This window comes from Myotis myotis, unplaced genomic scaffold, assembly GCF_014108235.1.
Source record: "Myotis myotis isolate mMyoMyo1 unplaced genomic scaffold, mMyoMyo1.p scaffold_m19_p_6, whole genome shotgun sequence".
Lineage (NCBI taxonomy): Eukaryota > Metazoa > Chordata > Mammalia > Chiroptera > Vespertilionidae > Myotis > Myotis myotis.
In genome coordinates, this window is record NW_023416368.1 from 3,793,569 (window position 1) to 3,926,880 (window position 133,312).

Here is a 133,312-nt window from a genome sequence, read left to right on the forward strand (position 1 = left end):
CTACGAGGCCCTATGTCATCTGCTGTTTCCATGGCATCCCCTTTCCTATCACACTCCCTTCACTTTCTTGAACACCAAAAATATACTTCAGCCCCAGGGCCTCTGCACTTGCTGTTTCCTCAGGCCAGAATGCTTTTCCCTGGTTATCATGATGTACCTCCTGACTTTGTTTAAATCTCAGCCCTTCATGTCTCATACCAGAGAGAGACCTTCCATGACCCTGTGGACAAAAGAGCCCCATTCCCCAGTGCCCTTATCCTCCTTTATTTCCCTCTGTACTATTTGCATCTGTTTATCGTCTGTCTCCTCTACAGGGATGTTATCTCCTTCGTTCACTGCCATGTCTTCCAAGCCTAGAACAGGCACATTTAGGTTCTATGAATGCTTGCTGAATAAATGAATGAGTAATATTAAGCCAAGCCTCTCAGGTCCTGCAACGATGCTGACGGTTGCTCCCATGGGCCCAGCCCTTTCCTGTTTCTAAAGCCCTCTTACAGCCATTAGCTTCTTTGACCTGTGCAGCAGCCAGGTGGGGCGCACAGGACAGGGATTATTTCTGGCTTAGGAAAATGATTATGTCGGGCAAAAACCCATCATATCACATGGACAGAGAGGGCAATGAAATGCCTGAGGCTCGTGACTTCAACAAATTGGGTTTTAAAATTTGATGTGCAGGAATTGTGTCAAAGAGGACAGAGTCTGCGTTCCGAGGCAGGTCTTCCTTTATTCAGTTCTCAGCTCAGCTGTTTACTCCGTGACGTGGGACACACTGAGCCCCTTCTCTGAGGTTTGGCCTCTCCTTCTGTAAAGTGGACATATGATTCCCTGGAACAGGTGTACTGCAGAGCTGTCTTAACACAGGCATTTCCTGGGCCATCCCGTCTCCCGTGCATCCTTTTTGGTAGCTGTGTCGTATTCTACTGGGTGGAGCCATAGGCTTTGCTTAACCAGTTGACGTGGTAGATGCGATAGCTGGGTTGGTGACAGTAGCTACCAGTCACTGAGCGCTGGGCCCTGCTGGGTGTCAGGCCGGCATGTACTTCAATTGCTCATCCAATTCCAACTGCAACCAACCCAGGCAGGGGCTGCTAACTGTCTTATTTTGCAGATGAGGTTTAGGGGCTGACCCAAGGCCACACAATCCAGAGAATTCAGAATTGGAAGCCACGTTGTCAGATCTGAGAGCTTTATACTCCCTGTGCTCTAGTGGGATTTTTGTTCCATTTTATAGACCAGAAAAATGAGGCTCAGAGAGGCCAACGACTTGACCCAGGCACCACGGGGCAGGGCTGGGATGAGGCAAAGCCAGGTCTTTCAATTCCTACCCTGTGCTCTCCTCTAGCCCGCCCCCATGCACCCTGTCCACATGTCTCATTCTTCTGAACTGGGGACAGTAAGCAGCCGAAGATGGACTGGCCTTCTAGTATCTGTCTGCCCTGTAACCAGCTGAAGGCTTAAAGACGGGGGTAGAAATCACTAGTGAGCAGAGGACTCCTATGTCTTCTCGGGAACCAGTCTTCTCTCCCTTCCCCCTCTCCTTCCTCCTCCCCTCTCTCCAAGAGCTTTGTACCAATTAATCAGCAGACATCCAAGGCTCCAGTTGGGACCAGGTGGGCCCAACTCATTAGTGCGGAATGACATTAATATCCCAAAAATGTTGAGACAAATGCAATGATTCGGGGAAGGAACTGATGTAGGGATGGCTCTGAAGCTGCTGTGGACAAAGGAACTATGGTACAAGGAAGAGAGGGAACAGAGCAGGTGTGGGAGGAGAGCCTGGCTGGTCCTCAGGGTGCCCCGTGGAAGAGAGCAGCAAAGCAGCGCTGATGTGGGCAGGGTCTGTCGTCCTGTGCCCTCTGCTCTCTTTCCTCCCTCCTCAGAGGGCTCTGTGGACTGAGTAAAAGAACAACCCAGGGACTATTACACCCTTCCTGCCATGGGTCACTGTGACCTTGGGCCCATTGCAGAGGCAGTGCTGGGTGGTGGCCGAGTCCCAGCTCCAGCTCCGTCACTGCAGTTGGAATGGCTTTCAGCAAACTGCTCGTCTCTGGGTCCCAGTCTCTTCATCCGGGCTGGGGGGCAACAACCGCTGCCTCTTGGGGTGGAGCGGTGGGCGCGTTGTTAAGATCGCTGATGTGGATTCGTGCTTAGTGAAATGTGACCCAGAGGAAGGGGATGGTGCAGTGTTCTTCCTGGTTTCTGTCATTGTTCTCTTCCCAGGAGTATTCTTTACTTGTAGGGACAACAGGAGCCAAACCAGTCCCTACAGGGAGCCTCAGAAATAATCCTGCTTGTTCCCCATGCTGTTCATGTCTCACTCACTCACTCACACTTTAGTGAGCACCTCCCACTTGCCTCATGGACGAGGTGCCGGGGATACAAAGGTGAAAGGGACATGATTCCCACCGTGGAGGAGCTCAGTTCAGGGGGAGACCAGGAAGGGGAGAGACTCGCTGTCATACAGGGGTAAGGAGGGCCGTCTATTCCAGGGACTCTGCAGCCTGGGCTTCCCCCAGATACTCTGATTTCAAATCCACTGTCTCGCTGTCCTCATTGACACATGGCTTATCTCCATCACTTTTATTTTTTAACTTAGAAAATATGCCCTGGCCAGTGTTGCTAAGTGGTTGTTAGAGTGTTGGCCCTCACACCAAAGGGTCAAGGGTTCGATTCCCATCAAGGGCACGTACAAGTTTTGATCCCCAGCCCTGGTTGGGGCACGTGCAGGAGGCAACCAATCAATGTGTCTCTCACATTGATGTTTCTCTCTTTTCTCTCTTCTCTCTCTGTCTCTCTCTCCCTCTCTCCCTCTCTCCCTCTCCTCACCCCCTCCTCATCTCCCTTCCACTCTCTCTGAAAAATCAATGGAAAAAATATCCTCGGGTGAGGGTTAACCATAACAACAACAACAAAAAAAGAAAATGTGGCCAACACACCTGTAGGCCTTTGGTGCTGTGGAGTGGTGGCCCCCAGGATAGGCTGGGGTATATGGGGCAGTGGGCACCCCAACCCCTGGCAGCTCAGGCAAGGGGTGATATCCTCTGCCTGGAGGACGTTTGTGATCAGGGGAGCCTCATAGAGGACAGGGCATGGAGCTTTCCCTGCAGTTTGATGAGTTGCCAGGTGGCCTGGAGGCTGGACAGTGGGGACTCATTTATTAAAAAATATTTATTGAGTACTTACTATGTGCCAGGCACTGTTCCAATTGTAAGGCTATAGCTGTGAACAAAATGCTGCCTTCAGGAGAACAGCCCTGGCCAGGTAGCTCAGATGGTTAAGGGCATCCAGAGCCTTTTGGTGGCTCTCACAGGGCTGTGGGGTGCAGGAGAAGAGCACAGAACTTCCCCACCCACCTCCAGCACCCCACAATTGATGTGCTTGTTAGCAAGGAACGGTCCTCAGAGGAACATAAGTGCTGTTATTTTTGGTGATTAGCTGCATGTTGGTGGAGCGTTTGTTTGCCCGTCGTGAATAAACAAAAGCCATTTGTCAAACGAGACGTTTCAGCCTCCTCCTCCCCTCACAGGCCAGTTGCTGCTGCGAATTCCTGTTGCATCAGCAGCCAGGCTAATTGAATGCACGGCTCCTGAATAATGAACACACTCATGGAGCCAAGTCTGTGTGCCAGGAGCCTGCAAACATGCAAACCCTGAAGCCGCATGAGATTTGCAGGTGCATCTTTAATGGTCTCATTTTGGAGTTGGGGAAACCGAGGCTGAACATCTTCCCTCCCCCATCCCATGAGTGGGGACTCAGCCATGTCATGAGTCACCGTGGAGCAGCTCAGGAAATTGACTGACATTCCTCCTTTGGAGCCCAAATTGTAAGTGTCAGCAACCCAGGGCCTGGATCTTTGCACGACAACAGTCAGCTGGAGATGAGTGGGTCTTTCCTCTTTTGTTATTTAACACTTTTTGTTTGTTTGTTTTAAATAGGTAATACATTCTTAGGGTTCAAAAATCAAAACAATATAAAACAGCATAGAATGAAAAGATCTAACGCCCACACCTCTCACCATCTGCTCTGTTCTGAACCCTTCATCACAAATAAACCCTTGTATTAGATAATTGTGTATGCTTCTAGTTTTTTTTATGCAGATGCAAACAAATATGACTAGGTATTCTTTCAACTCTCTTTTATTTATAATAGGTCCCGCCTTTGCTTTGATGACTTAATGATGTGTCTAGCAGATATTTCCAAACCTAGAGAGATGCTGGCCCTCTGAAGGGGCCAGGCTCTCCGTTAATGGAAGTCTCCTTTCCACCAGCTTTCTTCTTTGCTTGTCAGTGGGCCTTTTGGGACATTATAGTTCAGTCTTCCTGGTATATCCTGGGGACACTCAGTGAATGCCAGGGCCCACGGGTGGGGACAAGAAAGTTGGGGGCAATGGGGAGCAAGATGAGTAGGAGGAAGTATTTGTAAGATCCTCTTGGTGGTCACAGCACATGCATGGATGCTTTAGTCTGGCATGAAGTCTCTCACTGGACAGGAACTTGTACTCTCATCTATCTCTCACCCAATGTAGATGTAGCCCCCAGTGATCAGTCTTTACCTATCCCCGTAACCCATCATATCTGACACAAAGGGCAGTCCAGATGAGTTCTCTCCTCATAACCCTCGGCATCACAGCAGGTGTCAGGACTGGCATAGGGGGCTTAACCACTGCTCTATCATATTTTGAAATCCTGTCTCAGGACCTACAAGAAAGCCTAGATGACACTACCAAAAGTTTAGTTCAAATTCAGGATCAGATAGACTCACTAGCAGCTGTCACACTCCAAAATCAGAGAGAACTAGACCTAACTGTGGAGAAAGGTGGGCCTATGCCTCTTTCTGGAAGAAGAATGTTGTTTTTATGTCAATCAGTCTGGCCTAGTCAGGGATGCCACCCAAAAATTAACAGAAAGAGCCACAAAGATTAAAGAATGTCAATGAAATTCATGGGACTACTGGCTAAAGAATATAAATTGGTATACCTAGTTACTTCTCTTCATAAGACCATTAACATTCCTATTCCTCATCCTCGTTTTTGGCCCATATATTTTGCGCCATGTTTCCTTCAGGACTGCTTGTGAGTCTTCGCCAACCAGTCCCTCAGGGAAATCATCCTCCTGCAACCCCTCACTCCAACCAGGAGGAACCCATCTAGCATTCCAGCTGACTACAGTCAAGTCCATCCCCCTGTGATCTCAACGTCCTCCCTCAGCAGGAAGTAACTATGGAAGATATGACCTCCATCCCTATTCCATAAAACACAAAGGCTGGAATGTTAAGTCTGATCAAATAATTAAATCGATACCCCCTCCCCTGAGAACTGACCTTTAGACCACTTCACAACAGACATTCCCTTTCACTTAGACCGCATTCCATGTGCCAAGACCATTATCCTTCCCCTCTGGACCTTCTCAGGGACCCACCCAGAGAATTCTCTGCCTAGAAAAAGCCTGCCTAGAGTCCTTTAAAATTTCTGACTCCCCATCCCTGGTTGCTGGTGCCATTTTGTGGCTCAGCCCATCTGGTATCCAGATGATCTAAGAAATTTATAATTCTTTACCACTTTTGGTCTTGTGCATTCCTTCTTTGGTGACCTTAACAGTGTTATCTTGGGTAAGTTAATTCAACTTTAAGTTTCTGATGTCTCATTTGCAAAATAGGGATATTTTAGTCCCCACATTTTAGGGTTATTATGCAGGTTTAGATGCAACAGCATAACGCCTAGCATATAATAAGCACTCATATACAGGGTGGAGCAAAAGTAGGTTTATAGCTGTGAGTATATGAAATACAGAGTTTATTCTTGTGTTAATATTTATTAATGATTTTGCATACAAACAACTGTAAACCTACTTTTGCCCCATCCTGTATATTATCTTTGTGGGGCACTGAGGTAGGAATGAGACTGTGTGGAAGTGACACTGAGTGGTGTTTTGAAGGCTAAGTAGGAGTTCATAGGATGAAGAAGTGGTAGAAGCACATTCTAACATAAGAAATAGAATGAGTCTCCTGATTAACCTTCAGCTATTAACTCCATTTCAAAGAGGATGTAACTAAATCTCATACAGAAGATGTGATCTGCAGGGCTGTGGCCCACACCCTACTCTGTGGCACTTTAGGTCCATGATGGCTGGGGTAGGGGTTGTGGTGTCTACTGGACACTCACTCCATGTTCTGTCTGACTCAGAGCCCAGTGGACAATGCTTAACTCAAAATGTGAATGTTGTTGCTCGCAAGACTCATTCATGATGGAACCACTGGGGAAAAGGCTCCCTTTCTCCTCTGCAGTGGCTGAACTGGCCCAGTGAGGGCCTGGAGCTGCCAGCATAAATCTGTATTCTGGTTTCTTCTGAGTAATTGTAAGTGTCAGCAAACCAGGGCCTGGGTTTATAAGTTTGGTTGCCATAGAATGTGGGGCAGCCTTACCCTCTGAATGAGCGTGCCTGAATCAAACAACACTTCTATGTACCCAGGGTTGTATTATGGACAATGCTCTGAAATCTGCAGGTCTGATCATCTGGTGCTCAAGAGCTCAAACCAGTAACTCTCACCATCTCTCAGCTCTGCCCTACTCTGTATGAGCTCCCCTCCCAGGTGGGTTTCCCCATAAGGTAGCAAGATGTCTGCTGGCAGCTCCGGGCCTTCACTGGGCCAGTTCAGCCACTGCAGAGAAGAGAGGGAGCTTTCCCCCCAGTGGTTCCAGTTAAAGTCCCAAGTAGGGTTCTCACTGGTCACACTTGGGTCACATGACCATCCCTGAGCCAATCAAGCGGATAAGAAGATGTGGTCCTCTCATAGGTCAGACCAAGGTCACATGGCCACACCAGAGACAGCAGATCCAGAACTATAGGGCTGAGAATGAATGAGGGGTAGTCCCCCCGCAAATAATATTGGGGTCCTGCACCCAGAAGAAGGGGAGATGGCTGGCAGGCAAACTCAGCAGATGTTTCTTAGGACACCAGAGATCACAGCCTGGTCTGTGAAGACAGACCTGCCTGTTGATCTCTATGACCCAGATGTAGCCAAGTAGTCAGGGAAGACATTGAGGAGCCCTTTAGGGAAAGCATCAGACTGAGCAACAGCATGTGTGGTACCATTAGCCCCTGACAGTGGAGGAGCTGTACACTGGCATGGTCATGGTCAGCCCTGTGGATGGGGCGGGCAGCCTCCTGACTCCTCCCCACATTGTCCTGATTGCAGTGTGGAGTAAGGAGGTATGATGGAAGGATCTGAGAATCATGGGCCCAACCATCAGCCTGTCCAATGAGGCCTTCCGGGATATGCAGTGGGTTATGCAGAAGAGCAAAAGGGTTTTACCAATTAGTACCCACCCTGGAGGAGGCCAGCCTAAGGGAAGCCAGAGAGGGGATTCCTGTCCCCATGGCATCCACTGACCCTTTGTACAGAGAAACCAGAGTTTCCAGGGCAACCAGAGCTCAAGGTCCAGAGGAAGCAGTTTCATTAGTCTGTCCCCAGGGGACTTGGCAGCCAGTTATTAAATGCTCTCAGGGATGGTGAGCCTGGGGGGCAAGGGAAGAAAACAACTGTAGGAGTTGTGGAGGGGGGTGGGGTTGGCTCTGTCGGGACCAGGAAGCCCCTTCTTCTCATGTGAAGGGAGCACTGAGGTGGGGGGATTTTCAGAGCCTAAACCTGTCACTGTGGTGCAAACCTCTCCTTGGCAGTAGGGATGGTGCCATGGGCACCTTTGGATGCTGGCAGGAAGCTGGATCAACTCCCAGCCTGGTCCCCAGGGTCTCTTGAGGATGCACCCTACCCTGCAGCTCCTTGGGTCCATGGTGGCTGGGCTGGGGGTTGTGGTATCCACTGAATCCTCACTCCCTGTCCTGTCTCTGTGTGAGAATCCTGACAGTTCTATTTGTAGACTTTGAGGTATCTTCCTGCTCCCATATTGTGTAGACTATATCATTTTCCCTTTTCTGGTATAGAGAGAAACCTGTGAAGTGAATCAAGTTCCCCAGGCCTCTTCTCCCTTCCCACCAGCCCTTTGGGCCATCGACTCGTAGGACCTTGAATCTCATCAGTGATAACTCACATCTTCCAGTTCAGACTCTCTGCTGGGCAACTGCCTCCTGTACTCCCCGGGGGATGCTCCCAGGCCCCACAGACTCCTCTTCATCACCACCCCTCGCCCCCACTCAAACCAGCTCACCTCTGAGTTGTCCCATCTCAGAGAAGGGTTCCACTGTCTGCCCACTAGCCCAGACCAGAAAACACAGTCATTCCCAGCTTCGTTCCTTCCCTGACTCACCCTGGCCAGCCACACCAGCCTGTTCCTCTTATCCGTTAGCTCTCCACTGTCTCCTTCCTCTCCCTTCCCCACTGCTGTGCCCTCGTACACACAGCTTTCATTCTCTGCTGGAGTCTCCACGTTGGTCTCTGAGCCGCCAATTGACACTCCACGCTGCCTGTTCATCTCTTCTTCTTAAAATCTTCAGTGGCTCCCCAGCACCTGTGGATGAAGTTTGGCCTCTGTGGCCGGGCACTCCAGGCCCCACATGGCCTGCCTCCTACTGCAGCCTCTGCTTCCACATCTCCTCCAACCCTTGTCATGCTCCAATTCCCACAATGTGCCATGTTTGCTCATACTCCGAGCCTTTGTTCATGCTGTTCCCTCTCCCTGGAAAGCCTTTCCCCACCTTTGGTTGTAAATCTCAGCCAACCTGAGAGTAAGCTCAGCTTTGATTCCTCCATGAAATGCTTTCTTTTCTTTTTCTTTATTTTTATTTTTATTTTTTTATTCATGAAATGCTTTCTGAACATGTCCTCTCTCCCCGTCTTCCGCAGGATTAGGTCTCTCCTGTGGGTTCTGTAGCATCCCACACCCTTCTGATAATGGCACTTATCAGTCTCCATCAGTGTTGACAGCAGATCTGTCCCCTGCCCCCAACTTGGCTGTAGGAGCCTGGAGGGCCAGGATCCGGTATCTTGCTGGTCCTGCTGTTTCTAGCATCCAGCCCAGAGTCAGGCATATGGTAAATGCTCAATCAGAGCTACAGGAAGAAATGAAATGTTGACCAATTGCCAACATCAGGGTCTTTGAGGTGTGCATTAGTTTCCTATTGCTGCTGTAACAAATGGCCACAAGCTTAGTGGCTTCAACAACACAAATTTACTCTCCCACAATTCTTGACATCAGATATCTGGCTGGGCTCAGTCTCATGGGCTGACATCAGTGTGGACAGGGACGGGTTCCTTCTGGAAGCTCTAGTGGGGAGTCTATTTTCTTGCCTTTACCTGCTGCCTGGGCTTTTCCCACTTTCCTTGGCTTGTGGGTACTTTTTCCATCTTGAAGCCAGCTGTGTGGGGCTGAGTCCTTCTATGCTTCCATCTCTCTGGTTCTCTCTTCCATTTGTAAGAACTCTGGTGATTACATTGAGCCCAACTGGATAATCTCCCAGGTTTAAGGCCAGATCATTAGCAACATTAATTTCCTCTGCAGCCTTAATTCCTCTTTGCAAGTAAAGTAACAACATAGTCACAGGTTCCAGGGATTAGGAAATGGACATTTTGGGGGGACCATTGTCCTCCTGCTCATTACAGTGTGGAAGAAGGTGGTGACTCAGCACCAGGGTGGCAGAGGGACCATGCGCTGTGAAACCCTAAGAGTTGGAGAGATCGAGGGCAAAAAGATGGGAGTTGGGTCAGAGAGCAGGATGTGTTGATGCAGGCCAGGGAGTTTTGGGGAGAGCCAGAAAGGGATTCCCTCTGTCATGGTCAGGCCTGCAGGTGACAGTGACCCAACTAAACTTTTAGCTCAAGAAAAATTGATTGGTTCATGAAACTAAAAGGAAACACCGGCAGGAATTTCCTCAGGTGCGGCTTGGTGGAGGTCGGAGGATGTCCCCCTCTCCATTTCTCTTTGTCTCTCAAATCTCCTCTCTGTCCCGTGCTGGCTTTACCAACCCACATGAGATGGCAACTGTTAGGCACGTTCTTGCGCTCCATTGTGCCCTGCGTGGGGCTCTCGCCTCATTATTCTCATTATAGGTCTCATGATTAACTGCCTTCGGCTTCCAGTAAACCACCTCATCCAGTTTCCAGGGATCACCTACATCTGGCCCCCACCTGCACTGGGTCCGAACGATTACTCTGACTGACCCTTACACTCCCCTACTCTGCCCCGCTGATGCCATTTGGTCTCACCCCTTCTGCCAGCAGATGTAACAGCACATTTATAATTCTTTTTTTTTTAAATATATTTTTTATTGATTAAGATATTACATATGTGTCCTTATCCCCACGTCATTTATAATTCTTTACCCTTTGGCCTTGTGTGTTCCTCTTGAGACGACCTAATGGCGACATGGTAGCAGCCGCTCCTGCTCCATGGCCCCAGGTTTAAGTGCACTGGAGCAGCTGCCAAGTCTCAGCAAATCTCCCTGCCCAGCCTTGCCTCACCTGGGTCCTGAGTCTAGCCCCCAACTGATCACAGGACTGGGAATACTTGGTGCTGAGTGGATTGGGTTGTACCTAAATCGTGGTCGAGAACAGGGAAGAGTGGATTCCCAAAGGGGATTTCTGTGGCCTGTTTTACCAGGTGGATGAAGCTCCCTTATGTTAACCTAGGGAGGCAGGACGGGGTAGCAGAGAGAGGGAGCACTGGATTGAGAGGATTCTGTTTCCTCTGCTGACTTGCCATATGACCTTGAGCAAGTGATTTTTATTTTTTTAAAGCCTCACCCAAGGATATTTTTTCTATTAATTTGTGGAAGAGAGAGTGAAAGAGAGGGAGGGAGAGAAGATAAGAACCAGACAGACTAGGGGGGAGAGAGAGAGAGAGAGAGAGAGAGAGAGAGAGAGAGAGAGAGAGAGAGAGAGAAGCATTGATTGGTTGCCTCCCACACTGTGTGGGCTGATGCTCTAACCACTTAACAACACTGGCCAGGGCGAGCAAGTGACTTTTTAACTTCTCCGGACTAGCTGGGAAATGAGGGGTGAGGGGGTGAGGTGGGATGCGCTCTAAGGGACCTTCCAGCACCACCAACCTTACCACTCGGAGGCCTTTCCCATATGTTTCATCCATCCGTTTTCTTGTGACTCTAGATACTAAAGTAAGCGGGTTTTCTGCAGGGGAAGTTGTGGGGAGTAGAACGGAGTTTGGGATCTGCTGTGGGACAAGAGAGGCTTCATCTTCTACACAGAGTGCTGGGTTCATGGGGGAATTTGGGGCTGGAGCAAATGGCCAGGACTATCAAGACTAAGGGCTTGTCTGCCATGGGGTTGAACCTGCCTATGTGTTTGGGACTCGTGCTTAGCGTGTGACCAGGATGGAGTCATGGTGTGAGCTGGTGTTGCTGTATGGCTGAGGTGAACACTCAGTTGGGTCTGGGGTGGGGATCAGAAGCTGGTCAGCAGTAGATGGGGCAGATGCTATCAACTGGTATATGGGTGACTTGGGTGTCATCAAAAAGTAACTCTGACCCGGCTGGTGTGGCTCAGTGGTTGAGCATTGACCTATGAACCAGGAGGTCATGGTTTGATTCCCGGTCGGGGCATATGCCTGAGTTGTGGGCTTGATCCCATGTGGGGTGTGCAGGAGGCAGCTGATCAATGATTCTCTTATCATTGATGTTTCTCTGTCTCTCCCTCTCCCTCTCTCCCTCCTCCCCTCCCTTTCTCTCTGAAGTCAAAAAATCTAAAAAATAAAATAAAAGTTACTCTGGCCACATGTGACTTCTGAAGCACTTATTCTCATCTAACATTATATTAGAGGCCCGGTCAGATTTGTGCACCGGTGGGGTCCTTCGGCATGGCCTGAGGGGATTGGGCCGAAATCAGCTCTCCAACATCCCCCAAGGGGTCCCAGATTGCAAGAGGACCGTTCTCGGGTGATGCAAGCTGGAATCGGGCTCCCTCCTCTCTGGTTCTGGGTGCGTCACCTGAGAACCGCAGCTGCCAAGTCACCGCAGCTTGGCAGCTCCTGCATTGAGCATCTGCCCCCTGGTGGTCAGTATGTATCATAGCTACTGGTCAGATGGTCGCATACACACACACACACACACACACACACACACATATATGTATATATATATATATGGTTTACTTATTCTTTTGTTTCTTGTCTGCTTCCTCTGACTAGAATGTCAGCTCCACGAGGGCAGTGCTTTTGTTCTCTGTGATGTCTCCTACTTTTAGAACACTGCGGGGCATATGTAGGTGCTCAATGAACAATGGTCAAGTGACTCAATGAATACTGTGGAGGTACGTGCATCCAGATGGGACTAGCACTTCCCCAACTTTGCTGCTCATTTGAACCACCCAGAGAGCTTGTAAGAATACTGTCACCCAGAGTGCACCCCTAACCAATTGAATCAGAATGTCTGGGGGCCCAAAGCAGGCATCCGTATTTTTTAAAGATCCCCAGGTTATTGACTTGCTGCAAAGTTTGAGAGCCACTCACTGCATCAGACCACTCGGAGCACGGGGCACATGCTGCTGGGTGAGGACACGCACAGCAGCCCACACACACACAGGAGGAGGGAGTCGGCTGCAGCGAGTCCTGCTCTGGGTGGTGGGATGGAGACTTTTTGTCCTAAGTCTCTATCACACTCTCCGGACACCCGCCAAAGAGGTGATTACTTTGCTCTCACAGAATGGATTTTGGCCACGAGTCAAGAAGAGCTCTTGCTTTCTAGCTAACCAATGGCAAATCAATTTGAGGTCTCTGCTGGAGCTGCTGATTAGGTCTGGCGTCCAGGGAGCCTCTGGCTGTCAGGGCCATGGTGTGGCTCTACTGGGCCTGTGGGAGGAAGTGGCAGCCTTGGGCTCCAAGAGCCCAGCCTTCCCTTGGGGGACAGAGGAGACGAAAGTGAGGCTGCTGCCCAGGTGTGTGAGTACAGTCTCTGTTTATTTAGAGTAGTAATATTATTAGTGTTATTCATCATTTATTGAGAATTTGCTGTGTGCTGGGCACTTTAATATGTTTGTTGCACTAACTAGGCAGAACAGGTATTATTATCTCTGTCTGGGGGCCCTGAGAGGTAAACTAATGTGCTCAAGGTGAAGTGGCTTCAACATAACGAGCCAGACTTGGGACCAGGTCTGTTTGGAAAAAATCCAGATGTTTGCTTATGATGCTCGGTGGTGTGTTGGTGTGCATATCTGGATCTGAGCTCCTGTGACCATGCCACATTCAGGTCTAAAAGGCAGTGCCTAGCCAGTGTTTGGCCATGGGGAGGCCCCTGGAGAAGAGCTTGCTGAAGACACAAAGGAATGGATGAATGAAGGAGTGTAGTAGGGGCTGAACAAAGATCTGTAGGTGGGCTGAGCTATGCATTTTGAGGTAGGTGGCCTCCTAGATGGTCCCCACCCCCCAGTGATCTTCCATGCTGGTGTTCATGCCCACTGTATCCTCCCACAGTGCATCAGAGCCGGTCTGTGTGGACAACAGACTACGGTAGAAGTGACGGTGTGTGACTTCTGAGGCTAGGTCCTGAAAGTCTTTGCAGCTTCCACCTCGCTCTCTTGACAGCAATGTGACCAAATCATTGTCGAAGTGGATCCTCCAGCCCCAGACAAGCCTTCTGGTGAGACTGTGGCCCCAGCTGACATCTTGATTGCAACTTCACAAGAGCCCCAATCCAGAACTACTCCAGAGTTCCTGACCCTCAGAAACTGTGGGAAATAAAGACTTATTGGATTAAGCCACTGAGTTTTAGGATTTGTTATGCAGTGACAGATAACTAATACACATTTCTGAGTCTCTTTTGAGCTGAAGAGAGCTTCCTGGAAGAGACAGTCCCGTCTCTCCTCCTCACTTGTGACCCTTGCTGCATTTTACAATAAGAAGATGAGATAGATCTGGTTTTAAATCCAGGCTTTCCAATTCACTGTTTTGATGACTTGAGGATTTTGATTGAAATGAATTCTTCTTCTTATCCTTTTCACGTCTTCTCCCTCCTTTCCTCTACTCATCTTATTTGTCTTCATTGGTCTTGCCATAGTAATTGTAGCACCTCATAGTGGTGGCTGTCATTTTTTAAGTACCTGCTGCATGCCGGGCACTGTAGGGGATCTACAGGTGTGATTTTAGTTAATTCCCTCACTGCCTCTGGTGGCGGTGGTGGAGTTAGGTATGGTTATACTCACTGTTATTTTTATTTATTTATTTATTTATTATTTATTATTAAAGATAAGGAAACCAAGGTTCTGAGCAGTTGTGTCATCTGCCCAAGATAAGACAAGGAGAATCTGGATTCAAAGTTAGGTTTGTTAAAAAACTGAAGCATATTCTCCTTCCTATTGTACACCTCTACTTCTGAGCCTTGGTGCTCTCATGTGTAAAATGGGCATAATCCTGACCTCACAGATGAGCAGAGGCAGTACCTTTAAAGCAACCAGCCCTGTGGATGGCATGTGCCAGGGGCTTAGTAAATGGAGGCTCCCTTGCCTTCCCTCCTTGCCCTCTTAACCCCCCACCCTCCATGAACTTTAAAATGGGTTGTTTGACCCTCGTGTAGACAGGGTCATGCCAAGTGCTTCTCACTATGAGAACACTGGGGAGTGGATGTGGCTGAGAGCTGGAGACCACTGGACCTGGAGTTCAAGCAGATGGTAACACCAGCTCTGGCCCCGCCCACTGAACTGTAGAATGTGCCATCTCTGTGCTTGGAGGGGGAAGTGCCCTGGGGGAGTTCACGCAGGGAGAAAGAACTGGAGCCTGTCTTCAGTCCTGGAGAAGCCTGTGTGTAGAGATGGCTCCAGCTGGAGGATCCCAGCTGAGAAAACCTTGTCCTTGGGGGGTATCGAATCATGTCTCAGATCAGGCAAGAAGCCCCAATTAATTACAAGTGCTAAGTGAGTGGTTGGAAGCAGGATTTTGCAGTCAATTAAAGGTGTGCTGGAGGAGGCTTCGTTAACCCCCTGCCTCCTGGCAGCTTGTGGTGTGGGACCATCTAACTGTAACCAGCTCCCACGCTGTGGGGGATGCAGGCAGGGAGTGCTGTCTACCAAGATGCCCTGGAGGGACTCCGGGGACATGGGAGGGTGAATGTGACTTGGGAACTCCTTCCCATCCCAGGCTTCTTGATTTCCTGTGCTTGGAAATGGTCAGGGCTGCTGGGGGGGTTGGGGGGCGGGGGCAGGGGATGGGGTGGGGGAAACACATAAAGTACGCTTTGTGCTTCTCCTCTCCTCTAGTGTGGACAGCAGATGCCCACTGCCCACTGCACTCTCCTCAGAAGCCCCAAAACCCAGCTCATTATTTTCCTCCAGACCTGTCTCCCACTAGTACTCCAGATAATGGAGAATGGAGCCACCAAGATGGACACACAGGCATTGGCCTAGAACAGTGGTTGGCAAACTGCGGCTCGGCAAACTGCGGCTCGCGAGCCACATGCGGCTCTCTGGCCCCTTGAGTGTGGCTTTTCCACAAAATACCGACTTCTGCGCATGGGCCATGAGGTTTCAATTGCACTGTACATGTGCGCCCACACGTGGTATTTTGTGGAAGAGCCACATTTCAGGGGCCAAAGAGCCGCATATGGCTCGCGAGCCGCAGTTTACCGACCACTGGCCTAGACCTATGATGTCCCGCACATCCAATCCTCAAGTCCTGCCAATTTGCCCTCCTGTGTCCCTCTAATCTGCTTACTTCTCCCTGTTCCATTGCTACTGCCTGAGGTCAGGCCTCAACATCTCCAACCTTGACTTTGCACCAACTCATCCCTGGGCTCCTGGCTTCCTCAGCTGACTCCCAATTCATCTTCCTCAATCTGCACATCTGATCATGTCATACCTCTGCTCAACATCCTTCACTGGCTCCCCATTGCCTGCAGGTAAAGTGCACGCTCCATGCGCTGGCCCCCTGGTTGGCATCCCAGGCTCTCAGCTTTTCACCAAGAACTCACTGAGTCCCTGCAGTCAGCCCCTGCTTCTCCATTCACGTTGGACCACCTTTGTCTCCTCCGGGCCTTTGTTCATGCCAGCCCCTCTCTGCCTGGGATGCGCTCCTTCTCCTCAGGTTGAATCTTCTCACTTCACACTCACCTCTCCCGACTCAGAGTCCAGGGGACCTGCTACTGAGACCACTCTCCCAGGGGTATGGGCAGATCTGGGAACAGGCAGGAGTGGTGATGTTCGGGCATAGAGGAGGGAGGGTCAGGTTCTACCTCCACACCCCACTGTCCAATCGGTGCAGAGAGCTAAAGGCAAAGTGACTGGCCACCAAGTAAATGACATGGAGATTGATTGCTTGGGCCCCTAGTCAGCATTGGGGTTCCGGGATGTCAACCAGGGTCCTAGAGGATGGAGGACACTATAGGCTAGACTCTGGTGGGTGCTGGGAGGCACTGGGGCGCTAGCCAGTCCTCCCCTGGACTCCCAAGTTAGCGAGAGAGACATGTGCAGTGGCATAAGTTACAATAGATTTTGCAAAGTGCCACTCCTTAAATGCTTGGCACGCTGTGCTAAGAGTGTGGGTGCGGGACCCCATTTACTTCTCACAACTGTGGAAATCAGAACAGTTACTGTTATCCCCTTTTACTCATGAACAAACACTCAGAGGGGTTCAGTGGCTTGTTCAAGACCACTCTGCCAGGTGGGAGAACCCACCAGCAAAGCCAGCACTGTCTAAGCACCCAGCCGCGATGCTCTGCACTGTGTAAGCACAGCAATTGACTCTGCGGTGGGCAGCTGGCCGGGGCTGTGTCAGGGTGGGCCTCACTCAAGAGGTGACATCTGAGCTGGATCTTGAGACTAGAGGAGTGCACCAGTTGGGAAGGGGAAAGGGAGAATTCATTCCAGGCAGAAGGGACGGAGTATGTAAACATGAAACAGCATGGTATGTGCGGGCATGCTTGGAGCAGAGTTGTGTGTGGGTCTGACCTAGCAGGTTGGCGTCGTAGCACATCGGGCCATTTTGACAACCTTGATGTTATCCTATAGGCCATGATGGGTGTTGGGAAGAGGAGTGATGCGGTTAAGTTTGTGTTGTTTTTGGTCAGTTTTCTAGGCCGGGTGGGTGGTGGGGATAGGATGAGTGGGAGGGAAGAGGCAGTGACTGGGAGACTAGTGTGTGGGGATGGGAGGTGCCCAGCCAGGAAGTGAAAAGATGAGGCCTGTGTAAGGCAGGTTGATGGTGGAGGGCAGCGAGGGTAGAGGGGGTTCTGGTCTGGTCCTGATTCCTCAGCAAGGCCTGGGAAGTGTCTGTGTCCAGGAGCAATGCTGAGTGATGTCCTTTCTGTGTCCCCAGCCTCCTGCTGCTGGCAGAGTGGGAAGTCCATCAATGTTGGTGGGATGACCAATGATAGACCTTGTTCACCCATGTGACTTGGCTCTGTGCCGGATGTCACACCCGAGGAGCTTGGGGTGGCCAGAGATGGGGTGTGGGTGTTGTGACCAGGCTGCGCCACCGGCTCCTGAGGTTGTACAGTGGCTTTGAAGGGCAGGAGGTGAGTGGCTCTAAATCTCCGAGGCCATCCCTCCCTGTGGTCTTGATTGATTTCTGAGGTCATTTCCACAGTGTCTCAGCCAGAAGTGAGGGTAAAACTGATTTTTTTTGTGGCCTCTTGAGCTCTATGGGTCAGCCCCCCTCATGCCAGCTGGGACCCCATGTAGCCTTGTTGGTGCCGATGGACAGAAGAGACCAGACAGACCTAGAGCTGCTGTACAAGGTCTTTTCTTTGTTGTCATGTTTGGGTTGGTACATGTTAGCGTCTGCGTCATACAAAGGGGGAGCAACAGCCATGGCTTTTGGTCAGGTTCAGGGGGGCATAAGGGGTGCCCCTCCCCTCCCCCAGGCACTGACACATTTAAAGGAAGCAGAGCAACAAAGACACAGCACAGATATGGGAAAAGGATACCCCCGCATTAGCAGGATGGTCATCCTCATCAGGGCCTCACTAGGACTCCCACCTGCACCCCAGGACAGCACGAGCACCTCCCATCTCTTCACCTTGAAGAGGAGAGAGGGGAGCAGGGGACACGTGGTGAGGGGCAAATCATCAGGCCTGGGAGATGTCCCCTCATCTGAGCCAATTGGACCCCAGCCCCCTTGTGCAGTCAAGGGCCTGTGAGATCCTAGAAGGATGGAGCAACTGAGTGGTGGGGGTCAGCAACCCTGCCAGCTGGGTGCCGGGGGCTCTTGGGGCTTGGGGTCTGTCTCATTACACTCTAACCACCAACTTTTGGGTGGTTTCTTTGCCCACATGAGGGCCCTGGACTGATGTACTTCTGTTCTCTGTCTCTCTTGCCCTTTCTTTCCCCTTTCATGTATCTGTCTGCCTGCCTGTCTATCCACCCATCTGTGCATCTATCTATCTATCTATCTATCTATCTATCTATCTATCTATCTATCTATCATCTATCTATCAATCATACACACACACGGGAGGGTCTCTTGACTTCCTGCTTGTGTGTGGAGGAGACCCCATATGGCTTTGCTGGTAAGAACACCCTCTAGGACCTTCTGGAACTGGAGTGGAGGATGCCCACATCCTTGCCTGTCTCAGGTGCCTAACATGGCAAATCCAGAGAGGCCTGGTCCCTTCTCTCTGGCGGTGACCTTCCAGGCCCACAGCATGTCAGTGGCCTTCCTGGAAAGTACACATACCCACCTCGGGCAGTGCGCACTCCCCTGCATCTTGTTCTGTTCTCACCATTTACAATGATTGCTCTTCCTATATCTCTAGCTAGCGGATGTCTGCTATGTATATTGTGTGTGTGCTGAATTCTGGGGCTCCCCACCCGGCCTCCCAAGTATGTCACATGCACGTTGCCCCATTTGGGGCGACACTCTCATCCCCTCCCATCCAGTGGGACACACACATCTCCTACCCCAGGCACATCATGTGATTCTCCCTGCCCTGCTAGAGCCCTCCACACATATTTTGTCTCCTCACGACTGTGCTGCACATTGGCTGCTCTCCAGAGTCAAGTCTGTGTCAGGAATGATAGTCATCATGTTCTCCTGGACCTGAGAGTGATCACCTGGCAGTGGTTAGAGCCAGGTATGCCCCAGGCTGAAATTCTCTCCTTGCTCCCACCTCCCAAAGACCTCCAGTCCTACTGCTGGGACCAGGCTAGAGGAGTCTGGAGAGTCTGGGAGGTGTCCCAGACTAAGCCAGCCAGCCAGTCCGGAGGGCACTCACCTGTGGGAAAAGCCCCGAGCCCACTCTGGGGGTGCAGAGGGCTTCAGAAACCACCAGGATGCCCTCTGAGGCTCTGGGGTCCCTCAGGCTCACCTGAAATATCTTGTATGGCTGGGTTCCACTACTCATCTGAAGCTCCCAGGCCTCGGTCTCCACTGTCCATTTAGCATGATCTGTGCCCTGGGCCCACCTTCATGATCAGTGGGTCCCTGTCAAGGGGGAGACCTTTTTGAACACTTGGGATCCACTCCTGTGTCCAGTGGGTCTCACACACAGGGTGTGTGGAGGTCTAGGGCTCCTGGACTGGGCCCTGCCTATCTCTGCTCCAGGACCCCAGGGCTCTAGAGAATGACCATCCTGCCCAGGATAATAGACATACTCAGACAAGCAGACAGTAGGGGTGCAAGGTGGCTCCCCATCACAGACACAGGCACAGAGACAGAGACATGCCCCATGCGGGGCAGAACATGGGCACAGGGAAGGGGCGGGGGCGAGGGAGAGGGCAAATCCAGGGAGCTGGAGCTGCTGAGGCTCGGCTCCCCAGAGAAGGGACAGACCAGGTACTTTTCTGGTTCCCTAAACATATGGATTGTTTTGTCTCGTCTTTAAAGTATTGCAGTCTAACTGATATGGCTTTAACTATTGGAAATGGACAGAGAAGACACATGTCTCTCTCTGAAATAAAAGCATAAATCCACTAAAATGGAAAACCTGCAGAATGCAAACTGGGGCCAATGGGGCAGGGGCACAGGGGCAGGCAAGTCGCCCCTCCCTAGCCCCAGCTTTGGGGGTAGGCCCTGGCTGGGGCCCAGCATGGCTTCTTGGGGCACTGCCTGGATCTGTCCCAGTGGACTTGTGAAGACCTCAGGCAGGAACCCCCCAAGGGTGGAAGGACTCTAGGCCAAGGACAAGGTCTCCTGTTGAATGTGGCTATTTGTGACAAATGGTTTTGGGGCCAAGAGGAGGCATCTTACCCATATTTTTTCTCTCCAAGGGCTTGTTCTGCATACACCTGCCTTTTTAGAGCCACATACATGCACACAACAGTCTTAGCACATCTAACAACTCTCACACACATTTCTACAATATCTAACACATACCCATCACTCCTAACACACATGATGCTTTGAAAACACATGCAAATACAAGCTCACACATGCAAGCTCTCCTACACATGTGAGATGGCTAGCACACACATAGGGCACAATATCAACTCATATATACCACCTCAAACAAGCACATATACACAGGCTGCCTAACATACACAATCTCTAACACAGGGACTAACACACACTCACAGTCTCAAGACTGACTCTCTCTCTCTCTCTCTCTCTCTCTCTCTCTCTCTCTCTCTCTCTCTTTCTCTCTCTTTCTAACCATATGCACAATCTCTGGACACATAATTGCTGATGCAGTCTCTGCCATGCATATGCATGCATGCATGGACACACAATTTCCTCTCTTGTTGCTTCATGGTCCTCAGTTCTCACAAAAGTGACTGAGCAAGAGGCCTTAACAATTTGTGGTGGGAGGAACAAACACCAGTCTTCCACATCCCAGAGGAGAGTTTGTTCTTGGCCGATGAGATGAATGGACAGATGCCTTCTGTCAAGTGGGGACTGGCTTTTCCCCAAAGGCTTGGGGCTTTAGCCAGGAAGGGTCCTCCAGGGGACCATGGGGTCCTGGAAGCACATAGACAGGGCAGGGTGGTGGGAATGAGGGGTGGATAGGAATGGGGGCAGCTTGGCTGCACCAATGGGGGGGTGTCCCATGGCATGGGCCATCGCTGCCCAATGGCTCCAAGTGTTTTCTGGGGGGGCCTGGGCAGCCCCTTGTCTGGGCAATCTGGGCCCAGACTGGCAGTGGGCCCCCCAGATCTAAGTGGAGGGTGGGGGGAACAAGGAGCTACCCTACCCTGGGCCCCTCCACAGATGAGTTAAAGTCCAAAGAGGATCCATTTGGAGGGACTGGCTTTGTAGGGGCTATACCTTTTCAGGTGGTGGTCGGGGCAGGGGTACTCCTGGGTGTCACCAGGGGGAGTGAAGAAGGAGAGCCTCAGCCTCCTTCCCAGAATACAGGGGGCCTCTCAGGCTGGGCCCTCACAGGGCAGGCTTACCCTGACTCCCTTCCTCAGAGCGAGACAACCCAGAACCCCTGCCCTGACCTGGAACCCACTGGGGGTCAGAGGCCAAAGGTCAGCATGCTGGGCAGGGCTGGAATGTGTCATTACTTTGGCTGGCTGGGGACAGTGGTCCTCCTGGCAGTGGGGTGCATGAAGGAATGTATGGGGGTTACCACACTAGCATGGACCTTAGGCTTCTAGAAGGGGGCCCCAGTGCCTCCCACACTGGATAATGCCCCTGCTGGGGAATAGCTGTCTTCCCTTTTTCAAGAAACTTGGGTGTGAGGTGGGGGTTGGATACTCTGGGATGAAGGGTGTATGAGGGAGTGCTAAGGAGATGAGCCCCTAGCCAGGGACAGGTGGGCAGAGGCCAACTGAGGTTTTCCCTGTCAGAACTGAGACTTAACTGAATCAAAAGAAAAGAAGGAACCGAAAAAAAAATAGTAACAAGTGGAGTGGGGATGGGCAGGAGGGCCGGTTACTTCTTGAACATGTCCTGCAGCGGCCCGGGCAGGTATTTGAGCACCGTGTCCAGGATGCTCTCCTCCTCCTCTTCCTCCTCGTCCCCACAGCCCGCAGGGATGGCCTTCTTGGGCCGTGTCAGGCTCCCCTCGCAGGGCTGCTCCAGGGCTGCCTTCTCCTCAGCTTCCTTCTCTTCCTTCTTCTTCAGCCCATACTGGGGGGAGGGGGAGGGCAGACATGAGCATGAACAGGGCAAGGAGAGAGCTGATCTCAAGGTCATGCAGACTCAGCTGGGGCAACTCATGAGAACTCCCCCAGCCTCAGTCCTCTCATCTATAAAATGGGGATAAGGACACCTTCTTGTAGAATTATGTCTGTCCCCAGAAGTAGAGAAGCGGTGTGTGGGGTTTCCTTTAAAATCAATACCTGCTCATAATGACTTCTCTGCTCTTTTGAAATTGCCGAAATCTGAAAGTTCTCCCATATGTTTGGACCCGAATTTTGGTGACAAAACTTGACTTCAACTGATGGAAGTCTACTTATAATCTTGATTTATTGTAGTGGTGTGGCCAGACATGTATTAATCTGTTTGGCATAGGGTGGCAGTCGCAGACCCACTGGGAGTGATACCTAACAGTAACAGGTACTCAGGGCCCTATGGTACTTTTCAAAAATCCCAAAATTCTGGATTCTAAACATATTTGGTCTCAAGGGTTTTGAATAGGAGATTGCAGACCCATAGCAGCAACATTAGGGAGCACTTCCTGTGTGCACCATCATTTGTAATCACCATAGATCCTTGAGGGAAGTGTTCCTGTAACACCCATTTTTCTGATGAGAATATTGAAGCTCAGAGAGAACTAGGTCTAAGGTCAGAGCTGGGATTCAGGGGAACTTGAGGCCAGGGTTTGGGGACCCGTTGTTCCCCTGTGCCTCCTACACTCCAGGGTGGGCAGGCGGGTGGTGCTGACCTTGTCTCGGATCTGCTGCCGGACCTTCTCACGCTCGGCCTCCATGCGCGCATGCTTAGCCTTGCGCTCCTCCTCCTGCTGCCGCAGCGCCTCCTGCCGCTCCTCTTCCTTTTTCTGTGCATCTGGGTCCTTCTCCTCCTCTCCCCCCAGCATTTTCCCCATGTCCTTGGTGGCCCCTGCAGGGGAGGGGTTGGGAAGGGAGAGAATGAGGTCAGGGGTGCCCAGAGTTGGGATAGCGGTGCCTGGTGCCCCGAGGGCCTCTCCCATCTGGGTTCAGACCCTGGTTGAGGGGTTGGGCCTCACCTCCAAGGGCCTGCTTCATGACGAAGTCCATGCCTATGACTCCGGTTAGCGTGCCCTAGCCCACAGCTGAATTTGCATGCAGGGGCTCCTGGCAGGCCTGGCTGGGGAGATTTGGCAACCTGCAAAAGAGGAGTTGGGAGTTAGATGGGAGAGATCTCTGCACAGGCAGGTTGCTGGAGTTAGACAGACGGTGGCCTCATGCAAGCTCACAGGCACCATGGGGCACCATCAGTCTGAGGCCAAGACGCAATGCCCTTGAACCGTAGGTAAAGGTGCTATTTCTTGATCACTTGCTATGTACCAGGCACACATATGCTGCCAAATGGCTCAGATCCCTGTTTTATTTTATATATATTTAAATTAATTTGAGAGTAAGGGAGAGGGAGAGAGATCGAAACATCAATGATAAGAGAATCATTGATTGGTTGCCTCTTGCACTCCCCCACTGGGGATCTAGCCTACAACCCAGGCATGTGCCCTTGATTGGAATCGAACCCAGGACCCTTCAGTCCACAGGCCAACGCCCTATCCACTGAGCCAAACCGGCGAGGGCGGTTTTTAAATATATTTTTATTGATTTCAGAGAGGAAGGGAAAGGGAGAGAGAGAGAGATAGAAACATCAATGATGAAAGAGAATCATTGATCATCTGCCTCCTGCATGCCCTGTACTAGGGATTGAGCCCGCAACCTGGGCATGTGCCCTTGACTGGAATCGAACCTGGGACCCTTCAGTCTGCAGGCTGATACTCTTTCCACCGAACCAAACTGGTTAGGGCTAGATCCCTATTTTAAAACCATCTTGACTGTATTGCTTGAATTTGATTATAGTCAGGAGTCTTAGAAAGAGCCTCTCATTTGGATGCAGGCAGAGCAAGGTTCTACTAGTAATGTCACCCTCATTTCTTATTTGCTATGTGTCTTTCAGGCAAATTACTGAACCTTTTTGAGCCCCACTTTCCTCCTCTATAAGATAGAAATGGCAGTGCCTCCTTTCCCGGAGCTACTGTGGAGACCAGAGAATTCCAGCCTGGGCCACTGGATTGACCTCTAGATGGAATGAGAGTGTGCTCAGGGCCCCACAAACCAGGGCAGGTGAGGAAGTGAAAACAGCTGGCTTGGATGAATATATCCAGACTTCTGAAAATAGGCAAATGGAGAAATACATTATTTTTATTGTAGTATACATGCAAGTTTGTTGTTTATAGCTTAATATTTATTTTGAATTACACATAGGGGGTTAGAGACATGATACTCTTTTTGGGGCTTAGAACCTTTGAAGTACCAAGCATGGGGCCTTATAAGCACTCAGCTTATGTTAGTCTTCCTTCCCTCTCCCTAAATCACTGACTTTCAGTTTGATTTTATTTTTTAATTGTTATTATTTTGCCTCAGAAGATTTTCTTCAAATAAAAGCTTAATGAGAATCTCAATATGCAAAATATGTAAAAGTGGAACTATTCCAATGGTGGGGGCAGGGGTAGAGAGCCTGGAGCACCCCCTCCACCCTTGGCCTCCTTTGTACCCTGTTTCCTCCACATCCCTAAGAATTTGAACACCAGTGCTCTAACTCCTAGAGGTTTCCCTTTTATTTTAACCATTTAGTATCACTGGTTCTTTCATAGGCAAAGCCGCCATAAATCTCCTTTTGGGTGTGAATGGGACATCTGTGAGCTGCCCAAAGTGTGATGTGGCTTGATGGTCAATTAAGGGCAGAATGACTTCCCAAGGCCTTTCATCCCACACAGCCTTGGGGTCTTTGTGTTTTGCTAGAAGGAAAAAGGGTCCTGTGAAATGGTGGCAGAGAAGCCAGACCAGATACTGAAACCAGGTGGAGTTCAAGGTCACTTGGTTTTCAGTTGCTGATGGATTTCCCTCATTTCTTTCAAAACGAGAAAACATATTGTCAGAGTGAGATCTTTCCATAAAATGGGGCCTGAGAGTCTATTTGAGATGTCTACGTGGTCAGACCACCTGAGAAGTTGGTTGTTTTGAGAAGGGAAAATCATGATGGAGCAGAAAAAGTCCCCACGGGCTTTGGCATCAGACACACCGGCTCCAGTACTGACTGGGTCCCTGGGAAAGCTTCATTGTGTTCCCTACAAAATGGGGTATGTTGAGGCTGCCCTTCTACTGGTGTTTGAAGGAGAAGACAAGAACCTGGCCCAGTGCCTGGTGTGTGGGAACTCATTAATATTAGCCACTGCTGACTGCATGTTGACGAGGACACACCCAAACGGACCAGCACTTGTAGGAAATGCAAGAGAACCCACCCTGACCCAACATTCTGAGTTTGAAGATTGCTCAGCTCAGTCTATCAAGGTGGTTTCGTTTGGTTCCAAACATTGTAAAGAGACTGCATTTCTAAGAACAGGGAAAAAACACACAACTTAAACATTGAATGGTTCCAGGAACCATTGCGTTCCTCCTCCTGTGTTTACACGCTGCTCAAGGAATTGCAGGTGGTGGTGGAAGACACAGGACTCTAATTCGAGATGTTTCAAATCGGTTGGCAGGGCACCTGGACTTTAGTTCCAGCCTCCTCCCTAAGTTGCTGCTTTGGCACGTCTCTCATGACCAGGTGCTCCTTCTGAGCCCTTTCCCGGGCACTTCTGTTCTAAAGTATTTGCACTGCTGGCCACTCCACCGTATCCTTAAACCCCTCTGCTCTCTTGGTTCTGTTATTCTTCTCCCCCCCCCCCATCTCCTACTGCTCTCTCTCCTCTACTTCTCTATTTTCCTTTCACTTCTGTCCCCTCTTCTCTCTGTCCTTTGCTGTCTCCTCTTCTTCCTCTTGTGTCTTCAATGAAGATGTTCTCAGGACTCTGGACTTAGCCTTTTTCCCCTAGGGAAAAATGATCCTTTCCAGGGGCTTTAATAATCTCTGATACTGATGATACCTAGATGTTTTTTCTGGGCACTGCTCAGACTCAACATGCTATCTTTCTACACCAAACCGTCTCCCTCTCCAGACTCCCCTGTTTCCATTCATTCATTCATTCATTCATTCATTCATTCATTCAGCAAACACTGATTACTACCCCTCACCCCCAGTATGCAGTGTATCCACTCAAGGGCTGAGTCTTCTCCATGCTTATGTCCATATTGCTCTAGGTGCGTCTACTCCGGGACTGCTGGGATTACTTAACCAGGCTCCTGGGGTCCTCCCCAGAGCTTGTTGCCCACTCCCAGTATGGTCCTCTCAGCTCTTAAGCAGTGTCTTGTTCACCCTGTCAAGACTTTCCTAACCAATATCTCAAGGCCCAATGTCCTCTTATACCATCCCGTTCAGCAGGTGACCTTCCTCCACACTTCATGTGATGCAGGGGAAGGCTCTGTGAGCTTTGGGGTCAGGCATTCCTGACAGGGATCCTCAATCTGCTACTTTTTAGCTGAGTGATAATGAGTAATTGACTTAACATCTCTGAGTCTCAGTCTTTGTTATAAAGTGAGGATTATAATGCCACTTTGAAAGGTTAGAACAAACCTAAGGAATGTGTTGGCACATGATGGAGGCTCAGTAAATGGTGGCTGTTATCATTATCAAAATGATTAATGCCAGCTAGTGTGAGCGCCTGTGACTTCCCCTCCTCCTAGCTCCTGAGGAAGAGGACCCCTCCTTCCCTGGGAGCCAACCCATTGGCCTTCACTCCAGATTTTCTCTCTTCGCACCTCCTCCTCGATCCATTCATCACTCCCTGTCTCTCACATCTCTAACCGCTCTCCTTAGGTCTTTTATTCCCTCCTTCTCCAACTCTTGCCCTGACCCCATCCTTTTCTTAATTGCTGCCCTCTTACTTCATGGCGAGAGTTTTTACCTAGTGTCTCTGCTTCTTCACCTCCCATTTAAGCCCTACAGCTCTGTGAGATCTGGGATTTGCTGCTTCTGCAGTGCCACCCAAACTACCCTAGTCAGATTTGCCAGAGGCTGCCTAACCGCCAGACCCAGGAGTGTTTTCACAGCCCTGGTCCTCCTCCATCCCTGTGTAGCATCAGATGCTGGAGATGACCCCTACCTGCCCCTGCCCCCCAGGTTTTTTCTGCCTTCTTGAACTTCCCGAATTCCATGACACAGCACTCTGTGGTCTTCTTATCAGACAGGTTCTCTCTCTCTCCTTTCCTGACTCCTGTCCTTTCAGACAGCAATTTTCAACCTCTTTCATCTCCTGGCTACATAAACTAATTACTAAAATTCTGGGCACTTCAGAAAAAATATTTTTTTTGCCAATCTGACAAAAAAAAAATAGGTGTAATTTTGATTCATTCACACCAGATGGCTGTTGTTGTGTTGGCTGTTGTCATTTTTTGTTTCACAATCTAAGGGAAAAGAGGTCCGTGCCCCTGACTAAATAGGCAGGTATTGCATATTTTAAACATTCTTGCAGCTCACCAGTGTGCAGTGGCATGCTAGTTGAAAATCGCTGCTTTAAAATGTAGCTGTTCATTAGGGAATCTCTCTTCTTTTCCCCTCCTACTGCCCCTCCCTCCCCCACTATTTCCTTTGGGAATCTGACCTACTCTTATCGGTTTATGTCCTTTTATAGCCACAGATTGATTCCTCACCCCCATCTCATCCTCCTCCCTTTACCCACTCTCCTTAAACCTGCACATTTAACTCTTGGCTGGGTATTGTCACATGGATAATCTCAATTTATCCTGTCCAGGGAGCAGTCTCATCCTTGCCTCCCCCACCCAACTATCTTCTCCTCCAGCATGCTTGGTTACACTTGCCTCAACTGAAAACTCTAGACTCAGTGACTTCTTCATTTATTCACTCACACACTCACTCACACTATAAATATTCTTTGAGCACCTGCTCTCTGCCAGGCATTGTTCTGGGTGCTGAGGCTGTGGCAGGGCACAAGGGAGTCCCAGCCTTTGCTGTCACAGCATTCAGCCGGCTGGGGAGGCAGACACTGGACAAAGACCACACAAGGAATTGGTGAGTTACAAATGGGATGGGTGCTGAGGGAGAAGTCCGGAGACTGTAGCTTCACAATCTGTGTTCACACCCTCCTCTCTCCTGTGGCTGCTATAATGCCTTGGTTGGGGCCTCAAGGCTCTGGATTTGTGCATACATTTAAACTGTCTCTCCTCCAGCTCTCATCCATCCTCCACATGACCGTCCGATTAATCTTTCTAAAGGGCAGGTCTGCTCATGCAAACACACCCTGCCATGGCTCCACACGACCTGTTAAACCAATCAGAGTCCTTGTGCTGACCTTCAAGTCCAGCACAGTCTAGCACCTGCCTGCTTTGCCATTCGTTTCCCACACCTTGCATGTGGCTCTGCCTCAGCTGTGCCCCAACACAGAGTATGCTTTCTAAACCCTGGGGCATTTGTTCTTGCTGTTTCCACAGCCTTGAAACCTCTTAACCTCATCTCTGCCAGTTCAAATCCTGGTTCCACTACTTATAAGTGACCTTAAGCAAGTGATTTAATCTTTTCTCCTTTGTAAAATGGAGACAATAACACCTATGCCCAAGGCATGTTGTGAACATTAAAGGAGATAATGCAGTGTTTGGCACATAGTAAGTGCTCAGTACATATTGGCTGTCATCACCATCGTTATCATCATTGTCATCATCATCATCATCATCAGCAGTACTCATTTTCTTTTTTTTCCTTTTTTTTTAAAAATATATTTTATTGATTTTTTACAGAGAGGAAGGGAGAGAGATAGAGAGTTAGAAACATCGATGAGAGAGAAACATCGATCAGCTGCCTCATGCACGCTCCCCACTGGGGAAGTGCCCGCAACCCAGGTACATGCCCTTGACCGGAATCGAACCTGGGACCTTTCAGTCCGCAGGCCGACGCTCTATCCACTGAGCCAAACCGGTTTTGGCAGCAGTACTCATTTTCAAAGATGCCTCTAATTGTCACTCCTTCCATGAAATTTCCTGGGTATCCTCAATGAGATATGATGACGTCTTCCCCTGTACTTGCTAGGGCAGCCTTGACTACCTCCAGCTCGTGCCCTCTGCCCAGTTATGTGTCTTTCTCTTCCCGGTCCCTCTGGGCTCCTCCCTGTATCTTGTGCATTTTTCCAATCCCAGTGTCTGCAGCATCTCCTGGTTCGTGGTGGAGCCAGCTGGATTGAATTTAATGTTCTGTGTCAGCAAGTATGTGATGATGTACGCGTTCGAGGTATGATCTGCATTCTGACTCTGAACTTAGGCAGCGTGTGTGCGCGCGTGGGCGTGTGCGGGCGTGTGTGTAGGGATTTGCCATATGCCTGTAGGAGTGCGGAGGTCCAGCAGGTTGTGTGCAGTTGAGGATTTCGTCTAGACCGCCAGGAGGCGCTCCTCAGCGGTTCTGCGGGAAGCTTTGGTTTATCCCGCTGCTGGAAGGGTGGTGGTGGGGATGCTGGGCCGGGGGAGGGGAGGCAGAGCAGGGGGTGGGGAAGGGCAGCTGCAGCACCCGGTTTCTTGCCTTCAGCATGCCCTGGACCCAGATCGCATCTGCAGCTTCTCCCTGACTCCCTCCCAGCGGGTCCCAGCCCTTCCCAGCCTGAAGGCTGAGGAGGCACCTGCCTCCTGAGCCCCAGCCCTGTTTAGGAACTGGGCTCCTGCCACCTGACAAGTAGACGTGAGGCACCTGCAGTGTGTGTCCTTGTAGTTGTTTTTCTGTTTTTTGTTTGTTTGTTTGTTTTTTAATGGCTCAAGTCCAGGCTACTAGTATATTCACTGAAACTCAATTCAACACTCATTTGCTTTTTTGCCACCCTCAGCTAATAGGGATTGTCCGTCTATCCCCACCCTACCCCAAGCCCCTGGAAGGAAACACTGGGGGAGGGGAAGGGGCAGTGGAGAATGGAAGGGGGTAGGGCACCTGCTCCGGGAGAAGAGCAGAAGTGGCTGGGGCTTTGAGGCCCCCCTGCCCCCCGCCAGAATAGGGAACAGGAACCCTAGCGCCCCTCTCACAGACCAACATAGCCAGCACCTCTGCCCAGCTCTCCATAGGCCACCGAGAGTGCCCCTCCCCCAACACATAGCTCCAACCTCAAGACCCAGCCAGGTCTCAAACTTTGCCAGGGGAGGGGGCAGAGTGGGGCAGGCGACGGCATAAAAGAGATTCTCCCTAATGACCCTAGGCGGCTTGCTGTGCTGCCCAAACCTGCGTGCCTCCTCTGAGAACAAATAGTCCCTTTGGTCCCCCACCCCCAAACGGTGGTTAGGCTCTCCCCTCCTCTTTGGTCTCTCTGCTCCTCTCCCGCCGACCTCTGACTCACTCCGGGAGCCCGAACTGTACCCCACGGGGGCGGCTTCCTCCTCTGGGGCGAAGAGGGCCCTGTCAGGCTCTCGCTAAGTAGCTTGGATCGAGATCCCCACCCCCACCCCAGCTCGAAGTTGTTCTCTGGGTTCAGACTTGAGTCTCCCATTGCCCTCGGGGCGGTCCTGACTCCCCAGGAGCTGGGCTGTTTGGAGCTTCTGCCCATGGCGGGGGCGCTCCTGGGGGCGGGAAGGGGGCCCATACCTTTTCCCAGTTTATGCGGCTTCACTCCCTTTCAGCCTGCTCGCTCCCCCCTCGCAGGGAGCTGTCCTTTCAGCACCACGGCCAGCGGCCAGCGGCCAGCGCGCCCCGGGAAGGTGCTTGCTACTGCCATGCAGCCTCCCAATCCTGCGCCCGAGCAGTCTTGGGGTTCTGTACCCCCAAAGCAATAATCCCCAGCCTCCCGGGATGCCCTGCGGCCTCGAGATGAGAGCCGGGACCCTGTTGCCCACAGCCCGGCTCCGCCCTCCCGGCCCATGGCCAGCACCGACCTGGCGGTCCCTGCGACCGTCTGAGCCACTGCAGGGCTCCGGCTGGACTCAGCGAGGCGGGTGCTTCTGCTATTCCAGCTCCCGCCGCTTCGCAGCCTCGTGCAACTCCGCCTGGCGAGCTGGGGCCGCTGCTGCTGCCGGAGACGCCCTCCAATCAGGCCCCTCAGCCAGGCCCTGACGTGCTACCGCTCCCCTTTCAGATGGGAAATTCAAATCTCTCTCCCTCTCTCTCCTCTCATCCTCTCTTTCTCTTCTCTCCCCCCTCTCCCCCCTCCTTCCTCCCCCTCCCTTTCCCATTTCCCCTGCTTTTCCCCTCTCTCTTCTCCCTCCACTCCCCTTTGTTCTCTACCTTTGCCTGCCCTCCTCTCCTTGCCAATCCCCCCTGCTGCCACCTGTCCTGGCCACATGTCTTAGGACCACAAACTAGCTGCTTTAATGCCCTGAGGGGCAGTGGGAGCAAGGGGATGGAGGAAGGGTTCTTTAAAGCAGAACTCAAAGGCCATCTGTGCAGGAAAGCCCTCCTTGACTCCGCCAGGTGGAATTGGGCGCACTTTCCTCACAGTTCCCACCCCCCTGAGACACACTCTGGTTCCAGGAGCCCCTGTTCCTCTGTTTGCACGCCTCTTTCCTACAGGACAGGATTGCCACCAGATCATCTCTGAGCCTCTCAGTACAGGGTCCCACTACATGGGCACTCAGTGAACATTGCTGAATACTGGTCAGGCCCCCATAGGGGTGAGGAGCCCTCCACATGGACCCCGAGGTTGAAGACAACTGCAGCATTGCAGTGGACCGTGAGCAAGCCCCGCCCTTCTAGATCTGCTATCCTGTGAAGAATAAGGAACCCTTTGGGAAACTTTATTCTGGAAGGCCATTTCCTTCTCTCCTAGGCCCAGGGAAGAAAAGGGGACTCCAGGTGGCAGGGCAACATCTTCCCCCACCCTTGGCCTTTCCTCCTCCTCTCCCACTCTTTTTGTTTGTTTGTTTGATTTACTACTGTCTCATAATGAGCCTTTCCATCCCACCTGCCATCTTTTGGCTCTAAAATGAGTCTTTTAATCCAGTCGGATGTGTAGGAAAATGGCTTTGGAGAGGAGGGCCTTGGCCCAGGACTTTAAAAGATTTGCAAGAGATTGCGCATCAGTCAGGGTAATGCCAGAGTGGAGATGATTTCTGCGTTGTAAGGGGATGGCTTTTTTCCAAGGAGGGAGCGGCAAGAGCTGCAGAGGACCGGACCTGGGAGAGGAAGGAGGCATGCTTTTGTTCCAGTGAGCGGGGACTGTTCCTTTGTCCATGTTCACAGCAGAGGCCTCAAAGTAGGAAACCCCCTCCCCACAAGTCAGAGGCCATTGGTAGACCCCCTTCCTCACCTGCAGAGTCTCTTCTGAAGCTCATCTCTGTTCTCCCCTTACAGGCTTTGGGCTGGTATAGGGAAGGTCCTTCCTTTATGTCTGAGTGCCCTGCTTGGCACCATGTTGGGCCATTGGCATACTCATTCTTGATTTTTCTTCCCTTTCCTGTGGCAGACACTAATGGAGGGGGGCAGAGGGGAGAGTGTTTGGTTAGAATGACAGATTTGGCACTAATGCCTGAGGGGAGTTCTGGGCAGGGAGATCTGACATTCTGCCATTTCAGGAGCCACAGTCCTCCCTCCTTCCTTCTTTCTCTCTGTTCTTCTAGAATGGGATCTGGCCGGGAGCCTGTAGTTACAATTGGGGTTTTTCCACAACAGACATTGCCTTTGACATGGATGTCAATCAAGCTGGGCTAAAAACCCAACTTAACTTTCAGAAAAATATGGAGCTCAGTTCTGGGCACCACAATTTAAGATAGAATTTGATAAGATCAAGGCTGTTAGAAGAGAAGGGGGTAGTTTGGTGTGGGCTCTGGACAGGTCAGATGAGGGAAGGTTGAAAGATCCGAGGATGTCTCCCCTGAAGGAGGGAGTACTGAAGGGGGATTAGCCCTCTTTGGGCTGGCAGGTCTTGCTCAATTTGTAATACTAGCACTTATGGTGCCTGGCGAAGTAGGTGCTAAGGATATGCTTGTTGGAAGAATGAATGACCATTGAAAAGGAAGAAGAGTACTATTGTTTTTGCTGGTGCTGAAGACAGAATTAGGGCAATGGGGGAAAGGTAAAGGGAGCAGACAGATGCTCTAAAGACCGTCTACCAATTGCAGCTGTCCAGCCATAGTATGAGGTGCCTCATGCGAGGTGGTGAGTTCCCCAGCCCTGGATGATGGCAGTTGGGTGACAGGTGACAGCTAAAACCCCCTTTGAACCCAAGTTTCTATGAGTCTATTAAAACTGCATGAGCTGACATGAATCATATCTAGCTGCAGAAAATCTTACTGATGAATGAAAAGACAGTCAAGTTGTGGTGGCTTCATCCCTATTGAATGATTAGGGTAAATCATGACACATTAGCTATTGGTGCTTCCTGTCAAGAAAAGGTGGTGGAGAGATGAGTACTTGCTCCTTGTTCAGTGTTACCAGTTTGGACATGGTCCCCAAATGCTCTGTTATCACTGCAGAAAAGTTGCTAAATATTATAAGCATTTCCTAGTGATTATAATACTACTAATCAAAGCAACCAACTGGGCCCCCAGTATATCTCAGGAGCTCGTTTTGGTGCTTTGCATAAATTACATCTTTCCTTTAGTTCACACAAACCCCTATTTTCAAGATGGGGAAGACAAGGTCCAGGGTAATACAGTGAGTCTTGGGCAGAGCCAGGATGCCAGCCCGGGCCTGCCTGTCACCGCACGCTGGGGTCCTTCCACCACACAAGTCTGCTCCTCTTCTGACACATCCCACAGCCTATGGAAATGTAACTTTTGCTCTGCAGATATTTTTTTACATTGACATTTACAGTCTTTCCTATCTCCAGTTTCTCACTAAAAAAAAAATAAAAAAATGAATTCACACCCAGATCAGGGTCCTCATGTCATATGGGTTGTCAGCATTTTCTTCAATCTCCTGCATCTTTAATCCAGCCAGCTGCCAGTCACCTCCCCCACCCTGGCCTCCGGTCCTTGCAGAGCCTGCTCTCTGGACAGCTAAGAGTCACCTGGTAAAATATGGATATGGCTCTGCTTAAGGTGGCTTACCCTGGCTGCTGCTGCTGAATTTCTTCTTTTATTTATGAGTTCTCTGATAAGATTTGAACAGATTTTTAAAATGATATGTACATGCCTTGAATGTTCACTAGGCAGCCAATCAAGAAAGCTAATGTCAGTACTTTGTGTGGGGATCGAGGAACAGCGTGTGACGAATGACAACTGTCACAGACCGTAAATTTGGTGATCAGTGAGAAGGGCACTCGTCCAAAGGTCGGCCAGTTTCTTCCTGCAACTGCTTCAGTCCAAAGGGCACTCTGGATGCCACTCAGGAGGCCAGGAGGCATCTAGGAAGCGCTGGCTGCCAGCCCTGATCTGGAGCCTGCTGGCTGGGCCCCACCTCAGCTGGTGGGTGCAGGGAGACATCTGAAAGCTCCCAGTGCCAACTCCACATCCTGCTATTTTAGCGTGAGCCTGAAAGGGCAGAGTTGCCCTTGGTTTGATGGGGTGGCCATGTGCCCCAGACAGAAACAGAGCTGTGGGACGGTGCACAGGGAAGGGCCCTCGGCCACCTGGCTCATCTGGTGAGTGGCCTCCCCTCTTGTCACCGATAATGGCCAGGGTGCCATCACTGTCAGGGTGTGCGGTTAGGATCCCAGTCATTCTCACAGCATGGAGGCAGTGGTGCATGTGTGTGGGACCATGCAGGGAGTGATGGAACCATGGGAGAGGGCACTAGGTGCTAGCAGGGCAGGTGTGGGTCTGCGCCATGTGACTCAGTGTGTGGTGGTGGCGTGTCCCTCCTGATGGGAAGTGACTCTGCTGGAAGTGTATTGTTTGTGGTAGTGTGCAGCTAAGTGGGTTATCGTTACAGTGGAATATGTCAGTGGCGTTGTGCGATGGTTTGGGTGTAAGGCAAGGGTACCACATACAGTGTGCATGCTGTGCAGTGTACAACCACAGAAGGTGGCATTTACATTGACTGTGCCAGACGCAAAGGCTCTGGGGACATGACACCATTTCTGTGTAATGGTGTACATCTAACTGTTGCTGACAACAAGAGATGACGCGGGTGATATAGGATGTTACCGTTAGTATGAAATGGTGCCCCCATTGGTGGTAAGTGCGCAGATGTGTGTTACAATGGGCTGGCACATATGTCATTGTCATTATGTGGGGCAGCAGGGTGTATGTGTGCAGCCAGGAGTGTGTCCTCACCTGTGTGTAAGGCACGGAGGCTAAGTGTGTCAGTGAGAGTGACTAACCCTCCTCTTCCATTCTCCCCGCGCCAGACAGGCCTATGGCAACCCAACCTGCTAGCTCCTGGCCTACCTGGCAAGCTACCGAAATCTTGGATTCTCTATTCTCTACTTTTGTTTTTCAGAAAAGGGTCCCAAGTTCCCATCCAAACCCTGACTCATAGGGGACGCATGGAAGGTGTGTGTGGGAACTTCCCGAGGAGCTCCTCTCAATCACAGAACCCTACCCTACCCAGAACCCCTCCCCAGCCCGCACCCACCCACCAGTTCCTCAGAGGTCCTCTGCCACCCTTCATCCTGTCCCCACATGCCAGCTCCAGGCCCTCATTAGCATGTCAAAGCAGTCCTCTGCCAGCCCACTCACAGTTACCCCAGGATGTCCCCACACATTCGGCTCCCTCTTCTCTTAAGCTTTCTGAACTGTGCATTTTATCTCTGCCCCCCACACCCCCCAGCCTGCAGTTCCCCTGCCACCCAGCTCTACAAAGCTATTGTGGTAATAAATTCTTTCCCCTTTGCCTCTGGTTCTTTTCAAGAGCTCTCTGCTGTCTCCCTTCCTCTAACCTCAGCCCTTCCAACTCTCTGGGATGTGGTTGGACCTCCCTGTCCATCAGGAATTCTTCTTGATGACTCCAGATGCTCACGTTACCCCAGAGCCAGCCAGTGCACCCCGCCAAGCCTTCTCATTTGAGTCCTAGTGCTGGATGTGCTCAGGCACAATGGAGGCAGCATCAGAATTTGCTCTGTGCCCTCAGGAGGGTCCCCTTCCAGAATGTCCCTTGACCCTGGTGGCACTTGTTCCCTTTTCCTCTCTCCTTGTGAAACCCATGCTCAGAAAGAGTCTGTACCCCTTAGCATCCTCTCCTTAGGCACATGGAAACAGAATAACAGCGTTCCAGAACACTAGGATCTTAAGCAAAAGGCCATTTTATAATCACATCTAGAATCACAGAATTTACAACAGGCTTTCTAACCACTGTTTGTCCAAGAGCGGCCTACTCCTGCTCAGAACCACGGGGGTGGTGACTAGTTAGAGAAATGGCAGATTCTTGGGCCTCATTCCACATAGACTGAACCAAAATCTCTGAGATGGAGCCCAGGAATTTGCACCAGGCCCCCAGGTATTTCTGATGCACCCACTAGTTGAAAACTCTTGGGTCAACAGAATCTGAGAACCATATGGTTCTGGGCCCAAGTCTTATAGAAAAAAAATAGCAAATCATTGAATCATAAACTATATTAGGATTAATAGAAGCTTACATTCAATGACACACATTCACTCACAACTTTAGATTCTTAAATTCTGTGAATCTTATCGTCCAGAATTGTGGAGCTGGAAGTGACCCTGGAGGGTGATTTTGTTCCTGGTCTGGGAGGAATTTCCCATTTTTAGCCTTGCTGCTCCTGTGGGAATGGAAGACACTTTTCCTTGTCCCTTGCAGGGCTGCCTCCAAGGTATCACCTACATTTGTGAAGATAAATGTTCTTTCCATCTTGGTGCAAAGGCAGCTGGCAGAACTCCTATATTCATGGAGCAAGTGAGCTGGAAATGACTTCTCGTTTGCAGTTAGGGCCAGCACACCCTGGCTCACAAGACCGATCTCCCTCTTTGATAAAATGAATATGAGGGGCATTATTGCTGTTCCACTAAAGCAGGCGTATCTGAGGAACACGGACAACAGAGGCTAATAAGCTCTGGAGCTTCTGCTCAAGGAAATGAAAGAGAGAGAGAGCGTGTGCCTAGGGACAGCAGAACTCGATCTTGAAGATTGATGGGTAGGCATGTGTGTGTGTGTGAGTGTGTGTGTGTGTGTTGGTGGGGGGCGAGGAGTGGAGTGAAGGGAGGAGAGGAGAGATGCACAAAAAGTCAGCAAATGAAAAGGTACCTTTTTAGTCATCTAATCCAGATAGGAAAACAGAGGCACAGAAAGGGGATGGGACTTTCTCAACATGATACAACAAGTTAATGAAACTCCTAACTCCTGGGAAAATATCCCTTCCCAATTATAACCCAATGTACAGCGCCACACTTCTTAAAACACTTCTAGCAGCCCAAGCATTGTTACAGGTGTCAGCCCTTTCAGCTGCATGGCAGCCTCGGGTGGTAGGGGTTTTCCACTCAATTATTGATTTATCAGACGTGTGTGGAGGACCTATGACACGCCAGACACTCTCCCAGGAAGACAGAGATGTGTAAGAAGTTTTGAAGTTACTCGTTCCCTTCTTTATTCTGCAGCAAGAGATGCAAATACTCCATGGAGAGACAGCACATGAACCAGTTCAGACACTCAAGAAGATCCTTTCCCTTTCAGAAACTCTGATTGAAGCACTCAGAAGGGAGCTGGGGAGAGATGCCCACAAACAGTGGACGATAATACAACACGCTAAGCGCTGTCCTAGTGAAGAGGCAGCTCCGAGGAGGGGAGGCAAATACACACAGCTTGCGAGACAGATGGGACTGGAAGCCCAAAGCAGGGAAGGGACAGGGTGGCTGGCTCTGGGGCTGCCCAAGTCATCTCAGGTGCCGTGGAGGAGGCCCCAGAGAAGCATGGGTTACATCTCAGCCGCCCTCTGCCCTTCCAGATGGCATCACTTTACTCTGAGACCCAGTTTGCTCCTCAGCAAAATGTGGGGGATGGCCCTGACCTCCCAGGCGATTGTGAGGCTCAAATAAAACAATGCTAAGGAAGCAGCAGCACAGTCTCAGCGAATGTTAATTCTCTTTCCCTCCCACACCCGAGCAAGGCAAGGATTTCTCTGGAGTTTGGGGCAGTGTGACTATTAGACAAAGCCTCTTTCTACGACCTTCTTGGTCAAAGAACTCTGCCTCATGATTTTCCTGAGTTTAAGTTGGAATTAGAAAGACAAGAATTTGAAGCTTAGAGGAAAATGGGGAGATGAAGGTACTGGGATATTGTGTTCCCAGATGGAAACTGCCTGAAGGAAGTCAAGAGGTGGCTGGGACTTCAGGCTGAAGAACAGGAGGGATTTCCCAGCCAAGGTCTAAAAACAGCTGTTCTGTGCCACTGGACCTACAGTTGTTTCCTCCTGGCAGAAAAACAAAGTAAAAAAACCCCCACCTTTTATCTGGCAAACAAACAAGGGGTTGGAGAGGGCTAGGGAAGATGAAGCCAGGGAAAGGCTTAAAGGGCCGAAGAGGAAGGACTTTTCATTTAATGAGCCTCTCACTGCTGTAGGGGATTCACAGTCTTTATTTGATTGAATCCCCACACCAGGGGCTCCATTACCTTAAATGTCATCACTTCAGCTTTATATTCAGACAGGGATATTCAGACTCAGGTTAATTAAACACCTTGTTCAGGGTAACAGTTGAGAAATAGTGTTATCAGTGTTTGAACATGGTGGTGTCTACAGGTGGCCACATTTCCAGAGGGGGATTTGGTGGGTTTCTGGAAGCTGATCCTGGGTCTGCAGCTTCGGGCAACGGGCCCCAGAGTTTGGGTGACTCTGCTAGGGGCACCTATATGAGAACCTTGCCACAAGCTGGTGCTTAACAGGGTTGGGTAGTCTAGGTCTGAAGGTGATCAAAAGTGATAGGGGCAGGCCCTGGCCAGTTGCTCAGTGGTTAGAGCTTTGGCCTGTGGACCAAAGGATCGTGGGTTTGATTCCTGTTCAAGGGCAAATACCTCGATTGCAGGTTAATTCTCCAGCCCAGGTCAGAGCATGTGTGGGAGGCAACCAATCGATGTGTCTCTCTCACATTGATGTTTCTCTCTCTCTCTCCCTTCCTCCTCCCTCCCTTCCACTTTGTCTGAAAATCAATGGAAAAAAAATACTTGGGTGAGGATTTAAAAAAAGTGATGGGGCAGTAGGTCAAGACTGTGTCCTAAGGATTTAAATAAGAAGTCCCCTCTGTAGCAGCCCTGTGCTCACTTCTGCTCTGTTTGGCTCAGCCTGGCTCTTAACACCAACCATCTCACCATTGCTCCTGCTTCTGCTCTTGCCTTCAGATTGGCTTCCAGAGCTGTAGGAGAATCATAGCTTCTAAAACACGGTCTGATTGTATCATTCCCCTTCTTAAACCACGTGGTGGACACAGCTTATTTTGCCAGCTAGCACTCACCTCTCCCTTGTGTGGCATCAGCTTTAGAGGAACCAACCTTTGTATTTCACTTGAACCCATGGATGGATCATATGACCTGGGCTAAGCCAATCAGCATGAGGTCCCCTGACCCCTGGATTAGTTCAGGGAGAGGCACAGGACTCAAATCAGACCAGTCAGGGCCAGAGAGACTCAATTCTGGAACTTCTGCTTCAGCTAAAAGAAATGGACTCTCCTTTTAGCTCTACTGTGACGTGAAGTGGGGTTCCCAGGAGCTGCCACATGGAGCCTCAGAATGGAAACCAGCTCGAGCCTGCAGAGCCAAAGAGAGGAGAGCGAGAGCCCCCAGCCTGATGACATTGTTTATACCTTGGATCAAGCTGTGCCCACAGCTTTGCCAGGCCTTGTTGTTCTTATGCGCCAATAGCCAGTCCTTCCCTTTTGTTCTTGTTAAAGCCACTTTACATTTTTTTTCTTTTATTTGCAACCAAAGAATCTTAACTGACACAAAAACCCTTGATTTGCCTTTAAATCCTTTGATTGTCTTCCCATTGCCTTCAGGAGAAAGTTCGAACCCTTTGAATTGGCCTTTAGGACCCTGCACCATTAGACCCTGGCCACTCTCTCCAATTGCTTCACTAGCCATCTGTGCTCTATGTCGCTCCAGGCACAGTGTCAACTGGCATTTCTGAGCCTTTGCCCATGCTGCTTGCTCCTGGAGGAATGGCTTTGTCTGCTCTGCTCACTTGACAAGCTTTTACTTTGTCCACCAGAGTTCAGCTAAAGCATAAAGAAACCTCTTCTGGGAAATAGGCTGAGCCAGGAGTGTCCTCTGTGCTTCCACCTGTACCTCGTCATCAAAGCATCAAGGAGACTAAACTTGACCCTTGTCTGACTTGCTCTCCAGATTTTGAGCTCTTCGAGGATGGGGACTCACTGAGGCTGAGATGACCTTTACTCAAATACGAACTGAGCATCTGCTACATGCCGGGGACTCCTCTAGGTGCTGGGGTTACCACAGTGAAGAAATAGACTAATTTCTGTCTGGTCTGGTAGGGGAAGCAGATGCTGCTCTAGTAAACACACATGGGGCCGGGCCCTTTCAGAAGATGGCTGTAACGTAAGACAAGGGGATGCCTGCTTCATGTCTCTGGGCTCCGAGCCTAGAGGAAGGCCAGGCTCCAGGCAGGCCCTCAGGAAGTGGCCTTTGAATGAAAGAGCAGGAACATCCCTGGACACCCTTCTGCCCTCAGCCTTCCTTTATGACTGTCACTCTGGACTCTACCAGAACCTCTTTGTTAGCGACTTATGCCCCACTTCCAGCCTACACCCATCTTGGGGGAGTCATAGTTATATAAATGCCATTTGTGTGTGTGCGAGACTCACCTTTCCTGATTGGAACTGAACAAAGCAGCATTCTTTGACTTCATGGGGCAGCTCTGTCCCCATCTCAGTCCAGCATCAGGAATCGGTGTGCTCTTTCGCCTGACTTTGATCAAGGCTCCCCTGGCCGTCATCTTTCCACTCCTCACTCTCTGTCTCCCACCACAGGCCTGTTGTCAGCCCTTTGATCATCTCTGTGACTCTCCTCTGGGCTTTGTCTGGCTCCATTAAGACGATGAAGCTTCTTCCTGCTTGTGTCACTCCTCTGCTCCAAAGCCTTCGATGACTCACCATTGCCTATGGCATCAAGTCCAGGCCCAAGGGCCTCCCTAGATCCAACTTCTGCCTCCTGTGCCAGCCTGTTCAACAGGACCAACGCTTCTCTTACAGAGCACTCCCTGCTATGGAGCACTCAGCACCTTTGCTGTTCATTTTATTCCTTTATTAACTTGCACCTTTTTGCTTCCTCCCACTGGATCATAAGCTGCTAGAAGGCAAGGACAGTGTCTTGCTCAACCTTAAATCCCTAACATCAAACCGAGGGCCTTCCTCACTGTGAATGCTCAATGAATATTTCCAGAGGTGAAATCCGTGCATGGCATTGCCCTACTTACTTGGGTTGAAACGGCTTGTCCTGGCCCATGGGCCTTGAGGTGCCCATCTCAGGGTGAGACTTGCAGACCTAGGCTCTTGCTGGGCCAAAAATCACATAATAGTGCTGCCATCTTTGTTTAAATCTTAACAAATCTTTTTTGTATTCTTGGTCCATCCATATAACCCCATGATTTCCTTCCATGTTTTAGTCGCACCACTGTGGCATTTTGTCGTTGGGATGTTTTTGGTGTCATTTGCTGTAGTGACATGCTTTTTTGGTATGTTTGTTATCTCTGGAGTCCCTATACTCCCCCACCCCCAGGCTTTATGGTCTGGGTAGGGCTGACTTCATGCTCTATTTCTGTGGTGGGCATTGGACCCATAGCCAGACAATTAGAGCACTATTAGCACTGGCCCCTGTGATTGGCACAGGGAGGAAAAAAAATAACACAAGCTAAGCCAATGAGAGTCAGCCCTGGGACTTAGCTGGATCCAATGGGAAAAGGCTTTCCATTTCTATGGGATTTGTAGGACTGGCAGAATGTGGGCCTGAGCAGCTGGACTGTTTTGCCACTACCTGGGGAGAGCCTGCCCCAGGATGATGCCATCACAAAGAAGAACAGAGTCAAGAGAAAAAAGGGAGACATTCATGATGGCAGCGTTCAAGTGCCTCAATCTTAATGTGCCTTTAAGGCTCATCTGCCCATGTACCTTTCTGTTATGTGACCAGTAAGTGCCACCTTTCCCCTTAAGTTGTTTTGAATGAGGTTTCTATGTCTGCTACCTTGAATCTGTACCTTTGGAGCTGTGTGTCCCCCTCCTTCAGAAAATGTCTAATCAAGCAGGCCCTGACCCTGGAAGGACCCACTGTTTAATCGTCTCTCATTCCAGGAAGTTGCTGATCACTGTTCTCTGTCTCTAGGCTGCCTCCTGTACTTCGTGGCCCTATGGTCATGTCGACTTGAGAGAAGGAGCTCACACTGTGGATCCTTGCTCGAAGCTTTGCCAAAGCTCAAACTTCATACCCACAGATCCCAGTTCATGTATCCACAGCCCCTCAAAACTGCACATATTTTTTGGCCAATAGCTCTGCAATTTCACCCTTGAGTGGCATCTGCATTCTTGGGCTGGTGCCATCTGTGCCTGGCGATTTGTCTGCATCTCGTTTGTCAACTGGAGTTGGAACATTTGTCTGCCGGAGCAGTGCCTTTGGCGCCCCTACTTCCAAAGGACAATCTGGTAGCAGGAATTTCCCTGAGGAACTCCTCCATTAAAGCTGAGGCTGAGGCTTCCTCAGATGTTCCGGATCTCTCACTCTGATCTCCGCTCTCCCCCAGAGCTGTGATCATCAAGCATCTCGCCGGTCCTTTATCTCACCTCTTTCAATTTGATGGATTTGGAAGACCTCTGATTTTTGGACCCACAGTCCTTCTCAAGGTGACTTTCGGGGTGTCTCTAGACTGTATCATTTTAGGCCTCACTGCTTCAAATGGGCTTCCAGATTCTAACTCATCAGTTTTAAAAGATTTTCCAAAAGATGCCTTTTCCCTTACAATAGCTTCTCAGACATTTCTTTTGTTATGTTGTCTTGTTTCTCATGGTAATGTTCAGAACTTGGCTGTGGTTGGAAGAAGGAGGAGGTTCTGTGTTATCTTGTGAGGGCACCATCTCAGCATGACTTCCAGGTCACGGTGTAGGAAGAGAGAGCTGGAGTGTCACAGAGGTCCCCATGGCTGGGAGGTGATCTTCTTGGATAGCTTCATTTTGCTCCTCCAGATCCACACTCCGCTCCCCATCCTCCTTTGTGCCCAGGAGGCTGGCCCAGATGCCCAGTCAACAGGCACCCGTTGTCCTCAGGCTTCTGGTTGTGTTCTGTCAATGGGAGGTGCTAGCAGGGATTGGAGGCAGGAAGAGAACAAGATCAGAGTGCCCCTCAGCCGAAGACCACCACTCCTATCGTGTGGTCCTTCCCGAACATCTGTCCTCTGCAGACTGGGCAGCCACTTCCTCCTTTTACTATGTTGTTAGGTTTAGAGGTGGTAACGGTTCCCCACCGATGCTGACCCTCCACGATCAGAGAGGTGGGGGATCCAGGCCTGTGAGTCCTTGTTAGAATGGTGAGAGATCTGGATGTTACTGAACTGGGATGGGGGCCATTCATTGGGAGGCTTTAGTAGCAAGCTGGACCTGCAAAGAGTCCCTGGTTGAATTCTCCTCTCTCTAGTCCCAAGCTCTCTGACCTCATTTGCAAATTTCTTTAGCAAATTGCCATGTTTGGAGAACTGAGAGCCTTCATTAAGGATCCAAGCATGTTCCTCCCTCACTTCTGGGGAAACAAAGGCCCACGGTTTGTGAGGTCTGTCCCACCCATCTCCCTCTGAGGGAGACCACAGCCACCCTGCCTCCCACCCCAGAACCTGCTGTGCTGCAGGTGTGGTGTGACCATGTGCATGAGCTGTTTCCTCTATTTCCGAGCTTGGGCTCCATCTCCCGGGAGGCTGGCACCCTCATCTCCATCTGTAGATGAGGAAACGGAGGTCCCAGCATCTCCCACTCCCTTTTCACCTCAGGACATTTCCCGCTGTCATGCGACAACCCACACGGCATCCTGTAAATAACTGCATGTTCCCAACACCTCTCCTCCTTCTCCTTGGAAACCTGCTTTCTCTTTGGACTCGCTTCGGGTTGTTAAGTTCCCGGCTTGGCTCCGCGAGGAGCGTGGCGGGAGCTGCCAAGTGGCCCCAGCTCCGTGGTTCACTAACTGGATGACCTTAGACAGGTCACTTCACCTTTTTGAGGCTCAGGTTCCTCACCTGAAGGGAAGGGGATAGTAACTAACATCCGTGATGGAGATTAAATGAGAACTTGTACATAAGTGCCTGGATGAGTGTGGGATATACTCAGTGATTAATGACTTTCCTCTTTTCATCCTTCTCTCATTCTCTTTTCCTTCTCCAATCAGTTCTGCCCCCTAGATATTTCTGGGGGTGGGCAGGGTCTATTAGTATACTCCCGGAAGCCTGCAGGTGACAGACAGGGACACTGATTGACTCCTTGGAAATGGCATGGGAAGAAGCCAGCTTCCTAGCACTGAGCCTGTGACTCGGGGAGGCTGGTCACTGGGAGGTTGTGGTCTGGATTATTCATGGATCTCTAATGCCCCTTCCTAAGGGCACTTTAAACTCAGGCTGACACCCCCGGATTGCAGGATCCACTCAGAGTTCCTGCTGCCCCAAATTTTCATATTTACATTTGGTTTCATCAAATGGAAGGGAGAGGTCAAATGTGCCCTTTCACTGGCTCTGACTGGATGTTGTGGAAGAAGTGGGAAGGGGCTTTACCTTTGAGGAGGGGTGAGTCAACATGGCCCTCGACATGCAGAGCCTGTGGAGTGATGATGATAATAGGAGCTAACTGACAGAGCTGCTCTGTGCTGGCCGCTCGTCTCCATGCCTTATGTATATGGTTTAAGCTGCACAGCAACCTTATGAAAGGAGTATTCGTTTTATGCCTGTTTCACAGATGACAAAGAGGCAGAGAGAGGACAGGAACTTGTCAAGGTCACACAGCTAGAATGTGCCATTAAGGATTTGCATCCAGGCTGTCTGGCCCTGGGGCCTGCACTCACCTCTCTGCTCTTCTGGGACCAGGATGTCTGAGTGAGAGATGGGGCTCAGTCCATGGCTGGGTGCAGAGTGAGGAGACACATTGGTGACTCGGCACCCTCAGTGTGTCGCCAGCTCCGGCAGCACGGTGACTTGTGTCTCTGTGTCATGGCTATGGTAGACATAGGTTGTCCTGTAGCCTTTCTTCTGCATGGTACCTTAATATTCCTTTGGGGATCCACCCTTCCCTTGTTCTCTGACCATGTAGTTTGGATGGAGCTCTCAATCCTCTTCCTCAAACTGTAGGGATTGGCACACAATCCCGGCCTAGGATCTAAGGATGGACACGTGACTCAAGATGGTCCAGTGAGAATCAGTCTTGGAGCTTATTCTGGAAATATTAGAAATATTTCCCTTCTGTTAGAGTTACTGAACTGAGTGCACGTCTGGGTCAAAGTATGGAAAGAGCCTGCCTAAGGTGGAAGCCAGGCCAGAGAAAAGCAGAACTGATCAACACTGAGGAGACTGAGCCCTGATGACATTGCATAGCTCCTGGAGCATGTCCTTCCTCAAGTGCAGTATCTGCCCTTGATTTTCTCAGTTATCCAAACGGATACAACCCTTCTTTTGCCCTTAAACCATTTTGATTGATTGTTCTATCACTTGCATCTAAAATAGGATTGACTGGCTCTGTGTTAATCACTCCATGTATGTTATTACATTTGGTCCAGTGAGGTAGTTGACATGGTGCCCATTATGCAAATGAGGGAACTGTGGCTCAGAGAGATATATTATGTTGGCTGAGGTGTCACAGCTAGTATGTGGCAGGCTGAGATGAGCCTTGCCTTACGGTAGAAGACTGATTTCACACCCCTGCCCCAATATCTCTTGTAACGTTTCCTCTCCAGGTCTCACCCAACTGCTCTCCTTGCTTCTACCCTCACCCCTTTAATCCCACTTCCTTGGGGGAGAAGTCTTTCCTGGCTATACCTTTAGACTAAGTCTGTTTTCTGGTAGGCATTTTTATGGCACAATGTACTTTTTTTATATTTTATTGCTTTTTTTACAGATAGGAAGGGAAAGGGATAGAGAGTTAGAAACATCGATGAGAGAGAAACATCGATCAGCTGCCTCCTGAACACCCCCTACTGGGGATGTGCCCGCAACCAAGGTACATGCCCTTGACTGCAATTGAACCTGGGACTCTTCAGTCCGGAGGCCAACTCTCTATCCACTGAACCAAACCAGTCAGGGCACAATGTACTTTTTCTTCTTAGCTCGCTTGAACTTCCACAATAATTTCTTCCAGGTTTATCTCCTCCTCTGGTGGGAGTCCCGTGGGGGCAGAGATGACAGCTGTTTGGCCACTGTTGCAGCGCCAGTGTCTGGCACAGTGCCTGGCCTGTGGTGGGCACCTGGTAAATGTTTGCTGAATAAATGAATCGTGCCGTTCTTTCACTGCCCCTGTGGCCTGAATCCGTGTACACCTGCTTGACTGAAGTGCTGTGCATTCTGACACTGCACAGCTTGCTCCTACTCTGCTGTTGGTAGGCTTTGGCCTTGCACGCTTACTTGTCTTTGTGTACATATAGATGGTTTTCCTTACTAGACGGTGAGGTCTTTGAAGACAGGGGCAGTGTCTCCCAGCATCACCCTTTGAGTCATAGCAATAGCAACAACAATACAAGGAATAATACTAATAATGAGTACTTCCTATCTGCCAGGCCCGACTCTAAAGCTTTGCAGGCATTGCCTCATTGGAGCCTTACATCAACTATCAACTGTCTGTGCAAGTACTATGATGGCCCCATTATACTTAAGGACAAACTGAGGCTCAAAGAGAGTATGGGGCTGTTTTGTTTCTCCAGTTTGACTGGGGGTTCTATCTCATGCAATCAGAGCAGAACCAGTTTTCCCCAGTGACTTTAATGGGGCACTCTCAGGCTGGGTTGGAAGGCAGTAAACGAAGCAGGATGGCCGATGGGGAGCTAACAGGTTGACCCAGAAGATGGAGGCCTGGTTGTGCTCTGTTGAAAGGAAAAGAGACTTCAATCTGATGATGAAAGGAGGGATGAGCAGTGAGGAGAAAGGAGGGAGCTTAGAGCAAGGGAGTGAGGTTGGGGGAGACCTCAGGGGTGATGGAGAAAAGGCACCAGGCATGAAACCGGAGAGCCTGGTTCCCTACCCTGGCCTCAGCTCTTCCTGGCTATGTGAGCTGGGGTAAGGCACGCACCTGTCTGAGCCCACTTTGCAGGGCTGATGATGTCAGCCTTGACACACCTAAAAATTGCTTACCAGTGTCTGACACAGCATGGCGGCACCATGCATGGGGCACAGGCCAGTAGCCAGGGCTGCTGTAAGTTCTTCACTTTCATGAACCCAGGTGATCCTCCCAATAACCCTTGGAATGGGACCCCATGATGACCCTGCTCTGCAGAGAAGGAGATTGGGTGGGGCAGTACAGCCACTTGCTCAAGGTCATTTATGAGGCACCTGGGATCTGAGCCCTGGCTGCGTGGCTCCAGAACCTCCGCACTACCAACCTGACCTCTTCAAAAGATTTGAACTTTGCTATCATTACCAGCGAGAGAAGGGGCCATTGTGGACATTTGCTTATTTTGTACTATCGTCTCTTATAGATTCCAAATTTCTGTTTTCATGGCTTACCCTTGAGAGACAACCCCCGCTTTCCCCAGAACATCTCAGGATTCTGGTCAGTAAACCTGTGGTGGCCTGTGCTGGTCGGGAGCCCAGAGATGAACAGAACCCTGGGCCCAGCCATTCAGCAGGAGGGGGCGTTGGAGCTGGGTTTCTCAGGTCCCATCAGTGACTCCTGGTGCTGCCGTGTGGGTGGTGTCAGGCCTGGCCCAGAGGCAGGAGCCAGCACGTACCGCCCTCACTCTCCGGAGCAGAACCTCTGTGGTTTTGCCACATTTAATACCACCTCTGCTATTTACTTAACACTGTCCTCTCATTTCACTCACTTGCAAGAATAAACCATTGTGTTCATTTAAAAAGGAAACCTCATCATGCCACTTTACACCGCGAACCAGCGTCACTTTCTAAGAGAGGGTCACAACACATATAGACACAATGACAAGGGAATGCTAGCTGAGTCCAGCCCTGTCCAGGCCAGCTCCGGCCCAGTCTGAGCCTAGCCCTCTCGTCCTGTGAGGGACCCACTGGCACCAGCTGGAGACTCTCTCATGGGCACCACTGAAGCATTGGAAGAGAACCTAAAACAAGGAGTAAATTCCTCCATGTTCGACTTGCTGCCGCCGGACCACCTACAGTCACTGAGTACTGAGGCTCCCACTCTGGAAAAGCCAGCAGCCTCCTGGCCCGCCCACCCTGCTTCCTCTGGGGCCCGTCTCACTCTCCCTCCGCCTGGGCTCTCCTTGGCCTCAGCTCCTCCAGCATCAAGGAAGCCAGGGCCTTGTAGTGGAGCTGCCGAGTGCAAAACCCCAGGCTGAAATGGTTTACCTGGTAGCCAAAGGGAAGGCACTTTGTCCTTCTGATCCTCAGTTTCCCCATCTAGGAAATGGGAATAACATTTCCTCTTGCCAGGGCTGTTTGAAGATTAAAATGAGATGCTCTGTCAGTGACTTTGCATGGTGCCTGCCTGGCACAGTGAGTAGGGACTTGGGCACATGCCTTCCTGCCCTTTGATCCTGACCTGATCAAAGTTAGAAACTGTGTGCCACCACCTTTGCTGCAACTCCATTTCCTCTCTCAGGCTCTTTCTCTTCACCTAGAGAGTCTGACTTGGACTCTTTCATCCCCTCCAGGATCAACTAAGCTGTCTGAGCCTCAGTTTGCTCATCTTTAAAATGGGAGCAATAGCAACTATCTCACCACATTACTGTATAGGTGAGAAAGTGCTTTGTCACTGGTAAAGTTTTATACACATGTACAGATATTTTTTTATGATTTGTAGCCCTCCAGGATGGAAGGGTTATTGGAGCCTCCTGGGCTCGGACTGCCTACTCCCGGGGGAAATTATCTCAGTTTGAGGCCACATGGAAGACTTCCTGAGTTCACGACAGGCTGCGTGCTGATGTCTGTGTTATTGAGGGGAGTGCTGTGGGCTCCAGCTGAGGCAGCTTCTGTGTATAGCCGGAGCCTTTGTCGCTCAGCCCCCCATGTGGGAAAAAGAAATGCTGTGCAGAAATAACCCGTCCCAGGGGCTGCCCAAGAGAGGGCTTATTTTGACTCAGGATGTTGCAGAAGCTGTGGCAGGCTTGTCAAAATACATCTGCCTCTTCTCAGGCGGCCCACAGAGCCTCAGACTCATGCCAGGACCTAAGCTCGGCTGCCAGATGTGCACATCTGGAACCAGCCCCTGGGAGCTGAGTACAGTCCCAGCTTTGATGCCAGTAGTAACCACCTCCCAAGCATCAGAGAGCAAAGACTAGGTACCCTATTCTGGTGGCATCAAGGAGCCCGCCTTGGTGTCGAGGCTTATTTGTCTCTGTGGTCCCTATGGCTGCACAGGGCCTGGCAGGGTCTGGCAGGGATGAGGGAGTGTCCACAGCCATTTCTCTGTGGACCCTGCAGAGGAGGCAGCAGTGGGGGTTGTTACACTCATTTTACAGTGGGGAAAACGGAGGTCTAGGCCATGAGGGGACTTCTGTGATGAGGTCTTACTCTTCGCTGAGCCCTCCTCTGCACTTTGAGTGGCTGTGGCCTCTGTCTGGATGTCCTTCCTCCTCTTACAACTGATCACGACCTAGGACACACGTCACTTCCCCTGGCTGGAGTCGGTCTCTGCCTCCCTGGGACTTGGTGCAGGCTTCTTGATCGCCCTTATTTCCCTGCTGGGTGACGGGGCATAGCTGCTTGTCTCTAAGAAGGCGCTTATCCCTGAGGCGTTACCCAGGGGGGACCTGGCAGATGTTACTGATGGCCTTGGAGTGTTTCGTTGAGGGGCTCCCCAGCTCAAACCACAAGGTCAGCCGAGTGCTCAGTCAGGGAAGAGAGGGTATAGGATCTCTCCCAGGCTCCTAAACAGAGAGCATCCTCAGGAAGACAGGGAATAGGCTCTCCGCTCCAGAGTGGTACTCCTGCCTGCCCAGCCCATGGCATTCTGAACTGGCTTCTTTCATCTCCACTACAACTGCCATAGGTGGTGGCTCTGCCATCTCCCTGGTTCCTCAAACTTAAAGCCCTGGTCAGTGTGGATGTCACCCCATTCCATCCCTCCCTCCCTCCCTTCCTCCTTTCCTGTCTCTATCCCTAATTCTTGGGCTATACCAGCTCCTCCCTGCAGCAGCCTCCTCCTCCCACTTCCCCACGTCCACCTGTTCCCTTGGCCCTGTCTTCATTCACATCCTCTCAGATCCTCTGTGAGCTCAGATCGGATGATGCAACTCTGACCCTGCTCAAAACAGTCCCCTCCTTTCTCCGCTGGCATCTTTCAAAGTGGATGGTGCAGGGGTTCTGTGAATAAGGGGCCCTTGGTCAATGAGTGGGGATTGCTGGGATAAATGCAGTCAAACAGATTTTTCCCTGCAGGAATTTTTAGAACCTTTAATGTGCTCTCGTGGGTTGTGAGTCTCAGAGAGGTGACAGAGCGTGCGGCATTTCCAGAACTTACTTGATCATGGAACCTTTCCATGCGGAACACCAAGGGAAGGGGTGTTCTGAGGAACACACCATTGGAAATGCCGGTGTGCTGGCCAGAGCCTAACCTCCCTATCTTGGAGGCCAAGGTCCTGCACAGGGTGGCCCAAGCCGACCTTTCCAGCTGCTGCTCTGGCCATTCCACTAACGTCTAGAAAGTTCCAGCCAAAAAGAAACTCCAGCTGCTCCCTGTGCCTGCTGTGGCTCTCTGCCTCTGCCTGCCGCCCACTCACCCTCCTGCCAGACTCGCTCTCTTTGTGCATCCAAGGCCGCCTTCCTCAAGGCCCAGCCCAAATGTCACCCCTCCCCAAGCCTTTCTGAGTGAGGATGGCATGGGGGATCTCTCGGCCCCCTCCTGCCCCATACCATAAACCTGGCAGACTTTAGGTCATTCTGAGTGTGACATCATTATAGGGAAATTTTTGGATCCACTCTATTTTGCTAAAAAATAATCATTTGCAAACTTGAGTATTTCAATCGGCATCAGTGCAGCCTCTCCCTCATGGTGCATCGCTGACGTATCTTGACTCAGTGTTTGTGGCCCTGGCACACTGCATAGACCCGTGATGGCGAACCCTTTGAGCTCGGTGTGTCAGCATTTTGAAAAACCCTAACTTAACTATGGTGCCGTGTCACATATAGAAATTTTTTGATATTTACAACCATAGTAAAACAAAGATTTATATTTTTGATATTTATTTTATATATTTAAATGCCATTTAACAAAGAAAAATCAACCAAAAAAATGAGTTTGCGTGTCACCTCTGACACGCGTGTCATAGGTTCGCCATCACTGGCAGAGACTGTTTCCCGAGGAGTTCCCAAGTCAGCTACCACAGACAGCACCCAGAGCCCGAATAGACAGACATGTGCAGAGTCACATGTGTGCTCCCCACAAAAGGGATAGTCCATTAATATTCAGGAGGGGACCGGTGTTTACTGAGAGTCCACCAGTAAGTGCAGGGCCCAGTATTTGGTGCTTTAGACACGTCCTGTAACCTGATGGCCGCAGCTCCAAGGAACTGAGCCTGGGTGGGCTGAGGGATCTGCTTGAGCTCACTAAAGCTGGGAAGTGATAACGCCAGGACTCAGCTGAGTCCAGGGTCAAACCTGGCGTCTCCTGTTAGGACCCCAATCAGGACTCATGTCAGAGGACTTCTGCTGGGGCCTCGCCCAAACAAAGGGCCTCCTGTGCAGGGGCTGTGCCCCTGCCCGGGGAGGCACTCCCATGCTCTGGGGAACCTCAGCTTGTGTCATCTCCCCCTCCAGGCTGGGAGCCCCTCATGCACCTCTGACATCTAGCCTGGGTTGGCTGCATGCGTGAGGCTGTGTGCATGAGGTGAGGGATACGTGTTCGTTCCTAGGCCTGAGGAAATGCTGAGCCTTTGCGGGAAGAGTCCTAGGGAGATAGGGACTGAGGTCCAGGGCTTTGAAACCACTGTCCTGCACCCCTGTGAATCAGCAGCTCTGTTCCTCTCTTCTCGTCAAGAGCGGCTGGCCTGCCAGACGACCAAGGACATCACTTTGAGCTGCAGACCCTCCATGGGAGGTGGCTGGTGACAACGGACAGGTTGCCACTACCCAACCACGCAAACTGTTCTCTGCTGACACCCTCTGAAACGTGCATGGTGCTACAGCACCCACAGTAGCACTAGCTGGCATTAAACCACACACCAACACAGAATCCCCGTGGCAGGAATTCTGCAGAAACACAAATTAGATCATGGCACACCTCTGTTTAAAACCCTCTGTTAGCTTAGAAAAAACCACTGCACTTAGAATGAAATCCAAAGTCATTTCCTGGGATCCCAAGTGCCGCCTCTTTGTACCTGCTGTTCCCTCTGCCTAGAACGCTTTCCCCACATCCTTACTTGGCTGGCTCCACGTTGCATTCACTTTTGGGCTTGGCTGTCTTCTCTTCAAAGAAACCATCCCTCTTTTAATCTGTTTAAGTGAGTATGCCAATTCCTTATCTCATTACTCTGTATAATGGTCTTCACAGCACTTACCTTTGTCTGAAATGATTTTATCTTATTTGTTTATATTTGTTTGTGTGTTTATTGCTTGTCTCTACATCTAGAATAAAATCTCTAGGAACCTCATACTTCCTGTTCACTGCTGTGTTCCTCCACCTCCACCCCCTGTAATACCCACTGAGTGCAAAGAGGACAACCAAGATAACTGCTTCCTGAGCAGAAAGACAACCAAGTGGGTTAGAATTCAGGGGCCAAGGTCCGGGTTCAAATCTCAGCCCTACCACCTACTGGCAGATGACGTCCCCAATTTATAGTTGCAGAAACTGAGGCAGGAGGAGGTTAAGTAACCTGCACAAGGGCACACAAAGTGCTCACTGTGGCCCTGGGGTAGGGTCATGGGCCCCCATAGTTAAGGATTCAGCAGGGGGTAGGGGGAGCGGGCGGCAGGTGGGTAGAAGATGTCAGTGTGAGGAGTTTGAAGCCAGTGTCCTTACCCTGTGGCCCCCCCACTTAGAGTCACCACCTCTCTCACCCACCATCCAGCTTGTCACTAGGCCACCCCCATGTGACCAGACCCTCTGCAGCCAGCTGGATTTTCTGCTGCACTTTGGTCTCACCTGTGGCACCCCCACCCCCAGATCTGAGTAGTGTCACCCCATTGAAAGAACACTGATAAAATCCCATCTCCTGCAGCTCTCCAAGGTCTTACTCCCCCTGTGCCTTCCTGCCCCTCCATTAGTCACGCTGAACTGCCTGCAGTTTCCCGAAAGCACCCCGTTTGCTCCTGTCTTTGTGCTGGGTACCTCCCACTCCCTTTGCCTGGAGCACCTTTGCTCCTCTTGTCTCTGGCAAGACTCAGCTCAGCGTCATGTGGTCTGGGCTGCTTACTGTCCCCAGTGGGTGTATCAGACCCTCCTGTTCTTGGCCCCTCGTTGTACCTCAGCCTGGGACACTCCTCCTTCTTTCCTGCTCACCCCAGTAGCTGGCCATCCTGTGCTCCCCACCCTGGGTCCAAGCAGGTACAGCGGGCTCTGGGAAGCCTTCCTGAGTTCCTCAAGTATTTGCCTCCATCACAGCACTTCCTGAACCTGCAGCTTCCCGCCGTCACCACCAGCCTGTGGGCTGCAGGGCCTGGCACAAAGCAAGCACCGGAGACTGTTATGTGAATAAGCAGGATTATCACCCTGGTGAGGCAGGTCCCAGGAGGGGTCTGGAGCACTGGGGGCCAGAAAGCTCGTGACAGCAAGAAGGCCTGAGCTTCCCAGGGCACTGCCAACCACAGGGATTGGGGGCCCAGGCAGGGCCGGCAGCACCCCTTCTCCAAAATGATTGCCTGTGGCCTTCTCTTCACCCTCGTCACTAGCAGGCCTGGGAAGATGGGGTCAACCATTGCCGTTGGTACCAAGTGATGGTATCTGTGATCTGGACAACTTGTGCTCCTGCCCCTCCCAGGCTAGAGGGGCTCGGCTGAGCCAGGCGCCCCCACTCTCTCTAACCCTGACCTGGACCAAGTGAAGCAGAGGATGTCCCCCTGAGGGACAGAGTGCTGGGGACTGTCCCATTTCCCCTGGAGCAGTTGTGACTCTGCACAGAGGGGCCTGGCCTCAATGTCCTGTAGCCCTGGTATGAGTCCACATCCCAGCTCCCCAGCTTAGCTGCCGCTCTGAGCTGGACAGATGTGGCCAAAGGGATGTACGGGAAAGTGTGTGATAATTGCCAAGGGGCTGGCGCAGCTCCCTGGACCATGCTATTGGCCCTGGGGCCATGGACCCTTCTGGGTAGGAGAAGAGGAGGCCTGGGACCCAGTCCCTGCTTCTCAGATTGCCTCAGAGGAGGGCTGGGAGAGGGGGCCTCCTTTGTAAGCGTTTTCTAGCCATACGTGCTGCTCACACTCCTCCACACAGCATCTCCCACCCAACCTGGACTGTGTTGCCAGAAGAATCTTCCCAAAATACTCCTCTCATCATATCACTCCCCTGCTCAGAAACTTCCTGCAGTGGCCTCATGTTGCCTGGGATGCGCCCAGCCCCTTCACTGGCCCTGACGCCCTCCATGTGTCCTTGGTGCCATCGTCTCATTGATTCATTTGATGTCCTCTAAGATAAGAGGTACTCTCCCTCCGTTGTATTTGGGGCTCAGAGAGGTTGACCGATTTGTTCAAGGTGTCCCAGCTGGGACCTAGCTGCTCCTGGAGACCTCCTGGGCCTCAGCTCAGCTAGGTCTGCAGTGGCACTAGCCCTGCTGCTCTGAGGCCTTCCACTGCCAGGCGACAAATCTTCCCAGCAGCCCTGGAGGGAATTGGTGCAAAAGCAACCTTTTCAGACAGAGAAGGCATGGGGTAGTGGGATCAAGAAAGGCTCAGGCAGCAGAGGCTTTTAGAGCAGCTGGTAAAGGGGAGCGTGGCAGACCTGGTGTAAGTCGCAGCTGTGAGGCAGGTCTCTATCCCTCTGAGTCCCTGAGTGTCTTGATGGGTTTGCTGCGAGAATACAGCAGGTTTCAATAAATATCAGCATCTAAAAAATCCCTTCATTTCTCTTTGGAGCTGGAAGATTTCCTTTGCAGATGAGGGAACTGAGCCTCAGAGGAGGAAAGTGCCTTGCCTAACATCACACAGCTAGAGGGAAGTGGAGAGGGCTGGGTCCTGGGTCCTTCCGCTGCTCCTCACCCAGCCCTCTGGCCTCTTTCCACCACCACAAGGCTGGGCACGTGTGTTCCGTCGCCCCTGGGAACCCTCAGGGATGGAGAATTGAGGTGCTGTGCTTGTCCTATGGAGTGAGGACTGTGATTCTAGGGCACAGAATTGCAGTGTGGGGCTCTGTGCCCACCCTGGGGAGGCCTGGCCAGGCACCTGGCCGAAGTGTGCGTGTGCATGGCCCACAGTGTATGGCTGGCTGCAAGCCAGGCTCCAAAGTGAAGGAAGGAAAGAGCCTAGGGAGCCACATGGGAGCTCATCCCCTGACTAAAGCCTCACCCCAGAGATTCCAGGAGGGGAAGCGGGGTGAGGAGGCCGGTCACCTGTGTTACTCAGACTGCTGAGGATGAAGTCACAAATGACTCCCCTCTCCTGGGACCAGGACCACCCCTCCCTGGTTCCCTCACAGTCCTGGAGCCCTGAGATTTCTAGCCTTAGAAAACCAAAGGCCTGGGTGCAAGTCATGCCTCTTTTATCTGATAGCCAGGTTACCTCGGGCACATTGTCCACCCATCAATCCCACAAATATCCCCAGGGCAGGCCCTATGGACCACTACCAGTGAGATCCCCCTGCCCTTAAGAGACTCACAGTCGATTAGGGGCAACAAATAATAACCTAAGCAAACAAAAGACAAGATAATTTTTGATGGTAAGTAAATAACACAGGTGAGGTTTTGGGGGATGGGACATGGGGAGGGTTTACTCTAGAGCAGCGGTTCTCAACCTGTGGGTCGCGACCCCTTTGGGGGTTGAACGACCCTCTTACAGGGGTCGCCTAAGACCACCGGAAAACACATATATAATTACATATTGTTTTTGTGATTAATCACTACGCTTTAATTATGTTCAATTTGTAACAGTGAAATTGGGAGTCACCACAACACGAGGAACTGTATTAAAGGGTCGCAGCATTAGGAAGGTTGAGAACCACTGCTCTAGAGGGAGTAGCCCTCATGAGGAGGCAACATTGCACGAGGGGGGAATTTTGCCAAGGAGGGGACAAGGACCGGCAAAGGCCCTGGGGCAAGAAGGGGCTTGGTGCTTCAGAGCATTAGACATAAGGCTAATATGGTTGGGGTTGGGGAGCAGGAGGAGGGTTGGGGGAATGAGCCAGGAGAGGCCAGCAGTGGCCAGATCACACAGGGCCTTGGGGGTCCCAATGAGGACTGTGAGTTTTAGTCTGAGACTAGTGGGTCCTATAGGGTTGTAAATAGCAGAGGGACCGGTGGACATGTTTGATTGCCTTTCAAGAAGACTCCTCTGGCTGCTGTGTGGAGGACAGATTAGGTGAGGGGGCTGAAAGTGGGGAGATGGTTAGAAGGCTCTTCCTGCTCCCTGTGAGAGACGATGATGGTGTGGACTAGACAGTGGAGATATAGAGAAGTGTCCTGTCTCCTAACACCTCGGAGCTTGAGCTCTGTGGTCTCCTAAAGGGTCCTTCTAAAGGGGTCTCCTAAACACAGTGCAGCCCAGAGACTCAATTCCCAGCCCCTGCCGTTGACAGACACCCCATTTGGTCCTCCTCAGTGTCCCACATCAGCTGGCCCCTCCCTCCCTCTGCAACTGCCCTTTTCTACTCCCTCACCCCTTTTTAAGTCATTCACTTGATTTCAGCCGCACAATGGTTTTGTTCTGTTCCTCCAGGTGTGACCAAGTTCTTTCTAGCCCCAGGGCCTCTGCATTTGCTGTTCTCTCTGCCTGGGCTGCTCATTCAGATGGCAAGACAAATGCAGGCCTCCCCTCTGAGGGCCTAGCTCTGACTTCCTACCCAACAAGCTGCCCGCCTCGTCGCAGTTGAACATTTCTCTACTTTATTTTTTCCATGGCACTTACTGTCATTGGGCCTCATCTGTCTCCTTGTTGACTGATTCCTTCACTAGACAGAAGCCCTGTGAGAGTTGGCCTCTATAACCCCAGTGCCTAGTACAGAGCAGCAGCTCAGTGAAGGTTTATGAACGAATGAATGACCAATTCTGTGAGATAGACAGTCATTTTCCTGATGAAGACACAGAAGCTTCTTGCCTCTCTGCCCCCCCACCCCCCATTTCTATCCGTGTCCCCTCCTGATTCAAAACTGTGACACAACCATTGGCTAGTCCTCCTTGCCTCTCTGACCTCTGGCTGCTATCGGTAACTACCATTGGACAGAGCTTTCCGTCTGCCAAATGCTCCTCAGATAGCATTTCGTATAACCCACACCTCCGTTTTAACAGACTCATTCACTTTGTCCTACAGATAAGAAAACCGAGGTCAGTAGAGATGCTGGGTGTGCCCTAGGTCAGGAGGGTCCTTTCTGGAGTGGGTACACAGATCCTCTGTCCTCACATCTTCACCACACCAGGCAAGACCTCAAAAGATGCAGGGAAACAGAGGGGAGGGGAGGTCTCAGGGGTGGAGGGTAGCTGGGGCCTCCTCAGAGCTCTGCACTCAGACAACCTTCTTTATCACTGGTTGCCCAGCCCCAAGGCTTGGCGCAAGAAGGGCGATCTGCATAATTTTGAAGAGTCACTGCTTAGCTCACCCAGAACTGACCCTGGGTCCTACAGAGCCAGCCACCTGTTGCCTGCTCCCTCTTTAACTCTTTGCTGGTGAGGAGTGGCCGCCTCTCCCCTGAAGACTTCCTTAGTCCTTTAAGTGATGGAGTTAGGTGAGGATTGGGGTTCCCTTGCTCAGGAGCCCCTCTGCAGGGGGAAATCTGAGTGCTTTCACAATAAACGCCTGAGCACCAGGGCGCAGTGAGTAGCTGCAGTATGTGTGTGTAGCGTGTGCACGTGCGCGCATGCGCTTCGATGTGCAAATATGGGCGTACGTGACTATGAGAATGTGTTTGTGCAATATTACACAATATACATTTACAGGTGTGCATGCATGTGTGTGTGTGTGAGAGAGAAGAGGGGGAGGAGAGGGAGACAGAGGGCTCAAGCACACAGTGTGCTCTTGGGGCCACTGTGTACAGCTCGGGGCATTCTGGCCAATGCTTTGAGGAAGGGCTGGCAATCACAGTGATGCATCTGAGCTTGGCGTGTTTCCCTCTTCTTCCTCGCGGGAAGGCAGAGATGGAGAGGGAGGCTTGGAGGAGGCTGTGAGCCAGGGCCAGCTTGCTGTAATATGACCAGCTGACCCTATCCAGCTGACTCAGAGACTGCCAGTCTGACACTGGGTCGCTGATGCTGTCTGCCTGGCCAGCTGACCCTCCCGGACGCTGGCTGGCTGACCCTGTGAGGCTGAGTGACTCATCTTGTTCCCTAGCCTATTCTCTGGGAAGCCTGCCTTAGAGCTCAGTCCTAGCTCAGCCCTGACTCCTGATTCCCTGGCTGTGACAGCAAAAAGGGTCTTTGGACTTCACACTCATTGCTTCCCTAGGGCCTTCGGCTCTCACTTCTGGGGCCTCTGGTCTTCATTTACTCAGTTTTCTCCTCCGTGAAATGGTGTCACAAGTCAGAGGTGTAGTGAGAGCATCTTAGAAGGCAGAGCAGGCAGATGCACCAACACCCAGAGGTACAGGCCTGCTCTGGGGCCATTGCAGAGCCATTGTGCAACTGCCGGTGGGAAGGCAGGGCCTGTGAAGCGGGCAAGCAGGTCGGAGGGGGAGAGTTGGGGCATGGGGAGCACTGACCACAGGGCCATCCTCCCACAGGTGCTGAGTGTTTGAAGAGATGTCAGGTCAGGAGGATACAGTGTGGCCTCCGTGAACTCGGAAGGAAGGCAGTCAGGACATGGGGGCTGTTTGTTACAGCAGCTAGAGGGGGACATAGGGAAAGAGCGTGGAGTTTGGAGTCAGGCTCGACTCAGATCTCTGTGACCTTGGGGAGGTCATGTTCCCCCTTTTGGTTTCCTTTCCTGTAAGATGGGATAATAATACCTCCTTGGATGTATTGTTGGGAGCATTGACTCACTGAGTGGGAACATGGATCGGAAGATGTCTAGCACATAGTAGGTGCTCAATAAATAGCAACATTGGTAGTGATAGAAAAATAAGATTGCCTGGGGCTCTAGGAGGCTAGCTGTCTTCATTGATATGTGGCCCTGCGGCCCCTCCTGCAAGGCAGCTCCAGCATCACCCCCTCCGGCAGCCTGCTCTGCCACTTCCTCCTGTGCGCGCGTGCCTCTCCTCTGCTGCACTTCCTGTTGGATGGTTACCTCGACATTTGTATCTCTGTCTTCTCCCAGTCCTGGAGGGGAGGGGCTCTGGGAGGAATGTTTGTAGCTGATTGAATGGTGTTAGCCTGTCTGCTGCACTGAGCCCTGAGCACTGGGAGGTATATGGTCAGGGGAAGATGGTCAACATTTATTCAGTCTGTGCTAGTACTAGATGTTCCACACACTTTATATTATTTCTTACTGAAACCTGTAAGATAGGTATCATCCCCCTTTTGCTGATGAGGAAATTGAGGCTGACAAGATACTAGTTCAAAGTCACTCACAGCTGGGCAGGAGGAGCTGGATTCCCACCCATTCTGTTCTTCTAATCACTGTGCCATTCTGGTTTGGGGCAAAGAAGGGAGACCCCTGCCCACGTGTCTGAAAGCCATTCAGAAGACGCCTCTGCAGCTGAGGGGGTCCTCAAACTTTTTAAACAGGGGGCCAGTTCACTGTCCCTCAGACCGTTGGAGGGCCGGACTATAGTTTAAAAAAAAACTATGAACAAATTCCTATGCACACAGAGGCAGCAAAAACACCCGGCGGGCCGGATAAATGTTTTCTTCGGTGGGCCACATGTGGCCTGCGGGCCGTTGTTTGAGGACCCCTGCTGGAGCCTGCAGGGCGGAGGAGGCTGGGGGGCCTTTTCCTTGGTTCTACCTTAAAACATATCTGGCACGGCCTTTCTGGTTAGAGAGTTTTCAGTTCAAATCCCAGCTCTGCCATTTGCTGAGGGAGGCTGCTGAAGTACCCACTTTCCCCGGCCCTGGTTTCCTCTGTCAGAGTGTTGTGTCGACTGGAGATGCCCCCTGTGTGCCCAGTGCAGAGGGGATTCTTTGAGCTGAATGTGCTATATATAGGAAGAAGTCTTGCCCTGGCCGGTTTGGCTGAGTGGATAGGGTGTCAGCCTATGGACTGAAGGGTCCTGGGTTTGATTCCTGATCAGGACACATGCCCGGGTTGTGGGCTCAATCCCCAGTAGGGGGCATGCAGGCGGCAGCTGATCAATTATTATCTCTCATCATTGTTGTCTCTGTCTTTCTCCCTCTCTGAAATCAATAAAAACATATTAAAAAAAGAACAGAAAGAAGTCTTGTCAAACCAGGTGTGATCCCTCTTACACGCATGTAACGGGGGTATTCCCTGGACACCATCGTAAGAGTCTCTTTGCTTCCTGGCCAAGCTTGTCCTTTTCTCTGGCACCACCTAACACAGAAGAGGAGAGACCCCCCTAGACCCGCTGCATGACTCAGAACAAGCACCCTCCTTGGCCCTGGGATAACGTGGCTTGCATGGGCTTTCTCAACTCTGCCCTGTGTTGAACTGTGCTGATTTTCCATCCTGCATGGATGGCTAGACATTGGTTCTGAGACTGAAAAGGGAGGTGTATTCCATTTTAAAGTGAATGAGTCACATGGAATTTTTGCAGCTACAGGCTTGATAAACTGTGGTGTGACTTTGTTTGGCAGGTCTTATGACCTCAGGCGTGGTCCACCTGGAGCTGAAGTTGGATATCGCAACCCAGCTCTCCTCTGCCTTGTTAAATACCCGGGGGAAGATTCGGATGAAAGCAAATGCTCAGGAAGTGCCTCCACTGTGCCAAGAAGTGCATTGTATTTGTCCCCAGGTGGCCTCCTGTTCTCTGGTCAGATGGAGCCCCATTTTATAGGTGAAGTGCCCGTCCCATTCAGGGTCACTTGCTATTGAACGATAGAGCCAGGATTTAGGTCTTGGTCTCCTACTCCAGTCGTCTCCACAAAGACAGTTATTTTGCAACCTCTTTTAAATAAACAGAACCCTATTTTCAGATGAGTTTGTTGTGGAAGCCAAACGGGTAAGAAGGTTAGAATGAGGCAGCACTGCCTGAAGTGGTGGTGGCGGGCCTGGAGACCCTGGAGTGGGGCCCCGCTCTTCCCTGAGGTGGGCCCCAAGCCCTGCTGTGGAATCCCTGGGTCTTCAAAGAACAGCGCTGGAAAAGCATGCGGTCCCAGCCTCCAACTCCATAAGAAAGGCCCAGCTTTGCAGCTCTGATTCGGGACAGCTGTGTAAAGGTAACTGACAAAAGAGGGGAGAGGTGAATGTGCTAGAAACAACGGACTCCTACCAGGGAATGGAAGGGTGGGAAGCTACTGGTGTCTTGGGTTTGCCAGGGTAGGTTTGGATGCCCTCACCCCAACAAAATTCCTGGACCCAAGATTCTGTCCACTGAGGCCATTTCTTCCACTTTGGGACATAGCTCTGCTTTCTGGATGAACACTGCAAGAAACAGGAGTCACTTTACCAACCTGGAGCATTTTTGAAGTGTATCGTGTTTTAAAAAATACGATTACAAATTGTTTCCCAACAACCTCTCTAATTACCAGCTGTAATTCTCTTGCTTATTTGTTTATTTTCTGAGTATATCTGTCTCTCCAGTGTAGCCTCTGAGGCATTAGGGAGCAGGAGCCTTGTCTGTCATGTTCAGTGTGACACTCGGGCCTGGCCAGTGGCTGGCACATGGTGTGCACTCAGTCAACATTGGCCAATGACCAATCAAACCAATAGGGAGCATTATTTCCACGGAAACCAAGGCTCAGAGAGGTTAAGGGGCTGCCACGCTCAGGCAGCTGGTAGACAGTCAAGTCACAATTTCGATCTAGCTTCCGGCTTTATTGTTAGCTGCGGAGCACTATTGAATTGGATGAATTTACTCACTCCACCCCCATCCTGCTACTAAGAGATGGAGAGCGACCAGGTTCTTGCCCATTAAGTCCCGATTCCACCCTCCAACCTCCTAGCCCAGGTCCCAACAGTCTGTCTGTAGAATGGGACACAAAGACAGGATCTCTCCGGGGCCTGGGGAGGATTAATCAGCAATTAGTGTGCAAACATTTTCCAGGCAATTGTTAAGTATTATTAGTATTTAAATTCAGTTTCATCTTGCCTGGTATCCTGACAAAAGGGAACAGATGGCCCTGGCTCCAGGTGGAGAGGGGGTGGGGGTGGAGCAGCCGCTCAGTGCCAGGCAGGAAGTTTTCAAGCTCCAGGCTTCCAATTAGGCCCGGCCTGATGTGGGGCCCAGCGTAGCAGGGAAGTGTCTCTCATACAAGCTGAGTGAAGGTCGTGGGAGAGCATGGCTTAGGGTCTGAATTCCCTTTCCCAGCTGGGTGACCTTGACCAGGTCTTGGCTCCTCTCAAAGCCTCAGATCCATGAGATCAGCCTTTCAGGGTTGGAGTGGGCAGTGAATGAGACCCAACATGAGCAACCCCTGGCTCTGGTGCCCAGGCCATGGCAGGTGCTCAGTGAACCCGACTTTATTCTCTCTCAGTCATTTAGGAAACCCAAGCTCAGGTCTGGCTTCTTCTAGAGAGGTTTTCTGAGAATTGAAAATACCCTGGGATGTGAAATCTTGCAGGTCTGAACACAAGTTCTGGCCCCACCACTGTGTGCTCTCCTGCAGCCTGGACTTCATGTTCCTTCTCTGTCTGACACTGGCACCTGCTCTGAAATGATGGCTTTGTAAACCATAAAGGGCGGTACCAATGGGAATGATCACTACCACTTCCTTCCTGTTTCCTGCCCCAGGTCTCTGTCATTTCATCTGTGGAAGAAGTACTTGGACAAAATTAGTTTATAACCCACCTTGGCTGAACCCCAATTCTGGGCTTCATTCTTGCCTCTCCTCCCACCCCCCATTCAGTTAGGAGTCCAGAACTCAGAACGAGAGCAGTGCAGCCAACAAGGCTGCTCCATGTGCAGACCTGTGGGAAGTGAACTTTCTACCTCCGCAGTGCCCTGTGCCAGACCTGATGTGGTGAGCCCTGTTCCCAGATGGTCTGTGGATTGTGGGCCAATCATGGGGCAGGGAAATGATGTGGTGCGAAACACCAATCAGGTGTGTGTGGGTACATCCTGTCCCAGCAGCTGGTTTCCTCCCCCAGACCTCACTGTTTCCACCTGTCAGATGGGGGAGGCCTCCCCAAGGCTATGCATCATAGTGTCTCCAGGAACAGAAAGTGCTTCGCACCTGTGGGTTTTCTGGGCTGCTTGACGCTGGCATTGGGAACCTCAGGATGTGCATGCAACAGAAATCGCCTGAGCGTGCAGAGGTTGGTGCGAATGTGTGAGGGGAGGCAGTTAGAAGAGGAGGAAGCTACAGGGTTATCTAGGTCACCAAGGCTCAGAGAGGGGCAGGGCCTTACCCAATGCCACACAGTGAGACTGAGCTAGAACTGCAGCCTGGCTCAGGAATCTCCTGGTAAGGAGGAGCTGAGGTCATTTGGTCCAACTTCCATCCGAGAGTCCCTTCTTACACACCCCCAGGGACAAAGAGCTCACTGCCTACTATGGGAGCATATTCATTTTGTAATAACTCTGGTCCTTAGGTATTTCTCTTTCACATTGAGCTAAAAATCTATTTCCAATTACTCCAGTCTCTGCTCTCAGGATCAACATGTATTGCTTCCACAGGTAGATCCTTGACCATAAAGATCACATGCCTGGAGTCTTTTATTCTCCAGACTCCAATTTTGCAGTTCTTGTCCTAATAGGACAGATCTCAGACTCTCACCCTCTTAGTTGGTGAAGGGACCATCACACCTGCTCAGGACTTAGAGCCAGATTTCCCAAGAACAAATCATGAAAACTCCAGAGGCTGCCTCAATGTGAATGTTCAATAAATGCAATAATCATGTATTTTTTAGTGAAGACAGAATGAACTCAGAAGTAAAGGGAATTTCAAAGACCTTTTCTGTTAGTACTTTTCATGTGAGTCAGCTAATCTGAAAGCCAATAAAAACATCGAAGTTCCAGGGGAAAAATGTAATGAAATGCATTTTTTGGAGGGTAAGTCTGACTCTACTAAGTTAACAGATAATTTATACTTAAAATAGACTCAACTGACTGAAATCCTTGGCGTATTTTTGTCACTAATGGCAGGCAGAGCTGCCCAGAGCACACAGGAGGCCGATGATTGTATGAATTAATAGTTTCAGTTGGTGGTTATTTTGAATGTGCAAAAGGTCAAGTGCATCTCCCCACTTATTCATCTCTTGGACCTGGAGGTGTGGTGAGCAGGCCTAGGTATAAGACCATGATATGGATACTAGATGCTAGAAGGAATGATGGCCACTCTGGATAGCCCCAGGCTGCAGGGCAAAGGTGATCAAAAGGATAGCTAGTGGCTTTGCATTCCAACCATCCATTACCTTTCTTTTAATAGCACCCCAATTTCTTTTGAGGCACTCGCTCTTCCCACAATCTCCTTCCATGTGGTTTAGATGGGGCTGAGCCCTCAGCTTGGGGCTCCAGTAGAGGGCATGTGACCAGGGGTTGGCCAATTAGTGCTGTTCATTCCTCTGGCTACAATGATTGGTTCAGAGATGGACACGTGACTCAAGCCAATGGGACTCCGTTCTGGAACGTTTGCTGGTGCTGTTGAGCAGCCTGCTTTTGTGGTGGGTTGCTATGTTAGTGGGATCTAACTCTGGAGCTGCAGGAGCCCCCATGAGAATAGAACCTGCCTGAACATGAAACTAACAGGATAGCAGAGCCAAGACTTGGGAAACTGAGGTCTTCTTTCATCATTTGAGCTTCCCTGATCCATCTGTGGTAGAAACCAGTTACCCATTGTCTCATCACATATGTTAATAAATTCCCCCTTTTGCTAAAGTTACTTTGTGCTGAGTTTCTTTCACTTGCAACTGAAAGTGTGTTGACCAGTATGGGAGTACAGGAGGTAGACTTCTTCTCCAGTATTGAAGGAGACAGCTTTCCTGGGGACCTGGGTAAGCCTGGACATCAGTGGGTCCTCTCTCCCCACTCCAAGCAGAGTAGAGGGACAGGTAGGGTCCCCAAACCAGGGTACCATCCTCAGAAATACCTACCTCTCTCATCCGCACATCCAATCAACTACCAACTTTGATCCACTCACCCTCCATAAACCTCTCCCGCCTAGTTTCTGGCCCCTCTGATTTTTGCATGGACTATTACTCCTGCTTTTAGACATCTGCCTCCAGTTTTGTCCTTGTGAAACTTTTTCTACAAACAGGGAAATCTTTCCTGAACCCTAGTCTGACCACAGACACTTGTGACACTATGGCCAAAGCCTGAACTCCATTCCCCCTGGCAATGACATTCAAGACCTTTCACCATCTGACCCAATCTAGCTATCCCTTGCATTAGGACAAATCTAGAATCTTCCTTAAAATGCTTTCTCACAGTCCTGTCTTTCCATCTGGACCTCTGTCTGAAATTGCCTTTTCTCCCCAGGCTTAGCATAAAGGTTCATCTTCTGTGAAGCCTCCCCATGCTTCCTTCTCCACTCAGTCAGCCCTCCCCTCTCACAGCACCCTGCACATCCCTCTATCACAGTCCCCAAACCATCCCAGACGGGGAGCTCCTTGAGGGCAGGGCAGGCCCTGGCCCCATCCCTGAGGCCTTAACACCCAGCCCAGCCTGGCACCGAGGTTTGCCTCACAGACCTCTGATACGTTGTGTTGTGCTTAAGGACCTGCTTAGTGCTCCTGCCCACGTCCCAAGTTTGTTACACTTATTTAAAACCTCTGCCAGGGGAGGGTGGTGGTGGAAGAGAATCAATTATTCAGTCCTCCACCTTGTTAGGGGAGCAAGTCTGGCAAGTCCATGAGGCCACCCTCTTTACCTTCTGGGTGCTGAGGTTCCCACCCCACCTTCCTTGTGTTGCCTTGGGAAATAAATGGGGTTTCTAGGAGGGTGGTGGGAATTTTCAAGCTTTTTTTTTGACCCAATGCCAACAAAAGCAGATGTGGAAGCAGATGATGATGACCAAGAGAGCATTCATGCTAGAGGGAGAGAGCCTCAACCCACAAGAGAGCCCTTAGAATTATTGGACCGGGGGAGGATAGTCCATTTAATTGATAACAGGGGGGAACAGGGAAGTGCTTTCCTATTCCACAGCTCAGGAGCTCCCCAAAGACATCAGCAGTCGGATCTCTCACCCTGGCTTCTGCCAGCTTAGATGGAGGATTTTTAACAAGGGAAGGGAAGAAGGGAGGAAGAGGCCCCATCTCCAGCACTGAGCCCCAAGCTCTGTGTTGGGGCTTGAATCTCATCAACTCTTCTTGCCCTTTTCGAACACTCAAGGAACAAGATGCTATCCTGGGTGAGGGGAGGGAAGCTCAGCTGGGTAAAATCAATAGCCAGATTCACACAGCTGGTAAGTGGCGAGTGGAACTTTAAATCTGATTTAAATGACCTCCTCGCCCTCATCCCAGCCAGACCAGTGAGGTAGAAAAAGCATGAGTTTTATGGTCAGTCGCCAAACCTTCTGGAATCCAGATCATTCACTTTTCTGCCAAGTGGATTATGGAACCCATGGAGCCTCTTTGATACTCATTTTGCTCATGTGCATAAGGGGAATGAAAGTCCCACCTCTGAGGGCTGTTGTGTGAGAATGAAACGGGAGAAAGCATCTACTGGGTCTGGCGCATGGTGGGAGCGCAAAGGAATTCCTGGCTACAATGACTTTTTTTCCTGCCTTGATATATTGATTTCAGAGAGGAAGGGAAAGGAAGAGAGAGAGATAGAAACATCAATGATGAGAGAGAATCATTGATTGGTTGCCTCCTGCACACCCCACACTGAGGATTGAGCCTGTAACGTGGGCATGTGCCCTGACCGGGAACTGAACCGTGACCTCTTGGTTCATAGGTGACACTCAACCACTGAGCCATGCTAGCCAAGCTCCTGCCTTGCTCTTGACTTTATGTCTCTCAGATTACCTATTTCATTGCCAAATTCTAAGTCAGTTGAAACTAGAGAGGATCCCACTGACCCTGTGACCTCGGGCAAGTCCATTCACCCTTCTGGGCCTCAGTTTTCTCCTCTGTGAGATGAGAGTGCTGGGCAGGGTCCCTGTTCCCCAACCTGGGGTTCTTGTACCTGTGGGGTTTTCTAAAGATAGTCATGGATGGGCGGGACAGGGAGAGGTAGCAAGGTGGGCCTGGCTGACAGTGTTGTCATATTTATTCCCTTTGGACTGGTGTGGTATCACCTCATGTTTTATCTCTTGCCAATGAAAGCTCTGACTAGCAGTTAAGTGTCTTTGATTAATAAAAATGGGGAAAATAAATTAATCATCATTTAAATGCAGTGTGTTTGGGAAACAGAATTTGCAAAAACTCAAATCCACTGGGGACAAGGGAGGAAAAAAGGTGTCCTTGATAGTGAAAGTTTGGGGACCCCTGGGGTGTATGTCCAGGAGCCCTCCAGTTGTGGACAGAGGACCTGTGTGGCTGGGGGCCTCTGGGTGTTGCTGCTAGGTTTGGGAGGCCTGGTCCCTTTAAGGCTCCTCTCCCCCTCAGCAAGCCCCAGGCCTCTGCGGAGGAGGACATACATTATTGAAAGCACATTTCAATACCTATTCACTTTCCTCCTCCTCCTGTGGGTGGCAATCACAGTTTACATAATCTGTCTCTCTGTCCTCCCAGGCAGATGCTCCCTTCTGGCTGAGTGGTTTGAGGAGTGGGAGGGAGGGGAGAAGGGACAGGCATTAACTCTGTGCTGCCACCTGAAGTGGTGGCCAGGTTGCCTTGGGATGAGGGAATGAGGGCAGGCTTTGACATCACACAGCCCTGGGTTCAAGTGTCACTATGTGATGTGTGACTTGGGTGCTCCACTTTGGCCTTTCCCTGGTGATCTTGATTATTGGTTTTGGGGCATCCATTATCATCTCCATGTTAATAGTTCCCCAAACTCTGTTTCCAGCCCAGACCTCTCTGCTGAGCTCCAGGTCCATCTGTCAGAGGCTTGAGGGTCAGCTCTGTTCATAGGTAGCCTAGGCTTAGCACATCCCAAAAGTTTTCTCTCTGTCGGTTTGTTCTTTCATTTATTTAGCACCCATCTATCCATCCATCCAAACACCCATCCATTTAAACACCCAACCATATACCCATTATTTACCCATCTAAGCATTTACAAAGTGGTCAGCATTTGTCTGCATTGGAGGTACAACAGCACATGAGACAGGCACTGTGTTTGCCCTCCCAGTACAGCATCGTGCTGTGAAGGAGACAGGTCAATAGAAATTATAATAAATGTTGTGAGTATGATGATAAGGGAAGTGTAAGGTGCTGCATGAGCATAGGGGGGATACTGAACACAGCCTTGGGGGATCAGAGAAGACTTGTTTGGAGGAGATGACAGCTCGGCTGAGATCGAAGGGATAAGGAGTGAACCTTCTTTTCCTTCGTGTTTCTTGTCTCCATTACCCAAGGGGATTGACACCCAGCTCCCATTACCACTTCTTTTGGTAACAGTGTAGCAGCACATCTTCAAGAGGACCTACTCCTTTCCCACTCATGGTCCTTATGGATTAGGGGGAAGATGACATCATCACCAGCTCCAGGGGTGAGTGTGTGGCTATAGGGATTGGGCAGGGATCAGTCCACTGAGATCCAATGCCAGAACCTTTCTGGAACCATTGGGAATGGGGTGTCCTATTTCCGTTGGAGATGCTTGGCTGGGGGACAGGTGGCTGCTGTGTTGCCATTCCCAAGTGGGAGAGCCCACCCGACAGTGATGCCGACTAGAGGACAGCAGAATCGAGCTATGCAGAAGGGGAGTCCGCCATTATGTGGACTCCTGAATCCACATGTGCCTGACACCAGCCATGTCAGACTTTTCTTTTTTCCTTTAAGCCATTTAAGTTGGGTTTCTGTCACTTGCAGTCAAATTGCCCTCATTAACAGTAAAGAGTCTCATTAACAGTAGGAAAGCATTTTCCTATCCTTTGTCTTGTTTGATTTTCACAACCGCCCTAGGAGGCTGTTTACAGATGGTGAAGTGAAAGCATGAAAGCTCAGAGAGCTGAGTCAGTGGGACTCAACACCAAAGTCCATGCTTTATTCAGAAGACTCTGGGGATGAAATAAGAAGGATGCTGGAGAGTAGGATTTAGATTTGAGAGGGGAGGGCACTGAGCAACTCACCCATGGGAGAGGACCTTCCTCCCCACAGTCAACCCATATTCTATTGCATGACCATGTTTCAAGGTCTGGCTAAAAGGTCACCTCCTCCAAGAAACCCCCAAGAACCCCCCTCTTTTCTTGCTTTTCAGTCCCCATCAGTATGTACTTTGTAACATTGGTCACTTTGGGCCTCCCCACGTCACTTAAGTGCATGACTCATTCCCTTCCAGGGAAGTCCATGCTGTACTCATCATCGATTAGACCCACGCTCCTTGCCCCCTGCCTGGCACCCAGTAGGAGCTCAATGCTCTTTTTAAAAAAAAGGATTTGAAGTAAATTAATGTCCAGATAAAAAGTACATTTCGGATGTGAATTAGACTGGCGGGAGATAGAGGGGGAAAATTGAGATGAGAGACAGAGAAAGAGAATGAGTCAGTGAGGGGGTGAAAGCCAGAGGAAGGGTGATGCCTGGGAAGGAGAAAGAGAAAGAGTCCTGGATGGGGATATCTGGGAGGGCCTGCCAGTCTTGACGGGTTCAGTTGACCTGAGTTGGTGTTTTATGTGGGAGCCATCTGGAAAAGACTTGGTTTGCTTCAAACCCAGTAGAGTTGGAGGGATAAACCTATGACATGGGTGGGGAGAAGCTGCTGGAGAACTGGTAGACCTGAGGAGTTGGTAGATTTGGCAATGAAGAAAGGGGAGGGGACAAAAGAACTGGGGCCAGCAGTAGCCGGACCTCCCGGGACCACATCCTGGGACCTCTGGTGGTGGATGCAGTACAACCCTTCCCCCAGGACCTGAATTTGGAGCCCAGGCCAGAGAAGGACACACCCTTGAAGGCAGTGAGCCTGTGAGTTGTTGCACTCTGCTCTGGGGCTGGGTGGTTGACCAGCTGCCCCTCTCCATTATAGCTTTGCCCTGCACTATCTCTATGGACCCGAGCACCATCCAAATGGATCCTATTTATTGTATCCATCTGCTTGTTTATTATTTATCTCTTCCCCAGTGGAAGACATGGCAGGGAAAACACCATGAGGACAGGGACCTTCTGGGTGTCCCAGTGCCTAGCGCAGCACCTAGCACGATGCCTGCAATGCTCATCAAATACTGATTGGATTAATGAATGGAAAGACAGGCAGGATGGCAGTGCGTGGTGTGTGTGTGGTGGGGGCGGGGGCATTGCTTGGAGATGGCATTGACAAAGCACTTGACCAAGCAAGGCTCCCAAAATAAAGGCATCTGGGCTCTAAGATGAGAGCCCTTGAGAAGAGAAAGGCCTTCTGGGGCTGATTGTGTGGCTGTCAGCCTGAGTGCAGCAGCCGCAGCAGTGAGAGGGAGTGCCTGGGGGAGGGATGCTCTTCTTGCCCCCGGCACACCTGCTCTTGCAGTGAGGAAACCTCACTAGGGGCCTGCTGTAGCTGCATGAGCCAAAAGGATGCTGCCTCACTGCTTTGGGAGGAGGGAGCAAAGGTCTGGGCTCTGAGCAAGACAGGGAGCCCCACAGTTCTGTTTTTGAAATGATGAAACTGAAGCTCAGACATATGCAGGTCTTGCTATAAATTTGACATATTAGGAAAGAGCTAGCATTTGAACCCAGGTCTTTCTAGCTCCCAAGCTTGCCCTCTTTCTAGAACATGTCTAAGATGTTTTCATTCTAAGGAAACATCTGCTGTTGGGTTGTGCCCAGCCTGACAAAGGCATGGCCAGTGCCTCAGAACCTCCTGCGGTGGTGTGTGTGTATGTGGTGTGTGTAGTGGGGGGAGTGGCTGATGCTGTCAGCCAAGTTTATGGCCAAGGCTGACAAGAAGGGTCAGGATCCCTGAATGCATTGGCATTTGATCACAGAAGAGAGACCCTTTGAGCAGCTGCAGTCACTCCCAGGTCATCATGGACCTCAAATGAGATGCCAGGTGGCTAGATGACAATTTCATTCTAAATGGTTTGCTCATTGGCATTTGAACTCTGTGTTCTATCAACTTGATTTTCATTTCCTAGTTTTTACTGATTGGAAAAATGAGGAAAGGTAGAAAGCTCAGGCTAATGAAATTCTCTCCCCATTCCGTTCCCACTTCTCTGGATGTCCTGAGTAAAACCTGCACATTAAGAGGTGCTTCCATGCACCGACCATGAAGAGTCCCGTTATTATCCTTGAAGGCTGGCCCTGGCTGCCTCTGCCCTACCGCATCCTGAGTCCACCTGTCGGACCCCTGAGTTCCCCAGCGCCTGCAGCTGCAGGCCAGGGTCTGTCCCCATGCACCCCACTCATATTCCTAGCCCTTCCTATTGAGACAGGTTATAGGACTACTGCTGGCCAGTGGGCTGTACAGAGAGCCAACACATACTACTTGTATGCTGTGGTATTTAGGAGTGGGTGTGAGTTCTTTAAGCGCCTTTCCCCCTTGCTTCCTAACGTTGGAGCCAGCCTGCACCCCTGAGTCATATTTTGGAAGGAAGCTGCCTGGAGAGTTTCCAGCCCCACAGCAGACTTCATACAAGCAAGAAACAAACCTTCATTGTATTAAGCCACAGAGATTCCAGGATTGATTTGTTACCATTGTATAGCCTCGTCATCTTGACAAATGCTGTCCCTACAGCCTCTCTTTCATCATGCCACAGTGCCTGGTGTCAGGTACCATTCTGAGCATGGACATAAGAAGACGTGGTGGGCGCCTATTAGGAGGTACAGTTAAGGAGCAGCAGATGAAAACCAATGAGCTTTTATAATGTAGAGTATCAGTGCTGTGATAGGAGGAAATACAGGATCTGTGAGAGTCCAAAGGAAGGATGGCAAGATAGAGGGAGGGGCTCTTTCCTAATGTACCAAGGCTTCCTGGAGGAAGAGACTTCTCAGTTGGGTTGTAGTAGATGAATACAAGTCTGCTGGCTATAAACTGGTAGTATGTATTGTTTGGTCAGCCCAGTATTTAAATTTTTTTCTGGTTGTTGACAATATTTAAAAATCAGAAGGTTCACATAAAAATCTGGATTTGGGACTTCACTTAAAATAAAATTAGGATATTGATCAACACCGGGTCTACGTGCTTGTAGGGCAACAATTGGCTGCAGCTCCCCTTTAGACAGGCATGCGTTTTCCAGGTCACCACTGCTCCCTTTGTGCATTTGCTCCCCGTGAGCCCTGCAGACTTTTGGGTTTGCAACCTTTGAGTGAGTTAGTTCTCATTAGACTTTCTCATCCCAGCAGATTCTTTTCAACCATGGGGCCAAGGAAATGTTTAGCCATTTCCCTCCCCCAGCCCATCAGAGGCTCCAGGGGTCCCCTCACTGGAAGCCTGCCTCGGATATTGCTGACTACTGGCCCAAGACAGGGACAATGGCCCTGGTCCAGCCAGGGTGGTAGAAAGGAAGCCTCAGGGACAATCCCAAAGAATCAGGCCAAGGGGACCCCATTGCCTGGTCCTCCCTTGGCTCCTCAGAGTGGAAATTTGATGGTTTTGGCTGCCCAGAGTCCATTCCTCCCTCTTTTAGTATCAACCCCTTGATTTTCTTCTCGAGAACCACTCCTTCCTCAGTGTGCAGCCTTGGAGGGAGTATAATCAGGCCTCTGTGCCCTCTGCCAGCCAAGAGGAGGACATGGGATCCAAGCCAGACTAGCTGGTATCCATCCTGAGGCTGTGAATCCTGAGCAGAGTGGTGCAAGGAGGGAAGAACAGCTGTGGCTGATACATCTCAGAGGGGAATCTCGAAAAAACTGGCCTCCATCCCTGCTCCCAGCGCCCTGGTCGGCTCTGGTTCCTGTCCTTTCCTGAGCCTGAGCGCCTGCATGCCCTTTGATTCTGGGTGCTTTCTGATAACCTCCCCATCACCCCCACTTTTGTTTGAGTGGGGCAGATTTGATTTCTGTTGCTTGCTACCGACACATCTCATCTCATACACAGCCCCTCTCAAAGGCTGGCGTGAGTGGTTTGGGTTCACACCGGGTTCCTCTGAACACCAAGCTGGCACAGGCTGCAGAGTCAGGCCTTGCCTGTTCTTACCTTCTGCTCCTTCTGCACCTGTGCTGGGTCATCCTGTGCAGGCCCAGCCAGAAACCAGAGACCTGGGATCTCTTCCTCTGAGCAGCCCTGACCTTACTGACTGCTGCTGGGCCACTGCCCTGGTCCCTGGACGCCCGGCTCGGTCTGGAGGCTCTGGGTCACCTGCCCAGCAATCTGGGGTCTCCTTTGTGCTCCCCAGGACAAGGCTTGTCTTGAAGCCTGTGGCTGAGCCTAGGGGCATCCTGCTTATGGGCCCAGCAAGGGCTCTGGAGCCACGGACTCCTCTGGCACTGGGGTTTCCCTGGTCTTTGTCCATGTGCACATCCTGCTTTATCTTGTCTCTGTGTGTACATCCTGCTTGTACTCTGATTCATTTTATACGGAGCAAACCCTCTTTTTAACCTTTAATATATATATTTGAAAGGGAACAAGGTTATTCTCATACACAGGAAGCCTGTATCATGGTCTATAAATAGAAGGTAAGAGTAAAAATAAGTACCTGGAAAATACAATGTTATTATTTAATTGCAGCTAGATACTGCTGCCACTGAGGGCTGAGCCTCTCTTGAAAAAGAAGACCAACATGTGCTAGAGAGGCTTAATTAAGGAGATGCTCACTTCCAACGGAGGCTGTCTCCTTAATGCAATCAATGGAAAAGGAAGTAACTCTCACCCAGTGCTATTTAACTTGAGCCTGAATAACTCCTAAAGTGGCCTGGTGGACCACTGACGGTTGGTCCCACTCGTTGGAAAACGCTGCCTCAGCAGCCTCTACCTGCTCTGAGATCATGTGACCAGCTGCCTGCCCAGACTTGACCACCATTACCCACCTGGACCTGACCACTGCTATCATCTTGGATTTGAATCTGTTGCCCATTCTCACTGTGTTCCATAAGACCAGGCCTGGGTAGCTGCTTTGTCCCAGTGAATGAGCTTGGTTCTAGCTCCAGCCATCTCAGAGTTAAAATCAAGAGAAGGGTGCAAGCACTAACCTTTTTGAGCTCTTCCTAAGTGACAGATGCTGTGATAAGTGTTTTATACAGATTAGCTCATCACCCCTCCCCCATTTCAGACATGATTTCTGCCATATCCGCACTATTTATTTACTTAGTATTTTTATTTAAATTGACTTTCCCTTTAAGAAGGACATAATTTTATTTAAAAGAAAATGCTATATTATTTCCATAAATCACAGAATTTGGTGTGCTGCTTATGTTTTTCTAACATGCACCAATTGTGAGCTAATAAAATAATAACTGTTCATCCACATACCACCTAAAATCATTGTGTACACCATCAATCACACATGTGCCAGACTTTGGGGAATAGTGTAGCATCTCAGGTAATTCTCACGCATCCCTAGAAAGATGTTTATAGACAAAAATACGGAGGCCCAAAGGGTTACCTGCCTGAAGTCCCACAGGTTGAAAGGTTTGGGCTGAGATTTGAATCCAGACAGTCCTACTAAAATGCTGAGGCTCTTTCAACAAAAGTGCTTTCCAAATATCTTTTTTTTTTTAATTCAAAGAATTCTTTAAAAATGAAAATGTGTGTGGAAATCCAGTATATACAACAGATCAAATTGGAGCTTTTAAAATTTAAATGGATTTGTTGGTTCTAGAGCTTCTTTTTTGGGGAACTTCCCTTGCCCAAACCTAGAATGGCCCTTGAGAGCCTGTCTCACAAGCCTGGGACTCTGAGGAACATCATTTAAAACCCACAGCGCACCACCCTGTCTCTTGACTCCGTTTAGTCAGATTTTCCCTGTTAGCCAAACTCCTGAGGGACAACTGCTGGGTCTATGCTGTCTTTCCTGGCTGGGCACCTCTACTTTGGACCTTTGCTATGTTGAAATCTTGAAAATTTCCTACTTGCCATCTTGAAGTCTTCCATTGGCACTATAAGCCATATTCAGACCTAATTATTCATTCATCGAACACTGATATCTAACCTATACCCAGGTTTTCAGGGGACAGGAGAGGGGGAGATGTAGTGCCTCTGATGGGTTCCCAATCCAGCATGTCAGACAAACACACACAGACACAACCAAAGACAGTAAGGGTTTGAGTAGCTGCTGCTCACTGAATGTCACTGTTTCCTCAGTCCCTGCCTCTCTCACAGGTTGCATCCTGTGATGGGCAGTTCCTGAGATGGAACCAGCCGAGGGACCACCGTGATGGCAGCCCTCCATATTGAGATGCCAGAGGTCTTGTCTAATTCCCCACTCTGGTTCCCCACAACGAATGCCTGATATAAAACTGGAGTTAGAATCATACCTCACTCAGAGACTCCCAAACTCTCACTCCAACAGGACGACCGATTTATAACTGTGCCGACATCTACAATATGAAACTGCCTGGCTCCTGGCCTCAGTCTGCCTTCTCCTCTCATGGCGGAGTCTGTGGACACCACCCACCCTCCAACCTAGAGACCATCTCCCACTGATGGGGGTATTCTCAAAGGATCCTTCTCTGTTGTGAGGAGAAGACTCTGTCACTCTAAAACTATGGAAAGAACCTGGCAGAATTCCAGTAAGTTTTCAAGATTCCTAAAGGACATTCAGCCTTGTGGTGACCCTGACCACGCCAAGATGGCTCTTTTCTTCAGTCCTCTGAGATGCCTCCATCTTTGGAAGACCCCACAAGTCCTCAGAACATCACCCTTTGGGTCTCCCCTGTGTTGTGGGATCAGGTTTAAGCTAAGCTTGAATTCCAGGAAGCTTCTCTTTGGTAGGCCCTAGAGTTGGATCCATTAACAAACTCAACACAACTCAAGTCAGTTCAAGCCAAGTCAACCCACTCAAGTCAACTCAACTAAAGTCAAGTCAACTCCACTTAATGCATACTTCTGTGTATCTCTCTCTGCCTATCCATACTCGGCCAGGCTCTAGTTTGGGGAAGGAAGAATTGTACAGTTAACAAGACACAATCTGTACTCTCAAAGAGTTGTCCTTTTTGAACATAGATTCCAGACTCAAACTTTTCCTTGAGCTGAGGAACTCCTTGCACAAGGGGCTGGAGAAAGAAATATCTTCTCTAGCCTGGAGATAGCCCCACCAACAGCCTAATTCCTGGGGTCCATTCCCCAAGACTTCTCAAACTACCCTCCTGGGGTTGTGTGACTTAAAGACTTCAGACTGCGGAGTCAGTTGGTGCCTCACCCATATGGGTCCTGAGTCATTCATTCATTTATTCCATCTATCCATTCATTCACAAACCTGCATTGAGCACTTACTATGTGTCAGATACCTTACAGACATTACGTCATTTAATTCTCAGCAATCAATGTGGACACAGAACCAGTATGCAGCTGGCTAAAATTTAACTCAGCCCTAGTTTCAAAGCCTGTACTCTTTCCACCTCATCCCACTGTCTCTTAGAATAATTAAATAGATTTTATAATACGGGGTGGACATCATTGAATGCTTAAATAAGCACATTCTATATGGAGGGAAAGAGGGCAGTAATGAATATTTTATATAAGGTGAAATCCCACCTGACCAGTTTATTAGAATTCTTTGAGAAGTGAACTATATCGGGAGATAAAGGGTGACTTTTACAAAAAAGCCTTTGTCAAGTTTCTACCCCAAAGCCTATTAATAAAATTGATTCATTGTAGAATTGGGCAGAGGTGGGTGGTGAGTGGGAGGGAGTCTATTTTTGCATGGTTAGAGAACTGGCTTAGAGACAAGAAAGAGAGGGTGGAAATAAATGGGTGCTTGTTCAAATGGAGAACGAGTGTTCCCCAGGAATTGGTACTGTTGGGTCTTATATAATACCCAATGTGCACGCATTGAGCACTCAGTGTGTGCAGGTCATGCATTAAACATGGGGGGCGGGGAGATACCCAAATAAGCCAGCCTCATCTCCCCTCCTGGAGGAGCCCAAGGAAGGAAGTGCTCAGTGATATCTCCAAGTTTTCAGAGGACGGGAAGCACCTCGGTGGAGTGAATGGCAGGACATGGGAGATAAAACTGAAGAAGGTGGCCAGGGAAAGGGAAGGAGCTCCAGGCAGCAATCAGAAGATGTGAGCTCTGGGACCAGCAGCGTCACTGACTTGCTGTGTGACACTAGGCACGTTCTTCCCCTCTCTGGGTCTCATTTTTCTCTCCTGTACAATGAAGGGATTTGCCTAGATCTGTGAGGACGTGGTGCTTTGGATGGAGAACAGTGACTTGAAAAAGGACTGGTGATGAGAGTCTCCATTTCTTGTGGCCAAAATGTCCCCTTCTGTCCCTGCACCATGATGGGGACCACTCTTCCTCATTCATGAGCAGTGAGGAGGGGGCAGGGAGCCATGGGGTCTGTGATGCTGGGGCTTGGAGCCCAGCCTGGAATCCCTCAGTGGCATTAGCTACGAGTGACTCAGCGTCATAAATAGCTCCCATCTGGGTGAGCAACGATAGCTACAGTGATCGAGCGATCTCTGTATCCACACACACACTCTCTGTGCAAATATGCGGCTCTCTGTATGCTAAATATGAGGTGCCCTGGAGACGTTCCTCCTCTTAAAAGACTATCTGGTATGAAACTCAAGACTGTTTATTTAAAGAAACAAGTTTACAACTCTGCACGTTGAATTGCTGGTTGTGGGTGGTGGAGAAGAGGCGATGTGGATGAAGGGACGCTGGATGTGATCTGAGCTTGGGGGCCCTGGAAGTGGGGCTGAGGCTGCCTGCTCCACCTTCATCCTCTGTCCGCAGCTGGAGGGGGTGATGGACACCACACACAGATGCTTGAGATCCTGGAGTGTGTGTGTGTGTGTGTGTGTGGGGAGTGTTGAGCCATAGTTGAGCAGAAATTGCATAGGAACTGGAAGTGACAGGAGAGCCAGGTTCCAGCATTGTTGTGTGCTGCTGTTGATCTGGGGCAGTTCATGAATTTACTCATTCACTCATCGAGCATGGACCAAGCACCTGCAAGGTGCAGAGGCCGCTTGCGGATACAGACAAGAAAAAGTAAGTCTAAATTCAGGCTTAGTGAACTACCAGCTAGATGTCTTTGGGCAAGTCCTTTCCCTTCTCTGAGCATCCGTTTCCCATCTCTGAACCGGGGAATAATAAAGCCACCTAAGGTTTTTGGGCGGAGCATCACTGAATAAGGCAACACACAAGGAAGTGCTTCTTGGTTGCAAACAGCTCTAAAAAATGCACACTAACGCTATCCCACCACACTGTCCAGTTGATCCATCTCATTCCTACTTAGGAGTATTCTTGGTGATTGTGGAGAGGAAACATCATCATGACCCCTGTACCAGGAGTGGGGGGCACTGGGCACCACCCATGGGGTGGCCCTGCAAGTTCCCTTTCCTTTGCTTCTTGGCCAAGCTGGGATGCAGGGACCTTGAGTCAGTGAGCAGAACAGATAGCATGCCAGGGACACACAGCTTCCTGGGGGAGGAGAGAGGGTGTTGCGGGTGATGGAGAGAGCTTCTGGGAAGCTGGCTTTCTGAATGGCACCGAACCCCAGACCCACCAAAGGTATGCCCTTGCCTCTCCTGAGGCCACCACTGATGCTGTTGGTTCCAGCAAGGGGCTGGGCAGGATGCAGACCTGCCAGGCATTCCCCTGGCCCCACCTCACCTGCTTCCTGACAGCAGTTGTCCATGTTGGTCAGTGGTTCAGCAGTGCTTATATTATACCACTGACGGCATTGCTTTCTGGCTTAAATGTGATCTCTGACTGGCGACAATGGATGGAATTATTGTCAGCTATATCTGGGTTGGAATTTTGGCTTGATGGAAATCTATTACATCTCTGGGATCCTCAGTTTCCTTGTGTGTAAAATGGGGCTACTGATAGCACCAGTTTCATACATTAGGTGCCATGTAAGTGCACGTTATTGTTGTTGTTGGTGAACAGATAATGTTTGTGAGGATGTCTACCAAGTTGTAGCCCTCACATTTTAGTTACCGTCCTCTGCATTTTTCTAGGAGGCACCTAACATTCCCCAAAAGGCACTGATTGGGACTTACATGACTGTTTCCACAGCGTTGCACAAGGCCTGGCACAGAGCGGGCACCCAGTGCGACCTGCTGATTGCACAGTGCCTGACGAGTGTGCCTTCACAGCATCATTAGGGCTGGTGAGGTCCCTGTCCCACTCTGTCCTCAGATGAGGACGCAGGTCGGAGAGGGGAAATGTCTGCTCAGTTTCCCACAGGGTGAGCGGGGAGCTGAGCAGGGCCCTCACTCCCCGATCTTTCCACCCTCTGCAGTCAGAGCGTTTCTTGGGTGGACACCAAGGCTCTGGCCAGTGCAGGGGCCTGAGATGTGTGCTTGGGGGCCCGAGTATAGCCTGTCGCTGCCTCCTCGATGGTTTCCCTTTCCTTCCATACAGTCCTGCTCATTGTGCCTCAAGGAAGTGGAGATTCTTGTCTGGTCGACAGAGGTTGGGACAGAGGACTTGGCCCAGACCACAGAGGTGGTCCAGGAAGCAGGGGTTCCAGCAGATCAGCCGACCCAGGGCCATTTATGTTGCTGGCAGCCTTCCAGGAGCACCCTGGGTCATCCCACATCTAACCCCTGTGTCTCAAAAAAACAACAACACAAAAAAACAAAAACAACACACCAAAAAACAAAAAAAGAAAGAAAAGGAAAAAAACGAAACCATGACCCCTAGGTCTCAGCTATTCCACAGTACTATTACTTCCTAACCCAATCTCCTCTAGCCCCATCCCACTGCTAGGAGAGGAGCGTGGTGAGGCAGGGCCCCACTGGTTCCCCAGAGCCTGGCACTTAGCAGGACTTGATAATTATCTGCAGAGAGCATGAATGAATAAGTAATGAGTGGCTGAACGACTGGGCCCAGCCACGTTCTAAATGCTGGTGACTCCACAGTGAAAAGGGCAGGCCTGTTCCCTGCCGTCAGGGAGCTGACAATATTTGAATTTAAAACTAGCTACTGGATTGCAAACAGGGCAGATGTTACTGTTTTCTGGCCAGCAAGGTGGGGAAGTGGGGAAAGAGTGTATGTGGGCAGAGCCTGCTGACTGCCCAGGGAGTGGGCACTGGGGAACAGAGGAGCCTCCCGGCCACAGGCAGGGCCACCTGCGTGCTGGGTCCTGCGGCTGACCTTTAAGAAGGCGAGGAAAGAAAGGCGGAAAGACATTATGTGTTTAATGTCTACCTCCTGCTGAGTCCCAAACAGCCTGCACATTGCCTGGCACACAGTTGGTATTAAATACATATTGTTCAACGAATGCAGGGTAGGCAGAAAGCATGTCAGGATGCTTCAGGTCTGGAGGCTTGTGAGAATCAAGTATTAACGATCAGAATTGTTATGACTTATACTTGAATAGGGTTTTACTGTCCACAGACCCCTTTCAGACAACAGCTGTTATTCTCACAGGTGAGGAGGACAGCCAGTGCTCATTTATTACTGAGCACTCGTGTGGGGCGCCAGTAGTGTCAACATAAACCACAGGGCAGCGGCAGCACTTGTCACGTATCGGCCACGTGCCAAGCCCTTTACATCCACAGCCTCTAATACTCACATTAGCCTGCAAGGCCAAGGCCATAATCCCCATCTCACAGAGGAGAGCATGGAGGCTCAGAGCAGTCTTGATCTTGCACACCTGGAACCTGGTCTTACTCTAGGAGTGAGGCATAAAGAGCTCACAGCCTAATGGGGACACCACAGGAAAATGGACAGTTAAAACACAGTGTGGCATCCACGCAAATGCAGGCTTGTCAGCAGTGCCTCACTGCAAGGAGGCCGGGGCAGGGCTTCCCTGGGAAGCGGGCGCTTAGAGGACAGTGGAGCTGGAAGGGCATTCCAAACAGAAGGAACAGCATCTACAGAGACATGGAGGAAGCCCGGTCTTCCCAGGCAGTCAGAGGAATTTGGTTTGGCCTTGGGGAGAAAGAGGAGGCTCGGAGGTTGTTGGGGCCAGTTATGAGGAGCCTTGGTGGGGCATGGGCTTTTAACAGGACTCTTGCTTAGTGCTCTGGAGCGCTCCTTCTGGGGGCAGGAGTGGGGGTGGGGGCATGGGAGGAGCAGGTAGCAGGACTTGTGCTTGCTGAGCGGTGGGGTAGCGAGAGAATGGACTCAGCTTCCAGGCTGGGGTGGTGCGTGGAGTGTGGAGATGCTGGGTCTGTGAGCACCAACCCTCCCATTGGTTGGCCCACCATGTGGAGTTGGAGGTCCTCCTCCAGCTCCTGAGAAGATCACAGTGGCAAGTCCTGGTTTCTGCCCCAGCCCCAGCTCTAGCTCTAGCCATGGCCTCTTTTGCCACCTGATTGCTCCTAAACTGTGTCCTAGCAACCTTGCAGCCCTCACCTTGGCAACGCGGGTTTCTGCACACTCATGATCTGATTGGGCTGCGAGGGAAGGTGGAGCTGGAATGCCTTGTGTCCACCAGGCGTGCCCAGGGAACCAGCCCTGGCTGGCTGTAGGCTGTACCCCTGGGCTCAACAGGCAGAGGCTGGCCAAACAGATGAGGGAGGTGGGTCTGGCCACTGGACAAGACTCTGGACTGGGAGCCTTTAAAGCTGAATTCTGACCTCAGGGGGATGGTCTGTCTGAGTGACCTTGGACTAGTCTCTTCCCCTCCCTGGACCTCAGTTTTCCCTTTTGTAAAATAAGGAGGCTGGATAACACCACCTCTAGAGTCAAATATTCTCCAATTTTTTATCTTTTCCATGGTTATTGCTTGGATGCTCTATTGTGGGCACAAATTTTAGTGTCAGACTCCAGGTTTTTAAATCCTGGTTTACTTGGACAAGTCACTTCACCTCTCTGAGCCTGAATTTTTCCCTCTGTGAAATGAATATATCTCATGCTGTCTCACCCAAAGTGTCATGAGAATCAGTTGAAGTGGTATAAACAAAAGTGCTTTATAAGTGACAAAGAGCTATACTGTTGTTAGCTGTGCTCAGTAATGATTTATTGAACTCCCTTCCACCCTCACCCCACCAGCAACAACAGCGTGCATTATTGAACACTTAGTGTATGCCAAGCATTGTGCTGAGGGTCTTACTCATATTATTTCATTTTATCTTCACAACAACCATATAAGGCACTTGCTATTATTATTCCCATTTTCCAGATGAACAAATAGAGGGCCTATATGGTTATGTATAGAAGGAGCTCAGCCAGGCTCTCTGGCTGCAAAACATAACCATTTAAAATGTTGTGAGGTGGCCATCTCAGGATCTGCTTTCCATCTTGGGTTTTCCTCTTGCCTGAAGTCAGGATCTAACTCAGCATTAGGTAGGCAGAGGCACTGCCATTTGTCGAGCATCCTTCCTCTATGTGCATGGATTGGTCAGCGCCTTAGACTTTCACATGCACGCCAAGAGTGTCCTTACAATGAAGATTTTGATTGAGGGTCTGGGGTGCAGCTGAGGTTCTGCATTTCTAATAAGCTCTCAGGAGATGCTGATAGTGCTGGCCTGTGGACCACACGTTGAATAGCTAGATGCTAGAGGATTTAAAGTAGCATCTTATTGAATCCTGGAGTCTTGGTTTTATTAGCCCCAGGGTCACAGATGGGAAACCAAGGCTGGAAAGGCAATACACCTTACTCAGGGTCCCACAGCATTGCTAGTATAAGGCGTCGGTTCAAACGTAAGCCCCTGTCAACCTCTCTGCCCTCATCTCTACCACCCTCTCTCTCGCTCACTTAATTATTCTTCTAACTCGACATTAACAGTGTCTGGGGCAGCAGGCCAAGCATCAGCTCCTGGCTGTGTGGTCCCTGCTCAGGTCTTGCCTCCATGGCTGAGGCGAGCAGTGATCTCTGAGGCCCTACTAGGAATCCTATCTTACTTTCAGTTCATCCTGAGCAGACCAGCTCCAATCCTGGCTCCCAGGATTAGATCCTGTGTATGTATGACTCATTCCATTTGCCTCACCCTCAACCTAGATTTTTAGAATCCTGGCTTTATTTGAAAATTTTGATATTTTATCCATCATGGATATTTTACATTAATCTTGTTTTAATTGCACCAGATGTTTACCTTGATGACTGAGGTTTTAGCATTTTGTACCTGAGGCAGGTGCTTCTTCCCTCCCTCACCCCAGCCACAGCCGGCCCTGTGTCTTCTCCCTCCCCCTCCTGCCTCATGGCATCAGGATGCTGCCTGCACTGTGGTGCCCACCTGACAGCCAGCCAGCCCATGGATTTACTTCCCAGCAGGGGAACCCATTACTTTGTTTGCCCTTTGGCTGACCTACTCTAGAGATGGCAGCAGGGGCTGTGGGCCTGAAGGGGGAGGGGGGGCGGGTCCAGGCATTCACTCTGACCTGGGCTTTGCCTCTCAAGCCCCTTACCAGTGGGGTGACAAGGGAATGACTCAACCGCCATTTAGATTATGCCAGCCTCTGCTTCCCCCAGTCCTCAAGGCTTTCCTGCTCTGGCCCCTGTTAACCTCCAACCCCCATCTCTCCCTCTCTCTCTCTCTCTCTCTCTCTCTCTCTCTCTCTCTCTCTCTCACTTAGTTTCTATCTTGCACCCTGTCAGGCTTCCTTCTACCCCAGGACCTTTGTATTTTCTGCTCAGACACTTGTCCCATAGCTAGCTGCTTCCCATCCAGATGTCAGCTTCAATGCCTCTTTCTTCAAGTTTCCCCTTCCTGCCTTATGTGAACAGCCATCACTTGCCTTAGCTTACCCCTCTTTTAGTTCCTTCCTAGCACTTATATAACTTGGTGAAATTATTTGTTCACCCACTATTTTCTCTCTCCCCATTAGAATGTGAGCTCAGTAAGAACACAGACCCTTTCTTATTATTCATTTTCTCTCCAGCTCCTAAAATAGTCACTGGCCCAGCAGAGGTGCTTAGTGAGTGTTGAGAAATGAATGAGCCATTCTTGGGGCTTCAGTTTCCACATTTGTGAAATGGGATGACAACCCTAACCCCACGCTGCCAGAGTCAACAGCAAAATGGCCCAGGTGCGACGGCAGTGCTATCCCCATTTGATAGATGATGAACTTAAAGTTCAGAGAAGTGGTGGGACTTCCCCAAGACCACCCAGCCAGGAGTGCCAGGGCTGGCGTTCTCTGCAGTTTGGACGAGCACTTGGCTCCATGCCCTGCTCCAAGTGGGCATTCAGCATCCTGGGAGCTGGCTCTGACTTTCTCTGAGTCTCCTTCCATCTGCTGGTTGAACTGCAAGACCCTACTTGCCCACGTGGCTGTCCCAGCTTCCTGACGAGTCAAAGACAGGAATTCTAATGGCTGGTTTTTGTGCAACACAAAGGCCTGCCTCTTGCAAATGTGGAGATAGATTTTCTCCGCGTTGGCAATTACTACGCTGAATGTCTGGGGAATAGTTTTCGTCTTTCAGGCATTTTACCAAGATTAACTTCTGAACCCTGTGCAGCAATGCTTGTTGCAACTTGAGGGGGTGTCAGGGGGAGTGTGAGTGGCAGTGGCATTTGTCACAGAAGCTGAGGTTCAGAAGGGCTTGAGCCCCCCAAGGCACCATCTCTAGGGGTTTGATTTATTTTCCTGAGAGAGGTTTCACCACTGTCCAAAATGCACGGGTTTTCTTGAGGATTCAAGGTTTTTGACTTTTCCTGCTCTCTCTGGTCATCAATTCAGCAATGTATTCCACAAATATTTACTGAGAATATCCTAGGTATTCTTTTAACCCTGAGGATGCAGTGAGGGGACAAACTATATTCTGCCCTTGCCCCCTGCAATATTGGGTCAGTAGGGGCACAGATGTCAGTGCCCTGACCGTGACTGTCTGTGTGACTGTGGATAGGCCCCTTTTCTCTCTGGGTCTTTGGGTTTTAACTTCCTCTCCTCCCAAGTCCCCCTGCTTAAAAGCCTTTGATGGCCCCTCATTGCTTAAAGAACAAGATGGGCATTTGGGCTTGATCTTTACCCCTCAGAGTCCAGCTCTAGTCAACTAGTTGACTTTTTACAGCACACGTTCTCTGCTTCCCCACCCCCTTTCACTCATTTTTATTTAACCAATATGTCACGTTCTAAATGCTAGGCACCAAGTGCTTCACAAATTTTAACTTTTTTAAAACATTAAATATAAATTTGTATTAGTTTCAGGTATACAGCATAGTGGTTAGACAATCATATACTTTACAAAGTGATCCTCCCAATATTTCAAGTACCCACCTGGCACTATACATAGAATTTTAACTTGTTTAATTGTCACAGGAACCTCTTGAAATAAGTAGTATTGTGATTCTCATAATCTCCACTTTAAAGATGAGGACATTGAAACAGAGAGGTCAGGAACTTGCCTATGTTCACACAGCTGCTAAGTGGTATGGCTGGGTTTGAACCCGGACAGCCTGACTCCTGGCCCACACACTCCCCTTCAGGCCTTCTATTCTTAGGAGCTTATGGCTCAGATTACTTTGAAAGGGAAGCTCTCACTTTTGTTTTATGGGGCTCAATTTGTCTTTTGGTCAGCTTGCAAATAGTTACTGTCCTCTGCCATGGTGTAGATAGGAAAGATAAACAATTTTGGCTTGGTCACACCTGTTGAGGGTTGATGTACACCCCCCCACCTTTTTTTTTTTCTGAAATAGTTTCTCTAATGCACGTGGTTCATCTCCTTGGTGTGGCCTCTCTCAAAACTTTCTGCTATAAGTTTTAACAGGAATGTTCAGAACAGATCAAGGAGGGAAAGTCATGATTCGAGTTAGTGGAACAACAACATTTGAATGGCAAAGGTTGTTGTTGATGTTAAAATCCTTCTGCACTGAATGATGTGATGTCTTGTGTTTGCTTTAAAATAAGTCTCTCTGTGTGTATGATGAAACTGGGTGTGGGTATGGATGAAACAAAATTAGCCAATTGTTGAAGCTGGATGATAGATAAGTGGGGCTTTCTTATACTATTCTTTCTATTTAAAAAAATATGTTTGAAATATTTCATCACAGAGGCCCTTTGGAGACTGGCTCCAGCCTTTCTGTCCATTCCCATTTCACAGTTCCCATCTCGAGGCCCCTCTGGCACAGTGACATCACCCTGGTGGCTGTGATTTCATGCCTTTAGGCCTCTCCACACAGTTCCATCTGTCTCAGGTACTTTTCTTTTCCCCCCACAGTTCATTACTCCTGCACGGGAGAGCCCACAGCCTGGTACACTCGATTAAAGCACTTATCATAGAGCAGCTGTTTTCTTTTTGGCTTCCTCAGCTGGTCTGTGTCCTCCTCGGGACACTTCCCTGTCTCCCTACTGCACAGCCAGTGCCCCAACACAGGGCATGTTTACAAAGGGAATAATAACAGGAATGGTAGCTACCATGTTTTTTGAGCATTTACTATGTGCCAGGCTCCACCCTAATCTCATGCAGGCTTTTCATGAAACCCTCATAAGTGGGACCATTAACTTGTCTTCTCAGAAGGGTACTTGCCAAAGGTCACGTGCCAGTGACAGCTGAGATTTGGACTCAGAATAAAAACCACTCAGCTCTGGGGCCGGAAGGAATCAAATATGTATGGTGAAGTTAAAGTTTTAAAGTCTTTAAATATACAGCGAAATTCAACAAAGGATGTTCCCCCACCCCCAGAACATCCAGTGGGGCTAGCGTTCCAGGACTGATAGCTCAGTGGGAAAAACACAGAGTCCAAACCTGCGTCATCCAATATGAAAGCCATTTACCTACCACCTGGGGCTTTTGCGTGCTGGGAGGGAGGCTAGTCTTTGGAAGAAGTGCTGTAACTGCGAAGTACACACGGATTTCTGAGATCTTGGTAAGAACAAAATAATGTGAGCTACCTCATTGACGACATTTCATAATTTTTGGATGAGTGGCATTAAAGAAAGCGTTATGAAAATCAATTTCACCAGTTTCTTTTTACATTTTTTAAAGTGTGGCTACTAGGAAATGTTAAATTGTATGTGTGGCCGTCATTTCTGCCTGGAGACAGACCTGTATTTGATTCTCATGTCTTCTACTTACTTCTTACCCTCTTGTCACTAAGGTGGCCTTGCTTAAGGACCCACGAGCAGACCTGTCCTTAAAAGTTTGAAAATCTGAGATCCAGAGAAACCAATAAAATATTAAGGCTGTGGTCTTAAAACTTGCTCATAAAGATGGCAATGGTGATGGGCTTTTTGAATTCAAGAATGGGAACTCTTGAGCTCAGGGCTGTCCTCTGCCTGGCAGCTCAGTGAAAAGGAGAGATGGACATCAGTCTGTAGCTGCCCCACACCACTTTGGTCTCAGCCTTCCATAGACTGGCGCAGCTAGGCAGCACAAATGAGGAATATTTGTAATGTTGCTTGCTCAAGACATTAAAAGGAACTACATTTGCAGATGGAATTAATGTGGATTTTAAAGAAAAACAAAACAAAACAAAACAAAAAAACAACCACTCAGCTCTTCTCCCTGCATCTCGGATTTTAAAAGGCTTCTGTATGAATGTTATACAACAGACCCAGGATTTGGGGAGCCTGGGCTTTAGGCCCAGTTCTGCTACTAAATTGCTGCCTGACCTTGGGCAAATCCCTTCTGCCCCCTAGGCGGGGTCTCCCAGTGAGACCAGCAGTGAGCGAAAGGATCACATGATCCAACGGACCTCCCAGCCTCAGCTCACAGGGAAAAGGTTTCCACTTTCACATTTGGTTTTCTGCCGCTGAACTGGCTTTTCTATTTGGGAACCTCTCAGCTTCTCATACTTCTTCAACCTCTTTTCTTGCTAATTGCAACCTCCCAGAGCCAAACCTATTCACAACCTGCTGCCTGCTCCCCTCACCTCCCTTCCCTGTGGCTTCACTCGGGAGGTATGGAGAGGAAGCCTGGCAGGAGGGAAGAAGAGTATGTAGCTGCCCCATTTGTGAGGCTTCTCCGTGGTTTCTTGGTCCCCCTCCCCCGCGGAAACTCAGCCTCATACTTTCTAGGGATGTTCTGGGGGCAGCCCGAATCAGTGATTGCAGCTGCCAGCCTGGGGCATCGGTGTTAGGCTCCTGGAAGGAAGTCCGTGGTCTTGAGCTAGAGTGGAGGTAGGAGCTTGGGGTAGAAGAGGGGGTGCATCCTCCTTCCCCAGCTCACCCAGCTGGAGCTCAGGACCGTCTGTACCTATCTCTCCTCCCACCCTTTTCCTGACTTCCAGCTGGAACCCGCCATTGTACTGCCAGGCCTTGGCGAACTGTAGACCGAAGAGCGATCGCGACTAGGCCCCCCCCCCCTCAGCTCGCCCCTGACACTGCTGTGGGGGGGGGGGGCGGAAATCCCCTAGCGATGCAAACACCCACCCTCATGGAGCGCGGAGGCCCCCCGCCCCTCGGCTTTGTTTGGGGCTGGCGGGAGCTGTCCACTGCCGCGGTGCTGATGCGCCGAGCTGACGAGGCGGGGAGCCTGAGGGGCCGAGGGACTATCCTCCGCGGCCCTGGTGCTGAACCGGGGCCGAACGGGAGAGGAGCCCGCGGGCGGGCGGGCGGGCGGGCGGGGCGGCTGCTGTCTGCCGGAGCTGTGCCGGGCCGAGGACCCCCACAGTGCACGGAACTGCCCCCGAGGTGGTGCTGAGCCCCGGCGCTCCCCGCCTTGCCCGGAAGAGCCGGCGGCGGTGAGAGCTACGGGAGAGGGAAGGAGAGCCGAGGAGAGGAAGCCGCTGCCGGCAGGGAGCTCTGCGGCGCGGGCCTGTGACTAGGGTCTCTCGGGCGGAGGAGGTGGCGGCTCAGCAACAGAGAGCGAGCGCGCGTTCTACGAACCTGTTGGAGGCTGCAGCTCCTCTGTGGCTGACCTGGAGCCTGGACCGGACCGAGATGCTGGCACGCCTCTCCTCCCTCTTTTTGGACTCTTCCGTGGAGGCGCTCCCACCTGCCTGGGCTAGCACGTGTGCATGTGGGGTGGGGGCGCCGAACCCCTCTTCCGTCCGCCTGAATGTCAGCCGCTGAGCAGCAAGGCACAGAGCAGAGGCTTCCCCCTAGGGCAGACCTGCTCCCGGGGAGACCCAAGCTTTCTGAGAAAGGAGGCGGGGGCTGGTGACGGGGAGGAGAGAGGGCGCCAGCAGAGTTGTCTGTGAAAGCGACAGGGAAACATGGAGGAGTTCCCCACAGTCAGTTCTGCCCTGAAGTTTGAGGACTTAGGGTCCTGTTACTTAGGGGACAGAGAACATCCTGCCTTGAAAATATCACTCCCCCCTCTCCATTTCTGTGTCCAGTAACCAAAGGCAGGTCTTATACCTGCTCTGCTGCAAATTTGACTCACTGGTCTAACTGCCTCTCATACATCATTCCTGTCAATCACCTACCATGCCTTAGAACTTTCTAACCATTCCATGTATTAGTATAGTGCATCTATAATAAGCTGTAGTCTTCATTCCCTCACCAGCAAGACCCAGGACCTCCTCTCCAACTGTGTTCTTATCAGGACAAATGATCTGGCCACTCATTCTGAACAGGTACCTGCTCTCCTTTTGGCTGGAATGTTCTTCCAACCATACTACTATGCTTTATCTTCAGGTTAAAGCATGCTCATTCAAATATTTTATTTTTCTCTGTATCTCCATCTACTAGCGTGGTGACTGACACACAACAGATGTTGAATTACATCTGTGGAATGAATGTACATGTGCAAAGCAGAGGACAAAGTAACTTATTTTCCTTCATGTGATTGTTCATTTGAGATATATATATATATATATATATATATATATATATATATATATATATATATATATATATAAGTTTAATATGCTAATTAGACCGGATGTCCTTCCGGACGAAGCCGAGGCTCCGAGGGAAGCCCGGGTCCCAGGTACTAGAGGGAAGCCGGTGCCGGCAGCCGGGGGAAGGAAGGCCTACTCTTGCACAAATTTCCTGCATTGGGCCTCTAGTGCATATGATCTCCACAGCCTGCAAAGCCCCACATGGCAGCATCCTGGCCTAACCTTTCTGCCTTATCACCACCAACTCTCTCTTGACTCAGTAATTCTACCTCCAGTGGCTTCCATTTTGTAACAAGCTGCTTTTTAAAAACAAATTTTTTTTTTTTTTTGCTGTTTGTTATTTTGGGGACCCTTATAACCTTGATCTTTACATAGCTGAATCCTTCTTGTCCTTTGAATTTTAGCTCAAACACCACCTCCTAAAGAGGCCTTCTGTGGCCACTCTAATATTTGCTCCCCTAATTAGTCTATAACATTGCCTGTATCATTTTTTCTTAGTAATTATTATTCTTTGAAATTATTTTACTGACATGTTTACTTGTTTATCATTGGATTTCCCTCAACCAGATTGAAACTGTCCAGGGGCAGGATCATGTCTGTCTTGCTCACTGCAGAGTTCTCATTGGATAGCGTTCTGAGAGGAACTTGCCTCACACCAATGCATTCAGAGTCCCTTTCTCCCTGTAAAGGCGTGAGCTATTGTGCACGTCACTGTGGAACCTTCTGTTACGTATAAATCAACCAAGAATGTTTTAAAAAAGAGGATCACATCAGTATTCCATGGGATAGGGGAGAAGAGGAGGGCAGAGGGCCACAGGTCTGAGGCTGTAAGATGCCAGGCCTGAATCACAGCTCCCTTTCACCGTAGATGGCAAAACCATGGCAACAGCTCACTTCACAATCTCATTTGATATTCGTGACAAACTTATCTGGTCGGTATTATTCTCTCCAACACTGAAAACATCTGAGGCTGAGAGAGGCAGACTGACCTGACCAAGACCACACAACTTGTGAGAGATGACACTCTTCCTGGTGCTGGGCTGCAGGCTGGGGATCTAATACAATTTGATGGGTCATAATACAATTTGATGAATACTCAGCAGTGATTCTCAACCTGGGAATGACTGGGGTGAGCAAGAAATGGACAAACTGCCAGGTTTAGAATAAACCACACTTCTTTTCAATAATAATGGCCATTCGTTCATCGCTTCCCAGATGCCAGATACTATACTGAGTGTTTTACACACTGTGTCTCAGCTAATCGTTCCTGCCTATTTCTATCCCCATTTTACAGCGTTAACAGTACCTTAGGGAGGTTAAGTAACTTGGTCAAGGTCATGAAGCTGGTAAATAGCTGAGACTTAACCTGACTTTTTTTTGACTCACAGCCTGGGATCTTAACCATTATGTACGCCAGACCTACTGAATCTGAGTATCTGGTAAGCAGGGAGGGGACTGGGATTTGAAGATGATTTTTAGGTCATTCTGTTATATTTTAACCCCTACTGAAAAAAACTCATGTCGAGAGTGCTGTGAATGGAGTGGAAGGATGAACCTACCTGTGGGGAGGAGTTACAGAGGTTGAAATTAGATCTCAAAGAATGAAGTGGGAGTTTCCAGGCAGACAGGTAGAGAGAGAATTTCAGACAGAAAACAGAATAATCAGGGACCTTGGGGTATAGAAATGAAGGGACTGTTAGTGATTTCGTGTGGAAGGCTGATGTAAGGGCTAGGGGATGGGGAGTGAGGCTGGAATTCAGTTTAAACTTGGCTGTGTGCTTTTATCCTGCAGGCAGTGGAGAGCCACTGAAAGGCAACAGCAGCTGTGCATTAAAACTGCCACTGCCACCTTGATTACCCACAGTAGCAACATGGAGTCAGTCCTTTACAGTTTACAGAGTGCTTTCTACTAGCAGAATATCACCCCGAGTGATGTGGACCTGAGGCTCCACGAGGGCATCACGCCTGGGGGTTGTTCTAGCAGAGAACCAGGAACAGTGTAAGCACTCAGCATTTGTCGAAGGGGAAGAAATTGGAGGAGTCCAGTGTAGAGGCTGCTGTAACAACTCAAGTGAGAGGGAAGTGAAGAGAAGCATCACTTAATCAGAGTTCTTTGAATTACTCCAGAAAGTAAAAACCTCTGGCCCCTCCCTCTGAGCACTTGGGGGAGACTGGGATTTAGCTGTCCAAATGGTTGCTGAATAATTACCATAATTTTCCTTTCCGACATACAGAAGAACATGTTGTCACCAGGTGGCCAACGCCCCGCCAAACCAGGATTACCTCTGTTGTACGCACTTTATGTCTTTTGGCTCCTGGATTTCGGTCCTGATGGTCTCTATTATGTGGCAGTAACATATGCCACCCTTGGTTTCAGTGTTTTAAAGGGCAATCACTATGCTTATGAAACTCAGTCTTGGCTCAAGAATTAAAATCTACCTTCTGTTTCTCCATGCCTGTGTGAAAGTCCACATGGGCCCTAATAATGGCTAACTTACAGACAGATGACTTGTATCTTGTATCAGACCCCTTTAAAACCCACCGTGTACATTAACCCTATGGAGGTAGATATGATTCTTATCCATACTTTACAGATGAAGAAAAAGGAAGTCAAGAGACTTGCCCAAGGTTGTACCCGTACAGAGGCAGGCTTCAAACCCTGGCTGTGTACCTGACTGCCTCCCAGAGAAAACCTTTCCATTCTGTTTCCTCCGAGGCCTTATAAAACTGGACAAATAATGTCATCTCTGAGAGTCTCAGTTTCCTCTCTGTAAAGTGGGGATAAAAAAATAGCTAACAAGGAAGGCTGCTGGGGGAAATAAATGAGGTAACATATAAAGGCATCTGAATAGTGCTGATTCCTTTCCTGCCTTCCTCCTCTGGACCATTGGTTCGGCATCTACCTAGCTGTGAGGGTCATAAACCCATGGGCCACTGTTGAATTCTTCCGTTTCCTCAGCACCCAATCTATCAGCAAGTCAATTAAGCTCTTCCACCAAAATATATCCTAAATTAGTCTACTTCTGTCTCTCTCCACCATATCCCTCTTGTCTACACCATCACAATCTCCTGCCTGGGTTACTACGATAGCTTCCTGACTGGTCTCTCTGGTTCCACTTTTGCTTCCCAGAGTGATTTTTAAAATATATATCCCATACAAAAAAGAGCACCAATTACGTGTACAGTTTAATTATCACAAAGTGAGCACAGATGTGCAACCAGCACCCAGGTAGTGAAAAGGAAGATGACGAGTCTCCATCATGGCACCCAGTTATTTTTGCCCCATTACTCCTCCTCAGAGGTAACCACAATCTGCCTTCTGACACTATAGGTTAATGTTGCTGATTTCTGAAATCATACAGTATGTATTATTTTGTGTTTGGCTTCTTTTGCTCAATGTCATGTTTGTGAGATTCATTTATGTGTGTCCCGTGTCTGCAATGTTTTACTTTTCCTTGCTGTGTAGTATTCCATGATGTGACTATTTCTTAATTTGTTGATGCATTTTTGGGTTGTTTCCAAAATTTGTATAGATATTTTGATAAGTATATGTAAGATTTCTGTTGGTTATATTTCCATGAGTGAAATAAATGGGTATGGTGTGCATACATTAGCTTCAGTGGATACTTTAAAAAGTATAGATACCAATTTATACTCCCGTAAGCTGTGTACTAGTATAGTAGTTGCTCCATATCTTCACCAACACTTGCTATTTCAATATGGTCTTACTTTTAGCCATTCTCTGTATGTAATGAATATGTAGCTGTTTTAATTTGAATTTAACTGACGACTAATGAAGTACTTTTCCACATGTTTAATGACTATTTGGAAAACTTCTCTTGTGAATTCTTTGTTCATTTTTTGGGGTCAGTTTTTCTATTGTTACATCTGTTGTTTTCTTATTGATTTGTGGGAATTCTATATGTATTCTGGCTAGGAATCCTCTGATGCGATAGGTATAGGTATAGATATCATATATATATGATATATATAAAATTCTCCCAGCTTGTGGCTTGTTATTTTCCTCTGTTGATGATGTCTTTTGATAAACAAAGTTGCTATTCTATAATAGTTAAGTTTATCAAATTTTTCTTCATGGCTAGTGCTGTTTGTACTCTGTTTAAGAAATTTTTTTTTCTTTCCAACATCATGAACACATTCTCCTTGTTATCTTTTAGAATCTGTATTGTCTTACTTTCTATATTTATATTTACAACCCACATAGAATTGATTTTCATGTATAGTATACAATAGGGATTAAGATTTCTTTTTTTGACCATATGGCTTCCCTATTGACATCACATCATTTATTGAAAGAAATCATTTTCTCTGCACTGCTCTGTATGTTATTTTTGTCATGGATCAAGTGTCCATATTTGTTTGGATCCAATGTGGCTTTTAAAAGTATGAAAGTTATTAGCCTCCTAAAATTGTAAAGGCATTATTTCTGTTGAACTCAGAATAAAATCCAAACTTCTTATCATGACCTATGAGGTTTCACATGGTCTTATTCCACCTATCCTTCCAACCTTATTATTATCCACTCCACACCAGCCAGAGTTCTTTTTCCTTTCTTGGGTGTAGTAGTACACCTCTCACTCCTAGCAGCTCGGGGCCTCAGCTCTTTCCATGGCTGATTATTCCTCAATATTCAAGCCTTTGTACAAATGTCCTCTCTAACAAGGTTTACCTGCCTACATTCTCCAAAATAGTCTCTTCTCCCAAGTTACCCTTTATGTGGTTACCTGTTTCATTTTTGGTAACACTTGCTGCTCTCTAAAACATTTGTTTGTTACTTTCTGTTTTTCTCACCAGAATGTAATCTCCATGAGAACAAGGACCATGTCAGTTGTGTTTATCTCTAAACTGGGAAAAGTGACTCAATGAATGTTTGTTGAATCAGTGAGAATGACACCTTTCCCACTATTTTCCATGTCATCTGGTCTAGTGTTAGTGCCGCGCCTCACATCTCAAAAGTCATAGCATCGTGTGACACATTGAATAGGTTGGTAGACAATTTCCAACATTATCAATTTCACACTTGACTTATTTTCCTATATTTTATTGGTGTTCCTAAATCCCAGTTGTCATCGTTTCAGTAAATCAATTTTTATTAATTCTTAAGGAGAAAAGAAGGAAAATGATATTTCTTAAGTAGTTATTATATCTCATTCAGTCCTGAAGGGACATGTGCTCACCCCCAGTTTTCAGATGGATAAACAGGACTCAGAGAGGCAAGTCTAGGAAGTGCTTACAGAAGTTGTTCAATCAGATTGCCTAAAGATTACTCTAGTGAAGCCAGTTCAAACCGTATCAGAATATTTCACAGAAATCACGGCACATGCAATGGAGGCATTTAGCAGAGGGTCACATGGGGCTTTGGAGAATAGAACTTGGGTTCTTGGACAGTTCTTACCCCTCACTGACTTTGTGACATTGTACAAACCACATGAAGCCAAATATTCTCATATGTAAAATGAGAATAAAACAATCAATTTTTTTTGGGGGGGGGAGGCGGTTATTGAGAGGATTAAATGTTAATGTGCCTGTAAAATGCTTGCATATAAAGAGAGCTCGGTAAATGTTGGGTGATATTATTATTGTTGTTTTATGTAGTGCTCCTCCAAGATGTTGCTGAGGAGTTGCAATAGGAGGCAAGAAGCGTAGAGGCAGTTAATTCGGAGCTTTATAGTTGTATGTAAAATCTTCAAACCAGAATTTGTGAGTGTTCCTCTTCTGATGTCAAAGAACATATCTTAGCATGTCTCCACTTCCTTGTGCAGAGAAAGGTGACAGGCTCAGAGAGATGCAGTGACTTTTCCAAAGTCACAGAGCTTGGATTCAAACCCAAATCCATTTGACTTTCAAGCTTTGGTAGAATTTACGTTGAGAAGGTGCTGGTCCCCTCTCTCCTAGGATCTAAAACCATAGCCCGTGCCTTCTCCATTGTGTCTGGCACAAGGCTAGAGAAAATCCACAGATAATCCTGAAGCCTCCTTGAAGGCTAATAATCGCAGGCAATTACGTCTCCACCAAGCTGCTGGCAGCAGTGATCAGGGCCAACAGCTTCTCTGGGTGCTGCCTGGCTGAGGGTCGAGAATGTTCTCATGAATGGGTAGGAGGCAGAATCCTACAGAGAAAACAGCAGGTAACCAGACCCCAAATCACTGTCTAGGGGAGGCTTCCTGGGCTGAGGATAGCAATACCCACAGTTCTCTGGGGCAGCTGAGAGACAGGTAATTTGTCCAGTCTCAGAGACTAGAGGGGAAGGACTTTCTGAGCCTCAGTTTCCCTACCTGCAAAATGGAGACACAGACATCTGTGTTGCAGAGGGTCCTTCTGAACATTCAGTGATATGATGTATGTGTAACAGGGTGTTAAAATAGACTGCTTCTATCTCAGTGTCAGCTGAGGCTACAGAGGCAGAAATCTATATATATAAAACCCTAAAATGCAAATAGACCGAACGGAGGAACAACCGAACAACTGGTCGCTATGATGTGCACTGACCATCAGTGGGTGCAGAACATGGTGGGCGTTGGCTACAATGGGATGTTGGAGCAGGTGAGCGGGGGAGCTAGACCAAAACAGGGCGCCGGTCGCTGTCATCAGGGCGAATCTCTGGTGGTTACTGAAAGTTCTTTGCTCCCATGCGCCATGGTCCCACTAGGCACTCACACCTGCTTCTGGTGCCTGCGCCTGCTGCTGGCGCCAGCCCTGCTCACATCCGCTGCCAGCGCTGGAGCCACTGCTCACACCCGCTACCAGCGCCCAGTGCCGGCCCTGATGGCTTGGCGCCTCAGTGGGTGCGAGCGGCAGCTTCCAGCCCTGATTGATTGCCCCTCAGGGCTTCTCCACCTCCCCCTGCTGCTGAAGGGCAATCAGGCAGCAGCTCGCACCCGCTGCTGGCACCAGCCCTGATCGCTCCTTGCTGTCAGCTGCTGCAAGTGGGGCCAGTGTATCAGCGTGTGGGAGTGGCAGCAGCGGGAGTGGGGCTGCCAGCAGACAAGGGACCAGGGGCTGCAACAGGAGGGGCTGGGCGGGGGTGCGGAGGATGGGCTGAGACCTGGCCCTGTGCCCACTGCGCCTTGAGGCCCACAGTTCCTTTCAAGGTGCACGAATTTGTGCACCGGGCCCCTCATAAAATATAGGTGCTAAGCACCCTCAGGCAAAGAGAGGTGCCAGTCCCCCCAGGAAGGATACACTAGTTGAATTTCAAGCAAGTTTGTGCAGCCTTGCAGGCATAAAAGGGTGAAGTTAAAGAGAGATGGAGAGAGGGTTTCTTTGGAGTCAGTGGCATCCTGGGTACCATTTGACCCCCCCCCCCCCACTGTCATGGGGATGGGAGGAATACCTCAAGAGAGAAAGGGGCTCTAACGAGGGTCTCCTGACATGGGGGGCACTTAGGCTGGTGTCACCCATGTCTAGGAAACCCTAAAAGCAAGAGAGTATGTATGTATTGATAGCATTCACTAATTCCACAAATATTTATTGAACACCTACTGTGTGCTAGGAACAGTTACAGGTACTTAGAATTAATCAATGAATAAGGCAGACAAAGGCCCTGCCTTCAGGTGCTACCTTCTCATAGGCAGGGAGACACACAATAAACACATAAAGGTGTGCAGACATTTGTCGTGATAATTGTCATGGAAAAAAACTGTAACAGGAATGAGGCTGGGGATGTGTACATTTGTTCCAATGGGTCAAGAAGACCTCACTGACAAGGTGATGTTTAAGAAGAAACTTGAAGGAAGTGAGGGGATGAGCCATGTGGGTAGAGAACAGGGACTGCAGAGCCCTCCGGTGGGATTGTGCCCTGCATATCTGAGGCGAAGCCAGCTGGCTGGTGTGGCGTGAGCGAGGGGAAGTGGTTGCAGGGCGGTCAGAGGAGTAGAGGTGGGAGGGCTTGATTGCTCTGGTGAGGCACTGAGTTTTAGTAAATATTTGATAAACATGAGATGAAGAAGACAAGAACAGAGTGGAGCTGGTTTGGAGACAACCAGGAATCTGACCAATGGGAGGTAACAGTAAGATGTCAGGGAGCCCGAGGTGGGCATGTCATCTCTTGGACTCACAGGGGGTGGAGTTCAGCGTGTCTAGAACCATGGAGGTCATAAAACAGGCTGTTGGGCATATTTCTGTGCCGAGTGGGGGACCAAGACCTTGTGCTCAGACCATGTTTTGCCATTTGGGGCAGCTTTGAATTTGTTTTTCTAGCAACTCATCTCCTAAGAAGCAAGTGACTTCGTTATGAACAAATATGGACTTGAGGAGTTTAGTCCCATCTTGGCCACTGACCAGTTATGGGCTCTTGGCCTGGATATCAGTTTTTGCTCATCTGGACGTCAGGGTTACCAGTGTTTTTCTGTCTGAGAAAATGTCAGGCTTCAAGGAGATAATGGATGGAAAGGAAAAAGTGAAAAGGTGTGCAGTTTAGTAAGATTTCATGAGTGTCAGCCAATGACAGAGGCCAGGTTGATAGACTTGATTTGGTTTGGTCAAGAGTTAAAATAGGAAATAAAATTAATGATACCTTAAGTTTAACAGCACATCAGTCATAATTGAAAGCATGTGCTGATTTTAAGGACAAACAAGAATCAATTTAAGTATTGGATTTTTTGAGGGTATGTATATTTTTTTCAGTAAAACTTGACAGCTCATTACAGAATTCTTTATTTTTCGTTTGACTTTGGCAATACACTTCTCAAGAGGCTCATTTCTGCACAAATATCATGAACTAAAAACATTTCCCCGAGGGTGTCTCTTAGTACTTTCGTATCAAAATCCTTCAAAGTGCCTTTTCCTCTATTTCATAGCGTTCCAGTTACTCTTGCTGCACAGTAAACCGGCCCAAAACTCAGTGACTTGAAGAGCCACACTCATCTGTATAAGTTACAAAAGCCAACTAGAGCCAGTTTAAGACTGTTGGGATAGAAGCACTCCCTCTCTCCGTCAGTAGAATGTACTAGTAAGTCTGGGGCTCCTTCAAGGGAAGATCTATGTAAAAATAAAGCAATTCTGAAGGACACAAGAACTGAGGGAGGTGATTTCTGATGATGTTATTTGAGCATCTGCTTTCTGAAGTCAGATCTACTATTAAACTTTTCCGTTACGCTTTGAGCCGATACATGTTTTTCTTAAGTTGGCATTCGACGAATGTCTGTCATTTCCAATCAGAGAGCCCTAACAGAGCTTCTCCTACACAATACTTACAACAATCCTATGAGGTAGATTTACTGTCCCTCTTTTATGGATAAGGAAACCGAAGCCTGGAGTGAAAAGTGACTGCTGCAGCCCACACAGCTGGTAAAGGGCCAAAGCTCGATAAAAATCAAGCCTTTTCGGGCTCCGGGTTTACTGAGTTGCACATTCCTCACCCTGGATGAGGTCCACGTTCCTTCCCAGCTCTTGGGTTCTATCTCTCTGTCCTCAGAGTTGGACGGGTGCCGGGTCGGGGGCAGCAGGTAGGGGACCAGCTGCTGCCTGGGTCAGGAGCCCAGCATGCTCTCAAGGACACAGATGGGCTGGCAGCCTTGTGCACGGGCAGGGAGCCTGAGGTGGGGGTGGACACTGGTTCCTGGAGAAAAAGCTCATTCAAGACTCACTGATGCTCAGCCCTGGGCTCTAAGCCCCCAGGGCACAGGTTCTGCATGACTTCTCTATGTGCCCAGAGCCCAGCATGGAATGTCTGTTAACTCAGCTCTTGAGAGCTCCTACGCAATTGGGAAGAGCCCCCCTTGGTGATCTTGACTGTCCGCTTGTGTGTGTGTGTGTGTGTGTGTGTGTGTGTGTGTGTGTGTGAGAGAGAGAGAGAGAGAGAGAGAGAGAGAGAGAGAGAGACAGAGACAGACAGACAGACAGGGAGAAGCATAGCAAACTCGGGAAGGTCCTCCTAAATTCCTAGCACCTATCACAAGCCTGAGCCCCCAGGGGAGCCAGGAAAGTCTTGTTGAACTGAGATGAATAAATATCTGTTTCTCATATCCCTTGGAATCACCCGCCCCCTCCAGAATTACAACTCTTTGACTGCTGTAGGGTTAAAATAATAGGTGACATTTTATAGATTACAAATAAAATACTATTGCTGGTTACTAGTTAGCATCATTTATTGAACATCTACTATGTTCCAGGCATAAGCTTGGTGCTTTATATCTATTTTCTCATTTGATTCTCAGTATAGTCCATGAATGTATTTTTACTTCTTTCCATGTCATAGATAAAGAAACAGAGGCTCAGAGGAATGGAATCATATGTCCAAAGCCACATCAACAGAGCTAGGAATTTCTACCCAGATCGGGATGATCTCAAAGCTGTGGCTTTTTCCACGCTAGCTCCTGCTGGGAGGTATTGAATGGAGCCAGGCCATTAGATACTGTCAACTCAGGGGGTGGTTTTCACCTGATTCAAGCAGCTAGAACAGCTCCTTTTCTAAAATGCCATCTCCTCAGTAGGCCTGAATGTTTCTGGAATTATCCTTATGTCTGTCTCTCAAGCTTATTAAATGGCCAACACAGAAGCCTTCATCTTCTTGACCCCAAAGATGCTTTCACTCTCATCTTCCCCATCTCACTTGGTGGATGGGACCAGTTGGTCAAGAAGTCTCTGGGCATCATCAGAGACTTGCCTTTTCATTCCTCGTGTCTAATCCATTGTTGAACCTGGGATCATCTCCCCATCCCCACCTTACTCCCTGTCTTAGCTTAAGCCTCATCATCTCTTGCCCAGGTGACTGCAGCAGCCTTCTCAATGCCTTCTCTATTCCATTCTCTTCCAACTAATTCTGCATGTCAACTCCCTGGGTGACCTGTTGTTAGCACAGATTCAACCTCAGTCACTCCTCATTGCCTATAGGATCAAGTCCAGATGCCTCAGCCTGCTATCCAAGATCTTTGCAAACCTATGCCTGCCCACGCCCAGCCTCATCTTCTACCAGGTCCTCCTGTCTTGCCATCCCCTCACAACATGTGCCCTTTATAACTTCCTGTCACCAGTATGAGACAGGAACCACGAGCTGAGAGCTCTGAAAGTGTGAGACATGGCTGGGGCAACAAGCTGCCCCTTCTCGCACAGTGACCCTGCCCACTAGTAAAGATGGTCTGTTCCATGTACTAGGATCTTGCTAGTTAGTTCATGCCTTCCTCTTGGGAAAACAAGAAGGGAGACGAGGAGCACCCGGAGCATGGTCAGGTCCCCACCCCAAGTAGATGCTGTTGGGAATGGGGCTCCGAAATAGAAAATGTCGTCTCTGGCCTCCGCGTAGCTGTCTGCACTGATAAACACCTCTTTCCCTATTCCCGGAGGCCGGTGGCAGGCTGAAAACCAAGGCCAGGAGGTCACTCTCCAGCCGAGTTGACACAGTCTGAATGCCCTGCCAGCCGAGTCGCAGTTTAGCATGAATCAGTTCTATTTGTTACCTTACAATAACTCATTTTTATGGAGTGTTTCCAAAGCGTTCAACTTAGCTTTCATCGGAACAATGACCTGTTTTGTGTGTGCTCATATTTCATTAGTTCACATCACATTTGGAAAATAAGCATAAAAATCTGGAAAGATTCTGCACTCGGGTTGCTTTTTCTTGTTCCATGTTGAGGACACCTCAAATGTTCGACTCCAGGTTGGGGCACGTATGGGAGGCAACCAATCGATGTTTCTCTTTCACATTGATGTTTCTTTCCTGTCTCTCTAAGAGACAATAAAAGCATATCCTTGGGCGAGGGAGGGAGGGAGGGAGGGAGAGAGAGAGGAGAGAGAGAGAGAGAGAGAGAGAGAGAGAGAGAGAGAGAGAGAGAGAGAGAGAGACACCACATAGAGCTCCCTTATCCCTCCCACTATGGGAGGGTATAGCAAGAAGGCGCTGGCTGTGATCCAGGAAGAGAGCTCTCACCAGAATGCAACCATGCTGGCACCCTGACCTTGGACTTCCCAGCCTCCAGAGCTGTGGGAAATAAATTTACGTATTTTATAGGTCACCCAGTTTGTGGTATTTTGTTATAGCAGCCAGAACAGAATAAGACAAGCAGCATATAGTTCATTATTCAAATTATTTCCCACTTTAATTGACTTTCTTGATTAACTAGTCAACTCCCAGCCCCAACTGTGTAAATTCAATTATGATCACCATTGCAGTGCAGAATGGGGTGACTGGTTTGTTCAGGGAGTCTAGGCCACGGGAGACCATATTACAGAGATAGAGAAGTAGAAATATAGCTATAGTTATACATGTAGTTGCCATCCTGCCACAGTTGACTCATGAAAATTCTCTGTGAAGTTTTTCTTGCCCCTTCCCCAGGTAAGTCATTCACTCTGTCACCTATGCCCTTTTATTTCGCTCTTCACACTGCATGAGAACTATTCCTTTTACATTTGGGACATTCCCAGTAGAGATAAACTTGGTGAAGCGAAAGGAGCCTGAGTTATGAAATCAGGTAGACGTGGGTTTGGAGCCAGTTGTGTGAGCTTCAACAGGAGCACATATAAGGCTCCAAATAAAGAAGTGGCCGCTGTTATAATTTTTATTTATTGTGGGATACGCTATTGTTTTGTACATTTCTGATGCTGTATCATTTTTCTCTGGAGATCTCCAAGGGCAGGACTGTGTCATATTCCACTTCGTATCTCAATGCCCCTAGATCAGGGTAAGAATGCACTGAGGGTTTGTAGAATTACATCATCTTGTATTTTTTGGTGTTAGTAGTTTTTGGATCATCATCAGAGGCCTTGGCACTGCTTCTGTGAAAGTTTCGAGGGGAGGGAGTATGAGGGAAATGTGGGAGAAGGAATCTGAGTTGGAGAAGGGCAGTGGGGGGTAAGGGGGTGGAGAGAGAGAGAGAGAGAGAGAGAGAGAGAGAGAGAGAGAGAGAGAGAGAGAGAGAGAAAAGAGAGAGAGAGAGAGAGAAACATCAGTGATGAGCGAGAATCATCAATTGGCTGCCTCCTGCACACCCCCCACTGAGGATCGAGCCCGCAATTGACTGTGATCTCCTGGTTCACAGATTGATGCTCAGTCAACCACTGAGCCATGCTGGCTGGGTGTCACTGATCTGATTTTAAGCTATTTTTCTACTTGTGTGATCTTGGTTGGAACATTTAACCTTTCTGGGCTCAGAGAGGTTAGTTTAGCTATCTAGGGTCACACAGCTAGAACTGGCAGAGCTGGGATATAAACCTGGGGTGCCTAACCCCCAAACAAAGGGATGATGCTACTGCAGTTGACAATGATGGTGACCGTGGGCCTGGGGTGACTGCAATCCAGAAGGCCGGCCCAAGGTCACCTCCTGAGCTCCTGGGATGAGGTCGTGTCCTCAGCGGCACTCCTGTGCTCCCGCCTGGGGATGTCCCTGTCTTGCTGTTGTTTTGTTTTCCTTTTTGTTTTTCCATGAATGTTTCAGCTGGGCTTTCTGTCCCGAGGCGCTTTAATCACCAAGGGCCCTGCTCCAAACGTGCTGTGCATAAATACTGAGGGAAATAAACAATGCCTGCTGCTGCCACAACAAAGCCAAGCGGGGCTGTGCGGTGGGGGCTGGGGGCTGGGGGCTTGAGTCCAGCTCTGCCTCTGTCCTGCTGCATGGCCTCCGACAGGCCTCTTAAGCTCTCTGTGCTTCAATTTCCTAATTGGCCAAATGGGGAGAAAAGCTTTTTGGCAATCCTCCCAGAGATGGTCAAATCAAATAGTTCTGCAGAAATGTTTGGGAAAATGTGAGCTGTTGAACGTGGCGGGCCGAGGGAGGGACGTTGGCGACGACTGCTCACTGCCCTGCAGCTTAGTTTCTCGCCATTCCATCTGCTCTTTGCCGTCATCCAGCGAGGAAGCACCGGAGTCCTGGTTTCGCAGGCTCTGAGGGGCAGTGTCCCATGCAGCCTCCCGGGCCTGGGATCGAGGGCCACACCTTGTGTCCCCAGAGCTGTGCTCTTTACCACCTGGGGAACCTATGGCGAGCAGGTGCCCCAGGCTGTTCTTCACAAGCCCAGACATTCTCCCAGGAAAGAGGTTTTCCCTTGAGCAGAAACCTGCAGACCTGCCCAGCTCCTGCCAAGATATACACAAGGGTTTGCTGACGTGGACTAGTAAGGGCTTGGTGCCTCCCTGGGCCCCATACTTGCAGATCAGACATCCTCAGAGATGCTTGGGGTGAGTGGGGGTGAGGGATGGTTTTGGAGGGAAGTGTGTTGGAGCTGGGCCCACTGTGAAAAGAGCAAGGACTGCCCAGAGTCCGGGGGTGGGGAATGGGTGTGGGACAGGAGAGCATCCCCATGGGGCCACGTTGGACCTTGAGGTCCTGGAGCCATCCAGCCCCACCCCCATGTCATCAGGAGTGCGGGCTCTGGAGGCCCTGAGATTGGGTACTGACCTTGTCACTTCCTAGCTGTGATCTTAAGCAAGTGACCTAACCCTTCCAAGCTTCCCTTTCTTCATGATGCCTCACAGACAGTGTTCAGCGGTTGGGTGAATAATAGGAAGACCTGGCAGGTGTGAGCACTCAAGGAATTTTAGCTGTTATTAATGTTTGCAGAAGCAGCATCTGTATGTCTACCCAGCCATCTACCCATCCACACGTTTGTCCATCTGTCCACCTGTCCATCTGTTAGTCCATTTGTTCTTCTATTCTTCATTCATTCATTCCTTTATTGGTGAGCTGTCACGGAGCCCTGACCATGTCTAGGTCTTCCCGGTGCCGACCACTGGGGTTCTGAGATTAAAAACCAAACCAAACCAAATGAAGACACGCTGCTCTTATGCCCAAGGAGCGCAGATGTGAGTTGGGGATTGATGTATGTGTCAGATCAGGGTTGTGTCAGGACCATCCAAGAAGGGCAAGTGGAGAGAGCTCAGTGAAGGGGGCATTTCCAAGGTGGGGACCACGTGAAGGCGCTAACAGGAGATGGTCTACCACCCTCGGGGGCCAAAGGACAAGAGGAGGAGGAGTTACAGAGCCCTGCCAGAGTGGTGGCTGAGGAGAGAGGCCACCGACACACAGAAGCCATGGCCTTAGGAAGAGGAAGTCAGGCTCTGCCAAGAGGGCCCTGCCAGGAGGAAGCCAGTGGGGGCTCAACACTGACCTTGTGCTCTTTCCCACTCCATCCTTGCTGGTGTCTGACATTGCTCAGCCAACCTGATTCAGAGGGCCAAGGGTGGAGAGGCAGGGATGGGGAGGGGCCTGTGGAACACGCACCGTGCTCTGTAAATAGACAGGTGTGGTGTGCACTGTTTCGTGGAGGGACATCCCAGCTTCTGTGGAATCACAGAGGAGGTGCCTTTAAATGCTGGTGGGAGGTAACGAGGGTTTCCTGGAGGACGGGGATCCGAGTCCAGAGATGAGGAAGACTTTTCCAGGCAGAGGAGAGCTGCATGAGCACGGTGTTTGGGGTGAAACATGGAGAATGGAGGGATGGTGGAGAGTGTCAGCATCGTGGTGTGTGCACAGGAGAATGGGAAAAATAGGGGGTCACTGAGTTGCGGGGAGAGGGCTGTCTGGTGGTCTTAGAGCAGTGATGGCGAACCTATGACACGCATCAGAGGTGACACGTGAACTCATTTTTTTGGTTGACTTTTCTTTGTTAAATGGCATTTAAATATATAAAATAAATATCAAAAATATAAATCTTTGTTTTACTATGGTTGCAAATATCAAAAAATTTCTATATGTGACATGGCACCAGAGTTAAGTTAGGGTTTTTTGAAATGCTGACACGCCGAGCTCAAAAGGTTCGCCATCACTGTCCTAGAGCAAGCAGGGAAAGGGCTGGGGTCAGATCCAAGTCTCAGGGGCCTGCACGGTCCCTTCCCACCTTCAGGACTGCATTCCCAGCTAGAGAAATTTTTGAAAAATTAATTTTTAATGACACAAATAAGCCCTGAATATATCCTACTTGTCAAAAGGAAAGCACTCTGGATCCATCACTCCTGCTGCACAGCCTGCCCCACACCTGGCGTTTGGGGTGTGACTTCCAATCCTTTGTCTAGTGGTTCTCAGCTGGGAGTGATTGTGCCTTGCAGGGACACTTGCAATTTCTGGAGACATTTTTGGTTGTCACACTGGGCATTGGTGCTGCTGGCATCTAATGGGTCTCAGGCCAGGGTTGCCGCTAAAAATCTTACAAGGTACAGGACAGCCCCCCACAATGACGAATTCTCTAGAACAAAATGTCAACAGCACAGAGGTTGAGAACTTCTGGTCTAAGCTACGAGTTCTTAACAGTTTTTTTCAGTATCACTCTCCTAGAGTCTTTTGAGACATTTTCCCCCTAAACAGCCCCCTCCCAAGTGAAGTATTTTAATACTCTCGAGGTATCATTTATCTGTTTGTGCACTCTATATCTGTGCTTTATATACAAAAAAGGGTGAGATTTCTTAGCCACTCCCCCTCCCCCCCCCGCCCCCAGGAATCTATTGTCAACCTGTTTGTGGCAATATCACCACCCTAGAGAGGCAGGGTGAAGGCATTTATACAGGAACCACACAATATGTGTGCATTTAATACAAAGAAAAAAGGCGTCATGCTGTATAAACAGTTCTGCAGTGCAGCGTTTCAGGCCAGAGATACTTCTTTTTTCTTTTGGTTCTGCACAGTATTCTATTTTATGGGGCTGACATTATAATCAACAATTTCCCTATTTAACATTTAGCTGTTCTGATTTTTTCCCCTCTGAATATAAGCAATGCTGCAAAAAGTTATATTATTTTTTTAATAAAATTATTTATTTTGACACAATCGTAGGTTCACATCCATTTATAAGAAACAATACAGAGAGATCTCATGTAACCTTTATTCAGTTAACCCAATAATAAAATTTTGCCAAATTATAGTACAATATCAAAACCAGGGTGATATAGTGGAGATACAGAACATTCTATCACCATAGTCCCTCATGTTGAACTCACTTATTAGGTTTATTTATATTTTTTGTAGATTTCTTGGTATTTTCTACATACCCAATCATGTCATATGTAAATACTGTCCGTATTATTTTCTTTCTGGTCTATATACCTGCTATTTCTTTTTCTTGCCTGATTGCACTTCCAGCACTACATTGAATAAGAGGGGATGAGGTCAGACATCCTTGTCTTGCTCCGGATCTTAGGGGGGAACATGCAGTGGCCTTTCACCATTAAGAATATTGTTAGCTGTAGGTTTTGTGTAGATGCTTTTATGAACTTGAGGAAGTTCCCCATTTTTATTTTTCTGGGAGTTATGATCATGAATGGGTGTTGAATTTTGTCAAATATCTTTTTGTATCAATTGATATATTATGTGATTTTTCTTCTTTAGTTGATTAATATGGTGGGTTACATTAATTGACTTTTCAAATATTGAACCGATATTTGTCATGGTGGATAATATAATAATAATTTTCACATATTGCAAATTCTACTTGCTGATATTTTGTTAATGATTTTATACCTATATTCATGAGGGATATTAGTCTATAGTTTTTGTTGTTGTTTTTTTTTTGGTGTTGCCATAATACTAGCTTCAGAAAATGAATTGAGAAGTCTTTACTTTTCTATTTTCTGGAAGAGATTGTGTAGGGTTGGTATTAATTCTTAAATATATATATATATATATACACACACACACATATGTATATATATGTGTGTGTGTGTGTATATATATTATTGATTTCAGAGAGGAAGGGAGAGGGAGAGATAGAAAGATCAATGATGACAGAGAATCCTGCCTCCTGCACGCCCCCTACTGGAGATCAAGCCTGCAACTCAGGCATGTGCCCTGACTGGGAATTGAACTGTGACCTCCTGGTTCATAGTTCGATGCTCAACCACAGAGTCACATGGGCGGGGTGATATTAATTCTTTAAACATTTGGTAGAGTTCTCTAGTGGAGCCATTTGTGCCTAGAGATTTATTTGTTGGAAGTTTCAAAATTATGGGTTAAATGTCCTTAATAGTTTCAGGGCTACTCAGATGATCTATTTCACAATTCAGTGAGTTCAGGGTAGTTTGTGTTTTTCAAGACTTGATTCGTTGCACCTAAGTTGTCAAATTTATGCGTGCAGTTATTGTAGTATTCTCTCGTTATCCTTTCATTGTCTGTAGGGTCTGTAGTGTTTCTCTACTCTCATTCCTGGTATTAATAATTTGTGTCTTTTCTCTCTCTCTCTCTCTCTCTCTCTCTCTCTCTCTCTCTCTCTCTCTCTCTCTCTCTCTCTGTTAGTCTTACCAGGGGTTTGTCAGTGTTATTTATCTTTTCAAGGAACCTGTTCTTTGTTTCATTAGTTTTTATTTGATTTACTGTTTTCAGTTTTATTAACTTCTGCTCTTGTGTTGATTTTTTTCTCTTTCCTTGCTTTGGGTTTATTTTGCTCTCATTTTCTAAGTTCTCCAGGTGGGAGCTTCGATTATTAACCTGAGAGTCTTCTTTTCTCGTAATGTATGTATTTAGTACTATACATTTCTCTCTCAGCATTGCTTTAGTTGTGCCTCAAATTTTGACATATTCTATTTTCATTTTTGATGGGCTCAATGTATTTTTCGGTATCTCTTGAGACTGCCTCTTTGACCCCTGGATTATATAAAAGTGTGCTGCTTAGTTTCCAAGTGTTTGGAGATTTTTCAGTTACTGATTTCTAGTTTTACTCCGTTGTGTTTAGGGAGCATACTCTGTATGCGTTCAATTGTTTAAAAACTATTGAGTCTTTTTTTAAATTTTTTTAATGGCCCAGGATGTGGACTGCCTTAGTATGTGTTCTGTGGGCACTTGAGTGTGTATTCTGCTGAATACATTGGTAGACTGTTTTATAAATGTTGATTAGATCTTATTTGTTGTTGGTGGTGTGATTTAATATCCTTACTGATTTTCTGTCCAGTGTTTTATCAGTTATTGAGAGGGTGTGTTAAGGTCTCTAAATGTAATTGTGGATTTGTCTTTTTCTCCCTTCAGTTCCATCAGGGTTTGCTTTATATTTTTTGGTGCATACACATTTACTAGTAAAACTGCTCTCTTCTTGGTGGACTCTTATCATGATATAATGTTTTCTCTGTCTCTGGTAATTTTCATTGTTCTGAAGCCACTTTATCTGATATTGCTATCACCACTCTTGCTTAATTTAGAAAACTCGAGAGGATAAGGAAACTATATTGTATTTACCCATATTGCTTTCCTTGTTCTCCCTTTCTGACATTGCAAGATTCCTTTTATCATTTCTTATCTGTTTAGAGAACCATCTTTAGCCATTCTTCCAGTGCTTTTGCTGGTGGCAATTTCTCTTAGTTTTCCTTTCTATGAGAATGTCGATTTCCCTTTCATTCCAGAAGAATATTTTCAGTGTATACAGTTCTTTCCTTTCAGCACTTGAAAACTGTTGTGTCACCTCTTTCTGGCATTCATGGTTTCTGACCACAAATCTCACATCGTTAAATTAGTCAAACTGATGGTTGCCAGATAGGAGGGGGGTTGTATGGCCGGGTGAAAAAAGGGAAGGGATGAAAAAGTACACATTGGTAGTTACAAAACAACCACGGGAATGTAAAGTACTGCATAGGGAATATAGCCAATCATATTGTAATAACAATATATGGTGTCAGGTGGGTTACTAGACCTATCATGGGGATCACTTCATCTATACTAATAATAGAGAAATATGCAAATTGTCCGGGACACCATCACAGTAACAGTAATGACCAAACAGCAGGCTGCATGGGGTGACAAGGCTAGCAGGGGGGTTAGTGAGGGATGACCAAACGACAGAACAGCAGGCTGCGTGGGGTGACCAGGTCGGCCGGGGGGGGGGCAATTAGGGGCAACCAGGCTGGTGGGGGGAGCAGTTGGGGGCAATCAGGCTGGCAGGCAGAGGTGGTTAGGGGTGATCAGGCTGGCAGGGGGGCAGTTAGGGGCGATCAGGCAGGCAGGCAGGTGAGCCGTTATGAGCCAGCAGTCCTGGATTGTGAGAGGGATGTCCAACTGCCAGTTTAGGCCCGATCCCCGGGATTGGGCCTAAACCAGCAGTCGGACATCCCCCGAGGGGTCCCAGATTGGAGAGGGTGCAGACTGGGCTGAGGGGACCTTCCCCGCCCCCCCCCCTGGCTCCCCCATGCATGAACTTCATACACCGGGCCTCTAGTAAGTGCTATAACTAAGTGCTATGTCTAATTTCATACACCGGGCCTCTAGTAAGTGCTATAACTAAGTGCTATGTCTAACTATTATGCTGTACACCTGGAACTAGTATAATATTGAATGTCAACTGTAATTGAAAAGTAAAAAGCATATGAAAAAGTAAAATGAAATAGTTTTTTTCTCTAGAGGTAAAGTGATTTTCCTTATTTCATTCTTGTGTCTTGTGCAGGGTTTGGTCAGCTTCTGTATGTTTATGTCTCTTGCTGAGTTTGGGCAGCTTTTCGCCATTATTTCTTCCAGTGCCTTTACAATCCTGCCCTCTTTTTCTTCTCCTCTGGGACATCAATGACATGAATGTTGGATCTTTGTTACAATCCCATATGTCCCTGAGGTTCCATTAATTATTTTTTCTATCTGTTTTCTTGCTGCTGTGCAGATACGGTAATTTCTATATTTCTATTCTATTTTCAAGTTCTCTGATTCTTTCCTCTGTCCTCTACATTATACTGTTGAGCCATTTATTGTTTTATTTTTTAATTTCAGTTATTGCATTTTTTAGTTCTAAGTTTTCCATTTGATTCTGGTGTGTGTGTGTGTGTGTGTGTGTGTGTGTGTGTGTGTGTACTTTTCTGTCTCTTTACTGAGACTTTCTGTTTCTGAGCTCAGCTTTCTATTTCTTCATTTGCTTCCAGCATGTTCATGATTGCTTGTTAAAGCATTGTTAGGATGGCTGCTTTAAAATCCTTGTCACGCAGCACTAACATCTATGTCATGTTAGTGTTGGCATCTGTTGATGCCTTTTCTCCTGAGATCTTCGTGGTTCTTGGTATGGCAAATAATGTGATTAAAACATGGACATGTTGGGTATTATGTTATGAGACTCTGCATCTTATTTTGACCTTCTATTTTAAATGGCTTTCTCTGAAGCTTCTCTGTCAAGGCAAGTGGGTGCCACCTTTTACTGTCAGATGGAGGTGAAGTCCAGACTCCTCATCCAGCCTCCTTTGACACCTGAACTGGGGGAACTCCTTGTGACTGCTGTGTGGGTGTGGGAGTTCCGACTCTTCATGTGGTGTCCACCAACACCATGGGTACAGGTGGGGCTCATTCCTGCCCCCCTGCTTGGGGTTTAACATCCACTGGGAAATGGGGTGGAGACGTGGGTACCTTCTTGTAGTCTGGTGAGGATGGAAGCCTAGATTCTCCATGGCCTTTGAGGGTGGGGGTAGTGATTATCTAATAGTTTCCTGTCTAGCCCTAACTGGTTTGGCTCAGTGGATAGAGCGTCGGCCTGCAAACTGAAAGGTCCCAGGTTCGATTCCGGCCAAGGGCACATGCCCAGGTTGTGGGCTCGATCCCCAGTGGGGGACGTGTAGGAGGCAGCCGATCTATGATTCTCTCTCATCATGGATGTTTCTATCTCTCTCTCCCTCTTCCTTCTTCTCTGAAATCAATAAAAAATATATTTTAAAAAATAAAATAAAAGTTTCCTGTCTTTCTAAGAGACCCATTTCCCGGACCTTTGGCTGAGAACGCAGGCTTTGGTTGGGCTTTTTTTTCTTTTTTCTAAATCTATGCTTTTTGGCATTTCTTTGTTGCTGGCTTCTTCAGCTCCAAGTCTGGGATGAAGGAGGCAAAAAGGAAACCCAGGAACTCACCCAGGCAACGCTGTTTCTTGGGTTCTGAGTTTCCTCTCCAGTCTGCCTTCTCTCACTTTTCAGAGCCTTTTAATGTTTCTTTTATATGTACTATCTAGGGGGTTTAGTTGCACTTAGCAGACTCCATCTTCCTGGAAATTCAAGTCCTCTTTGATTGGTTGATTTTTTTTAACATTCCTCCTTGTACAGACATGAGGATGTTTTTTAGGATAGATCTGAGTAGAATTGCTTGGTCATAGGCTCTATGTGTTTTACGCTGGGCTTGCCTTCCAAGATGCTGTGAGAGTGTACACTCCCACTAGTAGGGCATGAGTATACCCCTTTTCCCCCAAACTCTTGCAATATATACCACTGTCAAACTTTTAGAATCTTACCAACTTGGGTGAAAAAAAATCACACCTTGTTTCACTCTGCAATTTCTTTAATTACTAGTGAGGGCAAACATTCTTTTCATAGACTTATTGACTGAATTCATGGATTTTATATTCTAATGAGGGGGAGAGTCCAAGAGCGAGCAAAGAGAGCAGCCAGGCGTTTCAGAGAGTGAGGGAAGGTGAGACTGTGATCAATGAGATGAGGGGGGAGGGGCCGTGAGGCTGGTGTGCCAGGAAGGGGCGTGGACTTCTATTCTAAGCTCAGCACAAAGCCATCCGAGGCTTCCGATGAATATTTTAAACATTCTAGTTTATATTTAGAAAAGCTCAGGCTTTCGTGTGAAGGGAGGAGGCGAGGGCAAAGGGAAGCAGGTCTACCCAGGAGGATGGCCTCGTGAGTTGGGAGGTAGCCAGGGAGATAAGTGGGCAGAAGGCGGGGGCAGGATGGAGCCTGCAGCCCAGGTGATGGGCGGGGTATGAGGTGTGAGGAATGGAGACAGTTCAGGATGATTCCAGGGGCATGGGGTTCTGTTTCCTGAGGAGGAGCAGCCCAGGAGAGGGTGAGTTCGGAGGAAATGGAGACTTGTCAGTGTGAGTTTCATCCTTTCTGCAAGGTGGGGCCGGAGGGCAAGAAGAGCCTGAACTGGGCTGTCAGCTCCAGAGATGACTGATTCTTGTTTGTAGATTTAACGGGGGCTGCCTCGCCATGTGTGCAAGACTCCAGGGGACAATGTGTAGCCAACCAAGGAAATGAGAAACCAAACTTTAAACTGTCATTTAATCAAGCAGCAAAAATAAATTCTTAATTAGCCTCTGCTCACTGCATATCAATTGCAGTTCCATTTAACTGGCTTCTTCCTAAATGGAAAGGGGGGGGGGGGGGTGAGGTGGGGAGAGGGAGGAGGTAGGAAGCCGGCAGTGTGCAGGGTGCTCCCGCCCTTCTTCTCCATCCTCCCAGCCCTCATGTGGGTTCTGTCACCTCATCTTGCACTGGAAGAAGGACCTCGGGATCTGAAGTGACTGGTGGGGGTCCCACATCTTGGAGCAGCAGAACCAGGATCAGTAAATCCTGCTATTTGGACTCCCGAGCTTCCTGCTTTGTTTTGCCTTCCCTGTCCTGCGCCCACCATGATGCGTGTCCCTCATTTTCTTTAAATTGGCTGAAATCCAAACCCCATCCCACCCGACAGACCAGCGGTCAGTGTCGGCCATTAGGCGAGCAGCCTTCCCCCGGGTTCAAGGCAAAGTCCACGCCCGCTAAGGCTTTACCAGAGCCTCCAGGAGGTCCCCGTGTCCCTGGGCCTCGGCAGTGCCCATTGCTCACGACGGAGACGTTCCCAGTCCTAACTCCAGCAGCACTGGTGGTTCTGTGGTTTCCGTGCTGCTCTTGAGACTCAAGGGGCTTTGCCAAGGGGGGGCCCGCCCAGGCGTGGGGAAGCCGCTCTGGCGTCTCTCTCCCCAACTGAAGACACAGTATTTCTGCCTTCCTGCCCTGCCCCAGCCTCCCTGCGAGTCAGGGAGCACAAAGTCCGCCAACCTGTTTGAGATGCAGGAGGAGAAAAAAACACAAGAAGCACAAAGCTCCAAGGATCGCCTCCACTCCATCGACTACCCGGGAACACTCCCTTCCGCCTCCTCCAGGCCCGTCCTGGGCTCCGGGTGGAGCGTGCTGGCACCTGTCAGAGCAGCCCAACTGGGAGCAGGCCAGGCGGCTGATTTTTCTTAACATTGTATTATGGACATTGCAAACCTCTCCTCTACACAGAAGTAGAGAAACAGTACAGTAAACCCTCATGGATCTATCACTGAAGTTTCAAGAGCTCCTGGCCAATCTTGGTTAATTCAAATCTCGACCTGCTCTCTCCTCCATGTGATCTCAAGGCAAACCCCAGAAATTGTATCATTTCATCCATAAACACTATTTCAGCTTGTGTCTTTAGGAAGTAAGGACAGATATCTATCTATCTATCTATCTATCTATCTATCTATATCTATATATCTATCTATTAGATATATATAGATAGATATATAGATATATAGATATAGATATAGATAGATATACACACATTTAATTGACAGATATACATATATTTTTTAAAATATTTTTTTATTGATTTTAGAGAGGAAGGGAAGAGAGATAGAAACATCAGTGATGAGAGAATCATTGATCGGCTGCCTCCTGCACGTCCCCTATTGAGGATTGAGTCTGCAACCCAGGCATGTGCCCTTGTCTGGAATTGAACCTGGGACCCTTCAGGCAAACGCTCTATCCACTGAGCCAGACCAGCTAGGGTGACAGATATATTTTTAAAGGAAGAAAAATTTCTTAATTTCTCAGCTAAAACCTTTACTTATTTGAAAATGGAAGACTGTGACCCCCCATGAGGGAAGAGAGAGTCCAGCTTTTCTCAGTGCAGGTCAGTCAAGTCCCCCTCACTGCTGCCCTTTCCTCACCAACAAAAGACAGAGCCCCCACTTTACAGCAGAGGAAACTGAGGCCCAGAGCGGGAACAGGATTTACCCACAGTGAGGCTAGCTGGAGACAAGTGGGCCGCTTAAGCAGACTAATATTTTGGTTGCCTTCACATCAGTATTTTCTAAATACTCGGTCGACATTTAGCGATGAGGCTGGGTGCTGCTCAGGGAAGGCTGGAGAAGGGTCTGATGGTCCCAATGCCCTGCTGTTAACCTGCCCACCTCCCTTGGACGGTGGTTTGGCAACCGCTTGTTCCTCAGTTTGCACTGCGTCTCACTCTTATCCCAAGCAGCGTCTTCAGTGATTCCTCCTCATTCTTCAGAGTTGTCTCTCTGAGGTGATTTGGGGGTGAACCAGCCAGGACTATTTCAGGTATAAGAGACAGAAAAACCTAACTCTGACCTCAGCAAAAGGGAAGTGTATTGGTTGATGTAAGTCCAATAGATTTTTCTTCAGGATTGGTTGGATTCAGGGGCAATCTGTTGTTCTCCCCTTGCTGGCCTCGTTGTCCTCAATGTTGGCTTTCTTTTCAGGTAGGTTCTGCCCTCGTGGTACAAGATGATGGCCTAGTCTGGTCCACTTTGTCTCTTTATCAGCCCAGCAGAAGGAGGAGACTCTTTCCTGACGGCCATTGGCTCATTTTGGGTCATGTGCCTGTGCCTGAGCCAGTCACCATGGCCTGAGTTGAGATGTGCTTGTTGGCTTATATCCAGGTCATCTGGAGGTGGGTCAGCCTCTGCCCGACCCCAATTGAGTGAGACTAGAGGAGGCTGGGTTCCCTGAGGAGAATCCGTAGGCTGTTCCTGAAGAAGAGGGAATGGATGCTGAGTAGGCAAGTCCCAGATTTCCACTCTGATTATATTTCCAGGGATATTGCAGGACTCTTGATTGTGCCCTGGGCAGCCACCAGCTGCTCTGTCCCTCACGGCAGCTTGCTTGTGTCAGAGCTGTCATTAGAACCGGGACTCCTGGCTCTCAGCCCAGTGCCCCCAGGTCCCTTTCCTCCAGCTCTCTGCAGGCGTGGACGTGGACAGCAGGCGACTGCTCTGTGTCCTTGGGCAGGGCCACCTGGGCCTCTCATCTTGGCTCAAAGTCTCTCTCAGTCTGAGGATCCTTTTCCTATCGGACCTGCCACCCAGTTTGTCTATGACCCTGAGCAGGCCCTTCACGTTTTCGAGCATCAGGTTTATATTTTGGAACGTCTGTAAAATGGAGCTTGTGGTGCTACTCACCTCCCAGGTCTGCGAGAGGCTGAAGTGAGCTTGTGACCTGGAAGTGATGGTATAAACGGAAAGAATAATACCAACGATTACTATTGCTACCTGTTTCTTCCTCTCAGGATGTGTTTTTCTCTCAGCCACCCCGCCCCCCCTCCATGTGGTCCCCCCACCCGGTTCTTCCCAGGAGAGCAGCAGCGACTTGCTCAGGGCTTTGATCAAAATGAGTTTTGATGGCTTGGAAGCTTTCAGGGCCGCCCACTCTTCCTCCCCCCATCCCACTGAGCCGACAGTTTCGCATGACATCAATTCCTCTGACAGCCGTGTAAACAGATGGTGGTCCCCGCTGCCCGGGGTGCTGGGGAGCGATACCATGGTAACACATTAAACTGTGACAGGTGCCAGGACGGTGGGAAATCCAGGGCCTTCAGACATGTACGCACATGGCTCAGGCAGCAGGCTCTGGTAGTGGATTTACCTCCAACACTGGCTTGAGAACAGACCCTGCCCCTTCTCAGCCATGTGCCCTTGGCTCAATTGCTTCTCTCCCAGTCCGTGGAGAGGTGTGTGTGTGTGTGTGTGTGTGTGTGTGTGTGTGTGTGTGAGAGAGAGAGAGAGAGAGAGAGAGAGAGAGAGAGAGAGAGAGAGAGAGAGGGAATATGGTTAGCCCAGTCCCCACCCCAGAGTAGCAGGAGTGTGGATCTAAAAGTGCTTGGCTCCAGGAGGGGCATGTTGCTGATGCCAATAAACATTTGTTGAATGAAAAAACAAATGGCTGAGAGGGACACAGAGTCTCGCCTACCTGAAAGCTGCTTGGAAACTGGGCTCCTTGTAGGTCCTGATTGGGAGATGGCAATGTGTGCAGATGGGGTCTGAGATGCGGGGCAGAGACTGCAGCTTTCAAGGATCACCCAGCTCCTTCTGTGACGAGTTGAGATCTAATGCTTTGCAGGTGGTGGGACCGCCATTCTCCAGTACCCCCACCCCTGTCTGCCCATGGCAGGGAGGGTAATTAGCACTCTCCACTGGGAATCTGGTAAGTGGGCCTGGGAACATCTGGGCTAGCTCTGCCTGCTTCCCTCAGTTTCCCCAATTGTCCTGTCTTCCTGGCTAGGCTTATCTCAAGCTCAGAGAGGGGCAGTGACTTGACTACACAGCCAGCCATACAAACGGCCTGAGCATGAGGCAACCAGACCCTTTTACGACAAGGGTCCTCCTCAGCCTCCCGTTAGCTCTGTGAGGTCTCTCGTTCACACGGCTGCCCCCAACCATCCCGCACCCTCTTCCTCACTGTCCTCCTCTGGTCCCACAGACCTCGAGGCTGGGTTTGTCTCCTGCCTGAACAGTAGGGATGACAGCCAGGCTCTCTGCCACTGACTCGCTGTGGCCTTGGCTAGGTGACAGCTGTGGAGGTCAGTTCCTTCAGACATCAAAGGGGAAAGATGAATCCGATGGATTAACTTAGGTGATATATGCAGAGTGCTTGGGGAAGTGCCTGGTGTGCAGCAAACTTTCAACAAATAGTGATTTTTGATCTGATGAAGATGAGATTCCCTCTTTGTTCTGCAAAGATTGCTTTCCACAAATGGGATTTACTTCACGAAGGATGCAGAGTGGCAAAAGCACAGGTGTGGGAGAGCTGGGCGTGGGTCTAGCTCCATGACCGTGGCCAAGCCACTTATCTTCTTGGAACACCTGGAAACCGGACTAATGATGCCACCCGCAGAGCTGTTGGGCCTGGTCGGGCCCCTGGAGCAGGGCTGACAGAGCAGGTGCTTGGACATGCTGATGGGCTGCCGGTCGTGATAAGTTCTCCTGGAACAAGGGTTGTTTCAGAGCCATTGAGTGCCCAGGTCACCCAAGACTGGGATGATGCCTCACCCTGCATTCCTGGAAGGCGGCAGTTGGCCGCTGCTTGCACAGCTCTAGTGACAGGAAGCTTGTGGGACAGCTCTGCTAGAAGTCAGTCTTCTGCAGAGTTCAAACTCGCCTCCATGTGGGGTTCCTAGTTCTGCCATGGGGGCCACTAGGACCAGTGTCCCTTCTGCTCTCCCGGGCATGGCATCCTGCTCCTCTATGTCAATGAAAACTAGAATGGAGGAGGTGGCCCAGGCAGCTGCCTCACGGCATCCCCTCCCCGGCCCCTGCCCCCTGAAGAGCTTTCTGACCTTTTTGGCCAGGCTGGGAGGCTTGAAGGGCTGGCAGGCGAGCACGGGAGATTATCCCGAGGCAGGCTAAGTGGGCCATCTGTCCTGGCTGAGTCTCAGGGCTGGACCCGCAGTGGAGGCCCAGAACATGGCTGCGCCTGTGTGGAGACCAGCGTGTGAGCTACACAGTCTCATGGGCCCAGGCGTGGGTCCAGTTCCTTGAGTTATGGCTGGGTTTGGGGGCAGGTGACAACAATTCTTGCCTCACAGGGTTCTTCTAAGAGTTAAATGGTCTGAGATGCTTTAATGTCTAACATGGCTTTTGGAATCTACTAATAATCGTTTCTTTAGAGCCTGTAACCAGTGAATGGGTTAATCTGCTTCAGAGAGGAGCTTCAAATGAGCCAAGCTTTTAAACATTCATTACTCCTTCAGCTTCCAGGTTTTTTTAAAAAAATTATTTTATGCTTCTTTTAACATTCATCAGCTTAGAGAAAGCTGGCTGCCTTAATAATAGCACAAAGAAAATGTTGATAAGGTTCTGCTAATAACAGATATTTCTCTGGCAGGGAGGCAGCATCCAAACAGTTTCTGGAGATTTCCAGTCTTCCCTTTTGGTCTTGGAGCAAGATCAGACACTCTAGCCCCTCTTTCCGGGGCTGTGTTAGCCATGCTGATGTCACATGGCCATCATGGTCCCCACAGGGGACAGGGCAATTGGAGGGAGGGCCAGCAAAGACCCAAGAAAGAAGGAGGTGGGCTGTAAACCCACCCTACTTGTGTGCTAGGTTTGCATAAAATCCGGGGGCTTAGACAATAGTTCCTTTCCCCACTTTTGTTCTCATTCATGTTATACCTTATTATACTCACAGGAACAGGGGGCACACAGATGCGAGAGCACAGGCCTCCCCGTCCTTCCCTTCCCAGAACAAGGTGTAGGATCCCGAACGCGGAAGGGCACCAAGAGGTCGTTCAGCTAAACTGGCTGCCGAGGAGAGGGAAGTTATGGTCTGAGTGTTCGTGCCTCCCACCCCCAAATGTATATGCTGAGATCCTAATCCCCAAGGTGATGGTTTCAGGAAGTGGGGCCTTTGGGATTAGTGCCCTTATGAAAGAGACCCCACAAGATCTCTCATCGTCTTCTGCCATGTCAGGACACAGCCAGATCTCTGTGGCCCGGAAGCAGCCCTAAGCTGGATCTCAGACTTCCAGCCTCCAGAATTGTGAGAAATCAGTTTCTGTTGCTTATAAGCCATCTAGTCTGTGGTGTTTTTGTCATAGCAACCAGAATGCACTCAGACAAAGATCACTGCCAGAGAGTCTCTGCAAGTGTTCCTGGAACCTCCCCGTGTGGAGCCCGTGACCCTACAGAGGGCGTGCGCAGGAGAAGCGTGAGCCACAGTCTTGCTTGCACTGTGAGTGGCTGCGTGACTTTGGACTAGGTGCTTCCCCTCTCCAGACCTCTGTTTCTTCACAAGTCAAATGAAAGGGCTGGACTAGCTGATGGCAATCATCTGGACGCCGTTACTGCTTGGGTGCTCCGTATGCACTAGATTCTGAGTTAAGCGTATCACATACACCATCGTTCTCACTCTCCCCAATACTCTGTTTCTTTGGAGAATCCACATGTCAATAAAGATAATATTAAAGCTGAGGCCTTTTGTATATCTGAAAGTTATTGTAGCCACATATATTTGCAGACATAACACTCTTGATAAAGAACAGGGATTTGCAATTGCATACAGTATCCAGTAGGATTAGGTGTTGCTGTATGTAACAGAAATCCCAAAGTAACAGGGGCTTAAACACACAAGGGTTTACTTTATTGCATTAAAGTCACCAGGAAGTCAGCAGTGCAGGGCTGGTATGGAAGCTTCAGGAATTCATCAAAGACCCAGGCTCCTTCCATCTCTATGCTCTGCTGTCTGAAGTATGCATCCTCAGAGTCACCACATAGTCCAAGAAGACCCCTGGAACTCCAACCATCACAGCTCCACAGGGGACAGAAGAAGAGGAAGAGAGGAAGGGCTGGGAGACCTCTCCTCTTATATTGGATTTGGCTTCATTGGAGGCAGCTGGCTACACCAGTCCCAGATCCAACAATATCCAGTCAAAGACAGGAGAGCATTATTTTTAAAGACTCTTGGGAGCTCCAAAGTGTTCTCCGAGTTCTCTCGTGTCTCAGTGGCCAGCAATGGGTAATAATGCACTCCTGGGCAAGTCACTGGCAAAGGGCAGGGAATGCAGGCCACCTGTGGAGCTGAGGCCAGCTTCCCGGAAGCATGTGGCTACTTGGGGGAGTACTAAATACCTGAACAAAATTAGGGGCCAAAAGAGGGAGCATGCTGGTGGGCAGCCAGTAGTGTTTTCTACCGTCTGGAGGCAAGTGCTGTCATCTCATTTTGCAGCAAGGGGATTGAGGCTCAGAGAGGTGCAGTAACTTATTCAAGGTTACCCAGCCAGTGAACGGCAAAGATAGAGCCTGAACCAGGGAGGGTCATCCCAGGTCCAACATGCTTAGCATCACACTCTGCACTCAGAGAAAGGAGAGGCCTCATAAGTCATCTCATCAGTGCTCCCCAAATTTCAGCCATTTATCTACCATCTGGGTGATTTTTTTTCTTGTATTTACTTACATTTAGATAACATTACCTTTATAGTTTTTGTTGACATAAGCTGACAATTTTTGCATAAACAATTGCATTTAAAAGAAACAAAAACACTGACATAAGTGGGAAACTAGTATTGCTTGCCAGACACAGAAGGTAAATAAAATGAAATACAATGATAACAAGCACCCTGACCATCCTAGAGAGAGGCACCGTTACCTAGTGGAGGCACTGAGCACAGGGCAGCTCTCTCTCTGTTATGAAGAATGAGCAGGAGGGAAGAAAGCATTAGAGATCTAACAGCACCAGGCCAAGGCTTCCTCGGCGATGAGCTAAGAGAATGGAAAACAGCAGTGCTTTTTGTCTGATGCAACCCAGCACCATGTGAGGCTTCCCCACGTACATCCGAAGTCATCCCACAGACCGTTCTTTGAGAAACCTTAACTTGGGCTGAAACCTGGTCGGTTAGAGTCCCTGCAGTCTCTTTTTGCAGTGAGACCTGCAAATTACATAGCACTCCGTCCTGGCCTCTGCCTGTAAGATGTGTAGAGACACGGAGAATTATCCCCCAGCAGTGGTCTCACTGGTGCAGGCTCCCCTGTGGCGATGTGATGGCAGACGTTCACAAAGTTACGTGGAAACACCTCGGTCTCTTAAGGCTCATTGTCATTTCTTCTGCCTTCTATTGGCCAAAGCAACTCATTTGGCCAATCCCAAAGTCAAGGAAAGGTGAAACATACCCTATTATTATTATTATTTTTTATAACGCAAAAAACATTTATCTATACACACACCACCAATGAAGGAAAGCAGTCTTCTGTCAAGTGAAGAAGATCAAGATTCTTAAGTAGCTGATTTTGGGACCTACTACAATGGGAAGACTTGCTTTGTTGCCTTCAGATGTTGGTCTATTTACCTAACGCTTCAGCAGGCTCTTTAAATGGGCCTTTCTCCTCCTGGGCCTGATTCTCCGATCCCTTACGATATTCTAGCTGGAACTGCAGGTCGTTTGTGTCATCATTCTGTTCATCCAGGAACTTTCCCAAGAAGCATAAGACACCATATTCATTTTTGGAAGAAGCTGTGGTCTTCAGGTCTAGCAGGAGCGTGGTTCATTGGTTCTCCGATTCCAGGGCAGACTAGAGCTTTGATACCCATTTGCCAGTTATCTGTCTCAGGCCTTTTGTTGTCTCTGTGGTTGTCCCAAAGAGGCCTTCTTTGTTCAGGCTGGGGTCCGAGGTTTGCCCTGTGACTTCCAGAAGGCCCTAGGTGTCTTTCAAACCCAGGCATAGATGAATAAATATCACTGATATGCAGCTCATAAGATGCCGAGTGATTAATAGCAACACTACACTCTTCAGAGAGCAGGTACTTGGCTGCCATCTCAGCTTCAGAGAAAACCAGGCATAAACAGTGCTGTCGCCCTATTATTTTTTAATGAGAGGGATCTAACATCACATGACAAAGGGCTTGGATACAAAGGTCCAATAATGCCGGTGTGTCCGATAATGATTAGCCCAATCCTATAAGAGTGGGCTAATCATTCTGGCTGTTTGTACATCTCCAGTATCAAACAGCTTGTTATTTGTCCTATTAGTCCCCTGCTCCATCACCCCAGGCAGAGGCAAGGCAGAAGATGTGTGTGTGTGTGTGTGGGCACACGCACACGCCAGGCTGCTGTGGCTCAGTGGTCGAGTGTGAACCCATGTACCAAGAGGTCCCTGGCTTGATTTTGGTCAGGGCACACACCCGGGTTGCGGGCTCAATCCCCAGTAGGGGGCGTGCAGGAGGCATATGATCGATGTTTATCTCTCCATCCCTCTTCCTTCCTCTCTCTCTAAAAATCAATAAAAACATTAAAAGAAAAAAAAAATGACGACTTGTGTGTGTCCGAGGTTGATTTCAGAGGGCAGCAATACACATATAGTCTTTCTTCCCCCTCAACGGGAGCAGAGAGGCTGGCAGCACCGATTCCATTCGCCCAGAAGCAAGGACTGGAGCTAGCTGGCATTTCGAGCGTCTGAGACAGCATGCCAATCTCCTCCCACAAGATCCAGGCAGCTCCCTTTCCTGAAGAGTCCTCTTGGGAATCTCAGTACCTTGGATAGCACCTTCATGCTGCAAAACATGTCTGGCTCCCATTCTACTTGCGGAATTCTTTCTAGGCTTTAAACACATTTGAATAAATAGAGTGAGTCCACAAACATGGGTCTTCCTCGACCATTCCCCTGCTTAAAATCCTTTCCTGGTTCCTGGAGCCCATGCTTGGCTTCACATCCGGGCTCTCTGTGACCTGGTCACCACCTACCTACACGTGTGACCACATCTGCTACCGTGAGCGTGCTTTCTGTGAGCATCCTACCCCTCTCAGACACACCGCCCAACTTCCATCCCCCAGCCTTGTCACTGTCCCAACCCTGGAGGTCACCGATAAGCCATTTGTAGTATTTTTAAGCAGAAAAGGGAAATTCTAGCTGCATACCCAGTGGTGTTGGGAGCTTCAGCCATGCGGGGGTGCTTAGATCATGCCTTTAAGACCACGCTGCTAGGTGTCATTTGGGGCCACCTGCTCATGGAAGGTGTTGGTGAACATGGCCAAGAAACCCCAGTTCCAGAGCCTGTGCCAGTTCTCCCCTTCCTGATTTCCGCGCGCCCCCAGCTTTCCTCCCATGCGATCCTCAGCTCTGCGTCTGGGCGTCACTCAGGCTGGCTGCTGTGTGCACTGCTTGGTGCCCTTCCTATCTCCAGACCAACGGAAACCATTGCGCTTGTGATTTTGTGAGTTTGATAGCTTGACTGGAGACCCGAGGCTGACAGAGAAAGTGCACGGCTCATAGCAGAATCTGGTAGGCTGCCTCACCATCTACTCCTGCCCCCTTCCAAGAACACCCTTCTCCTCAGGATGTCCCCCCTGCCCCCCCCCCCCCCATGGGCCCAGCCTTGATTCCTTCCCCCTCGCCTGGTGCAGATCTGCAGTCCAGTCTGCACATACCTACCACCCTTCCCTTCTTCCCTTCACCCTCTCCTCCTAATTCTGGTGAAAATGTACATGGTGGCAATTCTAATGGTCTATGGGCCTCTCTCCTCTGAGCAGTGTCTGAGCTCGGCGAGGGCAGGGACATGTCCAGATCATCGCTGCATCTCCAGTGTCTAACGCGGCATGGCACTGAGCAGGTGCTCAGTGGAAGCTGAATCCAAAAACTAGTTCCAACTAAAGGCTGAATTTATAAAAAGTCTGCAAGAATCCCTTTGGCTCTGCAGGAAGCACAGAGAGTATGAGCGAGTGATGATTTCAGCAGAAATGCCACGGGACGCACGGGTTCTCCATTATTTATGGGGCTAAGGAGACGTGTTCCCAGAGCACCGAGATATATCCTGAGGATGTCAGGGCAGAATGTGAGTGACTTTAATCCTTAGAGGCCCTGCAACCCTGCTCTGCAGCTACCAGGCAGGAGTGGGGGGAGGGCTTACAGCTTTCTTTTGCAGCAGAACTGACTATTTGGGAGCTCAGTTCTGCTCCTGGCTGGATAGTTTCTCAGTGTGCTGGCAGGAAGGGTGGTGAGGTCAGGGTAGGACAGCCTCTGGGAGCAGAGGGAGGGGTCTGCTCAAGTCCTGCTCTGCCCTGAGTCACTAGCTTCCCCCTATGGTTGAGCATTGACCTATGAGCCAAGAGGTCATGGTTCAATTCCCGGTCAGGGCACATGCCCAGGTTGCAGGCTTGATCCCCAGTGGGGGACGTGCAGGAGGCAGCCGATCCATGATTATCTCTCATCATTGATGTTGGTATCTCTCGCCCCCTCTCCCTTCCTCTCTGAAAACAGTACAAAAAATTTTTTTTAAAGAAAGGATTTACAAGGAATTTGCATTTCATTTGCACCAGTAGAGGTTGTATAATTATCTGCAAGGGACTTCTTCTCATTCATGTTAGGAAGAGTCGAGGGGTTTTCAGGAAAGACTGTTAGTGCTTTTCTCAAGAACAGAGGGCATGTCACTTCCAAGGACAGGAGTTGTGCTGGTCCCAGGAACATGCCCAGGCTCTACCGCTAGACAGTCCAGAACTTCGCCTTGTGCTTGGAGACCCCAGAAGTGGTTGGGGCTGGAGGCAGACTCTGGAGCCCTGTCCCATTGGTGCTGGCCCTTATTTTCCCTGCGGATTTCCACTTTTGGAGACCTTCTGTGATGGTCATATGATGACCAGCAGACTGATCACAGAGCCATCCAGGGTCTGGTATTCCGTAGGTGCTTATAAATGATTGCTGAATGAATTATTTGATGAGCAAATAGCCTTGGACTTAGAATGAGATGGAGCTCAATGCAAATTTTAAGTGTGCTTAGTGAAGGGTCTCTTTCCTCTGAACATCCGTTTCTTCATTTGTGAAACCCCCGCTGTGCTGGGTGTTTGAGGATGGGACGCAGTCATAGTCATAGAAGCACCTGGTACATAGTTAGCACTCATCCACAATGGCTTCTGCCCTGAGTGCCCAGCCGCCTTCTTCAGGATTGCAGGAGGCTCCATACATTTCCCCTTATTCTTCCCTAACCAAATGATTTCTCCTTAAGTACTGCCTTCTAGATAAGCAAAACTCTTATTTAATTTGATTGTTTTCCTGTTTGTTTAATTACTACTATTAGAACGTTAATGCTTTCTTGTATCTTTTTCACGGCTATTGTGATAGCTTCACTCTGGGTTACTGTATTTGTCAAGTTCTGCTGTTGCAAGGGTCAGACACCTGATTCGTAGGAAAAGGCTTAAGGAGAGTGTGGAGTACTGGGTTTTGTAATTCCGTATTCTCAGGGGCTGCTTTAGCTAGGGCACGGCTACATGTAGACAGTCAGGCGGTGGGCAGGGACGCAGTGTCTGAGTCTTGGCTCCTCTCCCCTGTGTTGTCTTCACTCTTGGGCAGAGTGGCCATTTGCTCCCATCCTCTCCTCTCGACAGCTCCATTGAAAGAGCCCTCACTTCCCCTAGAGACACCAAGAGTCCTGGGACTTGGGCCCAAACCCTGCAGCTGGGCACTATGATATGCTGGCCCAACTTCACAGCCTATGGTCACAGAGGTGTGGGGCCAGTCCCAGGGAGAAACCGGGGGGGGGGGGCGGGGGTGCTCTGCTACCTGAGGCAGGGAGTGCTCCTGTTTCCTAGTTTACAGGTGGAGGAGCAACCTCTGTCCACTCCTGTCCCATCAACAGCTAACTTGCCCCTCTGATAAGCTGATTTCCTCCAAAAAACGGGACCCAGATATCACATAGTCCACTTATAAAACCCTTTGGGAACCAGGTGACTTGTGTCAATTTTTGTCCAAGGCCATATATGAAACCTGGTGGCAGAGGTGCTCGGACAGGGAGTCCCCAAGAAGCTTAAGGTGGGCCCTTGTCACAGCCTCATCAAGGGGGCCCGGACGATCTTGTGCAGGTCCCCATCCTTCATTCCAGTATCTGTGAAATGGAAGCAAGTAACTGTCCTCTGGGCTATTTGGAGGGTTCGCTGAAGGGAGGAGCCCAGAGCAAGCCCTCAGGGATTGCAGAGTTGACTCTGAAACCCTGTGACCTTAGGCAAATTCCTTCAGCATCTTGAGCCCAAGCATTTTCATCTGTATGAGATCATGATAGCCCTGCGTCCAGGCCGGGTATGCAGGAGTCGCTCAACAAGCATTTGGACACTGAGGGGGGAGAGAGAGGGCTTCGTCAACTAGAATTTCCTACCAGGTGCCAGGTGCTGTCACCAACACACCCTCACTGTTACCAAGTCTCCGCTATATAGATGAGTAAACTGAGGCTCAGAGAGGCAGTTGCTCGCACAGCTGGGGGCAGAGCCGGGCTTTGAGCCTCTGTCTTCACCCCTGAACCAGTTGCTTCCCTGAGGAATTTGGAGGCTGTTTCGATATCCAGGCCTCATCCCTTAAGGCTGCTAAGAGGGCACTGCTCCTGAGGTCTCCCCAGCGCTCTAGGCTGGGTTGGGACCCCCCTCAATTCCCCACAGCTCCTTAGGCCCTCCGTCCATCACAGCACCTACTCCTGGTTTGCAGCTGTCTATGTGTCTCTTCCTCCAATGGACTGCGGTCAAGCCTGGTGCGCCTCAGAGCCCCTGGCCCCTGGCAGGCTGGTGGGAGTGAACATGGAGCTCAAGAAATTCAGACACATGTATGGTAAAGCGAGAGCTCCGGTGTCACCCCAGTGCTGCCCACTGGGCCTTGAGCATGGCCCTGCACCTCCCTGAGCCTCAGTTTCCTCCTCTATGAAATGGGACTAACAGTACCTTCTCACCGTGCTGTTGTCAAGAAGTAGTGTACTTAAGAGTAGGGAATGTTATTTGAGGACTTCGTCATTCCCTTTATGTCTTCCTACAATCTTTTAAGGCAGACACTAGAATCATGCATTTTCCAGATAAGAAACAGGCTGAGAGAAGAGAATTGATTTGCACAGCTGGAACTTACCACATGCCTGGTGGGAACTCGATAAGTGGCGTGTGTAATAATAATAAATGTTCACAAAGTAGCCGAGTGGGCTGTTCCTGACCACCCTCCTCCCTGCCCCTTGTTAAATACCATGCCTGGCCAGGCCGTGCACCGGGCAGGTTGCAGGGCTCGGACTGGCTGGGGAGGAGGGCTGGGGTGGCTCCTGGAAGGGAGGGTGTGTGGGGCAGACAGAGGCCTTGCCCAGCCAGCTTGGAGAAGTGACTGGGCTCAAAAATTCTCAGGCTGTGATCTGGAGAAATCACTGCGCCCCCTCTACCACCCCCAAATTTCCATTGCATCTTCCTCTTAGCAGTAACCTCTTCCTTCTGCAGGAAGAGCTGGAGCAGCCGCCAACATCACTGGGACATCTATCATGTGCGCGCCTATCGAGGAAGGGAGGGCTGAGAGGCGCGGTGTGGAGTGGCTTGGGGTCAAACATCCTCTCTGAGGGCGGGGGCAATCACCGTCCTGTTTTGATGAGTGAAGTGTCAGTAAAAGGCCCTGGCACCCAGTAGGTGCTCAGAAACCCTTCCTCCCTTTTCTTCCCATTCCCCTTCCTTCCTGAGACATTTCCTGAGAGCCCGTCGGGGGCCCAGTGTAGCAGGGAGATCAGACGTTCCTTGGAAGCCTGGAAGACCTGTGTTGGATACTCATGTCAATGCTGAATCCAGTATGAGGTCACCTCTCCCAGGCTCAGTGTCCTTGTCTGGGCGCACTAATAGGTCCCTCTGCTGGGAGTGCGCTGTTCTGGCCGCCCCCAGCCTGGATGCCCAGGTGAGAGGCCCATGGGAGAGGAGTGGGTGCCTGGCTGACTCCGTGACCCACATGACCCCTCCATCTGCCTCCTTGCTCCCCTGGATGACGATCTCTTAGGGCTCCAGGGAAAGCAGCAGGTCTGAGGATGGGGACTCTGTACGTCTTCCTCCCCAGGCTTGGCTGAGGTCTTGCATGTAGCTGGGGTGAGGTTGGGTACTCGGGGGGTTCTGGAACCTTGCTCCCTAGCAAGAGAATGATTTACCAGAGAAGTGGTCAGCTCCTTGTCGCTGAAGGCATTTAAGTAGACACTCATGACCACAGGCAGAGGCATGCTAGGGCACCAGGAATCCCAAGGACCCTTCCTGATTCTCTGTGTCTAGGGGATGTGACAGACGACTTGATTGCTCCTCTGTTGGGAGCGACCTTGATGCTGCAAAAAGGACACCAGGGTGAGAAGCCCTGAGCTGACTTCCGGAGTCCTGTCAAGGATAGGACAGCAACCCTTGGTGAAGAGCCAGTCAAGCTGCTCTTTCCCTGGCAGCTGTTGACTCTCTTGCAGCTTAGCATCTGGTTCTGACGGATTCATGGAAGGTCATGTGCTAGCAACTGCAGGTGGCCAGGGGGCAGCTCATTACTTAAGGGTGGAAGGATGGGGAAGGTCAAGGGGTCCATGGGAAGGTACCTGGGTGAGGTGGCCACCTGGAGAGGTTGGGATCCTCTGGGACGCATTTCAGGCAGGACTAGGTGAGCTGAGAGTATGGAGAATCAGGACAACTACGCGGAAAGGTGGATGGGGAAGACTGGGGAGCAGGGGAGAAACTGCAGGCAGCCTCTGAACCTGAGACCAAAGGCTAGATTTGTCCACGCTCATTTGGTTGCAACTGCTAGAGGTGGGATTAAGCCCCAAAGGGATCTTGTTCACATAACTGAGAAGCCCATGTTGGCTTGAGGTATAGCTAGATCCGGACACTCAAACACTGTCCTCATTTCTCGCTATTGTTCAAGCCTGCTGTCCCCATGTATGGTCTCAGGGGGGTTCCCCCAAGATGGCCACCCGCAGCTCTTCTGCCCAGCAGCTCCAGAGTCAGTGCCAAGTAAGCTCTCATCACCCTGGGCCCAGCCCTGAACAGCATGGAAGGTTCTGGTTGATCTCAACTACATTGGATTGTGTCATGGACCTTCACTGGTCTTTGGTCACCCAGCCTCCCTGCCCCCTTCACTGGGGGGCTTGCGCTCTGCCCCCAGTACTGGGGTTTTTCCTGGGGCTGCCATCAAGGTCTCGTGTTCTCCAGGCCAGGCCAGGGGTGGCCTTACTCCAGAGGTCTCACATCATGGGCAGAGACCAGCAGAGGTCATTCCTCACTCTTGCCATTCATCATGGTGGCAACCTGGCAGAGAGCAGAAGGGCGCTCTGCTCTGGGCTCTCAGAGCTGCTCCAGCATTTGCCCAGCACAGCCCTCCCACTCGCCCTTCGTTTCTGTGAGCTACTGACACCTTCCAGTGGACCCATCTCCCCCACCTCAGGGTTCAGGGTGCACAGCCATGGACCCCTGATGTCTCAGATAGCACACCTAAGGTTGGTGGGTGACAAAGGATTTCCCAAAATCTTCCTCAGAGCCACACGCTGCACATTAATTGAGCACCAACTGTGTGCTAGCCCCTGGTGCTCGGCATGGGCCCAGAGAGGCATCAGTCTCCTCACGGTCTGTGGTCAGGGGAAGGAGGAGGCACAGGGGCAGGGACCAGTGTTTTGCTCAGCTGGGCCTGCAGTCTCCCAACTGCTAATTCAATTGGCGCCCAGAAAGGTTTGCTCCTGTGTGCTCTCATTTCCCTTTAAAAAAAAATCAATGAACTGCTCATGATGTCTTTAATAGAGACAAAATCAGAGCTTTCTATAACCTTGTTATGGGTTTGGCATTTTCATCATTTCTCCCCAAAGCTAAAGCTGGGTTAATGTGTCATCATGTGGGAATCAGACAGTGGACAGAGACAATTGGTTAATTAGGAATTAACCAATAATCAACGTGCTCTCGGCAGTTTCCCATTTCCAGAGACTCCCTCGGGCATCACAGCAGCCCTGCCGGTTGGAAGACTGTGGCTCAGAGACAGGAAGGAACTTGCCTAAATCCACACAGCCAGGATGGAAGTGGTGGAGCGGGGGTTCGATCCTGCATCTACCTGACTCCCCAGCCCTGGTTTTCTTCTGTGAAACAGGGAGCTGGATGGTGGGGCTGGGAGGAGATGCCTTTTGCAGGGAGAGGCTAAGGGCTGGGCAGTCCTTTGCCAGTGGAGGAGTGTCCATGTGTCCGCACTGCCCCCTGGTGGCCTCCCTGTGCCTGGCCTCCAGGTGTGGGAGTGTGGAGCTGGGAACTGCAGGCTGGTAGCTGTGGGTGGGCTGGAGGAGACTGTCCTGGTGCAGCAGCCCCTGCTTTGGGACAGCTGGAGGTTTCAGCCGTCCATAGCCCATGCTCATGTGGTTGCTATCTTCTTGGAAAAGTGTTCATTTGTTAATTTATTCAGCATGTCTCCAAAGACACCTGTGCGCCCCAGGCCAAAATGCTGATGACTCAGCACAGTGCATGCCCCAGGGAGCCTCCAGCTTAAAGGTAGACACCCACAATGCAGGGAGATGTGGGCACCCTGTGGCCACGTCTAGGGCATCCTGGGAGCCCTAACCCGGCAGGAATGGGGAGTGGTGGGAGAGGCCAAGGAAGGGCTGGTCCAGAAAGGTAAAGGGGGGTGCTGAGTGTCAGAAGGGAGCTGGGACAGCTAGGCAGAAGGGCAAGTCTGCCATGAAGCTAATGGTCCAAAGTTCAGGGGCCCTCGTTTTCCAGGGCTCTGTGCTTCGTGTTGCAATCATCATTTTGTGGTCTTTCCTTCAGGCGACCCACCCCAAATTGTGTAAGCTGCTGGGGCTCCACCAAACCTGGCTCAGCCCCCCCAGAGGAGGAGCCATAGCAGTGGGGGAGGGGGATAAAATGACAGAGGCAGAGAGGCAGGTTGGCCCAGCTGAGAAGTGTGGTTTCAGTGAGGCCACATTAAAGGTTCAGTGGCCTGCTCGCTCCTGAGTTGGAAAGTTGTCTATAGAACTAGGCGTTCTTCCAGGGAAACCCCAGACCCAGGCAGAGGGAACCCTGCCATGGTCCCCATGCTTTGGAAGACCCTGCCCTGGCCCTCCAGCTGCACTGCTCCCCACGAGCAAGGAGTCCATGGGCCCAGGACAGTGTGCCCACCTGGAGTCACCCCAACTCCCTTCCCATCACACCCCGGGGAATCGGGACCTGATTCCAGAGTCTGTGCAAGCCTCGCCCCAGCTCCAGCCTTCGGGGGTCCACACTGAGTGTGTGCGTGGCCAGGCCCAAGGACAGCTAGTTTGGGGTGTGGAGAGGGGGTTGGAGGGTGTGATGGGGGCAGCAGGCAGCTAACGCTGCTGTCAGGTAGGGGAGGGTGGCCGCTGTGGTGGCTCCCTTCCTTGACTTTCATTCTCTTCACAATGATTTATAAGACCCGCTGTGCTGTGTGTTAGGCACACCCAGGGCCAGGCCGGGCTGGGCTTCCTGGGCCACGTGTGCTCTGCAGGCCTGGGTGCCATGGCAGGAAGTACCAGGAACAGTTCCTGCAGGCAGGTTGTGGAACCCAGCAGGAGGGGTGTTCTGAGAGGAGACAGAGCCCCAGGGCTGATCATGCCTGGTGTAGAGACACATGGGGGAGGAAAGGGCAGGGGAGAGGGCCAAGACCCGGATGCCGGCGCAAGGAGGCCACCGCTCATACTTCTTGGTGTTTGGTTGTAGCATAGGAGTATGTTAAGGGTCCAGAGCTGGGCAGAAATGCAAGGGGAGAGGTCACTCAGGGCTGGGAGCCTATCTGGGTGGAAAGGGGGGGCTGTCTCTGACCATCTGGTCCCTGCGACACAGGCCAGACCTGTTCCCTCAAGAAGGGGTTTCCCACCGTGTTTGCAGCCCCCAGGAGGCAGCGGGAGGCTCCCCAAAGGCAGGGAGAAGGCGCTTCTCTGGCCCAGCCTGGTAATTAGACCCTTCAATTGCAATTACTTTTGCAATTAGCTCAGCTGGTAATTGGAACTGGAGGTGGTAATTTCTGTCCTCCACAGACGCTCCCTCTGAATTGGGCTTTGCTCATCTGTCCAGGGTGCAGGGTAGTGCCCTGGGGAGGCTGAGCTCTTGGGTTGAGCGATGCACGCACAGCCCTGGGCTTGGCTCACAGTGAAGTGTTTGGGTTCTGCTGCAGCCTTAGGGTGGGACATTTGGGGCGTGGCAAGGGGTGCTTTGTGCTCTCCCCTTGAGTGTGGCCTGGCCTACTGACTTGCTTCTAACCAGTAGAATATGACAAAGGTGATGGGTGTCGCTTTCACAAAAGGTTACAAAGAATGGTGACTCTGGTTTGCTGGTGGACTCTCGGGCTTACACGCTTTGATGGAGTCAACTGCCAGGGAGGGGAGGCCCACATGCAAGGAGCGGCCTGCGAGGAGCAGAACGCTGCCCGCAAGCCAGTCCCCCCCTAGTTGAGCATTCAGATGAGACCATGGACCTGGACCACAGCCTCCTGAGGCTGCGAGCAGAAAAGCCAGCTAAGCGGGTCCCGGCTTCCGCCCGTAGGTACTGTCAGGTAGTTCATGTGGTTTAGGCTGTTGAAGCTGCTAAGTGTTGGGGAAATTCCTTATACACCAATAGGTAACCGTACACAGACAAACTACTAAATTACATCTGTTCTACCCATTGACCTTGACAAAGCATATGTTAAAAACTACCTGGAATATCAGGTTCAAATCTGGAGTCTTTGGACTCCTTGGAGTTCTGCTCCAGAGCATGTGGGAGGGAGAGCGGGAACTTGCATGGGGCCACCCCTGCCCTCCCCACGCGCTCCCTTCTTCCCCAGGATCCACCCCATACATCCTGGGTCTTGTACATGCCCAAGGGTTAAAACTCCAGACTTATCCCTCCCTTGCAAATCGCCACCCGTGGGCCCAGCCATGCACACATCACCAGCACAGTCTGCTCTTGGGAGGCTGGATCTGGGGAAAAGGTCCCCGTAGGCCTGGAATTGGGCTTTCACATCATCCGGCCAAGGAAATCCAGGGTCCTAAGTGGGGTTTAGAAGGGAGGGTGGGCTCCTAGTGGGCATTTTGTCTTGGCCCTGTGGACTCCTGACGCTGTGAGGTGCAGCTGTGGGGCCAGGGCAGGACTCTGTAAGGCCCAGGAACCACAATGGGGCCCCTTGCCTGGGCCTGAGGGTGGTCCTGGGAGAGCCCCTTGTTCCAACCTTCTCAGATGGGTGAGCCCCATCCCCCAAGGATATGCCTGAATGAAAAAGCAACCCCAGAGAGTCAGGAAGGCTTACAGGGGATTAAATAATACTGTCCAGGGTTCATTGGGGCCCATGCTGGCCAGGTGCTTGCCAGGCCCTGGCAACCAAGCGTTTGGTGGACACAGCCCCTACCTTCCCAGTTCGTAGGGGAAGTCATACCTCAAAGCAGACAGTTCTCTCCAAGCAGACGGGTTCCTGAAACCCCGAACACAGCAGAGTTTTCGGATCAACAGGCTCTCAATTCAATTAGAATTCACTGGGTGTCTATTACTTGCCAGAAGCTGGGTTTTAAGCAGGAAGGGCTATATTAGCTCAGGGGTTATTAGGGAGCTTACAGATTCGTGGCCGAGCTGTGTGGCCGGGATTTGTAGCGGCGGCCACCTACCAGGCTGATGCACAGCTGCCTGAGACATACCAGTGCTTTCTGCCCGGAGCTCATGTTTCAATCAAAGGTGCTTGCTACCTTTGATGGGGCAGATCTGGTCACATGTCTGCACCCAGGGACAAGGAGGCTCAGGAATGCAGATGTTTGCACTTCACATGGGGCTCCACAACAGAGGAAGCCAGGAGAAAGCGAGAGAGCGTGCTTCCT

General features: G+C 49.7%; 1 protein-coding gene across 3 annotated transcripts; it reads right to left on the bottom strand.

The window, feature by feature from the left end:
- Positions 1-17,596: 17,596 nt before the first annotated feature.
- Positions 17,597-88,922, bottom strand: CPLX2 (complexin 2). 3 transcript variants are annotated; one of them, XM_036315240.1, is made up of 4 exons: positions 88,673-88,922; positions 22,962-23,080; positions 22,659-22,834; positions 17,597-21,901 (listed from the first exon to the last, which is right to left on the bottom strand). In XM_036315240.1, the coding sequence occupies exons 2-4, from the start codon at positions 22,990-22,992 to the stop codon at positions 21,704-21,706; spliced, it is 405 nt and encodes a 134-aa protein (XP_036171133.1). In that variant the 5' UTR covers positions 22,993-23,080; positions 88,673-88,922; the 3' UTR covers positions 17,597-21,703. The 3 variants fall into 3 exon arrangements, with proteins under 3 accessions (XP_036171133.1, XP_036171132.1, XP_036171134.1); XM_036315239.1 differs by lacking the exon at positions 88,673-88,922 and adding an exon at positions 30,727-30,863; XM_036315241.1 differs by lacking the exon at positions 88,673-88,922 and adding an exon at positions 30,440-30,550.
- Positions 88,923-133,312: the final 44,390 nt, after the last annotated feature.

Excerpts from the sequence above, each read along its gene's own strand:
- CPLX2 (XM_036315240.1), bottom strand. The coding sequence starts at position 22,992 with ATGGACTTCGTCATGAAGCAGGCCCTTGGAG. Across the intron at positions 22,835-22,961 it reads CATGAAGCAGGCCCTTGGAG|GGGCCACCAAGGACATGGGG; the intron begins GTGAGGCCCAAC and ends CCTCCCCTGCAG. Across the intron at positions 21,902-22,658 it reads GGCAGCAGATCCGAGACAAG|TATGGGCTGAAGAAGAAGGA; the intron begins GTCAGCACCACC and ends CCCTCCCCCCAG.